The following is a 144,179-nucleotide window of genomic DNA, read 5'->3' as shown; positions in this document are numbered from 1 at the left end:
AACAATTACCTTCCAGCAGTTACGGCATTCTGAAAAGCAGGCTCATAGTGTCAAAGGGGCAATCGAAACTGGAAATCTGAGTCTGAAACTTTAGGAAGAGCTGCGAAGTTGTAACTTGGGCTGACAGCACTTCGTTTAGGAAGTGTAATTATTGAACTTTTTTCTCCACCGCAGGGAAACAGTCTGTTTTTTCAGCTTGCATCAGCATGCATCAGCCACAGTGTTTCCATACTCCTTTGGCCAGTAGACGAAGAAACAATTTTCTTTTTTTTTCCACTTGCCTACTTGTGTGTGTTTGAAAAAACACATTTGAAAAGGCAACTCCCACGTACAGGCAACGGTCACACACTGAAATCATTGGGAAGGAAACACAACAGGAACCAGTTCTCCCATCCTGATTTTAAGATCACAGCCATAAGCAGGCCCTGTCCTGCTACGGATGTTCTGCCACGTGCCGTAGGTCTGCAGCACCGGGGTGAAGCGGCAGCCGGGAGGTAAAGCACCAGGATGCTTCCTTCGGCTATGGCCTCGCATTTCACGGTTAGGGCTGTGGCCGGCAGCGTAACTGTGATCCCTGTGGACATAAAGCACAGAGCTTGCATTCCTTTCAAAACAAGGCCTGTTAATTTGTTACAAAAAAACCCCAAGACACACATATACAAAACACCCCTTCCTTTTTTCTAAGTAGCCTCTATTTCTGTTTGCTGAGATGACTTTAAGGTAGCCAGTTTAGGAAACGTGGGCACTTCAACCGCAAACCTTGCTGACCGGCTTGTTGCCGCAAAATCCATCAGATTTGGGTACCGTGCACTGATCCTCAGCAGCCACTAGGTGAGTGACTTGTGTGAAGGCTGGCACAGCTCCAGCGATGTCTTTGGTGCAGGAAGAATATGCAAAGGACAGGAATCTCATAGCAAGATTAAAATGTCATAGATTTAATTGTAGCTTCTGGGTGACACTTCGGAAGAATTTGTCAATTCATTTGCTGGTAGATTCATTTTAATCTCCCCTCCTGCTTTTTGACCTATGTGATAAGGAGTGAATCACCCATTGTCAATGCCAATTGACACCTTGCAGCCGCTGAACCCAAAATAATTAGCTTTCATGAACTGACCTATGTTACCATGTGAACAAGTATACAGATTCAAACTATAACGTAGGCGAGAGGATGTAGCTGGTAGAACTAAAATCCAGCAAGTGTCTCAATGAGAGCTGACAACCATCACCACAGTCTGTCAACAGCACCCAGATTAATTTTGACTTCCAGAAAGAAAAGAAGTAGTTGGAATCACCCATGCTGCAGTGCAATGAAGATGCACAGTAACAAAGCTGATAGCATCCGTGGTTAGTAACGGCAGCTTTTGCTCCTAGACCTTCATGTTTACTAACAGGTCTTTACAATGCACCCAAGAGATAACACACATTTTGCAGAGACCCAGAGGTGAACTACAGGCTGGGTCTCCAGTTCTCTATTTAGCATAACCTGAATTTACAGAGGTTCACCTAAAACATCTATGTAGCACTAACTTGGAGAAACAATGGTAATTTCTTTCCCCCTACAATGCCGCCTTGCTGGATTTATACCTTCCCAGATACAGCTGCATTTCAAGAACTGCTTCTGTAACTATCCAGTTTAATTCTTATTCATCGTGAGAGAAGCTTTATGTTTGCCTGATATGCCAAAATCTGCTTCACAGGCTTAAAAAATTCCCAAAGATATTCCTTATCCATTCTGAGAGAGATAGGATACTTGGTATCTCAGCTCAGCATGTTTAAGCCATAGCTAGGTAATTATTTTTAAACTCATTAGATAATTGGCTAGCCGAAATTTTGTAGATGTTTGAAGAAAATTCTCATTGTTTAGCATTCAGAGTGGGTTTTGAAGTTTGAGTAGAAAGTATTTTGCTTTCCCCTGTGCTACCTGTCATCTTGCTCCACAAGAACATACAGGAAAGAATAATAATGAAAATTCTGTTTCCTGCAGATTTGATACAAAGCTTTCCTTGAACAATATAAGGTCTTTTAAAATGAGAAAAAACCCAACTGCCTAGCATAGGGGTTGTTCAGCCTGGAGAAGAGAAGGCTCCAGGGAGACCTTACAGCAGCCTTCCAGTACCTGAAGGGGCCTACAGGAAAGCTGGAGAGGAACTGGTTACAAGGGCATGATATGAGAAGAAATAATGGCTTATAAACTGAAAGAGGGTAGATTTAGATTAGATATAAGGAAGAAATTCTTTACTGTGAGGGTGGTGAGGCACTGGAACAGGTTGCCCAGAGAAGCTGTGGCTGCCCCCTACCTGGAAGTGTTTAAGACCAGGTTGGATGGGGCTTTGGGCAACCAGGTCTAGTGGAGGGTGTCCCTGCCCATGGCAGGGGTTTGGAACTAGATGATCTTTGAGGTCCCTTCCAACCCCAACCATTCTCTAATACTATGATTCCTAGCTGTGTCAGACAGTTATAAGCTACATTTAAATAAATGTACGTGTACATAAGTTTTACCTCTACAAAAAAAATATATAATAGGCTGAGATTAAACATTTGGATTAACATTTGTCAGACCTTATCAAATGCTGAGGTTTACATGGGGCATGGACACATAGGCAAGCCAGAGTAAATTTACAGATTTTTGAAGTTATGAGGTAGCCCAAATGTTATACCTGTTGGCTGTGACTATGTGATTATACTGCTGAAGGATCATGTTTTGGAGACTTTAAGGGATTTTAGTTCAAGTCAGTTTCACTTATCAAACTACTATATTTCCTACAGAATATTTTTTTGATCCATATCTATGACTTTGGAGCCTGGGCAGGCAGACAGCTAGAAGCTGCTAATGACAAGGAACATCATAACTTTCTGATTTATTAGTATCTGTAGGTTTATGATACGGATTACCTGGATTAATTCGAGAGATGTACATCCAGTGGAAGAACTCAGAGAAAGCATTTATGCAGTGGGTGTTGACACATGCACAGCCTAGAGCAGAGTCCTGAAAGTCATTGGCTCTCCTGTTACCATGTGACTGAGTGCCTCTATTCTTATGAAATAATATTTAATGAAAACCATAAATCTTCAATATATTTTAATCTAGTTTGTGCTATACGCCATTGCTCATCTTCTTTTGCCAACTCTTATCGTCTGTGTTATTGCCACCACTTGAGCATTTAGCTAAAGTGGTATTTAATATTAAACTAAAGAATTCATCACTTTCCTTGTTATCATATCCTTCAGCACTCAAAAATATATTTTCATTAGAATTAACACCAACAGTTCCTTTAATTGATGTTAGGTATGCTAGGTCACTAATCTAATGGTCTTTGCATTGTCTTCTCAGTATGGGTTAGCTTCATGTATTAATACAAACTCTTTTTGAACTGAAGACGTGGGGGTTCACAGTTACAGGACATTATCTGTGTAGCATTTACTGATTTGTTAGGACCATTATGCATTCATCTTTTGTCAGTGAAGTAATTTTGGAAGGACTTTTTAAAATCTACATATCATACACATATAAAGGCAAATCTGTACGTACAAATTAAACATGATAATCTGATTTTAATTCTACTAAACCCAAGAAAATTAGTTGTTACAGCTGTACAGAAGGTGTATTGTGCACACAAGTTTAGCTGAATTTGAACCCATTGTGTTAATTTGCAGTTAAGAAATATTGTAGTCTATAGCTGAGATGGGTCTTAACAGTGAGGATAAATCTTAACAGAAGCTGTTACTTGTGGTAAACTGGCAGATCTACATTCGGCTTCACTGGGCTTCTATCTTCCTGTTACGGGGGTGTGACATTTAAACACTACTTAAGAGCTTGTTACCTTTCACCAAGGTGCTCTGAACTGTCAAGGAAGACGTGCAAAGTTATCTAGATTTGCAGACTAGAGCTGCCAAGAAAATCTCCTGGCTGGTAGAATTTGCAGTAGCACAACGCTTCACTATGAAGCACAATCAATTGATTCTTAAGTGGCCATTATTTGCGAAGTAGACAGTCTGTTCATTAGTGGAACTGATGAAGAGAGAGATGTTAATGGAGAGTATTTTACTGCCAGCTTTCAGAGCTGCAAGGGGAATATGCAGAGAGAAGGTGAGCCTTCAGAATCTCCATTCCTCATCATTACAGCTACATCCTTAGAAATGCAAAAAAAAGCACAGGAACAGCTTTGATGACTTGCCAAAGGCTGCCTTTTACAGCAATTCATGCCTTGGATAGTTTAATCATATCATGGTGCTTTTCTTCAGATACCAATTTGAGAGAAGTCTAGTCACTAGGCTCTTATGCCCCTATTTAGCCTTGATTTATCAGAAGTTTGTGATTCTTTCTCATACAGGAAAAATGCCAGTCTTTTCAAAAGTGCAGAACCACAGACACAGGCAGCACTGCTGTCCTAGTGGTAGAAGGTACATGTCATTATTTCACAGCCCTACACAAAACTGGACTTGATACCACTTGTGAAGAGTCATCAGGGCATATGAGAAGCAGCTGTCTTCCCCTTTCAGCCCCTCAGAGGTTAGCCCTTGTAGCACAGAGATATGACCTCCTCCCTCATTGCAAAACTTCATTGCAACCAGGTGTTGACCCTGAACCTTTAGAGGTATGGCATGAACAGCCACAGTTTAAGACGACTGGTTACCAAAGATGGTAATGGTAAGACTTTTAAAATGTCAGGACTTGGTCTTAAAGGCTTTATTTTGAAGCTGTTGGTGATAAAGGAGAAAACAGCCAGGTATGGCTTCGTTTCTATCAACTCTGCTCAGAAACTGGTGAATACAAAGGCCAGGATAATGGGCCTTTCCATGTTTAATGGATGATAAGGTGAATTCTCAGCTATACTCTCGTTCTCCAGCCTTGGAGATAAGTTTCAGCTCCAGCAGAAGGATCACTAGACCTAACTGTTTGGCAAGAAGTTACCGACATTTTTTCTTCATTCCACGAGGCTCTAGAAATTCCTAGTGCTTTTGGATGTTACGGTGACAACGTGAGACAAACTGTAACATTTGTTTAGTCATTTGACAGACTGCCACATATGTCAGAAGTTCAGACAGGAAGTTAGAAACAACAATTAAGATCCCCTATCTCAGTAAATTTGAGATACTTGAGGAACTGATCTTTTGGAGTGAGCTTTTGTCCCTTGCTGACCAGAGTCTGCCATGTGAATACATTTAGAAAAGTCTGCAACAATCTTTTAATATTAAAAACGTTAGGTAACCAAGCTGTTAAGCTCTCAGTCCAAACAAACCTTACCTTTTCAAGCCTGATGTACCTCCATTTAACAGACAATAAATTTTAAACTTCATTCTGAAATTTTGACAATCATAAAAATTTTTCTGGTTACATCTTCCTGTTAAAATGCCATGGGATTTACAGAATTTACACTACTGCCACAGGACCTGTAGCACACTTGATTAATATTTCAGTTTCTCAGACCAATGAGGGATACTATTAGCTCCAAGTACCACACAACATTGAAAAAGAAGCTCTAACGTGTCTAAATACTGTCTCTGGCAATCTGCTTTTTAGACATCAATTGTGATTTCTGCTATGTTTTGCAACTGTTCATGGTTTTGGCTTGTATCTATTCCATGTTGCAGTTTTCTTTGGTTTTATGCCAAGCACTATATGCCTGAATATATTTACAGTTTATTATTTATTTAAGGAATCTTGGCAAGATGAGTTGGTGGGGTTTTCGTTTTTTTTTTTTTTTCCAGTTCAACAACATATCACAAGCCTTCCCTCTGTTCTTGGAACAGGCAGTTTGAAAAGTGAGAATTTCATTAGAACTGAACAGTTCCGTTTTCTCTTAATGATGCTTTCCAGTATATACCCAGATGTACCTGTAAAAGTACAAGTGGAAGTATGTTCAGAATAATTTGTTTTGTCTGAAATTGGGCATGGTCAATGCTTTGTAGTAACACAAGTTCCTTTTTGATGTAGATTGTGTACAATGATGAAATATATAGTGCATCTGATGATCCTTGAACAGTTAAGCAATTGTCACAGCACTGACAAATCACTACATAGTAGAACATTTAATGCAGCTGCTGGGAGCCCATATTTTCCTGCAGACATAATAAATAGGTTGCAGATTCATCAACTCAATAAGCCTCAGGTTATTATTCCTAAGTAGTTTTTTTTCAGTAAGAAGTCAGCTCGTCCATTGCCCAAATACATTGGCCTACAGTTAATACTTCTCCATTAAAAAAAAAAAGACATGACCTGTCTCAGTCTCTTCACACTGAAGTACTATAATGCAGACTCTTACTTCTGAATGAATCGATTGTACTGATGTAGATGAGAATCTCTTGCTTTAGGCTTGTAACATCCCACCCAGTAAAGACAACAGAACTCTTTCTGTCAAGGACAATGGGTGAAAAATTAGGTTCCATTATGCATGAGTAGCTCAATCAATTTATTGTTTTCTAAAAATAGGCTCTTGAACCTCTGCCACCATCTTGCAAAAAACCACAAGTTAGTACTCAGCTGCCTTTGATGATTATTGCTAATTTTGTTTCTTATGGGGATATGTGGATCTCCTATAAATCAAGTGACAGTACTGCATGACAATTGGAGGATTACCTGTACATTTCAAGGGAAGACACTGGCTATTGAAGCCTTACACAGCACAGTAATTTTAAACTGAATACATATCTTGCAAGACAGATACTCTGTAACTTGTAACTCTGAGTCTTGTTTAATGAAATTAGGTATCTGATCTTCTGCATTTAAATGTGTGTTGAAGAACCCATATTCCAGCTCACCAAAATCACATCCATGTTTGCTGTTCAAACAGCTCCATGGTAGGGCAGATTAATGCAGTCACAGTTAAAGGGGTTATTCAGTCTCTTCATGGCACATACCAGCTTAGAAAGTTTATAACATTATCAGGCCCACGGATGGATGCACAGTGTTACTGTCTTGTTGACAGAAAAAAAACAAATAGATGAATTATCTTTTTAGTCAATATGTTCCTATGACTTTCTCTGGAGGAGGTGGTGTTGCTGTAGCAGGACTGCAGTCTATAGCCTTCACTTTTGAAGCTGCTTTTTGAACATAATGGGCTACCCCAATATCCTCCATGTCATTTCAGTTTTCCCACAAATCTCACAGGAGCTTGGCTGCCCGGCCAATACCATCTCTCTGCTGCCCCTTATGTACACTGCTACCGACAGATTTTCTTTGAACACAAAAGCATGTTTTACTCCAATGCTCCCTTCTCCAGCTTTCATACTCTGACTCCTCTTCCTCAGCATCTCGAAAACTCCCTCACCTTCTTGCAAGCCCTCCACCCTGTCCCCAAACTATTTCTCAAGGAAATCTGGGAAAGGAAGCATGGCATACTTGGACCCATATTGCCAACACCCAGCAATATAGTCCCTTCCCCAGATGCCTTTTCCTCTCTCCAGTCCTGGAGTCTGCTTATATTCCCAGTGTAGCAGCCAGTACTTTCTCAATAATCACCTTCACTCTGTGACACAATAAGGAAGTAGCATCACCTGCTTGTCCTTGAAGCCTCAAGTTGCTCCAGCAGTAGCCTAACCCCCTACTTTCTCCATCTGTGCACAGAAGACTACTTTCCTTCCTTGGCTATGACAATTTTGGAACCAATGGCAGTCCTTGATCTAGAATATCTCAGTTATAGGATCAACACTCCTATAGCAATCCTGCACTTATTTGGCTTGGGAGTTCTACTCCAGAGACTAACATTGCCACTTCTCCTTAATGTACACCACGAACAATGCTTTTCTTTCCCTTAAAAGTGCATGTAGGCATAAAAAAAAGATACAGAACCTTAAAGATTTAGACGTTTTCTCAACTGCTGTAAGCATACAAGTTGAACTGCAACATTAATATTTAGATAAAGCCATGCTTTTTTTAATGCTCTTTGTGATCAAGTAAATCCCCTGATGATAGAGAAATTCTGCTCTGTAATTTCTAGTTATGAAGCAGAATTCATAATACTCTACTTTTAAATTGAGATGAACAAGAGTTTTGACAACTTTGATAATTTCTTTAGTTATACCACTACTCTTATGCAGAGACAAAAATGTAAAATAACTTTCAGCTACAGGTGCTTCTCCTAGGCAAGAGAAATTGAGGTGTGTTTGTACATAATGTCCTGATGCAGGAAAGAATTGGAAGTTAAATGGCAACAATCAATTCCTCCCAACACTGTTTCACATGTATTTTAGCTACCCTGATTGAACATTTGCTAAATGAAGATAATGGAAAAAAACTTTGCCAATTTTTTTATTTTATGAGAGCAACAGAAGCAAGGACATTTTAGAATTATATCCAAAATACATTAATTTTTATTTTTCCTTGTCCCTTCCAACCTAATAAAAACTTTGTATGTTCTCTGTTGCGAGAAGATCCCTGTTCAGATGGATTCTGTAGAGCATAAATAACCTTTTCCAAACTGTGGTGTTTGTCTCTGACATGAGGCCTGTCACCCACCATAAAAAATAGTCTACTCTTAATGTCTTCTTTATAGCTTTGTCAGGGCTTCCAGCATGGTTTCATTCAGTCTTTGAAGAATCTTCTGTAAGATGTGATCAATTTTTGCCCATGGTTCACATGTTACCATTTAAAATCTATTGTGGCAAAGTTTAAATGAGAGCAAAACAAATTAAACTAGAGGAGTCCCTAGGCATTTATAATGCTAACAGCTGGAGCACTATAGCAAATATTTTTCCAATTTAAAAAGCTCTAGCTCATTAAGTGTGAAGGAAAGTTCATTTCAGATCTTCAAATGCAACAGGCTATTGTTGCAGTCAATTAACTTTTGAGCCCTGTCTTGTTCTCCAACCTGAATGTTAACAGAACTCTACTAATTGAACATTATATCTAAGAGGACAAACAATCCACTTCATACCTAGTAATGGTTTAAATGAGGCCAATTATTGGCCACTTTTAATGCCACATGTATTACATTCCTAAGTGAAGCACATGTACTGTCTGCATTGCTGACTGAGATTTAAGTTCTGTGCAGTAACCAAAATGAGGATTATGCTACAATAGTGAGAATGATGGCTACAGACAATCGAGGCTACATTTCCTTTCACTTTCACATAAATGATTTTACCTTTTCACTTCTTATCCATTGTTTACTGGTTTCAATCCCACATATTGCAGCCCACATATGTGGCTGTTCATCTTGATTTTTTATGTTCTTAAGGACATCTTGACATACACAGAGTCTGCATCTTAAAAAATGCATTTGGGGAAAAGAACTGCAGGCTGAGCTGCAGCTTGAAGTACAGAATGTTTTTTACTCTGCCAAACCTGATGCTTCACTGCAAGAAGTGCCATTAGAGATGGCAGAAAACTTTTCTACAAATTACTCAGAAAAAAAAAGAAATTCCCAGAAGTAGTAGGGAGATGATCATTTGCAAAAAAGCTTTTAAACAGAAAGGTATTGGGGTGGAGTTTCAGCTCACATAAACCACTACAGAGCAGGGAGTAGCATCTTTTTGACACAGGGTAAAGTTAGCTGAAGTGACATGATACTGTACCTAATGTATGCTAGAGATCTACACAGCCAAGCTCAGGGGTTGAGTTTGTAGACAGTTTTCCGCACTCCATTTCTCCTTACTTATAAAGGAAGGAATATTAACTTTAACAAGATCTACTGAAGAGGGAAACTCCACAGATTTGAGGGAGGAAGCTATTTGCACTAAGGGCAAGCATTGAAATGTTCATATTCCAGATATACATATAATGTTATCTTCAAGAGCAACAGCTACTGCTTAGTTTTTAAACCAAGGTAATGTTTATCACAGGTGTTTCATGGATATGCAACAGGGGACAGATATTTTGAAGAAAAACTTCTTAAGCAGAAGGTAATGAAGAAAGCTCTGTTCACAAAAGATAACCGCAGCCAGTTATCATAACCCTCCTGAGAGGTGGGAGACCGGTAGATATGAGCCTGAACATGGATTCTATCAAATTACTTTCCTCAGGCACAGGGAAACCAAGCCAACTTCAATAGATCTTCTTTTAATTTGCTCTAGTTCCAATTTTTCTGTTCTCAGAGAAGTTTTACTTGTGTGTCACTGACTCCTAAAGAATGACAGTTGCATGAAACAAGAAACCCCAGATCAGAAATCCCTAACCTCACTCAAAGGGCAAGGGGGCCTTGCAAGGATCCAGACCAGGACCACCCTGGGGTTTTAATACTCAAGTCTAGGAGATACATCTAGCTTCACTATATTTAGCTGCTTTTCCTCTGAAGCTAGTCACACCAACCTACAGTCAACTTCCATCCATGTGGTAGTGAATTCTGATTTAGAAAACATTATTCCTATTCACTGTTTATCCTGCTCCAAACCTCAGAAAGCATATCACATCTTGAGGCAGCATGCACGATTATATATAGAGAGAACAGAAGCCATGAAGCTATTTTGTCCAGGACAAGAACTATGCTAATTTATGCCTTGGAGAAATCAAAGTTCACTCTTGTATCTAATGCCAATAGCTTGACACTTTACATACACCACCAGCTTTTACAAAAAGAGAGGGGAAAAGGGCAATAGCTCATATTTATTTGTCTCTGCAGTACACTCCTCTATTTCTACAGAGTCAAAGCACATCTTTAAAATGTTATTGCCTTCAGCATCTTTCTGAAAAACCTCTATTTTTGTTCTAATATTTAATTGCTATAGCCTCTTGCTAGATGCTGTGTCCCTTCAAGTAAGCAATACAGGCTTGCCTTTCTGTTTCTCTTGTAAAAGTCTAATCCTATAGTATAAGGCTTATAAATTACACTAGCATTTTCATATATTTTCTGTTTCAGTAAATCAGAATCATAGATTAGTTTGGGTTGGAAGGGACCTCAAAGATCATCTAGTTCCAACCCCCCTGCCATAGGCAGGGACGCCTTCCACTAGACCAGGCTGCCCAAAGCCCCATCCAACCTGGCCTTGAACACTTCCAGGGAGGGGGCATCCACAACTTTTCTGGGCAACCTGTTTCAGTGCCTCACCATCCTCACAGTGAAGAATTTTTTCCTTATATCTAATCTAAGAGGGTAGATTTAGTGCATGACCTTGCACTTGGCCTCATTAAACTTCATGCAGTTTGCACAGGCCCACCTCTCAAGTCTGCCAAGGTCCCTCTGGATGGCATCCCTTCCCTCCAGCATGTTGACTGCACCACACAGCCTGGCATCATCAGCAAACTTGCTGAGGTTGCACTCAATCCCACTGTCCATGTTGCCAACAAAGATGTTGAACAGTGCCGGTCCCAGTACCGACCCCTGAGGAACACCACTCATCACTGTTCTCCACTTGCACATTGAGCCATTGACCATAACTCTTTGAGTGCGACCATCCAGCCAATTCCTTATCCACCAAGTGGTCCATCCATCAAATCCATGTCTCTCCAATTTAGAGAGAAGGATGTCGTGCACGACAGTGTCAAATGCCTTGCACAAGTCCAGGTAGATGATGTCAGTCACTCTTCCCTTATCCACCAATGCTGTAACCCCATCACAGAAGGCCACCAAATTTGTCAGGCATGATTTGCCCTTAGCGAAGCCATGTTGGCTGTCACCAATCACCTCCTTATTTTCCATGTGCCTGAGCATAGTCTCCAGGAGGATCTGCTCCATGATCTTGCTGGACACAGAGGTGAGACTGACCAGCCTGTAGTTCCCTGGGTCTTCCTTTTTTTGCTTTTTAAAAATGGGGGTTATGTTTTCCCTTTTCCAGTTAAGGGGAACTTCAGAATGCCACAACTTCTCAAATAGGATGGACAGTGGCTTAGCAACTTCATCTGCCAGTTCCCTCAGGACACACAGATGCATCCCATCAGGTCCCTTCAGTGGCACCTTTGGGTTCCTTACATATTCTCAAACATGATCTTCTACAATGGGCAGGTCTTCATTCTCCCAGTCTCTGCCTTTGCCTTCTGTGATCTGGGCAGTGTGGCTGGAGCACTTGCCAGTGCAGCAAAAAAGTTGAGTACCTCAGCCTTCTCTGTATCCTGGGTAACCAGGTCTCCCTTCCAGAGAGGGCCCACATTTTCCCTAATCTTCCTTTTATCACTGACATACCTACAGAAGCTTTTCTTGTTGCCCTTGACATCCCTGGCCAGATTTAATTCTATCAGGGCTTTAGCTTTCCTGATGTGATCCCTGCCTGCTTGGACAGTTTTTTCTCTGTATTGCTCCCAGGCTACCTCTCTTTGCTTCCAGCCCCTGTAGGCTTCCTTTTTGTGTTTGAGTTTGTCCAAGATCTCCTTGTTCATCTATGCAGGCCTCCTGGCATTTTTGCCTGACTTCCTCTTTGTTGGGATGCATTGCTCCTGAGCTTGGAGGAGGTCATCCCTTGAATACTAACCAGCATTCTTGGGCCCCTCTTCCCTCCAGGCCTCTGTCCCATGGTACTCTACCTAGCAGATCCCTGAAGAGGCCAAAGCCTGCTCTCCTGAAGTCCAGAGTAGTGAGCTTGCTGTGCACCCTTCTCACTGCCCTGAGGATCTTGAACTCCACCATTTCATGGTCACTGCAGCCAAGGCTGCCCTTGACCTTCACATTCCCCACCAGCCCCTCCTTGTTGGTGAGAACAAGGTCCAGCATGGCACCTCTCCTCATTGGCTCCTCTGTCACTTGGAGAAGGAAGTTATCATCCATGCATTCCAGGAACCTTCTGGACTGCTTCTGCCCTGCTGTGTTGTCCCTCCAACAAATATCAGGGTGATTGAAGTCCCCTCATGATGATCAGGGCCTGTGAATGTGAGGCTACTCCTAATCATCTACAGAGGGCCTCATCCGCTTAGTCTTCTTGGTTAGGTGGCCTGTAGCAGACCCCCACTATAGTGTCCTTTGCCTCTGCCCTCCCTTTAATCCTGACCCATAAGCTTTTGGTCAACTCCTCACCTATCCCCAGGTGGAGCTCCATGCACTCCAGCTGGTCATTGACCAAGAGGGTGACACCCCCTCCTCATCTCCCCTGCCTGTCCTTCCTAAAGAGCCTGCATCCTTCCATCCCAACACTCCAGTCATAGGAGCCATCCCACCACGTGTCCATGATGCCAATAAGATCACAGCCCTGCAGGCATGCACACATCTCCAACTCTTGTTTATTCCCCATGCTACATGCACTTGCATAGAGGCATTTCAGTTGTGCTGATTAAGGTAAACCATTCTTCAGGGTGATTTAAGTAAGAGAATAAAATGGTGCAGTAGCTGTAGTGTTATGAAATGCCAATTTCATTCAACCTGTCGCCACAGGAGAGATTCGGTATGGATGGATTTCAAAACAACAATGAATGAAATGAATGTTAAAGAGCAATTTGGTCCCTATGTGCAATCTCAAGCTACCACACTCTTCACATTCCTATTTGAATGCAATTTTATGCTATTATTCTAGCATAATCCAATTGTCTTAAAAACTAAGATCACAACTTCTTGAGCAGTGAATGAAGATTACTAGAGCTGTTTATAGAATCATAGAATGGTTTGGGTTGGAAGGGACCTTAAAGATCATTTAGTTCCAACCCCCCTGCCATGGGCAGGGACACCCTCCACTAGACCACGTTGCCCAAAGCCTCATCCAACCTGGCCTTAAATACTTGCAGGGATGGGGCCTCCACAGCCTCTCTGGGCAACCTGTTCCAGTGCCTCACCACTCTCACAGGAAAGAATTTCTTTCTAACATCTAATCTAAATCTATACCCTCCTTCAGCTTAAACCCATTACCCCTTGTCCTGTCACTACACTCCCTGATAAACAGTCCCTCACCAGCTTTCCTGTAGGCCCCCTTCAGATACTGGTAAGCCACAATTAGATCTCCCCAGAGCCTTCTCTTCTTCCGGCTGAACAACCCCAACTCTCTCAGCCTGTCCTCGCGGAAGAGGTGCTCCATCCCTCCGATCAGCTTCGTGGCCCTCCTCTGGACTCACTCCAACAGCTCCATGTCTCTCCTGTACTGGGGCCCCCAGACATGGATGCAGTACTCCAGGTGGGGTCTCACAAGAGCGGAGTAGAGGGGGCAGGATCACCTCCCTTGACCTGCTGGTCACACCTCTTTTGATGCAGCCCAGGACACGGTTGGTTTTCTGGGCTGCAAGCGCACACTGCCGGCTCATGTTGAGCTTCTCATCAATCAATACCCCCAAGTCTTTCTCCTCATGGCTGCTTTCAATCCATTCCCCACCCAGCCTATAGTGGTGCTTGGGATTGCACCGATCCACATGCAGGACCTTGCACTTGGCCTTGTTGAACTCCATGTGGTTTGCACAGGCCCACCTCTCCACTCTGTCAAGGTCCCTCTGGATGGCAACCTGGAATGCTAAAATTATATCTGAAGCCATTACCTCCTGAGGAGACAACTGCCTCAATATGTAGGTACCATGAACCATAGAACCCATAGAATCATTTAGGTTGGAAGAGACCTTTAAGATCATCAAGTCCAACCACAAAACCATGTCCCTAAGCACCACATCTACGCATGTTTTAAATACCTCCAGGGGTGGTGGCTCAACTACTTCCTCCCTGGGAAGCCTGTTCAAATGATTGATAGCTCTTAAGGTGAAGAAATTTTTCCTAATATCCAAACTAAACCTCCCCTGGTGCAACTTGAGGCCATTTCCTCTTGTCCTATCGCTTGTTACTTGGGAGAAGAGACTAACACCTCACTGCAACCTCCTCTCAGGAAGTTGTAGAGAGCAATAAGGTCTCCCCTCAGCATCCTTTTCTCCAGGCTAAGCAACTCCAGCTCCCTCAGCCACCCCACATAAGACCTGTTCTCTAGACCCTTCACCAGCTTCATTGCCCTTCTTTGGATACGCTCCAGCACCTCAATGTCCTTCTTGTAGTGAGGGGTCCAAAACTGAACACAGGACTTGAGATGCAGCCTCACCAGTGGCAAGTAGAGGGGGACAATCACTTCCCTAGTCCTGCTGGCCACACTATTTCTGATACAGGATGCTGTTGGCCGCCTTGGCCACCTGGGCACACTGCTGGCTCATATTCAGCTGGCTGTTGACCAACACCCCCAGGTCCTTTTCCTCTAGGCAGCTTTCCAGCCACTCTTCCCCAAGCCTGTAGCCTTGCATGGGGTTGTTGTGACCCAAGTGCAGGACCTGGCACTTGACCTTGTTGAACCTCATACAACTGACCTCAGCCCATTGATCCAGCCTGTCCAGATCCCTCTGTAGAGTCTTCCTACCCTCAAGCAGATCAACACTCACACCCAACTTGGTGTTGTCTGCAAACTTATTGAGGGTGCACTCGATGCCCTCACCTTGATCATTGACAAAGACAGTAAACAGAACTGGCCCCAATACCAAGCCCTGGGGAACACCACTTGTGATTAGCCACCAACTGGACCTAACTCCATTTGCCACAACTCTTTGGGCCTGGCCATCCAGCCACATTTTTTTACCCAGCAAAGAGTACACCTGTCCAAGCCATGAGCAGCCAGTTTCTCCAGGAGAATGCTGTGGGAAACAGTGTCAAAGGCTTTAGTAAAAGTCTAGGTAGACATCCACAGCCTTTCCCTCATCTACTAAGCAGGTCACCCTGTCATAGAAGGAGATCAGTTACTCAAGCAGGACCTGCCTTTCATAAACCTATCCTGACTGGGCCTGATCACTTGGTTTTCCTGTATGTACCATTGATGGCACACAAGATGATCTGCTCCATAAAATTCCCTGGCACCGAAGTCAGACTGACAGGCCTGTAGTTCCCCAGATCCTCCTTCTGGACCTTCTTGTCGATAGGTGTCACATTTGCTAACTTCCTGCCCGTGGTGCTCAGCTGCCAGCTGGGGCTAAACCACATCACTTCCCATCAACTGGGACCTCCCCAGTTAGCCAGGACTGCTGATAAATAATAGAAAGTGGCTTGGTGAGCACTTCTGCTAGCTCCCTCAGTACCCTTGGGTGGATCCCATTCAGCCCCACAGGCTTGGGCATGTCTCCTCCCACAGCTCTGCCCCTAAGGTGAGGGGTTCCTCTAGCTGGGCACACCTCCCACAGGCGTGCTCACTGCTGTCTGGTACTGACATAAGAGCAGGGCACAGCCTGCAGCCAGGCATCTGGGTGGTAGCATCTTCCCATCTGAGCTCTGTCTGCAAAGCTACATCAGTCATGATGGGTGCAGAGCTTAGAGAGGTCATGGCTTTCTGTCGGGTGGATACCATTGCTCCCTGGTCGAGCCGGCAGGGCTACACACCCATCCTGCATACCCTTCTGTGTCAACTGCCATGCAGACTGCTGTGCAACACCCTGTTTGTGTCTGCCCACACCGTTCATGGTGCTCCTGGTCACTAGTGCTCCTCAGGGGCTTCTTCTATAGGTGTGTGGTGGCTTGGCCACCATTGCTCCTGGCCTCACCCAGGTCTCGCCAGCCACTGTTGCGTGAGCTCCGGGCAGGTCTCCACTCCCCTGAGGTTCCCTCAGTTCAGGAAAGCCCCTGTGCACCACACTGGAGTGCTCCGCTGAGGATCTGGCTCGCACCAGGGCTGCTCACCTCAGTGAGAAATGTTTTGCAGCAAAATTTTTACACCATGACAGTTCTTCCCCAATTTTTGAGCTGTTTCAGCTTAAGAAAATCTGAACCAATACTTACATGTATTTAAGAAAAAATAAGAACACCACTGTCTTTTCTGCTGAGTTTCCCTGTTTTGATGGTTATAAAGCTCTCAAAGTTTCAACATTTTATACAAGATGGATCGGGATGGATTAGTATAAGATAAAGTTTTCTTAAGACAATTAGGCATTTCCTGAGATCTTTTAAAGATCTCTGGTCTACATTTCTTTGAGTGAAACTTGATGTTTTTGGAAAGCATTTTCTCACATAATGTCCCCCGAATGCATTACTCTGCTGTTCACATACAGAGGAAAACTTGAGCAATGTGAGAAACCAGGAAGAATATACATTGTCTCAAAGAAAGAGTCTTAATGATCAAGAAACTCTAAGCCCAGTAAAAAGTCTAGATTATAAAACCTAGTAATTAAAACTTGACAGAGCAATATATGTTTTCAAAGCAGACACCTCTACAGATTTGTGAAGTAGATATTTTTAATCCCACCCCCACCACGTTACTGTCATTTCCATTTGCAGTTTAGGAGCACCTCCTAGAAGTAAGACACAGGATTTACCTGGGCTGTTCCCTGAACAGAGATTGCACAGTCTATTAAAAGCTAATATTAGCAAAAAACTTTAGCAGGCAACAGCATATAATCTGGCTTTTCTCCAGAGAAAGCTTAGGTTCTGCTAAGGAAAAAGACTAAGTTATTTTACATAGTGTATCAGTCTACATGTACTCCTTTCAAGTCCCCAGAAAAGTGTTTTTGCCAGGATCAGAGGGCATGGGTGCAAACTGAAACACAGGAGGTTCTCTGAACATCAGGAAATGCTTTTTTACTGTGAGAGTGACCAAGCACTGACACAGTTTGCCCAGAGCAGTTGTGGAGTCTCCGTCCTTGGATATACTCAAAAGCCATCTGGACATGCTCCTGGGCAACCAGCTGTAGTTGGCCCTGCTTGAGCAAGGGGGTCAGACCAGGAGACTTCCAGATGTCCCTTTCAACCTCAGCTATTCTGTGATTCTATTTTTACTATTTTTGGGGCAGGTCTTGTGCCAGGAATGTACCTGGAGAGAACCTGGCTTGCATTCCCAGATCCTTAAACTTTATGCACAGGATGTAAGCCTGTATGGAGCCTGTAATTTTCCAGGCTGAGCGCTTCCAAACCCCAGGGTTCAGAGCCCAGAAGAATAAATACTCATTTTCATGTAAGACTAGCTCAAATCCTAAAGGCTTAGTAAGTAGCAAAAGATAAATTTTACCTCACCATTCATTTCTGAAGCATCTGTCTGGAGTCAATAACTTCTGTTGAGCTCTTCTTATGCAAGGTGACAAATTCCCAAGTCTGAACTTTTACAAAGATGGTGTTGGGGTTTTGCCCCAGTCAGCAGCTAAGCCCCACACAGCCACTTGCTCACTCACCCTCAGCAGGATGGGTGAAGATAATCAGAAGGGTAAAAGTGAGAAAATTCACGGGTTGATATAAAGAGAGTATAACAGATAAAGCAAAAGCCACATGCGCAAATAAAGCAGGACAAGGAATTCATTCCCTGCTTCCCATGGGCGGGCAGGCATTCAGCCATCTGCAAGAAAGCAGGGCTCCACTGTACATAGCAGTTACTTGAGAAGATAAAGACCACCACTCCAAATATCCTCCCTTCCTCTTTCTTCCCCAGCTTTATATGCTGGGTATGACATCATATGGTATGGGATATCCCTTTGGTCAATGGGGATCAGCTGTCCCAGCTGTCTCCCCTCCCAGCTTCTTGATTGCCTTCAGGTTCGTGAAGTCTGCAGGCTGAATATTCAAGCAGTCAGGCCCTCTGACCCTTCTGTTGACTCTCATTGTTCAAAAGCAGTAAAGTTCCCAGGTAAGTAGCTTCATTCAGAGTAGATCATCCACTCGTTCAGCAATTTTGCTATCACCACTTACATGTAACACCTGTGACATCTTGAAAATGCACTTCCCTGAGCCTTTTAATTAGTCATGTGAAAGCATGGATTAAGATGTTTCAGGCAGTATCAGAGCTTGCTTAGTCTAAGAAAAGCACAGGACCTTATGCATCAGATGCAAGGAAACAATCGTCTCCACGTCTATCTGGGGTCCTCTGTCAAGGCTAAGTGCCAGAGAAAGAAGCACAGCTACAGAGACAAGTAGCCTGAAGGAAGGTCCTTTTCCAGCTGAAGACCAACTTTCTCAATAGCGAGGGAGGAGGGAGTAAGATGCATGTGCAAAGACAAAGTGGCAGCAGCAGCATATAGTTCAACTTGATTGTACATGCATAGTCAGGCCTACCTTCACAGAAGTGAATGTGTTTAGCTTAGAACAGTTCAGCACGCTTCTGGCAAATATTTATAGGTTAGTCTGCAAGAAATGATGTTTAGTCAGAGAAACAATTACTATTCCAAGTACAAAAAGAGGAGGAAACATTTCAGCAACTATGAAAAAATGAATCATATTTATGCCTCTTCTTATGGGCACTTATGCAGAAGTATCAGAATGAAATGTTATACTGACATATTATGTCAATAGGCATCTTTATTACACAAAATATGCATAATAGATCCATGTGAAGTGAATTTTATTTTAATTAAAACTTTCTTTGTATTTATTATGAAATCCAGCTCATGAACACTATTCACTACCTCTCATTCACTACACCCCTTTCATTCTCAGTGACTCACTAAGACAGGGAATACCATCAATCAGGAGCTCACAGATCAAGGATGCCTCATAATAGGACAGTACTTCTTTGGGCTTCATACAAGAGAGACTTGAAGTTTGTCAGTGTTGAAGGTTTCCAAAGCCTAAAGTACCTCCAGGCATAGGACCCATGATGATGTCAGCTGCACGTTTTTGTTGTTGTTGTAGGACACCACTTTGAAGTGATCAAGTAAAGACAGAAGATGAACATCATGCTGTTGCAGTAGTTGTGCTGGGGGGTGGAGGAAGGCATGGACAGCCTACTTTCCCACTGCTTTTTGTAGAAGGAAGCAGAATCAAATTTGCTTGCTTTTTGCAAGAATTATTCTCTTATAAGAACCAAAACCAACTCTGGATGTTGTTTTAGTCACTGCATGATTTTAGAAGAGCAGCAGGACTAAAGAGGCCCTGAGGATCCTCTGAAGACAATGCACAAAAATGCTTGTAATGACTGCTGCATTAGTAACTTAACAGGTGACAGTTGCCTCCTGCCCACAACTGAGCCAATGCTCTTCTAGGAGATGAAAACATTAAAACATTCTGATAAAAATTCGAGCATTCTATTCCAGTCCTTCACAGGAGGACTGCTAATTCTTCATATCCAACAAACATACTTCTACTTAGCAAGTGTACAGTTAGAAGAGAGGCTGCACAAGAGACGTATGTATTTATTAGCTGTTCCCAAAGGTAGGCTAGAACTGACTCCATCTACCGTGTTATTGATCAGAGGATAAATACAACCTGGATTTCCCATGTATGATTAAGGAATCAGCAGGTAAAGGCCACTTGGCTTTGGCAACCAAGAGAGTCAACATAGGCAATCAAGGAGTTAGGCAAGAAGTAAGCTGGTTCCCCAAGAAATGTTGGGTTAGAGTATCTACAGTTCTCCCTCAGCTCTTCTGGAGGTCAGCAAAACACCTTGATTCTTCCTGTCCAGTGTTTGGGATATCCTTGCTCCTGAATTCAAGGCTCCTACAGTGAGATGCTGGAGTCAGACTGAGCTTCCAGTCTGTAGTATCCTAGTGTAACCTGTGCACTATAGCATTTCTGCCTGAGAAGAAAGCCATCAAGTACCATTTTACCTCATCAGAAAGCAGGAGATTTCACAACGCAAAGGCTTTGCATTATTGAAGAGTTCTCTTTAGGAATAGTGGCTGGTCCCCTATCTAATAGGAAGCAGTAACAGTGAAGAGCATATGCCATTGAGTAAGGACATTAAAAGCAGGCAGAGCAATTTATGACCAACAGTGCTGAAGTATTACAGGAAATAAAACCTCACTTAGATACAGTTAATATTAGGAAGATCTCAATGACAAGGTCACAATGCACACATTTTGCAACCAATAGCTCAACTTTCCTTTTTATCAGGAATTTAGTGGTAGATGACAAAGACTATTGTTGAGTGGTTTAACAATCAAATACGTGAAAAAGCCTTTGCAGAACAATCTCATGTTAATTCCACTCATACAATGGAATCATAGAGTAGTTTGGATTGGAAGGTACCTTTAAAGGTCATCTTGTCCAACACCCCTGCAATGAGCAGGGACATCTTCAACTAAATCAGGTTGCTCTGAGCCCCGTCCAACCTGACCTTGAATGTTGCCAGGGATGGGGCATCTACCACCTCTCTGGGCAACCTGTTCCAGTGCTTCATCACCCTCATCGTAAAAAATTTCTTCCTTATATCTAGTCTAAATCTACCCATCCTGATTTTCAGCTGGGATAAAGTTAATTTTCACAAGAAGCTGGGAGGGGACACAGCCAGGACAGCTGACCCAAACTAGCCAAAGGGATATTCCATACCATATGACATCATGCTCAGTATATAAGGGAGGGAGCTGGTCGGGGAGGGGAGATCACTTCTTGGGGACAGGCTGGGCATCAGGTTCCAGTCAGTGAAGCAAACTGCATTGTGTATCACCCACTTTATAAATTCTTTTATTAATATGGTTGTTATTTTCCTCTTCCTTTGCTGTTCTATTAAACCGTCTTTATCCCAGCCCAAGAGTTTTACCTTTTTCTTCAGATTCCCCTCCCCATCCCACTGCAGGGGGGAAGGAGTGAGCAAGTGGCCACATGGTACTTAGTTGCTGGCTCAGGCTAAACCATGACACTACCCTCCTTTAGTTTGAAACCATTACCTCTTGTACAATTGCAACAGGACCTACTAAAAAGTCTGTCCCCATCTTTCTTATAAGGCCCCTGTAAGTACTGAAAGGCCGCAATAAGGTCTCCCCAGAGCCTTCTTTTCTCCAGGCTGAACAACCCCAACTCTCTCAGCCTGTCCTCATAGGAGAGGTGCTCCAGCCCTCCGATCAGCTTTGTGGCCTCCTCTGGACTCGCTCCAACAGCTCCATGTCTCTTTTGTACTGGGGCCCCCAGAGCTGGACACAGCAGTGGAGTAGAGGGGCAGGATCACCTCCCTTAACCTGCTGGTCACATTTCTTTTGATGCAGCCCAGAATACGGTTGGCTTTCTGGGCTGCAAGCGCACACTGCCGGCTCATGTTGAGCTTCTTGTCCACCAACGTGCCCAAGTCCTGTTCCTCAGGGCTGCTCTCAATCCCTTCATCCCCCAGCCTCTCCCCTCATTTCAGCTGACCACCACATGAAGTGGTATTCGTTCATAACAACTAGCTTCCCAATTTTTCTAGTTATTTCTCCTTCATGTCTAAGATTCCACTATTTCACAAATGAACATGTTTTTAAAAAACTGAAAGTTCTTGCATTTTATTTCATGCTTTCTCGTTCTGAGGGAAAAAGGAGGATATAATGCATGCAGCCCCTGGCTACAGACGCTACAATATTACACAGTTCACATCCTCAGCAATAAAAGAAATCTCTGGATGACCTTTTCATTATGAGGGCACTTCAAGAAATGTGATATCAGCCCACATGCATTTGGTGAACCAATGCTGTTTACCCAAGGCTACTGATACTAAACAGCACGCCAGGTTTTTTTGGCAGCCCTTCCTAATTTCACCTATATAATCCAGCAAAGAGCTGGGTCTGGGGCAGCTAATTTAATCAATAGAGTAGTTTTCTTTCATAAGCAGAGGGCTAACTCCACGTCTCACTCAACACCTCCAGCGTTTTGAATGATCCATTTTTCCAGGAAGCACTGTTCCCCACATGCACACAACCCCAGGCATGCTTCCCACACTCACCCTTCAGTTACTCTCTCTAGTTTCAACAATCTTCTCCCACCTACTAGTTGATTAATGAGAATAAACCCAGTGGTCCCTAGTCCCTACTCATTATAAATATGCACATCACAGACCACTTCCCAGCACAGCCTGAGTTTCAAGCGGCTCCTCAGACCCACCCCACGGCTTCTCCACCCTCCTCTGCTCTTCCCTTCTCACCATGTCACACATCTCCTTCGCCAGCTGCCAGCTGCTGCAGCCACTAAACACCAGTTCTGCCTCATTACAGCTACCGATTCACCCTCCGAACTCCCTGTCTCCTCAATTATATGATTTCTCCAGTAGAAGTAGAGCTTGTGGCATCTCCTTTTAAAGGTCTGTCACCATTCTTAACATGCTTTCTATCTCCTTGATATCTGAGGAATGTTAAAATTGAAGTATAAACACACTTGATGAAGTGTAAAAATCTAAAAAGAGAGCTATAACTAGTTACACTGAGTTGGGGAAAACTGAAAAAAGCCTTAGGGTCTCATACTCTCTGGGTGAAGAAGCTGTTGCCCTTACAGCAGGTAATTTAAAGTTCAGAATTACCAAGTACCTAGACATCTCTAAATGGCACACGGAGCCCTGCAAGTAAATGAAGCATTAAGATAACCACAAAAGCCTTTCATTTCCTCACAACAACAAAGAAGTGTGTGACTATATAAGACCAAAGCAAGTAATTTTATTTACAGCTCTAGACCCTTCCAGATGACTGAAAGAAGGAAAGCCTGTCAGTAAAGGCCTAAGAGAAGCTACCACGGCAATTAAATACTCCAGAGAAAAGAAAAAAATTATATATTTTTTGTAATTATTTCCCAACTCTTGTGTCTTAGTGTGCAGTGAAAGACTAGTAGGAATGAAATCTGCTGTACAAATATATTACTGATTACTTAATTTTTATAGGAGGCAATGTCCAGCCCTTTTAAATGTCTTGAGGTCTCAGGTTTCACTTTGCAAGATGAGGTGGTGAGACAACCTTTAGCATCTGTTTTATTTTCAAATAAAAAAGCCTTCTAAAGTATCATAAGGGCTCAGCTTTCAAAAGGGTCAAAATTGTGATAACCTTCCCTTAACCCATACGCAATAGCTGTTGTCTGCAGTAAAGGGCTGATTCAGATGTTTTTGTCTTTGATGCTGCTGTTGCTATTGCCCAAGATGCATACTTTGCTGATTGTCCTCGGACTGTCAGGCAATTTCTGCTCAATCTCCAGCAACGTGAAACTCATCAGCTTCAGATTACCTGGAAAACACTAAGCGCCCACATTTCCTTCTAGCATCCCTTTATCACATTGTTAGTAAAAACCTCCAAAACTAGTAAAAGTATATTCACAGATAAGTGTCATCAGAGTCAAAGTATGTCTTTCTCCCTGGCTCAGTGTTGCGCAGGAGTTTCTTATCTTGGGCAAACTGTGGTGCAGAGAACAGCTGTATCCATTGCACTCTGAGTTACTGACCTCGATTTTAACCGTGTTTTCCTGCAGCTCCTTTCCTGGAGCTGTCTTTGGTCCCAACAAACTTCTGGTTTGCTGATCCGTGAGTTCCCTCTTCATCTCTGACTGCTGCATCGTCTCTCATGGTTGTGTCCACACTTGCTGTGTTTGACCCTAGACGTACAAGAGGTGACCCCTGGGGTAGACAGCTTTAGCCCAGACCATGGCAGGCTGGATGAAGATCAAAGAGACTCAGATCAACCAGAATTAAGGAGACTTCTTTCCTCGTGCAGTTGTGTCTTCTGCGTGATGCCATTGTGTCAGAGAGACTGAGCAGCTACCAGACTTCTCTCCACCACTGGGAGGTCCAGAAGGGTTGTGTACCTGTGTGTGAGCATGCGCGCGTGTGCCTCTGTGCGTGCGTCTGCCCACTCTCTGGAGTCTAATAGTTGGCTCACGCTGCTGCCTCACTGGGAGCGTTTGTAATGTCTTTCCCGCTTCCCGGTTCCCTCTTTACACAGAGCTTACGGGAGGGCAAGGCTGACCGCTCTGAGACATCACTCATCTGTAGAGCTTGCTTGAAGCAGATCAGCAGAACCAGCACTTATTTGGGGGCAAGGGAAGATGTGGGACGGTCTCGCTCACTCCCATGCTGTGGTGCCAGATGCCTCATTTATTTAGGAGGCTAGATATTACTGAGAACTTCTCCAGCTCTCCTCCAGACCAAATTGTTTCTCTGTCCTCAGTCTACAGAACAGACAGGGCTTAAAGTGTTAATTCAGCTCCTTTTGCCACTTATTACAGAGTGCAGGTAAGTAGGTCTGTCACTGGCCTTTCCTTCCAGGACTGGAGAATCATCTCCAGCATCCTTTGTTGTCATAAAATCTTCCTCATCTTATGAAGTAATTACAGCTTCTAAACCATAGCTAGGAATATTTTTGTGCCCTATCAAACACATCTGTGTGTCTGCATATGATTTCTTCTTCTGGAAAAAAAAATAATTATTTTGTCCATAAATTTCTTCTCAGGTTTATGTTTTGCAACTGAAGATCAATTTTCAGAATGTGGCAAACACAAACAATATATTATTTTCCTTGTATGTTACATTCTTCTTTTTAAAGAAAAAAAATATTTTTTCCCTCTCTCTAGCTATCATTGTCTGAAAACACTATATACAACTTGACCTTTACCAGCAGACAGCTCATATGTAATGGTATTCCATCCTTAGGAAATACATAGTTCTGAAAATCAAAACTATATCATCAAAACATAACCACAGTATTAATCCCACTGGCTACAGGGAGAACTCTCAGAGAATAAAGATATTTGAGATAATGTCAAAGAAACTTAATATATTAATAGTCACTCTTTCTATAACAACTTACTAGATTCTGTGTTTTCATCGGTCAATCAGAAATATACAAAGAATTAGGGAAATAAAAATTCTGCAGTAACAAGCATGACAAATGATGGAATAACATTTCTTTCTTCTTTACTCAGTGGAACACTCACTGTGATTGGGAAGGTTGGATAAAGTGTAGGTAGATTGTGACTGGTGTATGTCTAAAATAAGTTTTAATAAAAGATAACCTGTTATACACTATATAATTGTAGACTGTGCATACAGTTATAGATGCGCAGTAATGTACATATAAGGGATTGTATTGTACAGATTCCAGCTATAGAATTTATCTACAGGTTCTTCTAAGACCAGAGACCAGCAAGGTGTTTATAACTATGTATAACATTTTCTATACCTAAATATCTAAAGATATTGGTGACGTATACTGTTCATACATGCCCTATATTTACAAGTTAAATCATGTATTAATTTGTCTTAAGTGATTCTTAATATGCCATGTTGCAAGATGTGACCAATACAATGACCACCTTCTCTTTCTACCCAGGTAAGAAGCCTAGGTATTCACCTAAAACAACTGCAATGCTGAACATAGGATGGTCATATTCTCATGACAAAATAACTTTCTCTTGGGAACAAATAAGTACTGGCCTGTTTTGAAAATCATCAAAGCTAAGAAATGGCCACAGACAGTGGAAGAAACTTCAGGAAAAAACCCCACAAATATTATCGAGAATAAACTCTTTGGTGCAAACCCAAATGTTCTGGAAAGCTATCTTTCATTTATGCAAAAAAGTAAACAAGTGCACATAGCAAACTGATTTCTAAAATCCTGAAGTAGGTCATGCTTTTTACTAATAGGGAAGAAAGCTAAAAGTGGTAAATAAATTATTTACAATAAATAATCTAGCTGTTTAAAGCCCTCTCAGCAATTTTATCAATTTCTCCTGTGCGACTATGGATGTCACTAAAAGGGAAGTCTTGGGAGCAGACTTGGAAGCTGCTGTGACTTGCAGACTACTGTGGTGGTTTTTTTAAATGAACTGCTTTTTTCTTTCACATTAGATAATGTATCGTAAAATATGACAACGACTGCTTAAGGAAGAAAAATATAGAAGAAATTAAGTATAATAAATCACCAAACCACAATTATTAAGATTTAAACAGTATTTTAGTATCCTGGTTGACAATATTTTTCTTGTTCTTAGCTGGTATTAGTAAATGTATATTTTTTCTTGTATCAGAAAAATGTATTTTCTTTCTGAAGTATATAAGTTGGAATATTTTGATACTCTTTCAATTAAAATTTTTCATTTTTTCAGATTATTTTAATTCATACATTTCCTTAATCTTACTTTAAAATATTTCAAAGACTCCACATTGAAACAAACAGATTACAGACATAAGGAATTTTGACCAACTCTGTATGAAAAAAATTTAAACTAGTAAAATTATGGATTAAAACGCTGAAGCTTTGTTATTGCCAATGAATCAAAAAGGAGATGATTTTTTTTAAAATGACCTAACCAATATTTACCAGCTATGAGTTATAAAATAAGGCATCAAAAATTAGATATCAAAACATGAAAGGGGGAAATGGAAATTGAGGGAGTATGTTTGGCAGGGTAGGGAAGGACATAAGACTCGAAAGAGGGGATAATATAGCACATTTATATTTGGAACTTTCTCCTAAAAATACCTTTAAATGAGCAGCCTCTTTTCTGTTTCCACTCACTGTTTACAAGGTTATCGACTCATATCAGGTATTTACCAAAGTTTCCTCAGAAACCTGAAGAATCACAAGCAGCACCAAAAATAAACACCTTAGTGGGAAAGTCACCCCCAAGAGCGTTTAGTGCTTTAAAAATGTTCCTTCTCTATGGGGCCAGTCCCAGGCATTTTGTTGACTGAGCAGTCCTGCTTCGCAGCTGTCGCACCTAATGATGAGAACATTTTGTCAACAGGCTTACGCAGCACGACTGCGTGACTAGCTGCCCCCTCTTTAGCAAGATGTCTAGTTCGGTGGTTTTAGTGTTCCTTACTCTGCATAGCTCACAGGGTTGTGACTTAAAGACTTTAATACTATGGCATTAGAGGTGGCTAAGGTAGGATATTTAATACTATGGCATTCAGGGCTTAGAGGTGTCGTGTGCCTGGCGTGTTTCTCAGGCTGAGTGCTGGGCACGGCTCACAGCTTTAGCACGCCTGCGTTTCCTGCCATTACACAGAACCCGGGACTAGGAAGGGTGAAAGAAAGAGCCTCAAAGTCTGAGGCAGTATGAGTAGCTTTCTCCTCTTGCCTGAATTGAATGAAAGAAGCTGTGTAATTGATTAACACAAAGGAAAATTAATAAGAAAGATGTTTTTCAGAGTGCATGAGGTGTGAATGACTGTTGTCTCAAGTCAGAAAATATCAACTGAATTAAAGGCTTAGAAGCAAAGAGGAGAGAATCAAGGGGAAGGAAATAGACTTAAGAAAAAGGAGGCGAAAGAGCAAAGGTTTTGTTGCTGGGATTACTTGCCTCCTTGAAACTGAAGAAACAAAAGGGAAAAAAGGAACTACTTCTGTTCTTCTGCTCTGTCTAATAATACATGAAGTGACTTGTTAGAAAAGAAGGGGCAGCATCCATAACCTTGCCAAAGGCAGGGATTTCAACCTGCAGGTTTTATTTTGTTAAATTTTCAAGAACAGTATCTCTTTCCTAGGGACTGAGGGACTGAGCAATTTGCTTTTTTGCTGTCGATTACCCTATGAAAACTGTAGTGTATCATATATATTTTATAAACATATTACTATTCTTCTTGCAATTTATAAACAAGGAAACAAAAAATCCTAGTAGTGAGGTATTTCTGTCTGACATGATATTGCTGCTTGCATGGACAACATTTTGGGCTATCTGGGAAATGGAAGTCACTAATACATAAGCTTTTAATTTGCACTTCTCAGGAGGTTTTATGAGCTAGCTGTGAGCAGTCCCATATTTACCTGAAATAAAATAGCACTTAGAGGCAGAATCCATCCAAGATCATGGTTTAGTTACAGGAATTTATAAAATGCCACACTTAAAAAAAAAGTTGTAAAGTTGTCTTTCTTTTTCAGTGTTCAGGGTGTGAGGAAAGACTGAGATTTATCACATCGGAGTTGCTTTTTGAGAAGAATTAGCCCTGCGTACCAAGTGAGGAGGACCAGCCACCTCCCAGTTTCATGACTAGCCTAGGGCCAAGGTAGAGAGGGACTCAGAGAAGCAGTGGGCTATCTGGAACAAGGGAGCATTCAAGTTTGGGCAACTGGAATTACAAAGATGACAGCAGAAATTCAGTGTTAACAGGAATTGGGTAGCCGGTGACCTGTACTACCTTTAAGTAAAAGAATAAATAAAGCTGAAGTAAAAAGAATAAAGCCCCAAGGCAGGCTTTGATGCATTGAAGTCAAGTATTTGAGTTACCTTGGACGTTAGCATTCAGAGCTGAATGAAATCAGGCAGCGGGGAAGGACCACCTTGTGCTGGGCAGAGTGTTCCAGAAGGCTTTCATACACCTCTGAGTCTTATTAAATTTGTGTTTTCCAAAACACGTTTATGGCAGTAACAAGAATGGCTGGAAGAGATGCTGGGTAGCAAGCAGAGGACAAAGGACGTAAACATTAGAACAGAACATAGTACAGTGAGATTCAGCATATTATCTCAGCTTCATATTAATAACACTGCTGTGAGATGTTTCTTGACTGACTGATACTGCACATTGAATAAATCTAAGATTTAATGTCACCTAGGGCAGGTGAGGGTTGGACATTTGTTAGGACGACTAGCCCTAAGTTTGCACATAACGGATCTCATTCTGTAATGTAGTGAAAGACAAACACAAACGTAATACCATTTTTCTTTGTTTTGCCAAGGGCCTTGAGCGGAATTATATGCTAACAATTCTGCTAAAGGTAAACAGTCTCATAAGAAAACTCGCTAGCAGACAACGCAGTCCGCTGTGGTAGAAGATGTGCAAAACCATTAGGACGTTTATGGAAACTGCTGACAATATGTAATTAGCATTTAGCGAGGGAGGGCTGGAATGATTTGTCTCTCTCCAGTGAGGTGGCTCCTTCCTTAAGAGGGCTAAATATGCCTATTTGAAATGATGTATGCCCAAAGTGAATTGCAATTAAACTGTAAAAAACCCAAACAAATAAACAACAAAAAACCCACAGAACCAGATGAAAATTCAGACCAGAGCCATTTATTGAATGTTTGGGGATACAGTGAGCAGTAGCTTTTCCTTGCAGAAGAGAGTTCCCTTATCTGAGAGAGGAGGGAGGTGGGAGTCCGTGTAAGGCTGCGGGGGGTGAGCACCAGCGAAGGGATCCAGCACCTTCGGGAGCTGTCCTTCTGACAGGGAAGTGGGGCAGCCAGGGGCCCACAGACTGAGAGGAAGATAAGGAATTATTCTGCCTTTGCAGGGGTGTTACGGTACTCCCCTGCGGTCATCGTGGACCTAGCCAGACTGCCTCTCTCCCCAGACGGGTCTGTGGCTGAAGCTGATGAGGGTGAGGGAGGAGGTCTGTCTGCCCTTCCAGGTGCTGCCCACTGGAGGCATAAGGAGACAGGACCCTTATCCTGAGTCTCCTAGAAATGGGTCTCTTCCCCCAAGCCTGACCTTGGAGAGTAATTTTCTTCCTCAACAGCAACAGCAGAAGGAAAATGTTTATGCAGTTGACTCGTAGACCCCCACAGTCCAGCTCTGTCCCCAGCCAGGGAGATCGACTCACAGTGCAGTCCTCAGGGCAAGGGAGAGGACAGAGCTGCCAGAGGCACAGACAGGAAGCCTGCAACGAGGGGAAGAAATGGTAACAGAGGGCATGGTAACCTCAGCCATCTGACTCATCCCCTGTCCCATTTTCCCTGAAAAAGGCTCATTTCATTCCACAGTGACAAGCCGGAAACTGCAGTGTGGCTGGGGTGGAGAGCTGGTGATGCACAGGGAAGACAGCCACTGCTCAGTATAGCTGGTTTAAGACCGTATTATGTACTGCACACAAATGCATGATAGTTTTACTGTTTGTACCAAAATGCTTGGGCTGATGGTCCATCTTGGAAGCTGAGCTACAATTAAGACAGTTATCTCTGTATACCTCTGCTGCTGAGGAGTATCTGTAGATGGCCTCCAAAGTGGGCATCCTCACTCCTCAGTGGTGCCAGAGGGAGCAGCAGGGCTGTCAGGGGCATCTACCTACAAAAGACAATGTGGAGCTGGTGTCTTACATGGCACTGCTATGCCAATATTCCCCAGTGAGTTTATTTCTAATGGGCCTTCGTGTCCCATCTTTACAGCACTGATTAGAAGTGTTATACATTACCATTTCATTGTCTTGCTCTGCGTAATAGATATTGAAATAAGCTGAGAGGAAATTAAGGCAGACACGGATAATGGAGTATTTGTAGATGTGGTCAATAAATAAGCCATATCCAGCAGAAGCAATAAACAGAGATATCTGTTTCTGGGTTTGTTTGATTACTTTTTGCCAGAGTAGAAAACAACCTTGCAAATATCCTCTTAATATAGAAATTAATGCCTTTGTAATTATGTAAGACTGGCATTTTCTGGAATGTATTGCACAGTCTGTATTAGTCATAGATTTCAGATGATACCAATTTGACATTCATGAACAAAAACCGTGCCTGAAAGGAAGGTTTCTTAAATAACTTCACTAACACATAGGCAATTCATGATACTACTTTAATTCTGTAGAACCATAGTGAACATGTGTTCATCCCTGAAGCAGCGCCCAGGCAGAGGCACACGAGTGGGGATACAGGCACCGCCGAGTTCGGTCCATGCTGGAGGATTCCCCCAGTTGGCGAGGTAACAAAAGTAAATTTACTCTTTGCATTTCATCCGTGGTTTTGTGGTTGTTCCTGCACCCTGCCTGTGCTGACTCACACGTTTGGCATAGTCATCAGGATCCAGGAAGAGCTACGCCATGGCCAGCAAAAAAGTCGAGGACTGGGGAGGCCACGACGGTGACTCCTTATATTCCGGGATGGCCCAGTACCGAGTGCTGGAGCCCTGTGGCCACTTTCCTGTCTACTTTGGCTCCGCTGGAAGCATGGTCTGAAACAGATGATGGGGCGGTGATTACCCCCCAGACAATTGAAATGGCTATGTGCGGATTGCCATGGAAAGCGGTGTCGGAGTCTTTTGCAAGTCAGCGGGGAGATTGGGATGGTTATCAGTTACCGGTCTTAGAACTCTTGATCGTGAAGTTGTAGCATTACAGACCAAAATGAGAGAGTTGGAAAGGGAAGTTGGGACTTTATGAGATGCAAAGGCTATTTGAAATAATTACCACTCAAGCAGGGCAGTGCCATGGGCTGCAAGGTACTGTAGAGTGGTTGGTAGTGCATATTGCTTAATAAATGAAGGGACAGATATGGAAAAAGTAAGGTTTTGATTTCCCAAGTTTGTGTTCTCACCATAAAACCTTCGTGGGACCCCAAAGAATGGGATGTAAATACCTGGAGTGAATCCTTGGACTACAACATTGAGTTTAAGTCAGATTTAGAAGACAGGGACATGGTGGAAGCATGACCCCTCATACAGATGAGAGGGCAGCAGGAACAAGCAGATGGAGGAGTGCAGATCATGTGTACTTACACCCCAAAAGTGTTAAGGGAATTTTTAGACATCAGCAAAACAGCAGGGTTGGTGATCCTCTAGCATGGCCCGAGCTCAGCAATGCCTGCGTCCCTGCTTGTGTGCCTTCACCTGGGGGCTGCTTCAGGCATCCCCCGACTGGCAAGGTAACAAAAATAAATCTACTTCTTGCATTTCATCCATGGTTTGGTGGTTGTTCCTGTGTCCTGTCTGTGTTGACTCATACAGTGTGCTCCGGTTGAGATACATTACCAGTGGTTTTACCAAAGAAATATCCAGACATAACTAAAGACCAACAAATGAGTACGTAAGAAATTTTATCAAAGACACCCATGTACTGTAACAGCAGTATTTACAGTCTTAGGACTTCCATCCAGCACATTACAGTAGTTCCTGTATCTTTGCAGGAAAAATGTCTATACCGTGCTTGGGTCAAAACAGTTACTGAAAAAACATATTAACAAGATTAGGAGGGTCGGGTTTTTTTCCTTAAAAATTAAGTACCTTAGGATACTTTCTCAGTGCATCCTTCATATTGTCTTATTTTTCTTGGAACTATACTATTTCTTTGCAAGTTTTTTTCAGAGATGCATCAGCTATTAAAATGGTAAAAAGTAGTGCTGAGCTTTCAATATAATAGAAAATCCTTGAATACCCAGGAGGGAATTATCCCATTGCTTTTCCATGATCACAGTTTAGTCAGGGGATGAATTTACAAAGGTTCCAGGTATCTTCCACCTTCCTTCCAGCCTTCCAAGCAGCTTTCAAATGATGCATTTATTGCTCCACCTAGTGACCATAACAAATATCTCCACCGTCAAGAAGGATTCCTGGGTTCAGGAAACAATTGCAGCTCATGGGGCTCCAGGAATTGGAGGGTCAGAAGAGGATGGTTAGCTATTTAGATGCTCTGAGCTGCACAGAACCACAAAGCAAGACGATTTACTTTTTCAAACATCACTTTTGGATGACGTAGAAAGGGTCTGCACAAAGGATAGCAGTGAGTGATGAATCTAATGCTAAACTGCATGAAGTTGAAAAGTCTTGGATTCATCCCAGTGTGGGGTGCAAGTGAGTTTTGAGGTTTTTAAAAGACAGAGAACTGTCTCCAACGCAGTCCCTAACCCAGAGACTGAATTAGGCTTCACTTGCTGTTTAAGCTTCTTCTAGAGTTTCTTTCTGGACATCCTTCACTCCAAACCTAAGACCACTCTTCTAACTAATAATAACCAATTCAAAGCCTATCAGTTGCAGGTCTCATTAGTATCATTGCCTGTTACAGTACGGTTAAACTAGCAGAGCCCTAAATGTTTGTTGACCCTTGGGGGGACCTTTGGCTCCATCTAGGGATTTTGGATTCCTCAAGCAAAAGGTGAATGCTAACTAAATGTGATGAGCTCCTACATGAACTGGGATTCCAGCCTTTCTGGGGTTTTAATAGACCTCTTTTTCTTCAGGCAGAAACCTGATGGTTGTGTCTAGCCCTGGATGGAGTGGAATGTCTTCATCTGCTGTGTTTTTTCTGCTGTTTGAAAACAGCAGAAAATTGTAAAGTTCAGTTTCACAGTTTTAAAAGGCTTTCCTTCTTAAAAGTTGAAAAAAAAAAAGAGGCTTATATTGGAAACAGGCTTATTTTAAGTGATTCCTGTGACGATGTCTCAGAGAAGAGAAAAAAACATCTTTTACTGCAGTGCTGCAAAATATCAGTTTTATTCCATTTCTTGATGTAGAAGAAAATCAGTGCTGATGGATTTAAGAATAAAAAAATGGAAATTAAGTGTCATTTTAAACAGTAATTTGAATTCTATTTGTAAGAGAAACCCCACAACATTCTCAAACTTGCACTTCATTGTAATATGCTGCTGTTCCAGGCTAATTAATCCAAGTCAGTTATCTAATTATAATGAATAAAGAATATCATTACGTGTTCAAAAGATCATGTATAACTGGTATGAAAGTCTCAGAGTAAATACTAGGTCTAAGATAAATGTTTCCAGGGAGACAACCATCTTGACATGCAGACATCTTGAGAACTACTTAATACAAAAACTTTCTGGATGTTTTCAGTTCTGTTCCCACAATCATCCTGGCAATGTCTTGATTAAGGTCAAGTGCAAAAGAGTAATGGTAAAATTTCAAAATGCAAAAGCAGATAAAGATGCAGAAATCTCTTTTTGCAGGGATTTCCAAATTGGGGGTGGGCTATTCCATTCAGTTGGCAAAGACACACACACCCCCCTGCAAATAGCAAACATAGCAGAGCAAAAGACAAATTAGAAATCTCATCACTCAAGCTGCAGAGAAGGGTTCCATCTCCTTTATTCACCTTTTAGTTTAGTTTTTGCCAGTAAGCACAACTTGCATTCCCTATATCTTTAATCTTTGTCTGTCCATGGGACATGTAGACCACTGAGGAGTTAATCTTGACTCTTTTTGCTTCTGAATCTGAAAATCTACCCTGACAGAACAGTAGATTTCACTGGCAAGATCCAAATCTTGATACCTCTAAAATCTGGTGTAGCTGATGTTTCCAGAGGCCTGAGAGGTAGCTGAGGCAGGGATGATCGGAGTGCGTGGTTGTACGTATCAGCCAGGATGAGGGATTGTCAGGTGTCCCCCAGCCCTGGTGTAAGCCCAGGGATGTTGGGGTTTTCCCCCTGTGACTTTGTGCAGGGGCACCAAAGGGGCTCAGCACTTCTTCCAGGTCATTTCAAGAGAGTTGCAGTCTACATGTTGGTGACTCTGTTAGAGTGGCCAGTCATTGCCCTGTTATCCTAAGCCCCAGGTAAGGGACTTTATACAGAGCAGAGTATGGAAAATTTTGTCAAGAATTTTATCATTACTGCTTCTTCTGCAGTAAAGGCTGGAGATTTCCGGAGCTGTTCTGTATGCTGCCTGGGGTTTGCACAGGCTCTCAAATTTCGGAGGTTGATGGAGTAATGAATACCTATATTAGTCACTCTGCTGTTATAGGTGTTAATTAAAATCAAATCTGCTCTTCTCTTAAAATTGGAAATTGCTCATTCCTTGCAAAAAATGTTATTGTATTCTTTATTTAAACTGAGCTACTTATAATCCTGGTCCCTTCACGGTGGTGTTTAAAAGCACTATTCTGATAAAATTTCTTTAATACCGTATCTGCACAAAACAGTAAATGGCTTAAGCTTGTTTCTAAGAATTTTATTTTTCCAAACACAAGGATATAACATACTTTAACTGTATTACTTAAGTGTATTACTTAAGTAAGTAATGCATACTTCCAGTTCATTTAATTACAACCTTTTCCTTTATCCTGAGGAAGTTCTTTACAATGTACTGTCCTGGTTTTGGCTGGAATAGATTTAATTTTCTTACTAGCAGCTGGTATAGTGCTGTGTTTTGGATTTAGGATGAGAATAATCTTGATAACACACTAATATTTTAATTGTTGCCAAGCAGTCAAGGATTTTTCAGCTTCCTATACTGGGCCTGCCAACGAGAAGGTGGGGGGTGCATGAGAAGCTGGGAGGGGACACAGCCAGGACAGCTGACCCAAACTGGCCAAAGGGAAATTCCATAACATTTGACGTCATGCTCCATATATAACTGGAGGATTGGCTGGGAGGCAGTTTGGCTCAGAAACTACCTGAGCATCAGCTCTGGATGGTGAGAAATTGTGCTGTGCATCATTTGTTTTGTATATTCTTGTATCATTATTATTATTATTATCATCCTATTCTGTCCTATTAAACTGTCTTTATCTCAAGCCATGAGTTTTACCGTTTTCTTTTCGATTCTCTCCTCCATCCCGCTGCAGGGGTGCAGACAGAGTGAGTGGACAGCTGTGTTATTGTTTCAGCTGCCTGCTGGGTTAAACCATGACATGTACCTTATTTTTTCTTTTATTTTCTGGATGAAATATGTGAAATATTAAATGCAAAAGTATCCACTGGTATTGTGATAAGTAAAAACTTATATTGCACCAATTTCCTCTTGCAAGAAACAAACAAAAAAACCCCACAGCTGGATCGAGGTCACTGAAAACATTCCTCATAAAGAAAACTGTTACTTTGAGTACTCCTTGCATTTGTTCATACAAAGGTCCTGACTGGTGAAGTGTTTGCATTAATACGTTCCCAGTAAAGTGGGTCAGATGAATTTCTCACCTATATGTGTTCTTCAAGTGTCATCCTGTGGCAAAACAACCTACAAGATTTAGGCAAAAAATTAATTGTTGGTCATCTGGAGGGACTTGCAGAGAAAAGTGGAGTGGGAATTTTAAAAATAGATTTTAAAGTACAGGTTTGACCTTCTACAAGTAGTCAGTAAGTGAAAGCAAGATGAAAATGTTGCATTGTGCCAGGCAAAAAAACCCCAATTAAGATATAAGGGTTCCTGTTGTCTGACGGAATGAAGTTTGGATAGGAATGCTTTTTCAGTAAAAAACTTACTCTTGACAAGTAAATTATATGTTGTAAACCCAATTTGCTATGTAGTTGCCAGATATCTCATGACAAGCAAGTTGAGCCAGGCTCAACAAAGGTTCTTTGGAAGTCACCAACACATGTTAAAATAAAAATTAAGCCCTCATACTCAAATTCAGTTTTACCCAGCCAAGACTGAATTCAATAGGTGATGAACCAGGCAGTCTTTCATCCATGCTATGGACAGATAGGTTCTTGGGAAAGCTTTTGTTTGCTTTCCAAACTTTCTTCTAAGGCCTTGCAAGCTGGCTATTGCATAATTGTATAAGCAAAAAGCAATACCACCTGAGGGTGGCTGGTTGCAGTCCACATGGAAGACAAATAGCCACAAAGGAAGTGAAGGAAACATTAAATTATAACATATTTGTGGGAAACTGTGGTATAAACAGACCAGGTGTAACTATGAACCTGAACTGGAGCTAGAGCTAGGCTTTAATTTGGCATAGAACATCTGTCAGAGGAGTCTATGCTGGTTTATAAGTTCAGCCCTTTCCAGATGAATCACAGTAAGTTTTTTCGGCCAGAAACACAGGCAGCAAGGTGCTCAGCAGCACCCGCTTCTCACCAGTTCTGTTCTCTTTCTGGATGATTGCCTTCCTGGATGCCTGCTTCCAGACTGGACATGAGCTCTGAGTTTCCCTTCCCTCTGTTATCTTTGGGAAGAAATGAAGAGTTAATCCTTTCTCCCCAGGTCAGCAGCCTGCCTATTAATTTATCACAGCATCTCCAAAATGGATTAATTTGTACATCATTTTCTAATATGAATTTCAGGGTACTCGGAGACTTTGCATTCATACTTTATTAGAGAAGGATAATTTTCATGGGTATAAGAATTATCTTGGCTTTCTGACAGGTGCTTCTGAGAGTGGAAATTAGTGCACTGCTGATTGCAGAGAGAAATGAATATACTCCATGCAAGCAGGAAGCTGTTTCTGCATCAAGGAACATATTTGATCCCTGACAAGGCAAGTCTAGCTGTAATTTTTTTTATAACGTCAGTAATGAATGCTTATCTTTCTAGTGGCTATGTAGGAGGAAGGACACAAATGGCAGAAATTTCATGTAGAATTTTTTGACACAGCCAAATTCATTTAGCAACCAATCTCAGAGAACAAAAGCACATGGACCTGTTGGAATGGGTCCGGAGGAGGGCCATGAATATGATCAGAGGGCTGGAGTACTTCTCCTATGAAGACAGGCTGAGAGAGTTGGGGTTGTTCAGCCTGGAGAAGAGAAGGCTCCAGGGAGACCTTACAGCAGCCTTCCAGTACCTGAAGGGGCCTACAGGAAAGCTGGAGAGGGACTGGTTACAAGGGCATGTACTGATAGGACAAAGGGTAATGGCTTTAAACTAAAAGAGGGTAGATTTAGATTAGATATAAGGAAGAAATTCTTCCCTGTGAGGGTGGTGAGGCACTGGAACAGGTTGCCCAGAGAGGTTGTGGGTGCCCCCTCCCTGGAAGTGTTCAAGGCCAGGTTGGATGGGGCTTTGAGCATCCTTGTCTAGTGGAGGGTGTCCCTGCCTGTGGCACTGAAGTGAGACTGCCAGGCCTGTAATTACCAGGATCTTCCTTCTTTCCCTTCTTGAAAATTGGGACAACATTTGCCCTGTTTGCTTCCAGTCAACTGGGACCTTTTCAGACTCCCAAGACCATTCAGAAATAATGGAGAGAGGTCTCGCGATAACAGACAGCTCTTTCAGTACCCTGGGATGAAGCCCATCAGACCCCATAGACTTGTGTTCATACAGCCGGAATAGCAAGTGTCGAACAAGTTCAGGGTCAGCTGGGAATTTTTTATCCCTTCAGTCACAGTCTTCCAGCACAGGGCTCCGGGGGTGCGAGGGCCTATCAGCAGTGTTAAAGACAGAGGCAAAGAAAGCATTAAACGTCTCTGCTTTGTCTACGTCCCTATTTGTGAGGTGACTGACCTCATCAAGTAACGGACCAATGTTATCTCTGATCCCCTTTTTGCTGTTAACAAATTTAAAAAAGCCCTTTTTGTTGTCCTGCACAGCGCTGGCCAGCTTGAACTCTAATCAAGTTTTGGCTGCACAAATTTTCTCCCTACAATGGCTAACAGCAACTCTGTAGTTCTCCTGTGTCACCTGTCCTTGCTTCCAATGTCCATTTCTTTTCTGCCGAAGTTCTAGAAGAAGATCCTTTGCTCTGCCAAGCTGAGCCCTTCTGCAGCCCTTGCTTGACTTCTGACACTTTGGAATTGCCTGCTCCTGCGCTCTTAAGAGATGGCTCTTAAAAAGTGACCACATTCATGGACCTCAATACCTTCAAAAGCAGATTCCCAGGGGACCTTACTAACTAGCTCCTGCAGCAGTCCAAAGTCTGCTCACCCCATATCCAGGGTTGAAGTTTTGCTGGCAGTTTTCCTCCTATTGCCAATGATTTGAAACTCAACTACTTTGTGGTCACTGTGACCAAGACAGCCACCGATCACCACTTTGCCCACAAGAACCTCTCTGTTTACAAACAACAAATCTAGGAGGGCATCTCTCCTAGTCGGCTCCCTTCGTACCTGCACCAAGAAGTTACCTTCAATGTGCTTCAGGAATTTCCTGGACCTGTTTGCATCTGCTGTATGATGCTCCCAATGTCTGGGAAGTTAAGATCACCTATAAGGACAATGGCAGCTGATCTAGACATATCCCTTAATTACTTATAGAATAGTTCATTGGTGGTGTTGTCCTGGCCAGGTGGTCTATAGTAGACTCCCTCAACAACATCCATGGTATCTGCTCTCCCTTTAATCCTTACCCAGAGGCTCTCAGCCGTGTTGTCATCAACTGCAAGTGCCAAATCTAGCTTCAGGAAGTATGGGGCCTGGGCTGCAGCAACCTGGTTGGAATACAGAGGGAGCAGTAAGGACCTCAGCTCACCCCATAACTGTACCATTTCCATGCCAAGATGCCTGGTTCAGGGCAGTCTGCAAAACATTGTCATCACTTGCCTTAAGGAACTGCTGGGCTTCTACAACCTCTGTGATAAAAGCTGCAATTTCTAAGCTGAAGATGGCTGAAGACAGACACTGTCATCTTTCATCAGCCATGTAGGAGAGGCAAATTTCCAGATGACCAGTGAAGGGATTAGAGCCTGCTGTTCCAAGTCACCCTAATGTCATAGGCCACCTCCACATAGGGAAATAGCCGCATCCTCAGGGTCTGTTTTCAGTAGGAGGACGGTAAAGAGGTGATTTTAAAGGCCAGACTTTCTCTGTCTACTTTTAGTAGTTTCCAAATATGGCTGTGGAGGTGTGTGCATGCTTGTGAGGGAGAAAGACAGGGAAGAAAGGTCTACAGTACCAGTGATGCATGCTTTTATGTTGAATCCTGTAAGGAGTTGAACTGATGGTTTCTTCAGAAACAAAGATTTAAATTCACTGAAGTCAGCAGCAAAACTTTCTGTAGCAGATTTTTGCTCATTTCAGTATTGCTATTTGGAAAATAACAGGTTTAGAACCATTTAATTTAGAAAGCAATCTGGTTCTAGAGAAAACTGCCACTTCCAGAGGAAAAAAAACCCCACAGGATTTATTTGGGAATGAAACTGAAATGGGAAAAAGAAAATACCACTTAGAATATTGTATTTTATTATCAATAATTTTTGTTTGTAATTTCTTCTGAAATAGTTAAGTTCATTTGTTAACATTAGTATTTGCTCTACAGAGACCTTGCGCACTTTTACAGTTCTTTAGTACTTCTGCTGATATGACTATATTATAGATTGTAAATATGTAATTATTTTAAAATATTTATTCCAGTAGAATAAATCCCATTACCACGGACCCATCTTGCTTATGGCTTCTGTCACAAAGATGTGGCTAGCCTTGGATCCAAGATACTTAAGCCATACATTGCGTACAGAAAGTAAGCGGAGTCAGATCACGTACTGCTCGTGTAAAGTTTTTTTTTTTTTTAAAGTAAGAGATGCTCTTTGCTGGACTTTGAATAAGGTTGTAGAAAACAAGAAAAACCCCATTGGATCAAAGGTGCCAGGGGTACTCTTGTGCTGTAGAGAATTATGTTAGTCCCAGAAAGAGAAGTGCACAGGGTGCGGTAACACAGTTCTGCCTGGCTGATACTCTGCTGCCGTGTCCCAAAACAGCATCTGCAGCACATCAGCTTCTGCCAGGTGCAGGTGCCCAGGCACTGGCAGCAGCAGGGCTGCCCGGTGCCGGACACAGCCGGTTCCAGCCGGCTCCAAGGGCCCCACTGCAGGGCACAGCTGAGCCCCTCAGCCACGGGCGGGCGCCTCGGGGAAAGCCTGGGTAAGAAAGGGCAAAGCGCTGCCCGGCAGCCAGGGCTGAGGGAAACGGGGTGAGAAACAGCCCTGCGAGCCCCGAGGGGAGAGCGGGAGGAGGGCAGGAGGGGCTCCAGGCGCCCCCGCTGAGGTGCCCCTGCGGCCCCGGGAGAGACCCCGGTGGGGCGGGTGTTTCCCTGCAGCCCGTGGGAGAGAACCATACCAGAGGAGGTGGATATTTCCTGATGGAACAGCAGCCCATGGAGCACCCCGCGTTGGAGCTGGGGAGAAGTGTGAGGAGGAAAGAGTAGCAGGGTGGAGCTGTTACCTGTCCCTTCCCATCACAGTCTTTGAAGCTGTCCTGAGCATTTCCTGGGGGCTCAGATATCCAGGGGCTGGCCCAGACAACACAGCCCCTCGAGCCATGGCTGTACCCAGGGTGATTCCTCCCCACCCTCCCTCGGGTCTGTCCTGCAGTAGCTTTTCTCACTGCCGGGATGTGCCTGGCATCTTGTCAGCCCAGTCCCACCGGACGGTGGGACCCACAGTATGCAGCCCTGCCACTGACTCTCTAATGCTCCAGTTGTTACCAAAGGGAGTAACAGTGGAAATAGGAAGGTCCTTGGCCATATAGGACAATGCAATGAGGCAGACAACCCTCACAGGATAGTTGGAGGGAAGGAACAGAGGGGAAAAGTTGGTGCTGCTGAGCTGTTTGTCGGGCCCATGTTTCTGACAGCAAGAGGAAAGATACCTGTTAGTCCTCTGATGAGCTCTTCATTTATGAGTGTGGTGGATTAACCCCACCATCAAATATAGATGATCTAGATTTAGATCTAGATAGACAGATATGGACTTTATTTATGACATTGAATCAAATCAGTTTCTTGGCTCAGAATTCCCGATCCGCAGCCCCGTTGTTTGACAGCTATCCCACGGGGCAGTTCTTGTACAAATAATACTCTTCCTCAAGAACCTATCTCCTGATAGAATGCTACAAGACTGCTTAGCTCCTCCAAACACAGGCTTAGAAAGTAAAACTGCATGTAGATCAAGGGAATTCCTGTTTATCCAAGCTGTTTGGGGCACTTTCTTTAAAAGTTGGGGTGGTGGTAGGGAGCAGTTTTAAAGAAATCAGCCCTAATTACATTGTGAGATTTGACAAGAGTGTGGGCCCATTGCTTTTTACAGTATGTAATTTACTTGGCCCAAGGCAAGATTCTTATGGAAAAATCACATGCCTTGCAAAATTTACTATCAAATCAGTCCCCCTCTTCTATGCTTTTCTGAATGAAGGAAGGAGGATGGCTTGACCTCTGTTTAGCACAACACCATGCCATGTTTTCATTGCAGTATTTCATCATTTGATTTGTACTTCAGAACAAACACAACCCCACTTCTGCCTTTCCTCTTTTTCCCCTCCCCAAACCCCTATTTCAAAAGAAAACATCAGCCAAAGCAACTTTTGGCTTGATATGCTAAGCAGTTAGCGTCATCACAGATCAGCACCCAGAGAAAACAGGGGTCTGAAACCTTTCCATGCTGATAATAAACTGCCAGTTGCTTCTGTGAACCTGTCATGCTAGCGTCCATTCAGGCAATGCCCTCACAACCACAAAGGCAGTAAGGTTACTGCCCTTTCTTAGGGAAATATCTCATGGTCCATATTCAGCTGTTTCGTACTCTGAAGATTGAGCCAAAAAAAAAAAGTCCTTTTTTCTGATGTTAAACTCACCACAGATTACCAAAATAGAGGCTAGGAATAAATTTGTTTTACTGAGAAGAACCCTCTAGGGGAACACAAAAAAGATCGTAGCAAATTAATAGATTAAGTAAACACATATCTGCTTTATTGTTCAGTAAGACAGTACCAGGACTATTGAAAGCCTCCCTAACAGATTTACTAAGTTGAACTGATTACTGAACAAAGACACAGTATTACAATCATAATTTTTCGAAGGGATTTACAATCAGAAAAACAATAATCGGCCCTGTCCCTGTCAAAATGGGATAAAGAAGGTAGGACTTTCCATAGCATGCTCTGGAGCTGGCAGAGGCACCAGGTAGGATGTATCCTGGGAGAAAAGGGGAAGGATAAGCCATTTGATTTGATGCAAAATGATCTGACATTACGCTGCCCCATTGTTCATGACAGCAGCCAAGTATACCTCTTAATCATTGCACAGATACAGAGCTGTCTCTGGAAGGTGAATGGTTTTTTCATTAGTCTGTAATACGTCTCCTCCTTCATCCATATCTGGGGTACTCACAGCCCTTCCTGACCTGGCTTCTTTCCGTGCTTTTCCCAGTGATCACTAGACTGCTGTTGAGACCTGCTGCTGTCACCATCCAGCCCTGCTCACTTGGCTCCACTGCCAGGGCTCTGGCCTGTCTGTGTGGCACAGCCTAGCCCAGGCCAGGGCCACTCTCAGCTCTCCGCTCCCAGCCTGGAAAGAGCAGCCGCCATTGCTGTGCTCTAACAGTCAGCTCAGGCCGTTTGGGCCCTGAGCTGGCCATTACCAGGCACAGCCCTTGTGCTCTACCAGGGCCTGCCCCCATGGCTCTCCCCGATCTGGGTGCCGTGGGGCCTGGCCATCAGGCTGCACAGCGTCAGTTCATGAAATTGGCTGCGCAGTCTGGGTGGGAAGAGTGAACCCTCGGCCCACTGTGGCTTAGGGCCAAGGGAGGCCCCCACAGGTGGGATGGTCGGGGCTGACCTCCCTGCAGGACCTGGAGCATTGCCGCCAGCCCTGGCAGAACGTGCATCCAGCACACGGGGGAGAGCCTACACACACCCTGTGGTGAGCCTGGCCACAACTCCCTCCCTCTCCCTTACTGTCTGCAGAGGAGGATCCCATGGAGGCAGACGCCATTCAACTGCCAAGAGTGGCCCTCACTGCTGCCTGACTCCACGTGTGATTTTTGCCAGCTTCAAGGCTTTTAAATGAAGTGATGCCCATTTTGGCCATGGCCTACGGCCATTAGTACAGATTTTGCAGCAGCCTTTGCTTTAGATCTTTGCGTCGGCACACTTCTCATTTAACTGACCTTATATGCAAGTCTGATAATGATTCACCAAGGTCTGAAGGATGAGGGAGACTAAATACTACAGTAAAATGGCTGAGGTAATTTGAGAGCTGGGGAAAGAAGTGCCACAATTAAACAAAGACAGTAACTTCAAGATACCATCTTGGGCTAGCAGCTATTCCAAGTCTGTGTTGGAAGAAGAAAGATATAGGAATAGACCCCTGGAATGGCAACTGCAGCCCCCTCTATTCAGATATGTCTTAGTGAGGAAGCCTTTGTCTAATTGCATATATGCCTGCATACTTTTTATCCTCAAAAATATGTAAAATGAAAATACCAAGCCAGTGTCTGTACATTAGAGATATTATCTGAGTCACCAGTGAAATACTCTAAAGCAAAATAAGACAATATTAATGCAGTGGAGTATAAATATAAATCATATTCTGTGGATAGGGCAGAACCCATAAGCTGCTCTAGAGAAAAGACAGGTGGATGCCTGGTCATCTTGAGCACAGCAGTTAAGAAAGATCACTATGTAAACCTAACATCTTAATGGCATTATTGAGATAATTTTTCAAAAAGTACAATGCAACTCACGAACATGTCTGTTACTCACCAAACTCCATCAAAAAAAGTTTCATTACATAAAAGAAATCCATTTATTTTAAGAAGTTATATATATTATTTTTTTACAGACATTTAAAGAAATTGGGTGAAAAAATACATTTTATAGACAAAAAATAGTTTCTCTTGCAGCAGTTTTAAGAAGCAAGACAGTAAAAATAATAATCACAGAACTAATTGAACAAAGCCAAACAGGTAACAGTTCAGATGCAGCTAACTTGGAAAAAGCAATGCAACTCAAAACTAGCTCTTGGTCAGCTTGGGTTCTAGTGCCACCTGCTGAAATAACAGCATTTTTCGCCTTGCAACCATAGATAATATACAATTTAAATTAATCCACTGCATTAGAGGGCAATACATGAAGAAAGGTCACAAAGACGATGAGGTGCTTGAGTAATCTAAGTGCACGTCCAGAGTGCCATACACTGAACCTAGTAAACTGAGGACCTTCTCTTGAATGATGTCAACCTGCTCTGAAGGGCAATAGTCATCCAAACTTGATCTGTAACAAGGAATTGAAAAAAGCATGAGAGAGTACAGATATCACAACCATCACCACATTTTGTATTCTTGTAATGCTCTGTGTCTCAGCTGAAGCTACTTTCAAACTGTGGTGAGTTCTGCTTCCCAGTATCTCTGCAAAGCATAGTGCTGTGCTTCTCCTCACTACTTTCAACAGTAACAGTTTGCCAGAAGTTAAATAGAAATTCTGGACCAGATCAGGAATGCAACCTATTTCATCCTTCCAATTCTACTCTCTTCCCAGCTTAGACACAGAACATCATATTGCCAGTCAAAGTTCAAGCAAATGATCTAATTAAAGGTCTGGTGGAAAGTTAAACTTGAAAAATTCAAATGCTACTAGCAAAATAGGTAGGAAAACTTGAAAAAACAAATCTTCACAATCCCTGGAATAACACATTATTTACAGTATCTATTAATGAACTACAAAGAGATACTAGTAAAAAGAAGAGCTGACACTTCTTGGATTTTATATCTGTCAAGATCTACACAAATGATTCTGTATTTCCTCTGCAGCAGTGGGTGATAACCCTGCAATTATCAGGAAATACACCTTTCTTTTATTGTAGGTATTAGCCATGCTATTTCTTGTTGACAAAACCAATTTCATGTCAGTTTCTGCTATTGTTGCCTGCCCTTTAAGGGCACACTTAGTATTTCTGAAGTGATTAAATTACAGTAATTTGTCAACAGATACACTGTGGTCTTCAAATTAAGTTCTCCCAGGACAGATCCCTGGTTCTCCCAGGTCCCTGGCCTCAAACTCCATCCTGTTCTCCCAAATAATTCCCTTACAGTCCTGGAAGGATGACTTTTACCCCATACAAACCTTTACTAGACCTTTCTAGAATATAAATCCCTTTCAGCCTATTAGATGAAAACCACTTCCATCAAGTTTCCCTGCAAACAGAAATTTTATCTGTAGTACAATGAACCGTAGAACAAGGAAGGAAGGAAGGTGTGATTTCAGCCCACATAGGCTTGTCCAAACTGGCTTTGCTCTACCTATCACAGGTAATAAAAGTGGTGAAGATGTATGAACCACAGTGACAGCTATTAATCTCAACACACAGAAAGCCTCATCACAGGCTTTATATAGCCTGTGCTGAAGCTCATTAAGTCATCATGTTGTCACTGCTTTTGAAATCTGTTCTATTCTAAAGCCCAGTAAAACTGGCCATCAGTGCAGAACCTTCCCTTAGCTGTGTAGATACTGTGACTGCCTTATGATCAACATTTTCAAATGTCAATTGTCACTACACTGTAAAGCTTGCACTTTTAAGACAGAATTTAAGATGTGCCAACCAGTGCTATATTGATAGAATGATTTAGCTTCATGAGCACAGCCTGAGCATTTTAAAGTAAAGGTATCTACGTAGTCTTACCGAGCAACTGTCACAAGTGTCGGCTTAGGCATATCTTTCAGTAGAATTTTAATGGATTGTATGAGGCCTTCGATCTCCTCTTCAGTGCTAACATGGTGGGGAAGCTCCACATAATCACAGGTCAGACCAGCCTGATGGACCTACATGTAAATTAAACAGAGACTTAATTTCTGTTGATGAATTAATGATATAGCTTATCTGTGTAAAAAGTCTCTAAGATACGATCTTTGTCCCAGTAGGTAACTTGCACCTCTTCAGTCAGTAAGACTTGTGTTGTTTTTTTTTCCCCAACTCGTTCTTTAAACAAAAAGAATAAAATTCTGGAGGTTGTATGGATTGTTTCATTATCTCCAGTACACTGTACCTCGCCTATGAATTCAGAGTATGCTGCAGCCCTTGAAGATGATAGGTCTGACCTTTCACAAATAGGTACCTTAAGTTCTATGAGGTATACCAACAGACCCTGGTGAAATGAAACCTTCCTTCACAGGAAGCAGCCTGAGACATCACAGTCCTGAAAGATCTAAATATAGACTAAATATAGACAAGCAGAGTAGAATTTTAGAAGGTTTAAAAGAAAAGCTGGCCTAAGTAATAAGACATAAAAAAATGGAAAACTACCAAAATCTCACAAAGTCCTGAATCAAGAAGTAAGTTTGAAATGAAGCATGATCTCTTCCCTCCCTGTTGAACCTATGCTTTTGAAATCTGTCTACTTTCTGCTCTTTTATCTAGTCACCTACCATTTCGTAGTCTGGGCTTTCCATCCTGGTTTTCAAACTGTGAACTAGTTGAACAAGTGACTTCATTCTGGAGTTAAAACAAACCCAAAACTTGTTACATAAACGGTTGGAAACACATGTATTTACCTTAAGTGGTTAAAAACAAGAAAAAGAAAAAAAGATAGAGAAAAAAGAAGAAAGTAGAAGTTATCATGGCCTAGGATTTGAAAATGAAATTTGCCCCTCTGTGTCATCTTGCACCTGAGAAAAATGGAAATTATCAGTATTATTGTCTTTCTCAGCAAGCCCCTGTACTCATACCTGCCTCTGGCAAGACCTGGAAAGAAGCTGTTGTAGCTGAGTCATATGAACTTGATAGGAAATGCCTGTGGTCACTGTTGCCCAGGTCTGGCAGTAACTGCTGCATCTGATGGAGAAAATAAGTGATTTTCCTATGAAAGGAAATCTCGGACTTTTGCCGTTTCTTTTCGGCTGAAAACATTTAGTTTAAAAGCACAGCAGATGTTGCTGAGCTGTTTTGTGGACACTTGCTCAGGTACAGCCTGTCATTCACTTCATTTTTCCACAGAAAGCAGAGAATCTTTGGGAGCAGCAAAGAAGTCCTCCTTCATATGCTCCATAGTTTGTTGCTTTTTTGAGGGCTCTGCTTTACACAGATCACTACATTTTTAGTCACCAAATCTGCTTCTCTCCACAGGTAACAAAATTTGCATGAAGCCATACAAAGCTGATCTTGGAAGGCTTACCATGGCACTGAAGACAGCAGACTGCCTTTTGTTGTGTCTGACTCTTTCTCCTCTAGAATTAAAGGAAAAATGGTAGCTTTGCGTAGATCCTATCCAGCTTCTCTCCTTTTCTGTTAGCAAAGTGCTGGGCTAATCAGTTCCCAAACTACTGTTTGTGTGTTAAGCCATTTACAAATCTCCTACCCAGGATATGAAGCCCACTTCTGTAGGGTCTCTTCATCATCATTGTCACACAAATCTGCAAATGCTGCTTCCAGATCTTCTAGCTGATGAACACGGTCTTCAACACAATCCAGCAAGCCCTCCTTTAAATAAGCACATATAAAAGTACATTAGGAAAAAAAAGAGGTAAGAATGTCATGGCTTACCCTATGATTTAAATTCTGAAATGATTGATCTACTGGAAGTAGGGAATCAGAAACAACTGATTCATTGCTACAGAACATCTTTTCAAGAGGATCAGAATGAATGCCTGCAGAAGCTGTTACACCTTCACAGTAAATCACCTCTCTTTGCTCTGTCTTTCCTACAACAAACAACAAAAGTCAGCTACATGCTGGTAGAACACACTGGAGAGAGCTAAGAGATTTTATATGACTAACTGTTGGATTTGTTTCCATAGCACTGAAATGTTCAGATGAGTACAAGCTTTACATTTTTATAATGAAAAGAGAATTTAAGTTTTTAAAAAAAGATTATTAAATCAAATGCATTTTCAGAAAAGCAAAACAAAATGGGCTATTTGATGCTTTGAGGTTGTTTCAACTCTGTGTGCCTGAAAAAACATGGAATTATTTTAAAAATGTCAGTTATTGCTCTGATCCTGCAAAGGTTTATGCCCTACCTTAAAAAAAAAAAAAAAAGGTTTATGCCCTATCTTCAGAACACATAAAGATGCAATCTTCTTGGAATCACACTACATATATGAATATAGTTGTGCATGCAAACATTTGCAGAAAGAGATCCTACGTAACATATGAAAAGCAATGCTTGGCATATTTTGTATTAAAAATGCTCAGTGCAGTGGTGTGTGAAGGAAAATTATTAAAAAGCACATTGGAGTAGATGGGTAACAATTAAGAATACAACAATTCACTCTTAGGATTCTGCTGGCTGTATCATATAACAGATACTGCTTCTTTTGGCTAGTGGTATCAACTTTGTGCTAATTTTTAATAGGAGCTGAGGGTATCAACCATTCATGAAGCAGAGCTTTATGATCCTATCTTGGGGTATGATTAAGATGCTTTTCCAAGCAGCACTAGTAACTAACCTTAAAGACACATCCAATCCCCCTCTATACTACTTAAAAACCAAAACAACCTGCTAACAAAGCCGTATCATCTTGTATGATAGAAATGTACACCTAACTGTACTCTGGAACTACAAAAACAGATTTTAAGAGACTAGACATCTCGGATATTTTCTGAAACTTTGAAAAACACAAAGTTCACTAGTTTTCTACCTTCAAACCCTTTAAATTGGCTGTCTCACTGTAAAACCATCCCTGAATGTGGTCTTGCCTTGTTCAGTTCTATACCTATCCATTACGCACTGTCTGCTATCCATTTCAGATGCCTCCTATAAACTTGTTGGCTTTTGTAAATAACTTATGCCCTGAAATCATATTGATTTATTGAAACTTAAATCACAAACATTTAGCCCTTTCACATTTTCACCTTTTAAAGAAGTAACTGTTTTTATTGCTGATTGACTAAGAAACATGAAAATTAATTTAACAATCTTCCACATATCTCCATTTCTTTATATACACATATTAATTAGGATTCATTAATCTGTGATAATTATATGTATTTAATCTCTCTGTAATAGTGTTCAGATGGGATTATGAAAGCAAAGACCAGATTCTGTTTAGAAATTACTTGGTGTAATGACCATTAAGATGGCTGTCTCTATGGTTAGGGCTCAGGGCTGAATGACTATTTTGGCAGCTACAGCAGGCTTACATTTCCATAATTCAGAAGCACACAATGCGTACAATGAAAAGTACATTACAGGCGTATAATACCGGCCTTTGCACATCTAAATAGGTAAAATACTAGTTAGGTATTGAGCACAGCTCCAACCATCAAGGAAGAACAACTACGGCAAGGAAGGGGAGAGCCTGGAGGGAAGGAAAAAAAACCAAACCCCAAATGTAAAAAAAAAAACCAAACCAAACCAAAGCCCTGTTGAGTCATAAAAAGAACAAGATTGCAGATGACTTACTATGTTTTCATTTCTTTCTTGTCAATTGCCACTTGTTTACAGAAATTAATTTTCACACTCATGTTAAATATTTATGCAGTTCACACCTTTAACCAAAAGGTTTAATAGGAAAGAACTCCTAAGATGCTGCTGATTAGCATTCAGCATGCTGCATAGCTCAATTGGAGACGACTTCATTAAGCACCTTAGGAGTTCCTTCCTTGTCGTAACTCATTTTCATTGGGTAAATCAAAAGAATCATTCCCTCATGCATCTCACAAGGAAATATCATACCTCTGTTGCATTTTTATGAGGTTTCTTGAAATTGTACAATTCTTGCAAAAGCTCATATTCTGTCTTTGAAAAAAGAAAGAGAGAGGTAAAAAATTAGGCTTTTCAAATGAGAAACAAAATTCTCAAAGCCCTCCTTCAAAAAAAAAAAATTTGATCACTAAGATCATTCCTCTAGTCTAGTACTTCAGACAACTCTCTGTAAATGCAGGTGAGGAAGAAGCTGCAAGGCTTGAGAAAGCAATATGGCTTCGGCCAAACATTTTGCAATTGCTTAACTTTAAACCTGACTTCAAGAACACAGCTTTCAAAGCTAAGTATTTACAGTCTGTTAAAGAGTCTCTGAAATTAAACATACATTTTGCTGAACTATGGGCCCAATGAGATGCTGAGATAGCACATTTAGACAGACAAGACCAAGAGGAGAGTATGATTGTAAATGAAAACCGGACAGGTAAAGGCTTCAGGTTGGTTGGCCAAGTTTACAAGTAAACTATTACAGGGGCTTGTCAGCCCTACTCCTTGATAATATTCAGGTTTAATTAATTATGGATAAACAGATATCATTATTTATTTAACAGCATTCAAAAGGTAAACACTCATGAATTTTTCAGGAGTAGAGGGAGAATGGGGTAGACTAATCAATTTTTACAGAAATACAAAGCATCTTTAGGGCAATGTTTTGGATTTTAGACTTTTTTGATGGGAAGACAATACTCTTCTGTATTGGTGAATCATATTTGCTTTTTAGGTCTTCCTTGTATTCTTACATTTCAAATGTTAACTTGTGAAAATTTTTCAGATAGAATTATAATTTACAATTGAGGGAACCTAGTTCAAAAATATTAACTGCAAATGAAATTGCTATATCAAAAAAGGTACACTGGGTGCTCTGCACAAGTCCTGAGAACCTATCACAGCACAAAACAAAAAAAAAAAGCACAAGAAACAAAACACACCCCCAACCCCCTCCCCAAAACAACCAAACAAAAAACCCCCCAAAACTCCTCCCTTATTTTATTCAGAGTGTATTTTACTGAAGAAAGGTATTGAATTTTATTCTTATACTGCAAGGACCCCCCCCACCCCGTGCTTTCCCTTTGCTGTGTGTACACTTCTCTTTGTGATTCAGAACAACTGGCATTGCACATTGTCTGAAGATACTGTGCTCATAAATACTGCATGTCAGAAGCTAACAGAGGTCAGGGACACTATATTCACTTCTTTACGAACAAGAAAGCATTAGTCTAGCTGAAACTCAAAGATGTCAGATATTCTCCAGCACAGGCTGAAGTTAAAAGTGTTAAAGAGTGATTTAAATCCTAAAAAGAGTCAGGATATTGCAGAAGAATTTGTAAACCTAAATGCCACACCCAATTTTCAGGGCAGATTAGTTAGTTCCTAAAAATCCTGTTCACATCAAGAAAAGCTGCTAACTGCTTTGCACCTTTGAGGACCTATGTATTTATGACTCCATACAGGAGAGCTACCTTTGCTGTGCATGCAAGTTATAAATAGAATACGAGGCAGAGCCTTAAGCTCAGAGCCATTTTATACTCAGCAGTCCAGACACAGAAAATGAGAGTAATGGCCTCTCATCAGGGCAAGTTACCACTCTTTGGGGGTAAAAAATGCTACAATCTGTCATCCCTTCCTGATGAATGTTGCTGTGGGTGTTTGCAACATTACCTCTGGGAATTCAAGCATAGCTTTTATGACCCAAACAACAAGCAGAAGCAAGCCATGCACTTTTGAGCTTCAATGTGCACTCACGACCTATTTCAAATATAAGGATCTACCCCTACTAGGTTGCTGTACTTCTTTGGAGCATACTCCCCCTTAGAATGTCTCTCCTTCAAATATTACCATGATTCATTAGTCATGATCAACTGATATGCTAGTTTAGCTTAAATGAGTTTGTCCACAGATATAAATGCTAGGACTGGTACGCTTTTGTGAACGGTAAGAGGCCTCTCCATTGTCATGCTTACCTGTGTGTACATTTCTTTGAATGGATTTTTAACTGAAAAAAAATCTAAGTCAATGTCTAAAACATAAGCATCCCCTTTCTGCAGCACTTGGCAGACATCTTTAACAACCTCCTTTATTGGGCATTCACTGTTTCTGAGAGAGCTTGAAGCTGAGCACTCCGACAATGTTTCTGCTTTGTTTGGGGCACTTGCATTTTGTACTTCCTTTTTCTTCAGACTTGGGGTGCTGTGATCAGGGTCACCAGCAGCCACTGCTGAAGAGGCAGAAGCAGTGCCTGCTGTGTCATCTGTATTGAGCTTCAGTCTCTTAGCAGATGCTACTTCGCCATTTTCTTCCTGGCTGTTTGATGCTTCAGTAGGATTGATAAGAATGACATGTAAATTTAAAGGCTTCTGGTTTTCTAGCTGATCAGCGGGGACATAAAGACCATCACTTAAAAAGTAATGATCTGTACCTGTAACCCTGCAATTGACAATAACTCACAGTTAATAGACATCTTTGCAAAGAGCTCAGGAAAAAGCATGTACACTTAAGGTATTCTGAGAAGAATGAATAGATGATTGATCGATAACAAAAGCAATAAAACTATGTACACAGAATTATTTATTTTAATCTGCAGCTTTTTAAATTTAAGGTTTTTTAATTTCTTTATTGCTGAATCAATATATTAGAATTCACTCTGTATTTTTTTATGATAGCCCTACAAGGTTTTTAATGGATAAGAAAAAGATTCTACATTATGTGCTACTAAGATTAATTTGCCATTGAATTGCATTTTAAAGACAACATTCAGAATTTAACAAGATATTGTCAGTAATATGGCATATAAGACTGCAAAGCTATGGGTATTTTGTCTTGGATTGCCTATTTTTTTAAGGAAAATTCTGTTAGATGTGTTTGAGAATTGCCCTGAAACCCATCAATACTGATTTAACAAAAGTAAAATATTACGAATTAATAGGTAGCATTTAACTTTTCTTTACCCCCGATATAGATTCCCTGTTCTAAGTGGGGGAGAGCAGGTAGCTCAAGGATGAATAGCTACATATCAATGGAATCCACTTAATTAAAAACAAACAAACCAATCCCAATGCTAAAACCTCCACCTACAGTGAAAAATTTAAAGAATATTATTTTCAAGCCTTATTTCAGTACATTAAACCTTAAGCATCATAAATTCAGATTAAAAAACAAGCTTAAGAAGAAGCGTGAACTTCTGCTCACTTGTGTTATTTGATTACAGGGTATCATCATCAGTCAACCACAAAGACAAATAATTTCATGAAGAGTAGAAATTTGAAGCTTAGTTCCCTTGTGTCTTGCGGCTGGATTATCCTAAGCCTGCTAAAGTGAGCCTGGGCCTCTTCCCAGAAATTCTCCAGGGTTCAACAAGAGCTCATGCTACAGCCCTTGCCTTAGTGGGACACTAACTAAGGTATCTACTGCCTATCCAGCCACCTGTTGTCAACAAAACTTTTAGGAAGTTCATATTTCTGAAGACTCTTTTCCTTTCTCCTTCATGATTTTTGTAAGCCTAGAACCTGAAGAAAAGATACCTGACTGTCTTCAAAAGGCAGCTTGAAATGTTATTTGCAAGGTTGCTAAGGGTTTGCGTGGCAAGGTTTGGTAGCGGGGGGGCTACAGGGGTGGCTTCTGTGAGAAGCTGCCAGAAGCTTCCCCCATGTCCAATAGAGCCAAAGCTACCTGGCTCCAAGAGGCACCTGGCACTGGCCAAGGCCGAGCCCATCAGTGACGGTGGCAGTGCCTCTGGGATAAAAGAATTAAGAAGGGGACAAAAAAAACCGCAATAAACAAAACAGGGGTAATTTTGCAGCCAGAGAGAGGAGTGAGATGTGAGAGGAACAATGCTGCAGACACCCAGGTCAGTGCAGAAGGAGGGGGAGGAGGTGCTCCAGGTGCCAGAGCAGAGATTCCCCTGCAGCCCCTGGAGAAGACCATGGTGAGGCAGGCTGTCCCCCTGCAGCCCATGGAGGTTGACGGTGGAGCAAATATCCACCTGCAGCCCGTGGAGAACCCCACACTGGAGCAGGTGGATGCACCCAAAGGAAGCTGTGACCCCGTGGGAAGCCCGCACTGGAGCAGGCTCCTGGCAGGACCTGTGGACCCATGAAGAGAGGAGCCCATGCTGGAGCAGTTTGTGAAGAACTGCAGCCTGTGGGAAGGACTCACGTTGGAGAAGCCCATGGAGCACTGTCTCCTGTGGGAGGGACCCCACGCTGGAGCAGAGGAAGAGTGTGAGGAGTCCTCCCCCTGAGGAGGAAGGAGTGGCAGAGACAACATGCGATGAACTGACTACAACCCCCATTCCCCGTCCCCCTGTGCTGCTGGGTAGGGAGGAGGGAGAGAAATTGGGAGTGAAGTTAAGCCCAGGAAGAAGGGAAGGGTGGGGGGAAGGTGGTTTTAAGATTTGGGTTTTTATTTCTCATTACTCAACACTGATTTGATTGGTTATGAATTAAATTAGTTTTTCCCCAAGTGGAGTCTGTTTTGCCCGTGACAGTAACTGGTGAGTGATCTCTCCCTGTCCTTATCTCGACCCAGGAGCCTTTCGTTATATTTTCTCTCCCCTGTCCAGTTGAGGAGGGCAGTGATAGAGCGGCTTTGGTAGGCACCTGGCCTCCAGCCAGGGTCAACCCACCAGGCAACCAAAGGATCTGTGAGAGAGCTATTCAGCCATCATGAAGTATTTCTGTATGTGTGCTAGTTCTCGTGGTCAAACGTAACTGAAAGCACTAGCTTTTGTCTTATTATTTAGGTTTACTTTAGGCCTCAGATTCAGTATTTTAGAGCTTCTGTGTTTTGAGGTGGTTAAACAAAGCATTTCTCTGGTGTTTTCTGTTAAACTGGCTTCAAAAGATTTATCCTGATATGCTGGCAAGAGACATGGTTTGTAAATGTCCATTCAAGCTGAACAAAATCACAATGCAATGAATGCAAAACTATCATTGACTGCATCCTGCAGAATTATGAGAGGCTGTCACTGACACTTGAATCACAGAATGTTCAAGATTGGAAGGGACTTCTGGAAGTCTCGTCAGTCATCTGATTAAAGCAGAACTGACTTCAAAGGCAGATGAGGCTGCCCGGAGCCTCGTCCCTTTGAGTTTTGACTTTATGAAAGAATGGAGAATCCTCTGCCTGTGTAGCTGTTTCAGTGCTTAACCAGTAGATTAATTTAAAAAAAAAAAACAACAAAAACAAACAAAAAACCAAAGAAACAAAAAACCACACACAAGAAAAACAGAATCATCAAGGGAAAGGAAGAGATTTCTCCTTTTATTCAGCACCAGTGAGGTCACATTGGACATAGTCTGCCCAGGTTTGGGCTTCCAGGACAAGAGATATGACAACAAACTGAAGAAGGGCTGCTAAAGTGATTAGGGAGCGGGAGCTGAAGCGCCTAACAGGGAAGCTGAGGGAACTGGGTTGGTTTGGTCCCAGTAAGGGAGGACTGAGGAGGATCTAACTGCTGCCCTCTGTTACTCAAATTCTCTGTTAAAAATTACTGTTTTCTGAGATTTTGACTTTAATGAAGAGAACTAATTTAAAACTAGGGTAGCTGAAATGAAATGTGAATAGCTAGAATTATCTATTAAAAAAAAAGGGACAGTTTGTGTCACACAAATAGTCAGTCACATTAGGTCCTAAGGAACTCACAAATACAAAATAAATCTTCATCTTTATCCAAGAATACAAAAAAATCACCCATGAAAAGCTACAGAGATAGCATTTGTATCATTAGCATACAACAGCAGACAGATTACCTGATCGTAGTTGTTGATAAGTCTTTCCCAATTAAAAAATGGTGTTTTCCTTCCGATATCTGCTGAGCCCAGGGTGGGTGAAGCCATACTACTTGAGAAATATGGCCAGCATAAACAGCAGGCATAATCCAGTTCTCAATACTTAATTCACTGCAATGAATGGAGAGAGACTAGAGATAATACTGCTACTTTCCCTGTAAGTAAAACATGGTCAAGAACACAACAAACATCTTCCACATCTTGAAAACCCCCATGCAAATCATCTGAAATTAGTACTGTGTAAGGTTCACCTTATCAAAGAAACAAAAAGAGGGAAATCTTTATTCATAAGACAGACCAAAAATGTCTACATTAGAATTTAAAAAGTTAGAATTATGGAGTGCAATCAGCTTCACTCTTAGCATGGCACTTTGATTATAAACTACATGGATTTGTTGTCCTTTTTCTCTTTTACATCACACAGAGGAAAGTACAACAGGCATCATCAACACTGTTCTAAATAACTTCAAACTGATCTCAAGGGAGTGTTTTACTGTAAACTGCTCTAAATAGATTTTAAATATAATCTCAGTAATTAAAGTGAGTCCATCAGCAGCTATAGAATAGCAACTTTTCTGATTATGAACACCCCATTTTTTTAGGTGTACGATCTAGTCCACAAAACTACTTATTCATCCAACAAAGAAAACAAAATATTGACTATGGGTAGCATGATACAATTACTTACATACCAATTACATGATCTTGTCATTGCTGTAAATCACCATAACACTGAAGCAATCAATACTTATTTTAAAACAGGAAAAGAAAGACAATAGCAAAGATCACTCTGTGGCTTAATGTTCTTAATGATATTAATATGAAAATCTTGTTCAACTTCACATATTCACCATGTCAACACAGGAGATGTTATTTCAATCTCAAAGTCAATTTTTCAGTATGAAAACAGGCTCTTTTAAAATCACAGCTCTTTAGACATAAAGCATCCACTTAGGGAGCTATGCTGCTACTCAGAGGAACTACTAATTGGCCTAATAACATGATACTGAACTGAACAACTAAACAAAGTAAATTTCTAAGTCTTAAACAGCTTGATATGCAACTTAAATATTTGACTACATTCAAAAAACACAAACATAATTTTTTTCATCAAAAAAAATCAAGTTTTCAGCAAAAGTGAAAAGACAGAAGATACAACTTGAGGCTGACCTACACCTCTTTTGTTCGTATGTCCTATGCAGTCATACCAATATTCACTGTAAATGAAAGGCAGCAGGAAGTAGACATAAAGTATTCTGATGCAGTACCCAGGACTTACCTAAAAAGAGCTTCTTTGTCAAATACAGTGTCTGCAGGCATATTCACAGGAATAAGAAGGTCTGGATGGGAATCAAGATGAACAAAGCTGATGTTACTGGCAGGAAGATGCTTTGAACCAATGGCACGATAGATGAAAGGCAGCACCTAAAACAACATGAATAAAAATATTGCCATTGTAACCCGTGAGCTGAAAAATGCAACGGCTTCAACAGCAAAAACACTAGTCCCTTTAGAATTTGGGTTAGAGGGAGGAGGAGACAGAAAACAATACAAAGGAGAAATAACTCCAGTGGCAAGACAGCTCATGAACTGTAATCATTATGTGCCCAAGAATTCCACGCATGAAAAGCTGCTGAAGAATCACAGCTCAACTTCCTCTTTCCTTCTTTATAGGAAGTCTTATTTGCAGAAGCTCTTCTCACTAATCCTTCAACTCAATTCCTAGGTTTTTTTCATTTACAGCTGCACCCCAGGAATGTCTTTCCTCTTCTGCAGAACATTGTCCCTGCATTGCCTTCTCCATGCTATAAAGCTTCCTCACCATGCATGGGTGCTGTGAGGACAAAACCACTTCATTACTTGTGTTTTATAAGTTAACTGATAGAGAGTGAAAACTGACCCCACCATCATTCAAACTGTAGCTGATCTTTTAGCCTATCCCCTTTGAAGAAAGGGCTTAGTTCCTAATACTGGCATGATTTAGTGGCTGCAATAAAGAGACTACCTTTCTCAACTGTCCAATCTTATCCCTGGCTGAAGGTCTTCACTCAAAGGTGGGAAAAACAGGAGATGAGGCAACTCATCAATTTATAGCGTAGCAAAGCACTGAAGTGTAATAATGTAGGGTGGTAAAATGAGAAAACTGATGGCTGATTCATGACACCTCTTACATTGAACTGCAGTACATGAAGTCCCTCCCACAGTTACGGGACAGTAACTACCTTAGCTGCCAGAACAAATCCAGCAAGGACTGTGAATCATAGCCCTGTTATACAGGGAACGTGAAGACTATGAAAGGACTAGGCAACAAAATTTACAATAGAAACTGAGCTAATTTTTTGGCATAAAACTGATTAAGATGACAAATCCTGTGTACCACATGGGCATAACCATAAAACATGACTAACAGCCAAAATTAGGACTGTATCCCATCTGTCTAGCAATAAAATCCTCAGTTTACCCACTACATATGCAGTTACATGTGTACTACTGTAACAGTAGATAAAACAAGGTTGAAAATAACAAGGACTCCCTGATCCATGACTTTTACTTCTGGTCTACCTAACAACCTACAATCTTTGTTGGTTAAAGTTTCATCTCAGGTAAGTGTTACTACAAATTGTGAGACTAGGAGAGGATGAAAACACGAACGACTAAGATCTCTAACCTTGCATATTCTCCTGCTTTTGATTAAGAACAAAATTTCCTTTACACCAGCTGTAATTATTGATCACAGTATGACGCATCTAGTGACACCCTGCCCTAGTGGAACATCAGTGTCAGCAAAGGACCATATAAAGTTTCTGTGGAGTTCTTACACTTTGGGATGAAAAGCCATATATGCTTTAGGCAAGACAGACCAATGTATCTACACACATATACTGAAAACACAGCATACACATTTAGCATGAATAGACTTTTGTTAAGTTAATTGAAAACAGGAGTATAGAGAGTAAAACAAAGATGAATCATTAATAGTCACTATTTCAGTACTCCTATCACAGTGACACTCTTAGTCCTTGGTTACCAGGGAAAACCAGCTATTACAGCATCATATATTTCAGTGAGTCTTAGCAAAAGTGACATGTGTTAAACTATTTACTTACAAGTTCAGAACATTACTTTCTTTAATAAACTTTATTACACTAAAATTTTCTGTTTGCAAGACATTGATAGTGTTAGTAGTTTTCATTTTTATCTCCACAAGGTCTTCACACCCCCAGCAATCGTCACTGAAATCAGTGGACTTCTGCACCGCTGGTTAAAGAATCTGCTTACTTAGGACTAAGGCCTCAGCTTCTATTACTAAAGACAAACCACATAGGAAAGCAGAAAAAGCAGTCAAAAGCAACACCTTCTTCACCCCCTTGTTTAATTACTTAACTAAAAAAGGAAAGTTCCAAATTTAACGTTTCTCATCAAGTGGCAGTCATTCTTGTTAGGATGTGATTATATTTACCAATTTGCTGTTGACATGTCATACACTGTGTAGGGTTAAGTTTCCAAGTACTGCACTGATGCCTAGCTAATTCTAAGAGCAGCGTAATGTAGGTATTATTTCCTTTTAACTTGTCCTGGTTCTGGCAAGGATGGAGTTAATTTCCCAAGGAGCCAGGACAGGTGAGCCAAGCTGGCCAGGGGCTATTGCATGCCATGTGACGTCACGCTCCCCATAAAAGGGGGCCAGTCGGGCAGGGGCTGGTTGGCGCGGCTCCAGGACGGGCTGAGCGTACGGTCAGTGAGTCGCTTTCTGTTATCACCCGTTTTGTATATTCCGTTATCAGTACTGTTCTTGTTTCCCTCTCCCTTGCTGTCCCAGTAACCTGCCCCTACCCCAACCCACGGCGTTTTGCCTTTGTCTTTCCCATTCTCCTCCCCATCTCGCCGGGAGAGGGGTGAGCGAGCGGTGCGTGGGGCTCGGCTGGGGCTGAACCACGAACAACTGTAAGTACAACCCAAAAAAGAAAAAAGCCAGCAATAATTGGTTAAAAAGATCACAGAATCATAGAATGGTTTGGGTTGGAAGGGACCTTAAAGATCATCTAGTTCCAACCCCCCTGCTGCGGGCAGGGACACCCTCCACTAGACCACGTTGCCCAAAGCGTCGTCCAATGCCAAAACCCGATCATGGCATTAATTAACTTGAATCACTGAATCAGGAAGAAAATTCAGCTCACCTGAGCACTGAACTTTATTTATGTTTCATTAGTGTGGGAAGACCCCGGTCACACCGCGGGACAAGGCGGATCCCGCCGGGAAGCGGCCGGCGACTGCACAGGGGATCCACCGAGCACCTCCCTTCACTTCTATCTACCAGACTAAACCTCCACAACGCGGAGAAAGACAGACACAAACGAAGCTACTACCCGAGGGACTCCCCATTCCACAGCCCAGCCCCACCGCCCGGCACTCACATCCTGGTGGTCCTCCACCACCCACACCGGCAGCGCCGGATAGGCCCGCAGGCAGTCCCCGCGGGACCGGTCCCCGCTGCCCGCCGCTAGGCCGTTCATGCCGCGGCAGCCACAGGCTGGGGAGGGCGAAGCACCGCCCACCCTCCTTCCCTCCCTCACGGCGGGCGGTACTTCCGTCCGCAGCGCCCTCCCACCGCTTTCCTCTTCCGGCGCGCTGCGGGCCGGGCTGGCCTTGGCGGCAGTGCGCCAGGTGGGCTAGGGGGGTCCGGCTGCCTGCCGGGGGGCTGCGGGGCGGGCGCAGGCTTCCCTTGGGCCGCTCCGCTTGTGGTACTGCTGTTCCCCGCGCGGCGTTGTGGGGCCAGGGCGGGCGGCGGGGGCAGGTCCCCGAGGCGCTGGGGGAGGGAGGCGCGCCGGCGCCGGTGTTGGCGAGCTCCTCGGTGGTGGTGCGGGTCGGGGTGGCGGGGCCCAGGCGGTCGCTGTCGGCAGCGCCTCCTGCGGTAGCCGCCTGGCCGGCCTGCGGCTGAGGAGGCTTCTCCGTGTGGGGAGCGGGGCCGTGCGGCGGGAAGGCAGCGCGGCAGAGCCTGCCCGGCCGGGGGTCGCTCTCGTCGCCGTGTTTCTCTGCCGAGGCTTCGGTGGCCGTTGGAGGCCGTTACAGACCGTTGGGAGGCGGTGGTTGGCTGTGGGCTGTTCTCAGGGCCCTCTTGCCCTCAGCTGTGTCTGCAGGGAGAGAAGAGTTTTTTCGGTGGGTGTTGTGTGTGTGTGAAGGCTTCCACCAGCACAATAAATTTTTTCTAGGTGACAGGAAAAGGAGAGTTTGTCCTTTACACTGTTTTTTGAACAGGACCAAAGTTTGTAGCAGAGCGAGCTTTCAAATAATTTGAGTGTTTAAAATAGTTTCATGTATCCTTTTCTGAATTTTTTTTCAGCTGTGATTCAGCATTCTGAAGCAGTGAAATTAGTGGTAGAACAAGAGCAGTTCTCTGGTGTTGGGAAAGTCTTAGAGCTCTATCTAAGAGAGAGCTGATAGACAAGACCTTTTGTTTGAATTCTGTGATGTTAAAGAAATGTGCTTTAAGGCAAAGCATCATGGTTCAGTGGCGTTTGCTTTAATTTGTTTGAGGTAATAACAGTCTAGCTCAGCTTGTTTAAATAAAACGTGTATGTACATATCAGCAAAATGTAGAACAATTTTCTGTTATAAGTCTGAGCTATGTGAGATCATGACCAGACAACTAAAGTAAAATTGACTCAGCATCCGATGGATTAGAATTAATAATGATAAAAGATTGCATTATTGCTTAACAAAATAATGGAAATGAACTCTCTCCCACCTCCTTTTTGAGAGCCTTTACAAGGTAAGGTTGGATAGTACTGAGCAGGCACAGGAAGGCTTTACCATTGTGGCCGCTACATCCTAGAAATGCAGGATTCTCACTTAGTTTGGCCTTTGTCTAGTTGGTCTTGAGACAATGAATGCTACTGCCACCAATTCCAGTGGCTTCCACTAAGCCCTGCGTGTGTAAGGACAGATATAGGCTCCTTTTGTTTCCTCCTTGGTGTTCCTTTCCTCCTTTATTTCTCTTGTTTTTTCCCTGCTGGTTCACTGGAAGTCATCTGCTGCCTCTCAGCAAGCTACATCTTTTGTAGCACTGGCACCAGAACGCAGCTGAAAGTGGTCCTCTTAGTAGTGCAGGTTGGCCATGGTGCATGGTAGCAGGTGGGAGAATATTCTGTGCGTGTACTTCGGCATCAACAAGGCCTCAGTAACAGGGAGGCTTTGTTTTCCTTATCTGGTGATCTTTTCAATTGGGTGTGTGACTCCTTTCTTTCTCTCCCTCCCCCTTATGGAAAACAGGATTTGAATGTTTTTGACTTTTTTCCAGTTTTTGAAACTTAACGCTGTAATTAAAGAATGAATTTTAACTCTGATGAAGCACAGTGGTTTTCATTTATAAACATTAATACAACGCATTAAATACATGCATAGTTTTGTGCAAGACTTAAGCCTACTTGAAGCAGTGCCAATTGCTGGAAAGGTAACACGGCCAAGCAGGCAGACGAGGGATTTTTTGGGAACCAGGAAATGAAATTGAAGTAACAGCACAGTCTACATAAGGTTTTTTCTGTAACCTGTAAGATTCTCATTCCACAAAAATATACCTAAGTAATACTTCGAAGTATCTGTTGAACTCAGTCCTTTACTAAATTGGGATCTCAGTTGTCAATGTAAATTGCTACTATCTCATTTAAAATTTACATGATTTGTTGAACAGGGTAACTTGCAATGAGGTGTTAGTAAAGTCATTCTGTCTGAAGTTTAGAATCATGTTCTAGAAAAGACTCCTCATTTTGGGACTTTGGATGACAATTGCAGTTGTTAAAATGAGCAGTTTCTTTGGTGTGGGGTATCTGAAGGCTTTATATCAGTGTCTAGTGAGTACTAGTAGAGGTGCTTGTATCCTTGACCAGTTGTCATATAAATCATTTGTTGAAATTAACATTGCCCTAAGTCAGAGAGTATTGTCCAGTTTAGGTTCTGGATTAAAAACGATAGAGTGCTTTCATGGTTTAGAGGCTTAAAGAAATTGAAGGGGCATTAGTGACCTGTACTAGAGGTCTGAGGAGCACAAAGCTCCCAGTGAAAGACAACAGGCATCATTCACTGCTTCTGTCAAAGGAGATTGCAGAAACTAATTTCAGCGCTTCGAGAGTAGTTCCTGCAAATGCATTAAGGACATCCTACAAAAATTGTGTGACACTGGACTTTTATTTTCCTCATTAAAGGTGAGCCATGTCTTTCCATTCCGGGCGAGGATGTCCCCGTGCTCAGGGGGGACCAGGAGCAAGAACTTCAACACAGACCTACCGCCCTCAGAACCTACGGCAGCTTCACCCGCAACAGCCCTCAGTACAATACCAGTATGACCAGCAACCTGCCCCACCAACAACCTATTCAAACCCTCCAACCACCAGTTATATGCCTCCCAGGCCAGACTTCGTGCCCTATCCTCCTCCAGTGCCCCCTTCCACGCAAAATCCCATCAGCCAGTGTCCGATGAGGCCACCATTTCCAAACCACCAGATAAGGCAGAGCTTCCCGGTGCCTCCGTGCTTCCCTCCTGCTCCGCCACCGGTGCCAACTCCTAGTGCCACTCCTGTGCCAGGAACTCCTGCTGGGCAAAGCACCTTTCCTTACCTGATGCCACCTCCCACAGTACCGCATCCTCCTCCCCCACCAGTCATACCACAGCAAGTCAACTACCAGCCTGTGTACTCTGCAGCGTATTCACAGCAATCCTTCCCACCACCGAACTTCAATAGCTATCAGCACAACACTGCCTCCTTTCAGAGCAGCACTACCAACAGCAGTGGCAGCAGCAGCCATTTTCGGCACACTGGTCAGTACCAGGGAGAGAAGTCGCAAAGTGATCGACGGTCTCCAGAGAGGAGCAAGCACTACGATGAGCACCGACATCGTGAACACAGTCATATCCACAGTGACAGGCATCGGTCCACTAGCCATGGAGATCGTCGGGATCGAGGCCGGAGTCCAGATAGGAGGAGGCAGGAAAGCAGTCGGCACCGGACAGATTATGACAGAGGAAGGCTGTCACCTCATCACAGAAGTTATGAGCGTAACAGGTAATTTAAGGTATCTTCTACCTGCAGAGGGAGAGCTGTTATCATTGTCCCATAGTATTTGTTTGTTTCTATGTTCTTACCTCGGCCCTTGTTTTTTCCCTCTAGCTTGGGAGGTAGCCAGTACTCGGGTCTGATGGAAAGACCTATTGTTTTGACATCTTTCAGGTACACTGCTTCTGCCTCACCTTTGCAAGCTTAGCAGACTTGTTGCTCTTGTTCTTGGAGATAGCTGGAAGCACGGAAGATCTCGTTTGAAAACTGAGTGAATTGCTGAGTAGTGTTCTACTCTCACGGGTACTTACCATAGAAACTTATGCACATGTGACATGACAGTAGAGTTGGCACAACTTTGTGCAAAAGACTGTGTTCAAAGTTGCGCCTTACAGTTAAGTCTCAGCACTTCAAATTTCAAGATTTAGGTACCAGAGTTAGGGTTCCAGGTGTTACTTGAATTTGATCTTTCTTTGAGTAAGCCCTGTATTTGTAGATAACCAGTTCTTGGAGGGGTTTATAGTCTGATAGGTGCATGTATCTAATCCCTGCAGTGAGGTGTTTTAGTGAAAAGCATGTTGTGCAGCATTCTTCTTCATGCTCTGTCCACATCCTTGTGGGACACCAGTGCAGATGTGTGTGGGCTTCACAGGACCTCCCAAGTGGGTGCTTAGACCTGCTTGTGTGATTCTGTTCAGGATGAACAGTAAGCCAGCCTGTGATCCTAAAAGAACTGAGGTGAAAATTAGCATACACCAGTTAAATAGGCAAGTTGTGGCCTATGTTGACATCTTATGATTCAGATGGATGAGTGTGGACTTATTTTGGGACGTATCATGAAGTTTGTCCCTCTGCTTCATAGGCACAAACAGCTTGCTCTGATGCTTTAGAGAAAAGCATCATCAGTTAAATCTTTTAGATGTCTTAGATTTGCTGTCTTGGTGGCTCTTTTTGTGTCTAATGATCTAGGTCAGAATATTCAAAAAGAGATACTGGAAAGTTAAGTATCTAAATATTTATCAGGGCACCTGGATCATGTGCTTTAATTTTAGAAGCTCTGAGCTTTCTCATGTCACATGTGAAACATGAATTTACACATAGTGCCTGTGGAAATGAAGCCACTTTGATTCAGATATACAGAGATTTAATTGCAGAACCTTAGACAGCTCTATTCCAAAAAACCCAAAACCACCCTAAACCTCACATTTGGGAAGTTTACTTTGATTTCCAAAAGAGGATTTTCCTAAAACTGAATGCAACTGGCATTAAGGCCAGGCCTTATCTGTATGATGAGCTTGTGGAATTTTCTGCCCTTTGTATGCAACTCAAATATTTGCCACATAATTTCACAATTTAATGTTTAGATTTTTAAAGATCAGTTTTGAAAATATGTTTTCAGCTTCTTTCTCAAACACTTCTGGACTACTGCTTGAGGACAACAGCTTCCAGGTCTACTTGACAATGTATCTGCTTATCTTAATGAGAACTGTTTGCTGGCCTTGGTGTGTTTTTTATACAGCATCCATCTCTCAAGCAAATCAGATATGCTTTCTCTGAAGACTGACAATAGATAATTTACATGAACTTTGTGTTTTGTAAATTTGCATTCTATTTCATACTGTGCATATGGAAACATACATGTATATGTTCATAAACAATCTTCACTCATTCTGTCAGCCCACCAAACCACTGGAGGCACATATTTATAATTCCTTGTGTATCAGCAGCCTCATTTACTAGGAGATTTGATAAATACACAAATGATTGTGGACTAACAAGTTGTCAGCTATTAGCAGAATATGAAAACTGCCTGTGTGATATTTGCTGCCTCATGTACAAAGTCATTTCAGCATCATTTAGGTTGGAAAAGACCCTTAAGACATGTCCAATTGTAAACCTCACCCTGCCAAGTTCACCACTAAATCATGTCCCGAAGTGCCATGTCTACACATACTTTAAATACCTCCAGGGATGGTGACTCAACTACTTCTTCCCTAGGCAGCCTGTTCCAATGATTGGCAACCCTTTCAGTGAAGAAATTTTTCCTAATATTCAATCTAAACCTCCCCTGGCTCAACTTGAGGTCATTTCCTCTTGCCTTATCTCTTGTTACTTGGGAGAAGAGTCCAGCACCCACCCGGCTACAGCCTCCTCTCACGTAGTTGTAGAGAGCAATAAGGTCTGCCCTCAGCATCCTTTTCTCCAGACTAAACAACCCCAGTTCCTTCAGCCACCCCTCATAAGACCTGTTCTCTAGACCCTTCACCAGCTTCATTGCCCTTCTTTGGACACACTCCAGCACCTCAGTGTCCTTCTTGTAGTGAGGGGTCCAAAACTGAACACAGCAGTTGAGGTGCAGCCTCACCAGTGCTGAGTATAGGGGGACCATCACTTCCCTAGTCCTGCTGACCCCACCATTTCCAATACAAGCCAGGTGCTGTTGGCCACCTGGGCACATGGCTGGCTCATATTGAGCCAGATATTGACCAACACCCCTAGGTCTTTTTCCCCAATCCTTCAGTTAATTTAAAGCTCTTTTGCCCTGGAAATATGTTTGGGTGGTCAAGTTCTACATGTGTATGTGCAAGATGAGTTTTGTAGATGAGATTTGTAGTTTCAGTATGATGGAGATTTTCTGTGTTTATCAGTTTTTTGTGTGTGCTTGAGGTGGCTGTCAGGAAGGGAGGGCTTGCCTGAAACTCTTGAATGACTGCTGTGCTTACAAAGCTATTGTGCATGGTATAGGTTTTCTTCCCCTTTCTTGAAGCATTAAGAGTGGTTAAAGGTGCAATAATCTTACCCTTTGCCACTTGTAACAGAAGAGGAAGAATGACAATGAGTCTTGTGGTGAGTTTATAGAATTTATCTCTGTATGGTATGAATTAACTGTCATATTGAGATAGATGGCTTTATGACAAAGGGGAAGGATATAATTGACCGTCTCTTACAAATTTCTTGAAGATCAGCATTCAGAATGTCTGAGGTTTTAGCAGTCAACACGTGTCATTTTGCATAACATTATCTCAGTCTGCTTCTGTGCTCCTTTCAAGTGTGGAATGTATGAAATGCCAGATTTCTCATTTAACTTATGTTTTGAACTCTCTAAGGGAGCGGGAGAGGGAGAGGCATAGGCACCGTGACAGCAGAAGATCACCATCACCAGACAGATCCTACAAAAAAGATTACAAGAGAGCAGCAGGAAGGTAAGGAAGGTTACATTCAGCCTCTTGGGTGTCTGAGGCTCTGTGTACCCACACAACTGAGTTTTTGTATATGTGCATATGTGCCTGGCTTGAAACTTGGAAAAGATGAGTGTCTTAAATTTATAACCATCTGTGTATACATGCAAATGTCAATTATCTCAAGACCTTGTAGAGCTAGAAACAGGATTAATCTCTGGAGAGAGAGATTCGCTGCTGTGTCCTAACGACTTCTTACATCTGCTTTCAGTCTTTAAAGTACCAAGATTATTTAAAGTCATTCTAGGTTTAGATCATATTTTAGGAGCTTTTTTATATTGAGATAAAAAAAAGATTCCTTTTGAATCCTGCATAGTTGAAATCAGTACACCATTATTGGCTTTGTAGGCAGTGGAGATTTAAAAAAAAAAAAAGTAGTTTTCCTACATTCAGCTTCTGAAAGCATTACTCTTGGAATACATAAGGAATATCACAGGTTGTGTTGTTCAAAGGAGCACCATAATTAGAGTAACACAGGCGATGTGGTGTCTGTATAATCTTTCTAATAAACCCCTAATTCTTTTATCATTCAAATAGTTTGTGGGCTATTAATTAAAACTTCTTTATATTGTAACTTTTAGTTGTGAGTGATATGACTTGGTTTTTAGTGATGAGTTTCTAACTTTGGAACAAAATTAAGTCATCTAGAATGCAAGTAGGAATTTTGATCTAAAATAGCATATATTTTTCATTCTAATTCTTAAATAAGGTTTAAAATAAAAAAGCACTTTCAATTTTAACTCATTTTTTTTAGCAGGTCAGAACTACAAAGTACTCTATGTTGCATGTTAAAAGCAGGAAGATGCAATTGGATTTTGCTGTAGTTTATATGATAGAATGATGTAGTGATCTAAAGCAAACTCTTTGTTTTTCATTATAAAACTGTCACTGTTAAAATAACAAAGAGAATTGCTTTTGTTTGCCTTCTCCCACTAAGCCGGTCTCCGAGCAGAGAGAGAAAGAGACCCCGATGGGAGGAGGACAGAGAAAGGTGGTCTGAAAACCAGAGCTCCAGCAAAGAGAAAAATTATACTGCTATCAAAGAGAAAGAATCAGAGGAGAACGCATCTGAAAAAAACGAAGAGGAAGATGAGGAATTACTTAAGCCAGTCTGGGTTCGCTGTACCCATTCTGAAAGCTATTATTCCAATGACCCTATGGATCAAGTGGTATGTCTGTGAGAGAACTCTAAAATTATGGTTCACAGTCCTTTATTGATTATTTGATTACTTGACTAATATGAACCCTTCAGCAGGATCATGTTTTGTGTCACTTAATCCTTCTCTCCTCCAAACCATCTCAGTCTTTTAACCCTGTTAAGGGCTTTATTTGTTGGTAGTCTCTATTTTTATCAGTTTCCTCTGTCTGTTTTCATTCAGTTCAGTGGTACATGGAAGAGGGGTGCTTTTTGTCTCCAGGAGGGAAGAGTGGGTTTTTTCTATTATATCTGTAATTGAACAAAGATGCCATGTATTCCCACAACCTTTTACATAGGTTTATATAGGTTTTATACAGAAGCAGGAAGTCAGGATTCTTTGTACTTGACAGTAACACTTGCTGGTGGAGTAGTGATAGAGAGGGGAGGTTTCTGGGTTTTTTGTGGGGTTTTTTGTTTGTTTGTGGGGTATTTTTGAGAATGACATGGAGAGCGAGTTCATGGCGATTCAAAGCAGGCAACAAGATGAGCTGAGCTTCGTGTTTCTTGTGTGTGATAAAATTCTTTCTCATTGCAAAATACTTCCATGGGTCTCCTGTTTCTTCTGAACCTGTTAAAAATCAATGCTGAGCTTTACTAAATCTGCTTACCCAGAGTTCTGCTTTATTAGGCCAAAGGTTTGATGATAATGGCAGCAGCAAATTATTTTCTCTGCTAATTCATCTGACAGAGCAATGTAATGGTATGCTAACGCCTTACAAGGATTTCCATGTTTTATTGCACTACGCAAAGATCCATCTTTTCCCCCTTACTTTTCACTGTGAAACGCTGGTGCATGTTGTGTTCATGTGCTATTTCAACCCTGTCTTTTTTTTGTTGTTCTGTTTTTTATTTAACAGGGGGACTCTACTGTGGTAGGAACAAGCAAGCTCCGAGATCTGTATGAAAAGTTTGATGACGAGTTAGGAAAGCGACAGGCAAAGGCCAAAGCAGCCAGGCCACCATGGGAGCCACCAAAGACCAAGCTGGATGAAGATTTAGGTAGGCAGAAATGATGATGAAGGTCTGAAATAGAATAATCTGTAGTTAACCTGGTTTTGGCAGTTGTTTGTATTTAATAGCGTTGGTAGGTTAATATGTGTTTTTTAAATCCTTCCTTTCTATTGAGTATCTGTGGGAGTTTTCTTGTTGCTTTTGACGGAGATAGAGCTAGATTCTTTACCCAGAAAGCCTGAGGGAAAATGAAGAGTATCCAGCACTGTCTTACGCTGAAGTCTCTTCCATGGCATGAAAGCACCCTGAGCATGGTCAGATAGGCCAAAGCGTGGTGCACAAGAGGCTTTGAGGAGCTCCTGGTCTTACATTTCTAAAAAGGAAGCAAGAGTAGTGGTGATATACTCATATGGCTGCTTGTTATGGCACTGCGTTCATCTTTCTTGTATTTTGGTTGTGCAACTCTGCTTACCATGATCTTACACAGAAGTATCAGTTTTCAAAACATAGTTTGCCTGCGTTGTCATGTACCACCATATGGATTCACCACCAGTGAAATAAGTCTGCCAGCTGTATCAGTTACTAGGGCAATACTGGTTGAATTAGCAGGGCATACTTTTTGATAACAATTTGTCTACTCAAAAGTCAGCAAAGGCTGTTTTTCTTACTGTGTTTTGTGAGAACTGTTAGCTGTTCTTATACTTTCAACATTTCAGTGTTTCATAGTGTTTTTCAGTCAGTTGCATTAGTTCAAGAAATTCTTAGGCATGTCACATTAATTTAGATACTCCGCTGGGTTTGCTTTTTAAATTAAGCTTAATGTCTGCCCATTGAGCTGCTTCAGACTCTCACATCTGAGCCTAGCAACTCTTTACAAATCACATGTCAAAAATTCTAAAGTTGAAATACAGTTATATGATGACATGGTTAGTTACATGTGGACTGTGTAGAAAGATACAATAAGGACGAAAGAAAAATAATAAACACAGATTAAAATATGAATTCATTTTTGTAAAGGAAACACCTTTTTCTGAGCATCTGATTTGCATGTATTTAAATTCACTCAAGAATCAAAGTTAACTGCAGGGTTTTTCAGGAGGTATATTTTCATGTGGGTGAAACCAGGACAATACTACATTCAACATAGCTGTGTAAAGCTTCACTTCCTTGGATCTCTGCAGTAAGAGTTCCTTTGCTGCTCCAGGCTAAGATACAGGGCCAAGAGCAACTTCTCTTTTTTTCTGCTCTTCGTGGAGGACCTGAAGGCTCTGCGTTTGCACTGGTCCCCTGGGCTGACTTGGTGTCTGTGCCAGCTTCTCCTGCAGCCATGCTTCTGTAGTGTCTAATAGTTTGTCTTATTTTGTACTTAAGTAAATGCTGTCTCTTTTCTGCCTTGTGTTAGCAGTAATCGTGTACTGTAGTGAGATAGTGAGGTACTCGAAGAGCACTTTTAGATCCTGAAAGGCTGATTTCAGTACGTGAAATCCAAAAGTCCTGCATTGGTCTTTTGGAATTCCAGCTTAACTCTCACAGGTTCCACACTCATTTTGCACCTGAAATTAGACTTATACAACTATTAATGTTTATCAGAGAACTTCTACAACTCAAATGTTTGTGAATATTTGTAGGTGTATATATATACATGTATGCACATTAAGACGAAACTTGATAGCAGCTGAGCATATATGACCTATGTAAACCATATGTCCCAGGGACACATTTTAATAACACCTTATGCTGACTTACAGACTGTATAAAACTACATCTGGATTTAAAAAAAAGAAAGGAAGATAAAGGAAAATGGGAAACATATTTTACTAGTAGTAATCTCTCATTTTCTCTCTGTCTTTTTCTTTTTCTAAGGAGAGTCTTGTATTCAATTAAATACACCTACTTTAAAGCATGATTTCACAGTATTTCAAAGCACTGGCAGTGTAGTAATGTGTTTGCTCTTAAGTCAAAACTTAGAAATGGAAGAAATGTTGCATCCCTCCTTCCAAGAATAATAAACCTTACTTGCTTCATGCTATATGTCTTGGCTATGAAGGCATTTATTTAATTTGGAGCTGAGATCATCTGTGGAAATGAGTAATATTACATACATAAGAACGGGAGTCACTTCTGTGTACCACAGGAGGTTAGAGATATGTGAGATCAGGCTCTGGGGTTTTTTGTGGGTCTGGTTTTGGTTTTTTTATTAAGTCCAGACACTTATTACTTTGACAAGACCACAAAGGAGACATTTTAACAAGTCTAAGACCATCTTCTGTTCTTTTTTTTTTCTTTAGCATTGTTCTCCCCCCTGATATATCAGAAAAATTGTTTCAGTTAATTCAAAGAAAAAGTCTTAAAAAAAAAAAGTAAGGAGGAAAACTCACAGAACAGGGCTTCCAAAAAACTTATGGCTGGATTCACTCAGCTGGTAGTTCCAGATTTTCTTCTTGTCTGTGGTTTCTAATATGTGATAACGAATTTAATAGAAATAATTGATTTTGAAAAATTAGTCTAACAGTACATGTTCTATAATAATTCTATCCATATGTGCTGTTTTGTAACTCTTAAATAGATAATATCCTCCTATACACAGGAACATTTTTAGGTAAAATGAAACCAGACATAAGCGCTTTGCTCATGGCAAGCAAAATTAACTTTTAAACAAGAGGTTTTGTTTAGCTCATGCTAATGACCTTATGTATATTCTTTCTCTTTTCTCTCTCTTTTTTTTTTTTAACTTTATAGTCATACTTGTGTTGGTTATAGCTCTGTAATGTTTAATGTCAAGTAACTGAAATTGCTCTTCTACAACTGATCAGTGGTGCTTCTGGACAGCCAAACAGCAATCAGATGCATGCAAACAGATACAATTGTTGTAGGCATTTAATATCAATAGCATTTGCTGTCATATTTAATTAAAAATGCAGTTGCTGTCCCTCTTTTGGTTAGTGTGAATGTCATGCACAACTTTAATAACTTTCAGTATGCCACAGTTAGTTATGTCATGTTAGAGAATGCATTACTACTGGGGAAGAGAGTGTGTGGAAGTGTTTTTCAGCTGACTTTATTTCCCCCCCCGTGTGAATCAGAGAGCTCCACTGACTCAGACTGTGACTCTGAAGATGACAGCAGCTGCTCTAGCAGTTCAGATTCTGAAGTTTTTGACGTCATTGCAGAAATTAAGCGTAAAAAAGCACACCCTGATCGTCTCCATGAAGAACTGTGGTACAATGATCCAGGACAGGTATGGTGAGAGGAAAAAGTACTGTTTCTGAAAGTCATTCTCCCCTGCAGGCCTAAACTTCTGCATTGTTGTTAAACATGCTGAGTGACATCTATTTCAATACATACTTTTTACCTCCCTTTTCTCTCTCATCTTCTAAGCACTTCACTTGTGATTTCAAGAGTGTGGTTCCAGCTCATGAGTCCTGGGGATTATTGAGATGGTGTTAATAAAACCTGAATTGCTAACGGTGTAATAATACTATCCTCTTAGCCCTGAGATAAAAGTACACAGATGAATTCTGGGATGGTGAAAAGGCAGCATGTTTACCTTCTTTACAAATTTTTCACCTAAAAGCTCTCAGCTCATAATGATAAATAATGTTTTAAATATGCGGTTAATGCTCCTAATTTCTTGTCTAATAGTTCTTTTGTAATTGCATGGAGATTATAGTTCTCATTAAATGTAATTGCTGAGCTTATGAAGTGTTGTTTTGAATGTATACATTGCACAGAAGACTAGTTTTTGTTTGCAAATTTGCCATCTTCATCTTTCTTACTTAAATTTTTTACAGTCTGTTCTAACTCATTGTCAGATGGCATCTCAGTAAATGTATTTTTCTGGCACTTCATGTGATGCATGAGTTCAGCATGCAACAAATCATAATGCCAAGAGATACTGCAATGCTTATTGTCACTGTGGTAATTCAAAGGTCTGTTGCATATTCTGTTACAGACTCATATTTATGCTTCTAGTTTAAAAAAAAAATTGACTGAGCATAGCTAGCTGTTTTTATTTGTATGGAAAACAAAATTAGCGAACCATTTAGATATTTAACTGAAAAAATTGTGTAGCTCTTGGGCACACTTCAAAGTAGTGTTGTAGGCCAGAATATTAGCTAAATAAAAAGAAGTGGAATAATTGTAGGATAACCCACACAGTCCTGAACCTATTCATGAGATTCCTGCTGAAAAACTTTCCTTCCTAAAAACTTTCTTGAGACTGACTCTTCATCTTTCCTGAAGGGGCTTAAATCAGATCATGGTGAGCTTGTCAGTGCTGTACTACTTTTGAATAGATTTTATCTGAAAACACTTGAAGGTTTCCTAGGTATTTATCTGGTATGCCAGAATGCTTTCTAACTATCACTACATAAACCAGGAATGATTGCTGTGCACACTGGCACATACAAGTACACTGTCTGACACGGAACTAAATTTTTAGGATGGATCTTCACAACCTCGCAATCTGAGCAGTGTGTTTGTTACTTTGGGTAATCTCCAGCAGTGCTAGCAGTTGCCAGAAAATAAATTGTTAAAGCCAATGCCACCACAGTGGCCTTTTGCTTACAAGTGTTATCTGCTTGTTTGTGTTGCCCTGTTGGCCACAGGAAGTTAGAAGCCATTGCCTTAGTTTATGTAAAATTGTAATCTTTCAACATGATTTTATCATCACTTCATGATTGCTCTTCTGCATTTTTTCCATGAGTTGTGTCCTTGTTTCCCAAGTCCTCAGCTTTAAAGGTACTTCGCATCTCCCTCAGTCTTGGTCTGTGCATTTAACGTAACAGAGGCAGTGTTAGTACTGAACAGTTCTAAGAATTAAGGATGAGATTTTAAAAAATAAGTGATGATTATTTTAATAGCCTCAGTAGGCTCTTATTTTTTGGGCAGTGATTAGCAATTTGCTCTTGACTCCATTTTTTAACTCTCTTCCGTATTATGACTGTATAAGCTAGTAAGGAAGTATGCTTTTACCTGTAAGCATGATTCAGTTTCATTGAGCCTGTACTTTCCTCAATAGTCTTGAGTGTGGAAAAAAAAAGTGTGAACAAAAAGCTGTCATAGCACTCTTGTTAAGATTGCATGACTAAGCTCCCAAAGGAGAAGTGCCCTACTAATGTTCCTTTGCATGTATGTGCTGTGCCAGTCTGAAGGAATTAAACTGACATTAACATTCAGAGAATTAACATCAAAAGTAGAAAGTTGCGTCCCTCTCAACTGTTTGAAAACTACATTAACAGCAGTTTGGTGGTTCTTGCTTCCTGAAGTTTCTTCACATTATATCTATTTGCTGATGACACTATTTAGCCCCACCATGGATGCTGTTTCCAATTTCAGACTGCTTATAATGGCATGGGAAGTTCTGGGTTTTGTATTGCATTGCAAAGTTGTTGGAGTTTTTCTAAGTCTAAGAAGAACGTTTCAGTTCTTGGATTCAAACTTGGAAAAACTCTATTAAAGCCTGGGGCTGGGAACTTCATTGGTTTCTCAGGTTTGGTTCTGGGTTGTTTTGGGGTTTTTTAGGTTTTGGGTTTTTTGTTGGATTTCTGCACTGGGCATGATGTTAAGAGCAGAAAGCTTTAGAGTATTGCAGTAATTGATAGTCTGCATTGAACTTCATAAAAGTGAAAAGAAAGACACTAGTGCTATACTGTGCGTAATGGCCCTTTTTGATATAGCTACTTGATGCACCCATACAGAATACTAAAGTGGATGTTCCCCCCCGCCTTCTTTTTTACTGATCGTTCACAGAATGCATTTGAAGTGTTCCCATTACTACTTTAAAGTAACAAGTAAAATCTTCAAATGGTCTGCTTTGTGTACTTTTGGTGATAGCCTTGTCACATTGCAGAGGGGTTAATCTGGGATGGGATTTCAGTCAGTGAACTGACTGAAACTATTTGAACATGGAGATTTTAGCATGGAAATACTTGCATGTGCATGTTTAGGACCTGAATCTCATTTTAGGCAGACAGTGTGCTGTTTGTATGTGTAAGAAGTGGAAAAGATATATATGATAGTAGAGTAGTACAATTCTACCGAGAGCATTTTTCCATCTTGTGCTTCTGAAACAGTGATGAAGCTCTAATGCTATTGTGCAGTTTTCTTACATTAGTCTGTACTGTTTTCAGTTTTATTGGCTTAAGAACATCCACTTAATCTAAGCATGACAGGCTTTTAGAAGCATCAGCACTCCAGGCATTAAAACCAACATACTTTTCCAAAATAGTTTTTCAATAAAAACAGAATCCTATTTTGTTTTTGACAGATGAATGATGGACCTTTGTGCAAGTGCAGTGCTAAAGCCAGACGAACAGGAATAAGACATGGCATTTATCCTGGCGAAGAGGTAAGTAATTCTAAGAACTGCAATTATGAATACAAATTTGCTGCTGAAAACTCATACTTTGGCTGTTTTGAGGTTTTTTCCATGATTTACAGGTTTAGTAAAAACTTCTGTGCAACTTTAAATCACTTAGTTGTGTAACCTCATGTTTAAAGTGCAATGCCAGTAATGAAATCCACCTGAAAAGTATGGAAAACTTTTGCTTGTATTTGTTTAGTTCTAGTTTGGTTTTTTAAGTTTCTGCAACACAATTACATTAAAAAAGAACTTGTAGTCAGAGATCTACCATCTTCAAGTGGATGAATATGTTATGATGGCCTTCTTTGCTTTAAAAGTAAATGAAATAGGAATTCTGCTGCTGACAGGAGCAGGAAGCTTGTCAGGAGGTGTTCTTGCCTTAGCACTAGAACATGTCTGCTTTGTAAACGTTCCTCCCCACATTGTCTCTAGTGGTTTTTTGCAGAGAAGGAGGGAGAAAATTTTAGCAGAAGAAAACTGATACATAAAACTTGCTGCATCAAGGTGGCTGCTCCCTGGAGCAAGGCCAGCTGGGAATTTGAGGTTTCAGAAAATTTCTTAGGATATACTAGTTTTTACAGTGTCCTGTAGATAAAACTGCCTAGCTTTAAACTGGCTGGCTTGTAACTGTCTTATTGCAGCAGTGAGAAACTTAATTTGGGGCTGAACAGCCAGAGTAATTAGCCTCCTTATTGGATAGGTTTTGCAAAGTGCACAGAGCTGTGTAGTGGTGTAGCTATATTGGCATTGCCATCAGGGCAACTTTTGTAATGCTGTTTAGAGTAGTACCCTGATGCTGCAGTAATTTTTTTTTTTTTTGCCATGTGGAGAGATATATTGCGAACAGGCTGGTGGCAGCCTCTGAACTGCAGCAAATTGAGTGTAGGGCATATGAGAAACTGGTTTTGTCTGACTGCTGAGGATTTTTAGGTCTTTAAACTGGACTGCTTCAGAACAAGCTGAAAGAAAACATGAATCCCAGGTATTTTGTGTTGTGTCAGAGTGTACAGAGGGTTCGCTGCCTTTGGACCTTGCAGGCAGGCATTACAACATGGAAGACGGAGCAGGGTTACCAGAGCTGACTGTTGGTGATAGAATAACCCCTTCTCTTCAGGCCCCAGATTTGCCCCAAGCAGATGAGCTGATACCTGTCTATCTTGATAACATACTTTGAAATCTTCTCTTGTGAGGTCCAGGTTCATTTTCATAAGCTTTTAAAATCAGTTTCCTGAAACAAATTTATATAGAAGGGGATATTAGTCTGGTGTGTAAACAACTAACCGCTGTGTGTAAGGAAGATGGAGAGTCAAATGGAAAATGAAAAAATTACAGCAATGTTTTCCACCTTATTTCCTTTTGAATAGCTTTAAAAATATTTCTGAAAGTGAAAATGTAGATAAGCACCTGCTTTCCCACTTCCCAGAATGCTTAATTATGACTACCTGCTTTTATTTAATTTTTCCTAGTGCATATTTCATGGCTATTAGAAATGCTTTATTCTCTCTTTTAATCTAAATTTGCCTTGACTCTACACATAATTCTACTTATCTATTTCTTTAAGCCCATTAAACCATGTCGCCCCATGACCAACAATGCTGGAAGACTATACCACTATAGAATTACTGTGTCGCCTCCCACAAACTTCTTAGTAAGTACTTTATAAATAATTCTAACTAGGACTCTAATTTTGTTTTCAGTCATGGTAGTTCTACTACTCCTTGCTTACTCCATGGTCGTTCTGGTTTTTGTTTTTTTTAGACAGACAGACCTACTGTTATTGAATATGATGATCATGAATATATCTTTGAAGGGTTCTCAATGTTTGCACATGCCCCACTAACAAACGTAAGTATGTTCATTGCTACATATGTGGGATTTGTTTGGAAGGTAAGCTGTCTCTTCCCTGAAGTAGAACTTATCTAAAACAATGGAGCATATATGTTACAAATATCTTGCCAGCTTTGAGGACATGGGAAAGATACATGTGCTAATGAGTCAGGTTTTGTCTTGACTAATTGAGGTAAGCATTGTCTTCAAACTGTGACTGAAACTGTGATGTACATCAAAGTAATGTTTTTATGTATTTCACAGTTTGGAAGTGAAATAAACCATGGGATAAATTGTTAAAACTGTTAATTGGATTTAAATTGGATGAGGAGGTTTGCTAAGGTGAAAGTCTGAAAAACAGCAACAACAATAAAAAAAAGGTTTCCTCTTTAAGTGACAAATGGATTTTTTTCAGAGATCTACTCTAAAGGAATTTCTCTGTTCTAAAAACTTACCTAGATGTAGCCACTACTTTCTAACATCTGTTCAGCTTCTTCAGGAACTAGGCAAGTTATTGATTTTTATTAAAAGTTGTAGGTATTTATAGGCAATTAATTTCATATTTTGAAAGCAAATATAAGAAGACAAGGACATGATTGGTACCTGACTTTTCCAATATAAGCCATATCTGAATGTAAAATATGCAAATACTTAATTTCTGTACACTTGAACATTTTTTTTTCTTATGTTGATATTTCAAGAACTGTTTTTTCAAATGTTGTGGGGTTTGTTTCCTTGGTTTTATACCTATTACTAGGTACACTACCAATGCCAAAACCCAGTATAAGAGTGTTATCAGTACAGGACTGGCATGTAAGAATACTGGAACTGAGATGCACTGAGAAGAAAGCATTTTTTCATGACAGTTTGTTTGCATAATATATATGACAACACTTTACTTTTGGTGATCAGGGGAAGGGACTGTAATGTTGATGAGAAGTCATTAAGAGTAGTGTTCAGCCCATGGGGTTGTAGTATGAAGCAGTCCTGCCAGGTAGCATTAGCTCAGCCTTGGGGTTCAAGGCAGATTTGTTCCGAGACTTTACGTTTTTGCTTTGCAAACGAGCAAAAAGGAACAGTTTTGTTTTACTCCCATTAAAAGGGTAAAAAGACCACCTTATCTTTATAATTTTTTCATCTACTGCATGACAGGAAGGCTGAGAGTTATGGAAATCTTTAACGTACAGAGAACAAGGAGAACTCTTTTTGCTGACATGGGTAGTTATTGAAGACATTGAGCTTACTGTAAAGTGCACGTGTGTTTTTTCTCATTCCAAATAGGAGAAGTGATCAGCAGCAAATCATTACTTTTTTTAGAGTTGAATATAAAGCAACATCATATTGTCAGTTCATGTTGCTAACAGCTATAAAGCCCTTTGGAAAGAATCTCTTGCTGTCTTGAGATTATTTTCAGCAACGTAAAAACTGCTGTTTGAGAGACATTTTGGAATATATTTGATAACAGGGAAGTGGCAAAGGGTAGGAAGAATAGAGATCCGAACACCAACATCTGTGAATGAACCAAATTTCTGTAATTTGAAGTCTTAGCTTTGCTAAGACTGTTAAGTCCTTACTACTGTTATTACTGTTACTCAGTAATTATTGAGCAGGTCAGATATTAGGGAAAATAGTATAGTCATAAGCTAAATTATAACTTTCTTAATATAACTACCATAACAATTTTATAGTACCAACCACATGTTCCTTTGCTATGTATTTGTTTGTGTACGTGGAACTCTAATTCATGGAGATTTTGGTCATGGTCACTTCTCTAAAGCATTTATTTTCTATTCAGTACAAAGGAAAATACCCCAGGCTACTGAGTTTCTGAATCAGAATATCCTCTCCTGGTTGTACTTGTTAGAAAGTAAGGAAACACTCCCTGTATTTTTTTTTTAAAGCCCTGGTGATTTAAATGACAGGTTTTCCTCTCATTCAGATTCTAAATGGGATATTTGACTTCCAAGGGTTTTTTATTTTTTATTCACATTAGTATTGTATCAAATTATAGGCAATGCAATTTTTTATTTGATTGTTTGGTGTAGGTCCTTAGTTTATCATGCAGATATCAACAGATTTTTGTAGACGAAGTTAGTTAAATGATTGACTTGCAAGAAGATGCAAGCAGAATATTTCACCACTGCTAAGTCCATTGATTTCAGTGCAACCCCAGCACTGTTCAGATATTTATTTGCATGCTTATCAATGCAAAATAACCTTGGGTTGCCTCATTTTCACAGACCATTGAATTGTTCTAAGATTCTTTTATGCTTGCAAGGCCAATGAATAGTAAAACTTGCTAAAAGCTGTAGATATGTAGGGTAGGATTAGGCATTTCTGTATTCTTAGCAATTTAGCATTTTTGCCTGTAAAAAATCCAATTTAAAAAAAAAAATGCCTTCAGCAATCCATGGACTCTGCAAATAAAGGAACCTTTTTTCAAAGGTGAAAAAAGGAATTAGATACTTGTCTTACTGGTTAGTTGAATGAACTTCTGAGAATATTTATTGGATGAAATAAATATAATCCTATAAATTAATCCTGAAGTTCTTATATTGTGTTGCTGTGACTTAAAGCCATATTTTAAGACAGTATAGCTAACAGAATTGGCAGTGTGCTAAAAACACCTTGCCTTCAGGTCACTGATGTGTTGTGTCACGAACAATAAATTCACTTCCAAATATACAAGTAAGAGAAGATAGTTTACTGAGCTTTGCTTTTTCTTCTAAACAAAATTTCATCTCCAGTAGATGGCATTATTTAATCTTCCTTTACCATCCCTCCTGTCAGCCCTGTGTTATTACAGAGGTGAAGGTTAGAACTGTTACTTCTTTTGTACATGCTTGTGTTCCTGTCTTTGTGTGATCCCCCAGAGCAGCTGTTAAGTGCCCTTTTCAGCAGACAGTAATACCTTTCCATACAGAATTGTATTAACTATACATTTGGTGCTGTATAGTTTTTCATGCTGAATTTCTATTTTCCTTCCAGATTCCTCTATGTAAAGTAATCAGATTTAACATTGACTATACAATTCATTTCATTGAGGAGATGATGCCTGAGGTAAGGAGGATAATTAGTCAAAAAGTCAGAGTGGGTTATGAGTTGTTGATATGCTTAATGGATTAAACTCTTTAGAATCCCATCTCGTGAAGTCTCTAAGAGACAGGCTGTGTTCTGAATGAATGGCTGCAAAGGAACTTGTACTCGCAGGTACTAGCATAAATCCATCTACCTAGGCTATCGTATATTAAAATCAAATCGTAAGAAGTGCTTATATCCATAGATGATTTTCATTCTAAGTTATATACAATATATGTCAGGTACTCTTATCTGTAAGTGGAGTGAGGCATTACCCTTCTTTTACAGATGACAAAAGTAAGGCATATGGAGATGCTGGTTTGCCAGGACCGCATAAGTCAATGGCAGAGCTGAAAGTTAATCATGAGTTTGAAGCTCTGCAGACTGCTTATCAGTACTTAATATAAGCTGTTGCCAAAACAAATTTCCGGTGGATACAAACAAAGCACATTCAGTTCATAATCTTTTTTTTTTATTACAAATTAATCCCTGGTGAAGCCAGTTTGTGAAGTAAATTGCTGCAGTGGAACAGCATGCGTAGCTACATAAACCCCCCTGCATATAACTACGAAGATAGGATCAGTGTATAATTTGGCCATGTATATTTACATTTTTCTTTCTAGTTATCTCTCTTTTTGTTGCCCAACAGCATCTGAATATATGCTACAGCCCTGAAATTCCTTAGCAAGATTAATGTGATCAAAGCGATTCATTTCTTGTTACTGAATCTGCTGTGTTGTCTCCAAATCTTGTTCTAAAACAGCAAATGTCCACCAAGCAAAATAGGGAATTTGATTTTTTTTTTTTTGGACTCCTGGTCAATTGGCTACAGCACTATTTGCAGACTGTCTTTTAGTAAAGCATTCTTGCAAAAGATAGTCTTGTTGCGTTTGGAATTTATGGCTGGTATCATACACATGCAATTTACATCAACCTGGCCTGATTTTGTTAAGGCAGGCTTTTTAACTTGGAAGACCTTCCTCCCCACTTGATGAGGAGAATCTTATTCTTTTTTTTTCCTTGGTTTTCTCTCCTTTCCTGTTGGCTCTTGAGGTCAAAATCCTCAATTTGTGTTGTACTGATATGTTGCTATAGAAGTGATCATGATATCACATGGTGATTTATAAACTTTTAATATGAACACGTAGGAAAAAGTGAATTATGAAAAATACCCTTCTCAGAAATATCATCTGTTTAGTTTACTTGGGTGAAAGGGTTTTAGTGCATGGCGTATTATTGCAGATTCATAATTTCTGCCAATAGTGTTAATTTCAACATTGATTGAAGTCTTCATTACAATGTGTTCTTGACAATGCTTTCTGAAGAGATCACTGTATTATGTTACAGTAGATGATTACAGATATATTAATCCTGTTTCCAAAGCCCTGTGTCTAGCACTTGGCAAATATGAAGGCACTGCTTTTTTTCATTTTTTACTTTAAATATATGTGAGTGGCATTATTAGTATTATATAATTCTAGTTGGTTTTTTTTTCTTTCTCCAGAATTTTTGTGTGAGAGGTCTTGAACTGTTCTCTTCATATCTATTCAAAGATATTTTGGAGCTCTATGACTGGAATCTTAAAGGTAACTTTTATTTAGGGGGAAAATAACATACAAAAATCCAATTATAATTGCAGCTCTTGTAAATAGCTATTTTGTAAATGTCTATTTTGTTATGTTCTTTGGTTTAAAAAGAAAAAAAGTGGGAAGGGGCCTCAAAAGAACAAAGTCAAATTTTTGTTTATGTGAGAGGGACAAACTTCCACTTTGTTCTTCAAGCAGATGAAATATATTAGTGTTCATTAGTGGGCTGTAGGAATTAAAATGCACAAACTTTATGGCACTGCATTCTTGCAGATAAACTAAATTTCTTCCTTAATTACTGTTTTTTAATCAAACAGTAAATACTATTGTATGTTTAATATTGCACAGTATTGTCTGTGTGGTATTTTGAAAGCCAAGGTGTCAGGTAAACTATCTGTTTTTAGAAGCGAAGACGCAAGTTACTTCTAAAGTATTTCTCTGCAGTCAACTTACAAAGCAGTGTCATACAGACAGCCATAGAGGGATAACATATCATTATAGCTGAATGTTTTTGACTTGACAAGATGAAAATATATGTTTCTGTGAAGACTGTGACAAAGGAGAATTTCAGGGCTGATCCTTCCCTTGGTCTAAAAGAAAAGAGAATATCAAAGGAATTTCATTTCAGAATCTGTAGGTGTGTTTTGGTGTCTTGACTTTGTCTATGGAGATGCACTCTCCACTTATTGCAGTTAAACAGAAGAGCATACAAGTGTCATGCATTTTGCGTAGCCACCTTTGTTTTGATACGCAATGTATTCTAATATCAATGTTGTCTTTCGCGTTGCTGGTTCTGATTGTTCTTTCTTTTCTTAACGCTAGGTGCTTACTGGTTTTGTTTTTATTTTCCTGAAAAGCTTTGGATGATGAAATAGGAAACAAACAAAAAAAAACCCCACAAAATAGCATCATGGAAATTTCCTTATCTTTATCATAACCAAAAAACACCCCACTAATTGGGAGGGACTAATAAACTAGTGCTTGTGTCTGTAAGGCTTAAGTGAATTAGTTACATGAAACAATTTTTTTTCTGTATCACTGTTTTAAATAAAACTACTGTGGTTTTTTTAGATTTTTTTTTAATTTTTAAGTTATTGTTGCTTTCTTTGAAATTGTCCATGCGAAAGCCTTCACTAGAAGTTGTTACTCTGTTCCTCTCTGCTGTGTGTTTTGTTACTTTTTCTGATTGAAACTTAGGCTCTATCAAATGTAATCACTGTTCATTGATTTCATCTGCAGCAGGGTTGCCTTCTTTTTTCTTTTGCGAATATATTGCTGTTCATAAATTTTCTGTATTTTTTTCATATTTAAGGTCCTTCACTTGAAAATGATTCTATTTCCTGCCCCAGATTTCACTTCATGCCGCGATTTGTGAGATTTCTTCCAGGTAATGTTTGTATTATGTAGCTTTATGGAAATTAGATCTAAAAACCAAAAAGAAACAACCAACCAAAACCACACCCCACAAAAAAAATTTATTGCATAAGTCAAATGATTCAGTCAGTGTAGAGGTCTGGTGCTTCCATCTGAAGCTGGCAGCGCCTGCTGGCAATGTGGTTGATTTACTCAGAACTGGGGTTCAGGGGGGCAGGCCGAGTCTTGCTTCCAACTTTTGTGTCTGTCATGGTGATTTTAGGCAGTGCTGGGTCATCCTTGTCCTGCCCTGCGATGGAGCTGTGGCATTTGAGAAGTGCTATTACCTAATCTCGCATGTGAAACTGAATTCAGTGTCCCCTCTGCTCTTCAGGATGCTATGTGATTATATTAAAATTCTTGATGTGCAGTTTTGAGGGTCAGCATGATTGGCACCCCTGAGCACATGTTCTGATTGTTTCTTTCTTTATGTTAATACAAGCTTAGACCTTGCAGCAAACAGTGAAAGACAGAAAAACACCATTCCAATGCAATTCAACCCTAGCCTGCCAGCCAAGGACAAGCTTCAGTGTGGAGCGTTATGCTTGTTTTGAATGAACAGCTTACGCAGGCATTTAACACATCCTAAGATACTAGGACAGACTTTCAGTTGATATAAATGTCATGGATGCATTGGAAATGTGTCCTGCTGAGATCCAGCCAGTGATTGCTCCAGAAGGGTTGCGTGGACAGGAGAATGCGTTTCAGCTGCTGGACTGAGGGTGCAGATGGGACATGGAACAATCTTCATCAAGAGGGCTGTGGCCTGGAGGTGCTCTCTGCTCTGGGCTTTGAAACTTAGTTGGGATATTAATTATAGCTGTAGCTAAATGAGGTTTGGCTCGTTACTGTGGAGAGTACTGATGGCTAGATGACTATATTTCTAATTGTTGTTCCTTCCTGGATACGCAACACTGTTCAATCAGAAGCAGAGCTCTGAGGCTTGCTAGCAAACATTGATTTGGTTCTGCTGAAGCAATTTACAAAATAAGCCATCAAGCCACATGTGGCTGATTAACTTGACCTCATCACAAAATGAGAACAAGTTTGACCTGCCTGGTTTCTGTAGCTTGAGGGTGTTTTCCTGTTAGTTTGGGGGTTTTATATTCTGATTTGTTTTATTTTAGTTTAGAAATCAGCTCTTTCTGCACTGTTGGATTGTTGGATAAGTCTCTATAACATGTATTCCTGTGTGCTTTGTCTCTAAGGTTCCCAGCCTTCTAACTCTTTATAAAAATTTCTTTTTCCTGGTATTTCTGCATATATAGTTGCCTTTTAGCATCTTTATGACAGATTTTTTTTTTAATCAAGTTTGCATTTTGTATTGATTATTTTTGGGATATCCTTGGAGTTTTTTAATTTCCAGAGACTGGGCATCTATTTCCTTCAGGTATCTTTGCAGAACATTATCTATGTCTAATCAAAGAAGATATATTGGTGCAATGGATCTCCGCACATCCATCAGCTGTCTCTTTAAAGATAGAAATGAATTGCTGATTTCCCATCCCCTCTACTTTTCTTTCTTATTTTTCTGACATGGTCTAAAAATATGAGGTTTGGGATGTCAAGTTTTCTGTGTGGATTACTTAGACAGGCCTTGGGGTAGCTCTAAGCTTTGAGCTAATCATACTGGTTTTACTGAGTGCCGGAGATGCATAGCATGCAGAGTAGTTGCTGTATTGTATTCATTGCCACAGATTTTTATGATGATAAATATATTTAAGAGAGTAAAAGACTAGGAAAAAAAACCATTTGAGGTCCCAAGTACTGCATGTTCTGGCTCAGGAAAGGTCAGGTCTCCAACTACTGTTTAGCACATCTATCTATAGCAACCTGTAACCTTCTGGTACATGGTCTTCAGTGAGTAAGGCTACACTTTTTTTTAGTGATTGTTGGAAATGGGCTGCTTCTTGCTTAACAGTATAATCTAGTGGTTGTCAAAGACAAAAGTCTGTAAACTGAGTCCTCCTTTAATTTGAAGGAGAATTTTGCACGTTTAAAAATCTGCCCCTGTAGCTAAAAATCTGCCTGTTTAGAAATATATTCTGTTTCCAGTGAGGTTTGTGGTGTAGTTTCCCCGTTTAAGATTCCCTTCTGGAGTTTGAATTAGGTTAATTGTTTGAAGAGGCCAAGTTACATTATTCCCTTTCATCTTTTCTATACCATAGTGCTGTAATCCCAGTTGAAGTAAGAGAAGTGCCTGTTCCCTCATGTGTCTCGTAGAGGACATCATCTTATGCAATGCTGCTGTTATACAGCAGTTCTGCGAGGCTTTTCCTGTGTGCCTGGGATCACATTCCTTGTGCTGTGACATCATCCCCCATATTGCCCTAAGGCTTTACTTCTGTTTTTTTCTCCATTTCTTTTTTTGTGTGTGTAGTGATGGAGACAGCGTACTCAGTTGCAGGACCAAATTGCTCCTGCTTCCTGGGGGAAGGGAAATCAACCCTTTTTTGTGCTCTGTGTGGATGAAACTTGAAGGTGCCTCCATACCTACAAATTAACACCCTGTTGTTGGAGGGGGTCGGAGAGATGTGTGTCAAAATTAAAGCACTGTAGTAATATGTCTGTTGTCTTACTCATGTGACCGGACATACTGAATTTGAATAGTTGGTGTCTTCTGAGTGGTGGTCTGTCAGGATTGTCACTCACTCATCCTTCCTGTTTGCATCTTCACATCTGTAACTGGCTACCTGGAGTCAGACAGATGTTTATTATACTGTCTTCCTTTGTTACAAGCAGCCTTTGCTGTGCATGTTTCCTGGGGTCTCAGAAGTATTTAGTAGTTTTCGTGTCCCCTTGATTCATTTAGTGACGGAAGACAGCATGAGGCTCTTTAGTCTTCATTACTGGAGGTACAGCATGTAAGAACTACAGATGAGTTTAAAATGCAAGGATAACTTACTACATTCATCCAGAAGTATCCTGTAAAATTTTGAGTGTTCTTTAAAAAAGCTGCATAAATGCCTAAAGGCTTTTTAACTACCATTGTAAAAAGAATGATAAAAGTGTGAAAAGGAAGACATAACTGGAAAATGTAACTGATTGTTCTGCCTACTCATTTTAAAGTTTTTTTCAGGCAAGTCAGAAACTTCAGCTTTACAGTATAATGAAACTGTTACTCTTCCTGCCATTACCGTTATTGCTTCCAGTTTAGCAAAGTGTTTATGCATGTGCAGTATTAATAAAACATTTGCCTTCCTATTTGTCAAGTCACTTAAGCATTTTGCATTTTATTTTGCTCATACAAATACTTTGTGTTCTGCATATTTTCTCTTGCTCACGCTTTCAGATATTCTTTCCTCAGTGTGTTTTATTTATGTTTTTAAGATGGAGGAAAAGAAGTACTCTCAATGCATCAGATTCTTCTCTACTTGTTACGATGCAGTAAAGCTCTGGTGCCTGAAGAGGAGATTGCCAACATGCTTCAGTGGGAAGAACTGGAATGGCAGAAATATGCAGAAGAATGCAAAGGGATGATCGTTACCAGCCCTGGCATGGTAGAGCAAATATTTCTGACTTATGAACTACCCAATGACACATACATGTCTTGTTCCAGAGAGGCTGCTAGAGGCTGAATTGGAAAGGGGAAAGATGACAAGTGACACTTGCAGATTGCTATAGGAACAGTTCATTGACTTGTTCCAACCCTGGGAAGAATTGCACCCTTTGCTGCTCTACCCAAGGGCAGACTTGCAGATGAGCACCGTTTCAATGTGTGCGTTAAAAGGAATGGCTGTATTTTATGTATATAAATCTGTAGTTTGCTCCTCTGCCTTCTTATTTTCTCAGACAGTCTTTATGTGCATGATCTCATTCTCTTTTCCCTGACATAGGACCAGAGAATTAGTAACTATTTGCTATTTTCTTTCATGTTCTTCTTTTGACCCCCTAGCTCTGTTTAAAGTGCTCTAACCAGATTGTGCCCTGGATATGGAGAAGGTGTTTTCTGCCTATGTGGTTTTTTTCCACATTGTTTCTATGTTGCTTTCACTCACACTGAGGAATTTTGTGTATATTAATGAATGCATCCATTAATTTTCAGTGCCAAGCTTGAAGCCCCTATGGCCTTATTATTTTTGGAACAATTAGTATTTTAAAACATATGTTCTCAGAACACCGTTCCTTTCAACTCCAGTGTTTATGTGAATTTAGCCCGTTTTTCTGACTTTCATGCTTAAGAAATGTGGGTCATGAGAATAGATGATGCACTAAAAGCTGCAGGGTTCTATTTGCATGGTTTGATCAGTATTGCACAGTGGTATCTTAGTAGCAGAGGTGTGTTTTGGACCTAATATTATAGACTTCTCAGTTGTAATACCTTTCTTTCTCTGACTTTATTTTCCTTCTTTGCTCATAGCTCAACTTCTTAGCTTCTCCAGAAAAAGTGTGACTTGGTATCATGCCTAAGGGGAAATTTAGTTTGCTAACTGAAAAACCTGTCCCCAAACTGCAGCCAAGGTGACTTCCTAAGTATATTTTTCAAGTTCATATTTTTAAGTGTGGCAGCATTACAGTTAGTAAACTATGTTATAAGCTAATAATAACTTGGGCAGGATAATCTGGTTTTCCTTTGATTTTCCTTTTGATACAGTATACATGTGCACTCTCACTATGGAAAATTCTACTTGAGCTGGTTAAAACTGAGTGCTAAACGAGGATCTCATAATAGGAGTTGTTAGCCTTAACTGTTTAATTTAACATTGCCTGTCGTTTCTGTGTTACAAGGTACATGCTAGTGCACAAGTTGTCAGCACCTGAATGGTATACGCTGACACAACTTCAGTGGTTTGCTGAAGATAGGCTGATTTCAGCTAGCTGAAAACTTGCTTTTTTTGTTTAGCGTGAAGGAATGCATATATGCTCCTTCCTTGTGTCACTGAACTGTAAATGCCTATAAGTGCAGTTTGTAAGTGGTAGTGTTAATTTTGAGATTTTGTGTGATTTTTACTGACAAACTTTGCATTCTACAAGACGATGTTTTCAGAGATGCATGTGGACATCAAAATATGTAAGCATAAAAGAAATCTGCAGCACTTCGAAACGTTGTCATGTTATAATGCCATCATTTGAATGTGTTTTTTCTCTGAAGAAGATTGCAATGACTTTCTTCTTAGTTTGTGGATTTTTTCTGTTCATTGCAGCTTATTCTATTGAGTATGAAAGTAACTGAAAAATAGTGTGAAAGTATTTTCTAAGCATTTTACAACGTTAGAAGATAAAACAGTTCTATTATAGAGACAATGTGAAACTGTTTTAGCAAATGACAGCTCTTCAATTCAATTTTATCCACTTGACACAACAAAGTAAACCCACTAAACTTTATTTTGCTGTTTTCCTCCACAACATCACTTCAGAAATAATAAATCCTCTTTTGAGCAGATTTGGGTTTTATACACGTATTTTATTTTTTTTCAAAGTGACATGTATATATGCATGATGGCGAAAGGAAAAAAATTTGATAGGTATATAAATCCCATTTACTTAAACAACTAACTATAGTTCAGCACTATTTAAAACAATTTAATTTATTCATAGTGTTTCATTAGTTCAGTGAAACTTTGTGTTGGAATAGATTTAAAGGTTCACAAATTTTAATCCTCTTTAACACTTTTTCTTTCTATTGTTTTCTTTTTCTTTCTATTTCTTATTGTTGCTTTTCTCACTAGTACGAATATATATTTTAACATACTTTTATACTACATCTGCATGCAATCTCATGTCTTCTAATATCAGCAAAGCATTGATTGAGGTTTGGAGTAGGAAACAAAGATAATGGGCCTCTGTTCTGTTAGAATTTCTTTGTTTTCAATGAGATTTTAAAAGGAAGGTTGTGATTAGATGGTCTCTCACAGCACTTCTTTTAAAAGAACACAGGGATAAAAATTTGGAAGAGCAACATCTAATTTGCTGGTGTCCTGTCTGCTGGTGTGCAGTATAAACCGTATGCTTCTGTATGGTGCTGTTTGTACCTTAAACCTTCAGCAGCAACACCAGAGAGGAAGCTGGTGTTCACCATGTGGAAGGAAAAAAGCATAGCCGAGCTACTCTCATAACTGTCAGTGAAGGAACAATTGTGATTGTTTTAAACAAGGATTTCTTTTGTCCTGTTTGTTATCAGGCATCTGTGAACAGCTGCGTAACTGAGTAACAAAACTCGAAGGCAGTGGCATATAAATGAAGAGAAAGTCTGGTTTTGAGTGATCCTGAGGCCACACATTTCACACACACCCTGCTGCAGGCATATTGAAAGCTCTTCTCCCTTTCACACTTTTGAGGATCAGATTACTTCTGTTTAAGTGTAAAATGTGAAATATTTGAACAGGAAAATATAGTCTAATTGTTTAAAAATATTTGTTATAATTAGTGTAGTGAGTATAATTATTGTTTGATATTCTGTTAATCATATTTTGCCACCTTGGTTCTCAGAGGAGTTGTTGTGTAGCAAGGCTGCTTTTCTAAGGGGGATAGGAATGGGGGAAGAAGTTCCTCATTTTTAATGTTGAGGGCGAGAACCGACAGCTTGTGTGGAGATAAACATTTCTCAAATTGGCTTTGTGCAAACTCAACAAAACCAGATAAACTTAAATTTCAGGACTTTAACCTCTGGTTAAACATTCTGCCTGCTACAAATCCTTCCCATGTTCTTCATTAGATTTTTTTGTCCAAATCCCTTTTTATTGGAAGTGCTATAGGGAAAACCTTTTCTCCTCTTTTTTCTTTTTTTTTTTTTTTAAACTTGGCGACATGAGCTAATTAACTTTAAATATTTTTCTCTTATTTTTTTGGCTGGGGAGATGTAAACTTACATTCGGTCATCATGTCCAAATGGAAGCTGATAAGCATTTGTCCCTTAGAAAATGTTTCTCTAGCTGGATGTCAAAGTTTTAAGTAAGTTTTTGGGTTTTTTTCCTAGAATAGATTGGAAATGTGGCCACCTGATGAGACTTACCTTTATTTCTAGAATTGGCTTTGCTTACCCATGCAGAAAATGACTCCTGTAAACAGTTCTACCAAGGTGGTTTGAAGGGAGAAAGCTTTGTTCTTGACACAGTTTTTATTGTTTTGTGAAGAGAATGGTGGGAGCTGTTTCTGTAGCTCTGAAAGTCATCTTTGAGAAACTCACAATGCTAAATTAGAAGTTTTGAGATGCAGGTAACTAGAAATAATGCCCTTTTTCTGAAACCTTAGATAAGCAGAAAATACGGGCCTCATCCAGCTGATTACAAAGTGGGGAGTAAGGAGGCATGTAACAAAGCAGCTTGGCCAGGTAATGGAGAAAATGTTTACTTGGAGACAAACTGTGCACCTTCAGCTGAGTTTTTAAATATGGTAGATAAGTGATCGAGGGCTCTGTAAGCAGCACGTCTTCTACAGCAATGTGCAATTACTCATTTTCCGTGTTTTTAGAGGCAAAGCGAAAGTTGCCTCCTTCTACACTGTCCTTTTTAACTATAAAAACAACTTCTGTTTTGAAGTGTAAAATGGACAAAAGTCTCCTCATTATACAAGACTGTATTCCTCATTGTACACATCAGCCTAGGAGCCTTTCTAAGAGTAGCATGACAGATTTTTTTTTAATGCTGTTTAGTTTGTGTGATTGATTGGATCTAATAATGGCTTCACTTGCTTTGGGAAATCAGGAACAGAGCTAAAATTAGAGAGGTAAGCTGATCTTAGTGAACTACTCAGGCATGTGGGAGCTTAGATGCCAGAACGCTAATACTGATTTTATTTCCAGTGTGATGTTCAACTGAAGAAAGTTGCTTTAAGTTCTTGGAAATAATCAAACTGTAAATTTCATGACTTGTAAAATGAAAATAAGATGATTTCCTTTTTTCGCTGGGAGAGCTAAGTCAATTAACTTTGTTTCAGTCACCGTCATTGCCAAATATCTATTCTAATACTAATGGTTAGTTTTATGTGTATTTCAATAAGCTTGGAATATTGCTGCTTTGTGATGACTGGATAGTGTGGGCTAGAGGCAATATTTTTTCCATGGAGTTGTTGTCAATTAGGTATATTTTGTTTTTTCTCCTAGAAACCCAGCTCAGTTCGTATTGATCAACTGGACCGTGAACAGTTCAGTTCTGATGTAATTACTTTCCCCATTATTGTCCACTTTGGGATACGACCTGCTCAACTCAGTTACGCCGGAGATCCTCAGTAAGATGTTTTTCCTTCTATCTTTTGTTCAGAAACTCATTACTGTTGTCATTTGTGACTTAAATAGGGCTTGTTTATGTGCTTAATTAAGTCCAATATAAAGCTTAGTGCTTATGGTATTGGACACTAGCTCTTGTAAATTAGAGAATATAAGGTATAACTTCTTTTCCCTGCCATAATTCAGGATCTGCTGAAGTAAATGTGCATGCATGTGCAGTATGAAATTTCTCAACCTGAGAACAGCTCTTCTAGGTCAGACTAAAGGTTCCTTAAGCTCCACATTATTTCTCTGAGAGGCTAGATGTGGATTTTTAGAGAGAGAATAGTGTAAAAGGAAGGTGGAGGTGGAGGAATACTTACCCAGGCTTCCAAAGGTCTATAGCATATGGACTTCTGAGCTAGAGGATGTATTTTGATCACTTTAACAGCCCTGAATGGACCTTCCTTCTCTAAATTTCTCAAATCACTGTTCGAATCTTTTCATGCTACTGACAGGGAGAAAATTCCAGGTAATCATTTCCCCAGTACTATTGTGCATCATATGAAAGAGGACTGACTTTTGTTTCAGATCTGCTACTTGATCATTTGTTTAGATGCTCTTCAGGTCTCTCATCTAATAATGAAGAATATAACCATTTTCTGTTCGCTTTCTTCATGACATTCATCTTTCTTGCAGTTTGCCACATCCTACTTAGTTGTCTCTTTCTATGCCTTGAAGGAGCAAGTCTACGTACTGTTCCCTAGATTGGAAGCTGTTGCGTCCATGCTACTTCTGTCTGTACCTTTTATATCCTTACAGAGATAGGGAAGAATGGAGAGAAAGAACAGAGGGAATGAGAACTTCAGGCAGAAGTGGGTTCATGTAGTGGCATAAGAGTGATTGCTGGATTTTGTTCATAATTCTTAATTTCAGACAATTTCAGGGAACTCTTCCAGTGATTTAGAGATTGTTTTTCTGAATTATGACAGCCAGTGTAGAGCCCCTCTCTTGTGCATGTGTACTTTAGGTTGTCTTTTTCCTCATGCATTTTCCTCCAGTGTCTTTTAAGGACATTGAATTTCATCTGCAGTTTTGAGGCCAAATCACTCCTATGTGCGTGTATGACAGACGTACTATTCTGCAATTCCTTGCTGAGAGTTTTAGATTGAATATGGTGGGAAGTGGGAAGAGTGAGTGCTTATCCAGATGATAACGTATTTTTCTTTTGGCTTTGAGTATGACTTTTAATCCTCCTTGTCTTTTAGTTTTCTTACCTATAAAAAGAAAATAATTCAACCAAAGAATATAAGAACCATCTCTATTTTGATGCTGAATTTCTTCATATTTATAAAGTTCTAGTACCTTGCATTGAAAACAGTATAAAGATACAAAAATTATCCTTCCCACACTTTTTTTTAACTTTCCTTAAAATTTCCATGACTCTCTTTTCAGAGCTGCTTACAGAATTTAGGCATGCTTCTTTTTATCAAAGTAACAAAGCAGTTTTTGTGAAAGACCTCTGTGGTGCCATCATAAATCTCAGGCTTAATGCTAATGTATGTATGAAATAGGTAGTCACCAGAAAAGATTTTCTTCTAGTGTGTCTTTTCTTTATGAGGTTCTAATACAGAATTATTACATTGTTATTGTAATCTGTTTATTAATTCTCAAACTTAACTGCAGTAACAGAGCTCGTTCCACCCATATTAATACCAGCAGTAAAACTTATATTGTAGATATTAGTTTCAGGTTCTTGTTTCTGGGTTGAAACCTTCTCATGGCGTTTGTTTGTTTTCTGGTTGGTTGGTTTGTTCATTAACTCACTTTTCTTCTTTGGATGGGAATTTGACAAAAATAGATGTGCTATTCTGCAGATTGCAGAAATGCGAAGAACAGGGCATAGGAAAAAATCTATGAATTGACCATTTTAGATGTGTTTATAGACTCAGAAAATATCAGTATCTCTAGAGGCAGAGAGTATACATTCAAGAATGCTGCAGAGAAATAGCTATGGAAAAAATGCCAATAAGAAGAGATTTGTGTGCATGTGGGATGCTGGGAAGACTACAAAATAGTAAATGATGCAGCAGCTCTTTTACTGCTTTGCCACTTAATGTGGTAACTTCCTACTAAAGCCACTGCTCTAAGTTGGTGCTGAGGAGGATCTTCTTTTATAATGTAAATATAAAAGAAAATAATAATTGGGTAAACTTCTTCCCCCTCTCCTCTAATTCCCTGCTTCCTATTAAAAGTCTGGGTTTATGGTTTTTCTTGAAAAAACTACAGAGGTGATACTATTTTGAAGACAGCATTGTTTCCTAAGGACATGAGGTCCATATCATGACTTCTCTTGGTTGCTTCTCCCATAGTAATTTTTTGAACCTGTTGGTCATTAGCAGCTGAATATAATGGTGGGATGTTGTCTACAAATGCAGTGAGTTAAGTTTTGTGAAAAACCGTGCTAGATTGCAGAGGAACTCCCACTGAGGAAAAGTTCTGTTATTGCGGTTCATGTGTAATTAGACACACCCTTCTCCTGTTTGAAAAGGCTAGACGGAGAAAACCAGAAACCTAAAGTATATGCTAACCACAGAGAAAACTTGACTTGCTGTTTCCATTCAGCACAAACCCATAGGAAATGAAACTTTTATTTTGCTATTTGCAGAATGACTTTGTGTTGCACATGACTTGTACAGCTTTTCCTCATGTGCTTCACTAAGAAGTTTCAGCCAGCATACAGACAGACACTTATTGGGAAAGGTTACTGCTGCTTTTCAGTGAGTGATAGGTGAACCCTGTGGAGAAGAGGGAATTTTCAGCTGCCTGAATTGAGATATCATGCTGCAGGCAAGTCTTTTCAGCATGCGGAGGTGACCCTTTGGAGAGGACGGGTGGGTATCTGGGAGACCTGGGTTCTGCCCTGAGCTTTGCTGTTCACCTCACACTGCACGCTAATGCCTCCTGTCTGCTGCCGTGCCCACCCTGCTGGAACAACTGCAGAGACACTGTCAGCTCTCTTGGAAAATACTTTGAGATTTTTTTTTTCTAGAGCAAAAAAATGCTTGTAGACAGCCTGTGTGATATGGGTACGTTATTAGCAGCTGGTGTGTTCATAAGGACAAACGGTGAGAGACTGTTTTTTGTATCGACCAAAATAATTGTTTTTCTGTTTTTGTATCGACCAAAATATTGGTTTTCTGGTTTTGTCCTTTAGATACCAAAAGCTGTGGAAGAGTTATGTGAAGCTGCGTCACCTGCTGGCTAACAGTCCCAAAGTCAAACAGGCTGATAAACAGAAATTATCACAAAGAGAGGTATGCTGGACCTTCCTAAAACTGATAATTGAGCATGGTAATTCAGGATAGAATAAAGCCATATGACCACCCTGTTTATGGAAACAACAGAAATCCTGCACAAAAGATTTTCTTTTCAGGCTGTTAACACTAATTTTATTTTAATCTTTGCTTGTTAGTGAATGGATTTTTTTCCTTTTTTCAGCTGTCAAACTACTGCAAGTTTTTTCCCAATTATAGAAATGATCATTATAGAACCATAATTTCTTTACAGCCATTGCCATTAATGGTTTCAAGAATTAGCATACAGAAGGACTTTATTTCAGAGTGCATTTTTAACTGGCTCATAACTTTAAACGTTTCTTTTCTGAGATAAAAACTGCTACACTTGTGCCTGGTTTTAAACCATAATATATTAGGCAGCCTTAGTGACATTCCTTAAGATCTTTGAGTCAAAACCATATGGTTGTTGTTATTTTCAGTAATCTTTAATGACAAATGAGGTATTTGTTGAATTTTTCTTTTCTCTCTTTTTTCCCCTTGAAGTGATGAGCAATAAGCATTTCCTAAGTGCAGATACTCAACTAATTGGGAATTAAAATCAGAAAAATAACGTCAACTAAATATAGACTTAAAGCAGCCTGCTCTCAGGTATCTATTTTTTTTAAGATCTTGGACTGACACTTTGAATTTTTTTGGTGCACGTTTACCAGGCACTCTTATTTGGACAACTTACGTAAAGAATACATGGAGGAGAAATTAACTTCTTTGGTACTGGATGTAATTTAATTAAGTGGTGTTGTCTATTTATTTATTCATTAGAAACCCTGATGATTCATAGAGTATCCTGAGTTGGAAAGGAGCCATGAGGATCACTGAGTCCAATTCCTGCGTCTTCTCCCGTTTGCTAATTTTGTAGCTTTGGTTGCAGTAAATGTTTGATACATTTGACATTGCACCTGATTTTTATTATTACTGCAAAGCCTAGTATGCTGTTGCATGAGCAAGAGTCTTAGTTAACATTTTATTTATGCTGATATTAAATAAGCCCTTAGCTTCTTTACTTGTAAATGGGGAAAGAAAAACAATGTTGTGACTTAATTGTGCCACAATTCTAAGTAAAAAAAAAAATTTGTCCCTATAGGAGGTGATTTTGTTTGCTACAGATTTCTACACTCAAAGCAAGTAGAAGGGAAGACCATTATTTTATGGGCATCTTTTCATTAGGGGCTAATGGATGACTTATTTGTAAAAATGTAGTGGATTGGATGTAGGGGAGTGATTATCTTTTGCTTCAAAAGATAAAATGCTCCTTTGCTATTTATCACTTACTGTGTGGTGTGCTGATTTTAGTTTCTAAATCATATTATCTGGGATAATGAGTTTATCAAGTAGTTTACCATCAGAGTGCCATACAGGGCTGAAGCAGAAGCTTTATGTGAGAATAACCTATGCATTTTGCCAGTGGAGGTGTCAGTAACTTAGAAGGAGCAGTAGGGCTGCACCTGACTGGTACATGGGCTTTTAAAGATTATGAATCATATATTATGAGTAACACTGGAGTGCTCCTGAGCCAGTCAGCCTAAAAGTACAGCTAGATCTAGCAAACATTGTAGCGCCTCTCAGGAAACGTTCAATGACATAGCCTTGAAATGCAAATTTTAGGCAATGCACAAGGGGTGCAGTGCTGTAAGCATCTCTGTTCCCTCTGCCATTGGTTATTCACTACTACAAGATTGTATGATGTTATTATTTGTGACAAGGTCGTGCCTAGGGGCTTTATTCCTCTAACCTGACTTTGAGCATTTACAGCAGGTGCATAAACTGGGACCTGAAGGCTCACTTTGAAGTCAATGGAGAGAGAAATGCATTCTTCGAAGCCATTTATCCTCCTCCATTGAATATAAAAGGAGCCGGGGCTAACCAGCCTCCTACCCTCCTACCCTCCTACCGTCAGCATTCCATACCATGTGACATCATGCTCACCATGAAAGGGGGCCAGTCGGGCAGGGGCGGGTTTGGCGGTGGCTCCCGGGGCAGGCTGAGGGTCAGGTTGGTAGCATGGTGCTGGGATTGGTAAATTGCTTTCTGTTATCACCTGTTGTGAATATCCGTTATCAGTGCTGTTGTTGATTGTTTCCTTCTGCCTTGCAATCCCAGTAACCTGCCCTTACCCCAACCCACGGGGCTTTGCCGTTGTTTTTCCATTCTCCTCCCCATCCTGCTGGGGGAGGGGTGAGCAAGTGGCCATGTGCTGCTCAGCTGGGGCCGGGGCTGAACCATGTTAATGCTTCAAACCAGGAGTACTCATGGTGATGGACTTGAATGAAGAGGTTGTTTCACACACAAGGGTACAAAAGGTGCTTTCATAAGGGCCTTAACTTGCTTACAGATCATCTTGGATGTGTGAGTTGAACTGGTTTGTTCTGTCATTTGCAGAGAAAAATGTAGTTGCCTCTGTTCTCTTCTTAGTCTACCGAAATCCTTTGTCTACACTGTACTTCAGCATGTCCACCACAGTCTGTGGCTGGCAGTTACAAGATTTGGACTAGTGTTAAAACTGCTCACCAAAACCAAACCTTAAACTGGTATTGTGAACGCACTCGTGTGCTTTGATACTGCTTTGTTTTAGAAGGTTCTTCACAGGAGCTCTGCTCTCTCCCTGTCTAGGAAGCACTGCAGAAAATTCGTCAGAAGAACACAATGAGACGTGAAGTGACCGTTGAGTTGAGTAGCCAGGGATTCTGGAAGACAGGGATACGCTCTGATGTCTGCCAGGTGACTAAACCACAGAGATGTCTGATGTATTTTCTTTCTTGATAGCTGCCGTTTACCTCTGGCAAGGGTTTGCGATTCTAGGCTGAAGAACCAAATGGAAATGAATACTTTACTTCAATAAGATCTGTTAATTTAGGGAACTGTTCTAGTGTCCTGTCCACCCCCTCCACACACAATAAAAGTTATTTTCAAATTTTTGTTTTATTGCCACTGGTTCATAAGCACAAGGAAGAGGGAGTAGGAATGGTCAGCTTGAGGCTGGAGGTTAGCCAAATGTTGTGTCTAGTGTGGAACTCCAAGGGCTTCTTCGTCCATCAATTGGATTGGTTTTAGATATTTTTATTTTAATATCTTTTTCTATTTTGATATTTTTAACAAATAATTTTACAGTGAAGCACAAAGGAATATCTTTTTACTTAGGGGAAAAAAAAAAACCCACCACAGCTAACTTTTGGATTAAAACAGGTGACCCATAGGAACATATCTTTCAGACACTCTTTCATATGCATGACATCTCCAAGGTACAGATCTCTGCCAGATCCTAGTCTGAAGCAGTTGACAGCCACTGGCTTTGATATGATAAAAATCAGTGCAATTTTTATATAATATTGTATTAGTAAAATTCAAGTAGTTATAACAGCCAAATACCTAAACTAGAGGTATACTTGCATTGTTTTTTAGCTGTTGTTTGGGAGATGTTATTTAAGAATTAAATGCTTACAATTTAATATTAACTTAATGGTATGAAATATAAGGTTTGGGGATTGCTAGACCAAGGTATAGTTAGAAATCCTACTGTTATCTTGGAAGTCTGGTAAGGCCAAAGGGGAAATTCGAACAGGAGAGAAATGCTAATAACTAAAATTACCTTTCTTCTGTCTGAAACATTTCTTGTGATTCTACTGTTGCTTCTGAAGTCGAAGAAAGAGAATAGTGGAACAGTATCTTCTCACATAGCCGAGGAAAATTACAACCCTTTTCTAATTTTTTGTTGTGTACTGTATCTGGTTTTTTACAGGTTAAGTAAACTGCAAATTTCTAATTTAGGAGCTTTGAAACAGTTCTGTGTTATAATATTTTCTGTGATTCATCTTTTAAGGTCTTCTTGGATATTCATGTTACGTTTTGTTGTTGAAGGACAGCAAAACACCAAAGAACAATGAAAGTAAAGCTATTTCATGTTTTTGTGCCCATCTGCAGCCATAATATCTAAGTCAGCCAGTTATGGTATGAAGGTTCTTTGATTTGATTTCTTTGAGAGGCCAAGAGTAGGCAAACTGTGCATCTGTAACATGAAAGATTGCTGCTGTTGCTACATGCTTTTTCCAGATTAAAGACGACTAAAACTAAATACACATAAATCAACTCTGTGGGCAGAGCTGAAGTGCAATGATTTAAAATTAAAAGTATTGCTCTTTAGAAGATTGAAAGTCTTTTAAGTCACTCTGATTGTTTATAGTTGCTCTAAGTTCCATGTAGCAGTAGTAACACTGGTCTTTGCAGACTCAGAAATGAACTGCTTGGAGGGGGAGGAAAAAGGGTGAGTGAAATGTTCCGAAAATGTAAAACTGCTCTGTTCTGCCTGGCTCAGTTGAAGTTATCGAGTAGATGAAGTGTGCTACTTGGCCACCAAACTACGCAGCACTTACTGTGCAGTCTGGCAGGATGGGGCCACGCTGCGTACATGCCACCCCCCTCATACACCCATTGTTGTCTGTATTGTTGCTGGTGTGCCCACAACAGCTGTGTTTAGTGTTCAGGGTGAGGAGAGAAATGATGTGTTTCAAAATATTTCAGCTTACCTGGTTCTTAGTAGCTTCAGGTCAGGAGCATCTGCCAGCCTGGGGGATGGTGGCACTAGCTGGGAGCACCTGTGACATTCCCTGCCTTGCCATGCCAGCTGCAGTGAGAAAAGAATTTGCATCATAGTTAAAATCATATATATTTAAAAACAGAAGCAGAAGTTACTTGTATGTTTATAACCACATGCAAGTACCAGGATTATGGGATGACTCCTGTGGCCATGTGGTTTCAGGAGATTTTTTTTTTTAATCACTAGCCATTCTTTAGCCTAGTACAATTTTTAAAATATATATTTGGTTTTCTTACAAAGAGATTAATACATAAAACATCAGAAACATCAAATAGCTATAATCCAACATGATGCACATTAATTGAATCAATCAAGTATTTAGTGCCATGAAAGCAGCACTTTGTCAATATAACTGCAAGAGTCAAATTAAAGGCTTTCTGTGTGCTCCTAGGGAGATGTCAATTCTTCGTTCACTGCGCCACAGCTGATAAAAATCTAAAACTTTATATTTTAGTCCTCAAACTTATGGCCACATGTATTATAAAGAATATTAAACCTTGCTTGAGGGACTCCACACAGCCCCTAGTGCACCCCTCTAGCCCCCTGGGCATGGGGAAGAGAATGGAAAAAAACTTGTGGGTTGAGATAAAGACAATTTAATAGGATGACAAAGGAAGAGAATAATAATAACAATGATAATATAACAAGTGATGCACAAATACAATTGCTCACCATATGTGGAAGGAAAAAAAATTAAATCCGATGCCCAGTCTGTTTCTGAGCAGTCAGTCTGCCTCCTGGCTCACTTCCGCAGTTACATCCAGAGCACGATGTTCTACGGCAGGGACTATCCCTTTGGCCAGCCTGGGCCAGCTGTCCTGGCTGTGCTCTCCCAGCTTCTTGTGCACCTGGCAGGGTGGGGGAAGCTGAAAAGTCCTTGGCTTAGTGTAGACGCTACAACTACCTAGCAACAACTAAAACCATCAGTGTGTTATCAACATTATTCTCATCCTAAATCCAAAACACAGTGCTATACCAGCTACTAGAGCTAATTTCCTTTCTATTTCAGCCAAAACTAGAACAGCACCACATCTACATGTCTTTAAATACCTCCAGGGATGGTGACTCAGCCTCTTCCCTGGGCAACCTGTTCCAATGCTTGATAACCCTTTCAGTGAAGAAATTTTTCCTAATAGCCAATCTAAAATGTATTTATTGTTAGAAATGGTGTGGCCAGCAGGACTAGGGAAGTTATCATCATCCTGTACTCAGCACTGATGAGGCTGCATCTTGAGTACTGTGTTCAGTTTTGGGCCCCTCACTACAAGAAAGACCTTGAGGTGCTGGAGCGTGTCCAAAGAGGGGCAATGAAGCTGGTGAAGGGTCTAGAGAAACAGGTCTTATGAGGGGTGGCTGAGGGAACTCGGATTGTTTAGCCTGGAGAAAGGGAGGCTGAGGGGAGACCTTATGGCTCTTTACAGGTACGTTAGAGGAGGTTATAGCCAGGTGGGTGTTGGTCTCTTCTCCCAAGTAACAGGAGATAAGGCAAGAAGAAATGACCTCAAGTTGTGCCAGGGGAGGTTTAGACTGGATATGGGGAAAACTTTTTTCACCTTAAGGGCTCTCAATCATTGGAACAGGCTGCCCAGGGAAGCGGTAGAGTCACCATCCCTGGAGATATTTAAAAGATGCATAGATGTTGTGCTTAGGGACATGGTTTAGTGGACTTGGCAGTGCTAGGTTTACGGTTGGACTTGATGATCTTAAGGATTTTCTCCAGCCTAAACAATTCGATGATTACCTTCCAGCTATGTGTTCAGTTCTCAAGAATTTTGCAGTCTTTTACTGATACAGGAAGTACTGCCATTGGTTATTCTTAACTTCTCAATCTTATAGCATTCTCCAGTTTGTATTTTCTGCTGGTCTTTCTTTAATCACATGCAGAAATCCATAACATCATTTATTCCATAAATTATTCATCATTTGCTTTGTATGCTTGTTTTTCTTGCATCTCTCCACACTATGCACTTATCTTCTGTAATCCTACGCATTCCTCTTTCTGAAATTAATGGTGATAAGATTTTGATTCCCTGAAAACACGTCATTCTTTCGAATATATTCATGTCATGTCACTCATAGGAATGATTAGAAGAGCTGAAATTTTATTTGTGTCTCAAAAAAGGTCATGTGCGTAAAATTCTTTAAATAGTGATATTTCTCCTGTAGCTCTTACTTTCACTCTCATACACCATTTTTGATGTTGATATACTTTCTCTGCTACAGTACTGATAAACTGTACTACTTGCTTATTTCAGCCCAGATCCATCCAAAGTCAACATTAGTGTAGAATTCCTGCTTTACAACACTGAAAGAGGGAGACTTTTGTTGTCACAACAGAGTTAGTTAAATTTTTATTGAAGTTTTCCCCAAGAGGAAAACATTATCTGTTTCCTAGATGATCAAACAGTAACATTTCTGATATTTTTTTAGCACATTAAGCCAGCAACTGCCAGACAACAGCATTTCAAAAAGCCCTTAATTCTTCCTCACAAGGAAATGAAGCAAGTCACTAATAACTGTGCTTGAAAATCAAGTAGCTACTGTTATTTGGTGAAAGCTGGTTAAAGTAATATAAAGTGCTTCTTCCCTAATGTTATGAGGCAGAGGGAAAATGGTCTTTCTTAATCTTTGGTACTAACCTAAAACTATAGGATGTTAATGAGAAGGTACAAACATATTGCATTGTATTCAGTCACAGTTTATTGACATTTGATGTTAGTGATGACCAGACATTTTTTGTAACCTCATTCAACATATTAATAAGTAGAAGACTGGGTTTATGTATTTATTCATTTAGTCTGGGTGGGGCTGTGTCCCCACTGTGATGATGCAGATGGACAAATCTGATTAAGTGTTCTGATGATGAAGGTTGGGAAACCATGATTATTTTTTTCTCATTTAAACCAAAACAGTAAAACTCAGTGTTGTGACAAATAGAAAATGTTTGTATTTATAGTCAGCCAAGTAGTCTGTACACTGAAGTTAAATACTTTTCCTTATTGCAATTGTGTTTTAGCATGCAATGATGCTTCCTGTCCTCACCCACCATGTCCGCTACCATCAGTGTCTGATGCATTTGGACAAATTGATAGGCTACACTTTTCAAGATAGATGCTTGCTGCAGGTAAGATACAAAAAAATAAACTACTTTTTGGTTTGTCTTCCTAATATTATTGAGTTTATCAATAATCCCGCCTGCTGTACAAACTTGAGAAATGCACTGCATTGCCACAGCTTGGACATACTTGATTACTTGCACTGCAGATCTTTCAAAAGTTTCAGTTATCCCAAGAGACTTCTCAATAGAGACATCTGTTGTGCAGGTAGGCATACACCTACCTTTGCTCTCATGATAAATCTGGATTTACTTGTAATGTGTGGAAAGACAAAAATATGCTTCCTGAAAAGTCTGTCAGGTACATTGCTCATTATTTCTGCATAAGTTCTTTTTTAGATATTTGTGAAGAATATGATGCTATTCTGCAGATCAGCGTACGTGCCTTGCTTCTTCCTTTTATAGTCTGTTGTTCTAAAAAAGAATAACTTGAACATTGCCATTTTATTTTGCATTTATAGCTAGTGAAAAGGAATTTGCAAACTATGTTCAGCTCTTGGTTTCCACAAGTACATGATGAAAGCTTTGCATTTACAAACAAGGGCAGGGACTGGAGGGGAGAATTTACTTGTTTTAAATGCATCCATGTCGCATGACCAGTCCTTTATGTAAGTGCATATTTGGAATTGATCAGCTCCAGAAGACTGACTCCTGGCATGGTGGCCCCTTTCCCCTTATATTTTTTTCTGAAGTTACTGAAGGGAAATGGAAACTTCTGTTCAGGATTTCCCCCCTGAAATAAGCATCATGTCTCTCCACTGACTGGAGCTGAGAAAGGCAAATTTTTTCTAAGTTCAAAACATGCAGTTTCTGTATGCGTATGGAGGCTTTACTCCCAAACTACTTGAAGCAGAGGCTTACGGAGAAATCTTTTATCATAGCTTCTCTATTTTCTAGAAGTTGGTTTCCAGGGCTTGTCCTACTGAAAGTTACATTGAACACTGGGCATCTTGTGGGATTTGGTTGTTTGCAGACTGCCTTAGTTTTATTTAATAAAAAGGATAAAAATGCAGTGATGGAAGTCTTCAAAATGTTGAGACCAAACACAGAAACCAAAAAGCAAATCGCAATTGAAAAGGGAAGAAAGCATAAAATCAAATGTGTTAGCCTTAGTCAAATTAATGTTTAGTTATAACAAAAGTACTTTTAAATGCTTGATCCTTATTCAAATTCATTTAAAGCCTACAAATTTTTTCCAAAAAGGGAAGAGCTTTTTAAAAATGTATACAGTACCGGTCACCTACTTAAGCATAGGCAATGCTAGATGTATAGTTTTGTATTGATTTTTACCTGTTTCATCATGATGTATTCTTCTTAAAGTACAGACTGGGCAAGAAAGATTACAGTAATTTAACTATTCAGAGAAGTTGTAATGTGTCATCCAGTTCAGATAGAGCAGATATTGAGAATGCACAATCATGACAAGCTTATTAATATTAGCAAGGAATTAAAAAGGACTTGGTGTTCTTACTGTTGATTAAATATAATTTTACTCTCTAAAATAATTAAAATAGTCTTTGGAAAGCCGCAGGCAATGTGTGAATGAACTACTGGAATGTCTTTGCTCACAGTCTGCAGCACCAGTCCTCCAAGTGTTTCAGAACTAACTTTCTGCAGTTTAAATTTGCTAATGTGTCTCTTGGTTTATATACAAGGTGTGTGTACACATGCAATTATATGTGCATAGTATTTTTAGGTGTGTACGTGTAAAGTAAGAGAAAATGCATGAGTTTGCAGGATGAAGTCATAATAGTAGTCATTCTATTCACCACCATTTTTGTAGTGGTGATGTCAGCAGCAAAGTAATCTTTTGATAATGCTAGATGATACAAATTTAAAACAGAAGACCAATCCTGCTGTTGCTGTTCACTTATGGTTGAAGAGTGGCCTTGTGTAGTCGTGACAGAAAGAGTTGTTCTGAGAATAACCATGCCAGAGATAATATACTTGTTTGTTGTTTGGCTTTTTGAAGTAGGAAAGTTTTATAGATACTTAAATAACCTAAATCAAATACGTGAATGGTTGAGAAATTCTTGTGGTTGTTCATATTTTTAATATGATTATTTATGCTGCAATTTTAGAGTGAATATATGTTTAAATAAGCAAATGTATTGAAATCAGGTCAGCAAAGTTTGTAAGCAAAACTCTTGGAGAAAATCGACAGTTCATGTTTTTTCTCTTCTAAACTAATTTTTCTTTAAAGAAAAAAAATGTTGAAAGTTAATTAGTTAAATTGATGATTGGGCATAAATGTTGCTTCTTTCTGACATTTGAAGTAGTACATCCTGCATTTAAATTGCTGGAACCAAGCTACTAATTGACAACATCATTTTGTAGCCTTTCTTCAAACTAAAAAATAACAATTATTAGCTACTAGTCCAAGATTATTTTTTTTTACATTTGCAAAAATACATCTAAGCCTTTTTTTTTTCCTGTATGTGCTACATTATAGCTTGCCATGACTCATCCAAGCCATCACTTAAACTTTGGAATGAATCCGGATCATGCTAGAAATTCCTTATCCAACTGTGGGATTCGACAGCCAAAGTATGGAGATAGAAAAGTTCACCATATGCACATGAGGAAAAAAGGTATGCTGTTACGCCGCTACTGTTATTCTCTCACCTCACACTTAATCAGTAAGAATTTTTTTGTCTGTTATTATTTTGTTGGCCATTGTTCTTCTGAGAGATCCCTTCAGTGGATTTCGGTGGTTATACACAGACACCAGTGAGATCTTTCTAAAAGACTGGATTTTTCAAGTTAGTCAACAAGTAGAGCTCAGAAAAAGCAAGGATGATAAATCGGAGGATGTATTTTCTTTAATTTTTGACAAGTATTGTTTTCTTAATTTGCTGCTCAATGTGGTGAGCAAACTGGAGGATATTTTGTAAAAATGTCTTAAAGTGAAAAAGTGGTCTGTCTGCTGCAGAATATTCCTTACCCCTTAAAAGTATATTCAGCTGTAATGAAGTAAATTGTTCATTGTTTATGTAATGTTTGGAATGTCTTTCTCACGCAAAGGTGGTATTTTTATCTGGTGCTCTGAATGCAAAAATACAATAATATTGTAATGGGGCTGCAGTCAGGCAGAGAGCATCTGTAAGGATTATACTTGCTGTAAGTAAACCCTGTAAATAACAGGATGATCTTGTGTGCAGCAATTAAAGTAACATTTTGAATAATTTTTTTCTAAGCCTATTCAAATTGAATGAGTGGTTGTTTATTTAATAGTGCATTGTTTATATTTCTAGGGATAAACACCCTGATAAATATTATGTCCCGTTTGGGACAGGATGATCCAGCTCCTTCCAGGTAATGAAAATAATTGTTTGCAAGTAGGGAAGCTGTTGCAGAGGGAGATGTTTGATAGAAACACCCAACTTACTGTCAGCAACAGCTTTGGCGTATAGTTGAAATGAAAAGTCCTTTTGAATTGACTTTAATATTATGAAGATGTGCTGAACCTTCATTAGCCGTGACATAGTAAATGTTTGGTCATGCCTGCAGAAAATTCCTGAGGAAGGTTTTAACAGATAATTCTATCATCTTTGTTTATCCTTGAAATGAGGAGGACTAAAAGGCTACCTTTTTGCTCTCTGCAGACTGAAAAATGAGATTTGTTGTTACTGCTATCATTGCTATAAATTGAATTCTCCATCATGTTTCCTCACAGTAGTACCTTCCTGGCATGGCACCTTGTTAACACGAGCGTGATACTGAACGTGGGCTTCTTTGATTTACTGGTCCAATTTAAAGACATATGTAAAAAACATTAATGTTGTAATGTAATAATCCTTAAATGACCACTAAGAATTCTATATAAATAAATGTTTAAGATGTGGTTTATAGCCACAAGCACCATATTTAGCCAAAGTGAATAAACAAAGCTTATAGGGCTCATGCAAGAAGCAATGCATGTGAAATTTCCTAAATGTGTGAACTAGAGGGCAGAGTGTATTTTAATTAGTGCAATAACTGGGCCTCTTAAGAGTCATCATTTTGGAGGAAGCTCGGGAATGGGAGAAGGTGAGTTCTGAATAAATTGTTGTTGCAGTGTTCCCCAAATGCTGTTTCAGCTTAGACCATGCCTCTCTTTGAAGAGTCAGCCTCAAGCTTATTTTGGCCCTCTTAAGATAATGTGAGATAAGGCTAAATTGCATTAATTCTCACAAAATAATACACAAATATAAAATCCCTCTTCTGAGATCTGTGTCTTCCACTGTACTGCTAAACAGAGGAGTTGTAGTTTTGCTCACGCTTTGTTTTACACAGTAGAGGCACTTGTATTCTTACAGCCCATAACAAAGGCCTGCTATTTCAGTAATTAGACGAACTATATAATTTTGGGGGAGTGCAAATTACAATAAAAGCTGTCAAACACTTGAAGGATCTTCTGGATTAAAAAAAAAATAATCCTGTGGCAATGGCCTTGATTCTAGTACAATCGTGCGCGAAGTCAAAATGGTGCTACTTATGCTTTGATAATGTAGAGCAGAAATTTGTATATATTTGAAGACAAACTCAGGTTCTTTTTCAGCTGCTGTGTCCTGTTAGTCCTTTGTTATATAAGCAGGCAGAGAGTTTGGAGGAAAGGAACCTTTATGCAAAACAAAGGAAAATCAGGAGCAGTGATAGAAGAAAAGGAAAACACAGGAAATACAAGACTACTAGCTTAATGGCATCTTTGAATGCATCTTCTTGTACAGCCATTTTTTCCTTTGAGTTCAAAGAAAGTTACAGAAAACAGGGCACTTAAAGGTGCTATGAAAAATGAAAATACTTTCTCCTTTATAGCTGTGCCATACCAACAAATCTGTTGCACAGTCATCGCACCCTGCAGGTGTTGACGTTAATAACGTGCATTTCCGTAGTTGCATGCACAAGACTGAAGGCAGGCTGCTTGTTTCAATCACCTGGTGCCCTCTGATGGTCAAAGAAACCCGACCTCAGTGCCAATCAGTGGAACTGTTTCCTTTCTCTATTTGTTAAGCTCTGACCATAGCTCAGAATGGAACATAGGAGAATTTCAAAGGCGGTGGTGTCAGTCCTGAGTTTCAAGATTCATGTAGCTGTTACTCTGGTTTGGAAAGGATTGTAACCCAGAGAGCGTGGGGGAGGCTGCAAGAATGTCTATCATGGCTGATAAGCACTTAGCTCTGATTTATTCTTTTTTAGTTGTATTGTGTAAATAACTATCATGTGTTACTTAGCTGATAGTAAACCTTAAAATGCCTTTTTCAGGATTAACCACAACGAGCGTTTAGAATTTCTGGGAGATGCTGTGGTGGAGTTCTTAACGAGGTAAATGGGGAATTCTTGAACAGTCCTCACCTTTGTATGTTATTGTCATACTGTTGGGCTTATTAAGCTTTGCAGTGTCTACTTTATGACTGTGTATGTTTGCAGTCCCATCTGATACTTAGAGCTGCACATCTGCATACAGCTGTCTTGAAAATTCCTTCAGTGCTGATGATACAACAAGGAAGATGACAAAATGAAAAACTAGACTTTGTTTCATGGAGTGCAGTTTTAAGTTGGTTGGAGTTAGAGATTATTCAGCTATAGACAAGTTGAACTTTGTACCCTTTTTTTTAAAAAAATCCGTACTTTTCTTAGCATGCCTTTTTGTTTCTATGGGTTTTTTTTCTCTAGTTAATAGAATCATAGAATGGTTTGGGTTGGAAGGGACCTTAAAGATCATCTAGTTCCAACCCCCCTGCCACAGGCAGGGACACCCTCCACTAGACCAGGTTGCCCAAAGCCCCATCCAACCTGGCCTTAAACACTTCCAGGGATGGGGCCTCCACAACCTCTCTGGGCAACCTATTCCAGCACCTCACCACTCTCACAGGAAAGAATTTTTCTAACATCTAATCTGAATCTACCCTCTTTTTAGTTTTAACCCATTACCCCTTGTCCTATCACTACACTCCGTGATAAACAGTCCCTCACCATCTTAGTTGCAAGTGAAAAGCATTTTTTGGTAATACTGACTGTGTTGCAGTTCTTGCATTTCTAGTTATTAGGGCTGTAGCTTCCATAATGTCTGTATGTAAATACAATAGTTGAGCACAAATGTAATTTATTTAGAAGTAATAACAGAAAAACATGGATCATCAAAAATTGCTCCAGTTTTGGTCTGTTTTGAGTATTCTGAAATCAGTGAACAATACAGGGATATTATCAGTTACCTCCATTGGCATCTCTTACCTGAGTACTAGAGGTTAGCACAAAATAAAATTATAATCTATTTTCAGCTGCTTTGTTCTGCTGTGTTTTATAGGCAAGTAGTCTTGTTTACTGTGAAGCTTCTCTTTAAGCAAGTTTGTAATATGAATAACAAAACTGCCCCGTTCTCTAGTTTCTACTAGCCATTAGCTACTTGGTATTAAAAGCTATTAGTCTATAAAGGTCTCCACTGCCCTTAAACCCCATGGCCTTTTCTCTCATACAACAGTACAGGCTGATAAGATGGAAGACTTGCTGATGAAAATGTCTTGCATTTTTCATTGTCATTGTTCATCAACCATCAGTTGACTTTCTGAGCTAACTTTTGTCTCAATTCAGAAAAAACTTGAGCTGCATTACTGTTCAATAGAGCATGTAAGCACCTATTGAAGTCTGAATTTTTTTCTAACTCTCTTAACTTCAGGTCTCTGCTTTCATGAATTATGATGCTTGATTAGCTTGCCTCTAAGTTTTATAGCAATTTTTGCCCTTAAATAATCTTACATCCATCTGCACTTTTCTCCCCGTGTACTGGGTTAATAAAATATTTCAGTAATTAGTGCTATTCACAGCCTTATTTTGTGGCATGGTGAAAACCCTCTCTGTATTAACTTCTTTCTGACATGGGTTAGATAGTCATATATGAAGATATTCAGAATCATTTATCCTTTATTCAGATCTTGGTTGGATCACTGAATTACTTCTTTGGGGTTTTTTTCTGGTTTATGAAGTATCTTACTTGCATGATGACAAATATCATTAAAGGCAGTTGAAAGCTTGTGATTTTTACTCTTTTTTTGTTTTTCCTGTGGTATTAATTACTTTGCACATTTGATAATTCCAGACTGTTGAGTTCTGTTCTTTGGCTCTGTTAGCATCTATTAAAGTACTGTAAGAAACTTACAAACCAAATCTCCCGAGCGGTGCCCAGCCTGAGTCAGTAGTCTCATCTCGACGCACTTGGTACCTGCGGCACAGCGTTTAAGGCTGGTGGTTCCCTTGTGCTTTATTCCTCAGCACATGGTGGGTGCCAGCCTCACCAGCCCACCACTGCTGGGGGCTGGAAACCTGCAGGTCCTGAGGGAACTGCATGGCGTTGCAGGGATTTAGAAATTACGTGCTGCCCAGCAGAGAGAGAAACAGCATTCTTCCTCCCTTCCTGCCAATGCTATCCAGTCAAATATTATTGAACATTGGTTTAATGTTTGTTCCTTGACCTTACTTCAAGCCGAGTTGCCATCTTGGGAAGGGGCCTGTGTTACCAGCTAGGGTCTGAGGGCAAGACTCAGTTCCCAAGAGGCACATGTGGTTCATTCTTTACCAATTGCTGACAGCATCTGATTTGATTTTTGTTTTGCCAGTGTCCACTTGTACTACCTGTTTCCCTCTCTGGAGGAAGGAGGATTAGCTACGTACCGCACTGCTATTGTACAGAACCAACACCTGGCCATGTTGGCTAAGGTACAGTTTTATACGTCTGTGTTTGGCACCCATAGGTAGGATACCATTAGTGCGTGGGTTAGTTCTTGAGGGATCTGCCTGCTTTGAACATCGGTGTCTTTACCGTGTTTTGTGTACAAGATTTGAGATACAGGAACTCTTTTCAGTTTGCAAGTAGAGTTTAAAGATGAAGTAGGACTTAGTTTTCTGTAAAGTATGTTTTTAGGAGGAGTAATTTTTGTAGGCAAAAGGATTAGTTTTTAGGATGCTTATGTTGAAGGCGTGTCTATATTTACCTTTAAATTGCACAGGTAATGAAACTGAGAGTAGAAATTTAGTGAAGAAAAAGAAACAAACTTTTTGTTTATAAAAGGACTTCCTGATAGAATATGTAGGGACAATATGACAGCAAGTGGTAGAGAAAGTGGGGAAAATATAGTTTTGTCTGCTCCCTAACCTAGGCAGTCATTTTCAGATTCACTGTGAACTGTGAAAGAGAAATATGTTAGGCTTTTGGTGAAAAGTTGTTTTATCTCATGGGAAAAATTGAGATGCCTCTGAGTTTTATTTCATTTAATTCTGTGAATGACAGAGCTTTTTATATTTCCACATGTTGTTGGGGGGGCGAGAATATGATATAGCAAGTTGATTAAGTCTCTGTTCGTATTCCCTTCTTCATACTTGATTTTGTTAGCATGTTTTTTAAAAAAACAGAATTACTGATGTAATGTATTAAGCTGTGCATGCATGTATGCGCACACATATGTCCACTATGTACTGCTGATAGTTTTCAGGTGCTCTTTTAATCGTCTCTGTTCATATTCATGCAATAATTTAAACAAGCATATCCAATCTTGAGATTTTGGCAAAAACTGCATGATTTCTAACATGTCATCTTTTAGCTCAGCTCTCAGGAGAGGCATAGGATAGTGAGTGAACACAATCATTTTTCTCCAAAGCTTTCTTTAATGATGTAGATAAGCATGAATTGACTGAAATGTTTCAATCAGACCAAAAATAGTATTGAACTACCTGATATTTGAATTCATGTTACTATTTTAAAACCTGCTTCAGGAAAGCTCATATATTCTTAAAGCTCTGTTCACAGCCTTTATCATTGTACATGGGCAATTTTTGAAAATTTTTATTGCAACATTTTTTGAACTGTATTTATTAGACACAACTCTAAATATTAGATACCTGTATATTCCTGATTTCCCAACTTACCTTTTTTCCTCTCATATATTTTGCATGATGTTCCTGGTTTCATCCCCTTTAATTATCCCCTGCAGTGTCATGTTGCATTCAGTTTACTTAATATAATTCTCAGCTCCTCAACTTCTCTTGTACATGTGGAATGCTGTTTTAATTGAGGATCAAATGATAAATTTCTGTAGCTTCTAAGGGATGCTGTAGCAGAAATTTTAAAAATAATCTGAAATGTGTTGTGATCAAGAAATGAGAAGCAAAACACATGCAAAAAAAGCTGAATGCAAGCTCCAAAAATGAAGATAAGCCATTGGAGGTGGGGGAAACACACTGACACCCAAACAACACCTGTTAACATGAACAAATGACAATAATCCATAAGAAGTTTAAATTTGATATAAAACAATGAGTGCCCCACTTATGTCGAGTCTGAGTGATCCTTGTGCTTTATAAAGTGCTATGGAACATCATAAATGGTAATTCCCTGTGTTCTGGAGCAGTGAATAGGCTCTCGTTCATTGAAAATGGAAGACTCCTTTTTTCCAATTGAAAGGTATCTAAACCACACACCTCAAACAAGTTAGTCTCCACTTTTACCTCTTAATTATACTTCAGGAGGATGAAGTTGAAAGTTAATGAGAAATTAGTCAGTAGAAACTTACACACAGTTGGGAAGAACCTGTTCTCATACGAACTTTGCAAGGTACACAAATCTCTTCTTTAAAAATCGCAATAATGGTTTGTGTCAAAAAGGTGAATATGTAAAGAGAATCTAGTATTCTGCATTTCTGTAGCAGAATGATCATATAATATATAAGATTGACTGGTGAGCAGAGCTATGGTTTAGGCAACAGGTGAATGTTAATGATGCACATTTGAAAGGAAAAAGAAAACTAGATGGCACTGTGGATTAAAATATCAGTGTTCTGCTTGCAGTGCCCGGAGACTTTTGTTACTGCCACCTGTTGACACTCTTCGAGGAAAAAGCCAGATGTTCAATGGATTGTGTCTACCAGAGTTCCTGTTCCTCACTGTTCTACTTTATCTTTTTCTTGTAGACAAAATCTTTTCCCTCAGTGGTAACTTCCCTCCCTTTGAATGTCTCTTAGGCATTTCTGGAGGCAAATCACATGAGGGCAAACTACCAGCAAGAAACAGCACATTGCACCAGCCAGTATTGGGCTATTTTTCTGTCACACCCTCAGCCCTCCTCTTGAACTCATTCCTAAATCTCCCTAATAACATGTTTTGATCTGGCTTCCTTTGACAATTTGGTTTGATAATTCCTAGCTTTCCCACACTATCACACTCTAGTTGCTTGCATCTGATAAACAACTATGAAGTTTTCTAATTTTAGCTTATGTCTGAACTGAAAACTATGGAGAAAAGCTTTAAAGTTCCCTCAAACCCACTTGCTGCATAATAATAGTGTAATTGAATTCTAGTGACTAGAACTGGTACTCTTGTACTTCTAAAGCCATGTTTTTAACTCTTTCCACATATTCTGCAGAAGCTGGAACTAGATCGATTTATGCTTTATGCTCATGGTCCAGACCTTTGCAGGGAATCAGATCTCCGCCATGCCATGGCCAACTGCTTTGAAGCCCTAATAGGTAAAGCATGTGTATTTGTGTGTGCAGGCAATTACGTTTTAATATGTCTACATGCCTTGTTGACTGTGATGGAAGAGACACGGGTCTGTGTTGAGCACTGTTAGTAAGGATAGGCAATAGTAAAGCTTCTTAAATCTCCTTTTTCTCTTCCCATCTCCTGCACGTAGACCACGTGAATAACATGAGTGTGCAGTATTACAATGAAAATCTCATCTTCCATATCCTGCCTCCCACGCACTGGTGCACCCATTTCATAGTGTCATGGCACAGCACTTTTCTCTGTCACCCCAGAACTCCACCTCTCATCGCCACCATGGTGTACCACCTGCAGTTGTCTGGGGGGAGTAGTTCAGTCACCATGGCCTGGCAGGAAAAGTGCAGCCTCACTGCTTCCCATCATGCTTGCACAGACCTCCCAAATGTGGAGTCCCACCTCAGCCCTGAATTTTAAACTCTGCAGCTTGCGTTCTGAACGCACCAGGTGTTCCCAACCAAGTCACCAGCCTGCTTCCTCTGTGTCCTACTAGCCTTCTCCTGTGAATTAAATGTGGCATTTGTCAAGTAAATAAATATTTTGTGGCCTTTGCATTTTCCTTACAAATAGAAAGTATGGCAATATGCCATGGCTGGTGTAATAAAGCTACCAAAACTCTCTAGCTGAGGATGAAGGGCTGTTGTGTCAAGCTTGCTGTCAGGCATTAAGGTGCTGATCAGTGACTGGCTGTGCTAGTCGATAAATTTATGTTGGAGAAGAACTCAGGACTGCCTGACCACGGTTACCAAATAAACAAGCAGTAAGGTGGAAATATGATCTGTTACATCCACAGAAGCTCTATTGTGTGGATATAGCATATTTTTATAAAACTTCTTTGAATACAGAGAGCAAGCTAAATCTCACTGATTTGGCTTCGTATTCATCCATCTGTACTGTACATGATATTAGCTATGGGAATGGTTTAGCCCTGATCCAGGTCTTTACACACGCTCCTAAAGCATTTTGTCCTGCTTTGAAAAATAGATCATAGCTGGCTTAGATGTCAACAGTTCCGTGCATTCTGCCTTGGGCCAAATTGCATTTCATGTTATCAAGAAATAAGATTTGCCTTTTTAACTCTATTTTGCTATCCATGAGTGCTTTGATCTTTAATTTAAAAATAAAAAACAAACAGAAGGAACACTAGATATGTATCCGTGGCTTTGTTCATATACTTCAGCTTGTCTTGCACGTAATGACGAGGACTATTTGGCAAGCATTGAGATTTGCTAAGAGAGCAGGCTTGCTGTTTAACCTCCAATACAAAGTTGTTCACGAAGTTAATTGAGCAATAAGATTTTGTCAGGGCCATAGCTAAAATCTGAGAGCTTGTTGAGGGACTATAAAAGTATATGTGGGGTCTGGAACTCCTACTTGAGAACCTTTGTAAAAGTCTGGTGCTTCTTCCCTGTGATGAAAATAATAAGCAAAAGTACAAGCAGGCTGCCTAGGACCTGTTTGAAGTTCTGGGCTCTCATAATATGCCTCTGGCAAGATAGTCTTATAAACCCCCAAACTGTTCTCCAAAGAGTCCAAAGTAACTAGTTGACCTAGTAAGGAATTAAAAAGAAAGAGGAGGGGAAAGACACAGCAAGGCAAAATGTGTTCTCCCTGTATGTGGGAACATCGACTCCCTTTCTCTGTGTTCTTCATGTTGCTCTGTATTCCCTTTGCTTTTGTACATATGTGCTTACAAGAACTAGTTTGAACTTTTCAGAAGCCATCCTGTAAGAGTATCAAAAGACAAAGTGTTGATACTGAAATTATAAAGTGCCTGCGCAGATACAGAGTGCATATGGTACACACAAAAAATATAATATGCTAGCACAAGTTTTGCGGAGCTTGTTATAAGGGGCATGTGGAGGGCTAGTGAGGGCTGTATATGCAGTTTAAAAAAAAAAAAAACAACAAACACAACAACAACACAAAAAAACCCCCCCAAACCCCCCCCCCCCCCAAAAAAAAAACCAACCAAAAAACCACAAAAACCTGTAATCTCCAGAAATTGAGAGATGCAGAGGTGGAGTTACCAGTTCAGAAAATGTATTATTGTGATATTGGGGAGACATTGAGGTTTGGAATAGTCCTGACACATCATTTATATGCAGAATGTAACGTTGTTAAAAGTACAGAATTAATGAAAAATATTTGCTAGCTGTTGAAATATATTTCATGGCTTTTACTATCTGCATATATGGTATAGTTAGCTAATTAGTGAAAACTGCTTTTAGAAATAGATTGCTTATAGCCTAATTTATTTAAACTTTGGTCTTGGGTGTATCATTTTCACTGATTTAATTGTTTCAGGTTTTTTTGTGTATTTTATGACCATTGATTTGTGTTGGTGTTTAACATGCTTTAAATTTCTCAAATAACAGATGTTACTACAAGAAAGCATGCTTTTAAAAAATAAATGTATTGGAGATGAAGGCAGAGATCTCTGACTTTCCTGTGCATAGTAATTTTCTAAGTACCAATGCATTATTGACCTTTGACATGTTGGTTCCCTCATGCAGGAGCTGTTTATCTAGAGGGAAGCCTAGAAGAAGCAAAACAATTATTTGGACGTTTACTCTTCAATGAACAGGTATTTATGACTTGATTTCCATTTTAAAAATAACTGAAGACACGCTTTCTTATCCCTTGTTTTACTTGAGAATCACAAATGAACAGGAATACACCTGTTGTACTTAGTTCTTGGAAACTGAATGTACCATAGTGTGTTTAGGAAGCTGCGCTGGTTCAAGCAAAAAAAAAAAGTTAGTGTTTCCTCTGGTGTGCTGCTTGTTGGTTGGCTTAGTTAGGGAAGGACGGGTGGTGTGGGAAGCCTGCAGACACCCATTCAAAGTGCTGCTCTCACAACAGAGAGGGATGCTGTGGATCCAGACATCATGATTTAGGGAAACGATGCACATGTAGAGCGACTATTCCTGTTTCATCAGTTGAATCCTCCCACGCCTAAAAGTTTTAAATGTATCTTTGAAAAAAATACAGGGGATTTCATCCAACGTTTACCTCATTGCATAATTAAAGATTGATCTGTTCTTGCATACTGTATCTTAGATCACCATTAGTTGGAATTTGTCCCATATAATAGCTAAGGAAAGTAACCAGTACATACTGCTGGGACAGTACACGTGGCAGTGGTGAGGGGATGAATTATACAGTGTTTTCCTTCTTGAAAGTCTCTGAGTCTGTGAAATGACAAAGCTTATTAGAAATAAAAGTGTTTTGAAGCCTATTGTAACTCAGTGTTTATTTGCTGCTCAGTGCCTGTAGTGAAGGAAGCCTATATGAAATAGAAGAAAATAAGTGGGGTTTTTTTCTTTTTTTAGTCCTTGCCTTTGGTGAAGTCAAACTTGCTACTGAGGAGTACTTGCAAATAAAGTTAGTCCTGAGGCTTAAACAAATCTTTTTCTTCCTTTAACCACTTTTTATTTGGTTCAAGGATTTTTCCACCTCTTTGACACAAGCTAATTGGGAGAACTACAGGCAGTTTGAACAGCAAATACACGATTTTAAAAATTAGTTTGCCAGCACTATTGAATTTGCAATAAGCAGAGTCAGCATCTGAAATAGTTCAGTATTTCAAGTAATGACATTTTATTTAGTACTGTGGAATTTGTTAAATGACTCCCTTGAGCATTAAAGGCATCTCTCAATGTTTGCAGGACCTGCGGGATGTATGGCTTAATTATCCACTACACCCACTCCAAGTAAGTGTATCTCTTTCTGTAATAAATTTCATAGCTCTCTTATTTTCAGGTGTGCTTTTCCATAGGTTTCCATTGTAATGACATCTCAGAAATTGTGCTAAAAAGTAGCCAAAGGAGTAAATATATTTGCCTTTGTGTTTGATTTTGGGTGTGGAGGGTCTAAATAGCGAGTGTCTGCCTCTCTGAGGATTAATCATTCACCTTTCCCTGGCTCATGTTTGATATATAACTGCACTTATATGATAAATCTAGTGAGAGGTAACATTCTGGCAGCTTCTTGTTCATCTTCTCAAAGTTGGGCGAAAAAGGGTACAAAAACAATCTATGTACTTATTTTGTTAACCTGAAATTAAGACTGAAACCTTAATAGTAGGAAGGCACATTAGTTGAATGGAATAAGAGTATGATTCTGAGCGAGGTGGGTTTTTTTGTGTGTGCAATCATAGCGTGGTTGTTTCAGTGATTCTAGTAGCTTTAATACCAAGTAGACACTGAAATTACGAAGGTGTCTGAAGGCTAATTTATCCTTCATGTATTGGACGAAACAGGTTCACAAGTTGTTAGTTTACAAGGCTGGAAGTTGGGAGAGTGATTTCCAAGTCCTTGTTCACTGACTGAATTCTGAGGGAGACATAGAGCAAGTCACAGAGCCTCTCTGCACTGTACTCCTTGTCTTCACAGCAAACATGGTAACGTTTTCCAAGTGTGCAGGGGTGCTGCAAGAATAGCTGTATTCAAATTGTAATCCAGTCAGTCAGTATGGTTTGCAGGGTTGTATGAACATCTGAGAGGTTTCTTTGGTCCAACCAAGTCTTTCATGTTTTGTGCAGTCATTTTGACTCCTTTGAAATTTTTTATTAGCACGCCTTTCCAGCAGGAGGCCACTTTGAGGCCTCCATCTGAAATGCCTCATATATTCGTATGGATTTTGCAATGGATACATAGCAAAATCTTTGGCAACAAATCAGTGCACGTGAAGCGTTTTTATGACTAATTCTGTGTGAGTGTATATAGGAAAGAGTCTTCATGGGAAGATAAACTTTTGAGTTTCAGCACCAGCTATCCTGCATGGTGGCACAAGCTCCCAAGAAAATTCTTCTTACTCTGCATTTCTTTCTTTCCTCTTACTTTATTTTAACCTTTTTATCTCTGCTTTTGTAAAGAACTCTTGGACTCTGCTTAGAGATTGGAGACAGTCATTGTATGCAGCTTAGAATTTCTTGCTACTACCTTGTGTGATGAAAATTTATTTTTTTCCATGTCCCAGAAGCCATCCTAGCTCTCTCCTTGCCAATAGGGCAAACACAGGCTGCTCAAGTTGGCCTTTGGGCACAGCTAGCCTGAAAAATGGCGTTTTTTAAAATTATTAAAAGTCACTGTAACAATATGACAAATGAGATGCCAATTAAAAAAAAGCTCTGGGTAAGATGTACAGAACTGAAGGCCTGTAATCCTGTTACTTGGCAGTAATGAAGTCAGTAGAAATAGTGTTGGGAAAAAAATGTATTAGTGGTCACCTGGATAAATGTGATTTCTTTAGAAAGCGTCAACATGTAAAGACAAGTCCTGCCTCACAAATGAGTAAGAGATTTTAGAGCAGACAAAAAAGCATATGATGATGTAGATGATAGTCTGCTGCATTTCCTAAGAGTTTCTGTTGGAAAGACGCTCACAAAAGGCTTTTAAAAACGGGTTGTTTTTTTCTTTAAAACAAAGGAAGAAAAAAAATCAACCCCAGTGAATACTGTCAGTCCTTACAAGATCTAAAGAAATAGAGAAGAGGAGTGAAATGACCACATCTTATAAGGAATGGAGATCACTGGCAGATTTCCCTTGGGATCTTTGCTGAAGTACAGGCTGTTCACATCAACAGCTTAGGGAAGAGGATGAGCAGTGAGGTGGCAGTTTGTTGACAACACCAAATTACTCAGGGTAGCAGGGACAACAGCAGGCTGAAGAATTGCAGTCTGATTGCAAGAATGCAAGAATGACTAACTATGAAGTAAAAAAGCAGATGAAATTCTGTATAGGTAAATATAAAGGACTGTGTGTGAAGAAGCAAAAAGCAGCCTCAGCTCCACATGTAACTGAACTCCAAACTGACCCTTATCACCCAAGTGGGGGATTTTGGTACCAGGATATGTAGTTCTATGAATGTGTCAGCTGAAAGCTCAGTACTGTTTAAGAAAAAAGACAAATTGAATGTAATCAATTAATAGAAAAGGGACAGGCAACAAACAAAAAAATATTTTAATGCCACTTTAAAAAACTGTGGCTATTTCCTTTAGACATCCTCACCTGGATGATTCCTCCTCTAAGACATTGCTATACAAGAGAGATGCCCAGAGTGGCTGGAGGAAACTCTTAAGCCATTTCCCAGCTCCAGAAAGCCATTTGACAGTGTCACCACATCAAGGACATCAGACAAGAAACTGATAAGAAAAGATACTGACCCAAAGTGATAATTTTAATATTCTTGTGTTATTGTGCCCTTTTGAATTTCATATACTAAGTATTTAATCTTGATTTTTGATACTGAAGGAAAGTGGGAGAAATAGATTTGGGTTTTGTCTCACCTTGACATGCTGTCAGTCTGCTAGCCCTATTCTAATAACTTTTGAATCTGTTGCTCAGTTGCAAACAATGTGATAATATTAGAAAACTCAGACACGTACAGTTGTACATGTTTTGTGAAAATAAGTAGCCCATGCTATCCACGGATAGTGACAAGACTATATAAGCAATGTGTTATAAATGCCTCAGCTATTCAGAAAGCATACATCAGAGCTCACATCTTCTTTGAGTGGTAATTATCCAAGACAAAAAGCCAGAGGAAACTGAGTTTTCTCAATTTAGCTGTCCACAGAACAACTTGTTCACTGTATTCTTTGCTCTTGGTTTACAGAAGACTTGCTTTTCTCTGGAAAGTTCTGAAACAGAGTCAATTTGTTATTATTTGTGCTTAATTTTATTTACAGCTGCAAGAGTCCAATACTGACAGGCAACTCATTGAGACCTCTCCAGTTCTTCAAAAGCTTACAGAGTTTGAGGATGCAATTGGAGTCATCTTTACTCATGTTCGGCTTCTAGCACGTGCATTCACTCTGAGGACAGTAGGCTTTAACCATCTGACTCTGTGAGTACACATCAAGAGTCCTCATACAGCTCTGTTGGTCCTTCTGTTAGTATCCCAGATTGCTTTGTATGTAAACATACTCTAAATGTTACATCTTCTCCAGAAGAGAATAGAGCAGCTATGTTTGCAAGCCCGCCTGGCTTAGTATCCCATCTGACAGTAGTCAGTAGTGGATACCCTGGGAAAGACTATAGAAGATGTTGGAGAGCCATCCTGGTGTTCCTTCCTGCATATTCCTGTGATATTTGCATATCACTCCTGAGACAGTAGCAAAACATAGTTGGAGGTACATTTGGGCAGAGGGAAAGAAGTAAAATCATGCTCTTTAGTCCAAGTGCAGCCCTTGTGTTCTGTGTTGAGTAGAGCTGCCAGGCCTCGTTTTAAAGCAAACAGTAGAGCCATACCAGTGGTTCTAGTCCAGGATCTCGCACGGGTTTAAACCCTGATCCTTTTATTTCTTGTGAATGGACAGATCTTTTTTCTCTATCGAAGTCATTGCATTCATTAGTTTACTTTCTTAAAAGTTGCAGATAGAGACCTTATCCCATTACAAACTTGATGTCGACTGCTCTTCTCCTTCAGTTAGTCCCAGATATGTATCTAATAATTCTGTTTGTGTAGCTACCCTGATTTGCTTTCTCCCTGAAAGCTGATGTTACAACAGTAATGAACTGTGTTTTCATCTCACCTGATTAACACTGGAAAATTGTCTTAAATGCATTTGGAAATGAGCAAGGCTTACTTTCAGATCACTCTTTATTTTAATTTGTGTGTGCATGCTGGTTTTGTTTTTTCCTCCCTGAGTGCTTATTGATTTTGCTGCATTGATGTCTCATTTTTCAGAGGCCACAACCAGAGGATGGAATTCCTGGGTGACTCCATAATGCAGTTGGTAGCCACAGAGTATTTATTCATACATTTCCCCGATCATCATGAAGGGCACTTAACGGTGAGACTGCCATCAGTCATGCTCTCCGGGAGAGCAAGAGTGGGATGGAGACTGAAATTATGGGAGCAGCTAGTGCATTATTCTGAATTTGATTAATAAAAGAAGCCTCAGCAACCACTGCTCTTAATAAGGCTTTGTTAATTTTAAGTCATGAGCACTGCAATGAATAGGAAATGGTGATTTATGAGCCCAGTGCAGTAATTTTTGTTCTGTCTGTGAAATGGATCAATAATTTTAAGGATGTCAGTGATGAAATTGGGAGATAAGACTAGTTCTTGTTTAAAGATGAGTGTCTAAACCATTTATTTAAATAGGCACAACACGTGACTTTTTTTATTCATGACTTCTAGTCTGTTGAACCTGCAGCCAGGTAGGGTTATGTTTCCTGATAAGTTTTTACAATCTATTTTAGTCTGGTTTTTCTGTTGTCTTCAATCTGGTGCTCCTGTGGTAGCTTTTGAATTTAATTTTACTGTTACTATCATCATCTGTTGTTGATGACTGTAGCCTTTCAACCTCTCTTACCTGGACTCTGAACAACCCAGTCTGGGGATCTCTCAGCAATTTACAGTACTTTAAACATAGGGTGGTAGTACATGTAGGTTTTTTCCTGATTGATTCATTTAGTACTGCTAGACAGCTGTGGTTTTATTTGTGAGGAAGAAATTTTCTTAGACTTACTAAATTTTTCTTAGTTTTCAAGTCGACTAGAATAAAAAAAGCGATACATGTATCAATAATATGAGTCGAGTCTTATAGTTAAAATTAGGAAGTAGCACTGTAGGTTTCTTAGCTACTCAAGAGTGGTTTTCTCAGATCAATAAAGGGATAGCAGTGCTAAGTCTTTAGCATGCAATGTGTTTTCAAGAATACGCTTCTTGGGTCTTTCGGACTAAAGCTGTTTACAAGAAAAAAGTACATGCTCTGACTAAAAGTAATTCTAATTTTTCTTCACCAGTTCTTAAGTTTCATTTCAATTTGTATGGATTCTTCTGCACCATTCAGGAGACAAAGTAGATAAAGCCTGAACTTTTGAAGTAGAAGTTAAAAGGGGAAGAGCCTTGTCATATGAATTCTTCAGAGAAACAAAAACGTAAGGCAGAAATCCAAGATTGGTGGGGTGGGTTTTTTTTTGCTTTATAGGTGACTTAAGAACGTAGGCATCAGTTTTGTTACAGTAAGATAAATCTTTCAAGAACTATTTGGCAGGAAGGATATGAAGTGTTGCTATTAATGGGTGTAAATACTCAGAACAATGATCAGAATGTCTTCGTGTTGCTTGATTTATTGATTAGTGAGTTGGGAAGTAGAAGTTGCGTGGTCAAAGTTTGTAGAGGAAACTACAAAGTATAGTGTGGAATGGATGCTGCAAACACATTAAGGTATGGAGAAGTAGACAATGACTAGAATAAAATTTCAGCTCTGGGGATGTGCCTGCAGTGAAAAAAAAAAAATTGTCTTAGAATGTTTTTAACTTTGAGGATAAATGAAATGAGATGTGTGAGAAAGGAGACTTATGATACAGGATCTGAAGGGAAACAACAAACACTGAGCTCTTTCTCCTGTTATCTGGGAACATGCTTACGTTCAAAGTAATAATGGAACATCAGCTGAATGGTGTCTGTAGTATTGAGGACAATTTTGGTCAAGGAAGGCTGTTAGAAGATACAGCTTCTCCAGTACAGGTGTATGCTACAGTCATGAGTAGTAGTATGCTGTGTGAAGATTGAAGAATAAAAAAAAAGTTGCTTTGTAATTAAAGTTAAGCTCCTGTTAAGCATCCATAACACATCACAGCATCTGCAATGATGCAGGCAGTGTGTTGTCAGAGTAAAGACTAGCTCTAAAAAAGTTACTGGGAAGGTAGAGGTACCATGTCTTCCCCATATCATTAAGGGGAATTGAGTTTCTTGCTAGATCACACTTGTAGAGGAGGCAAATTCTAGTATGAAGCAAGTTGGTAGCCACAGTGCTAGGAGGATAACTGGTGGGTTTTTTCCCAATCTCTAATTCACTGTGTAATGTATATATTGTTCTTTGTTTTATGATACCACTAATCATGATTATGGGTCCCATCAAAATAAATACTCTGCAAACACAGCAAAAGAGATCTTTCTTCTTTTGCTGCAAGAAACAGATTTTGGTCACGTGCTACTGCACTTCCATCACATAGGTTGCATATCGTACTTAGGATTTTGTTGCGGAAAGTGTTGTTTATTTATCTTAAGGACATAAAAGGGAAGAATTTTGGAAAGCAACAAGTAGAAGATGAGTTTAAGCAGAGGTTAGGGAGACAGGTAATAATCCTATCTGCAGTCTGCCTGGTTTATGAAGATCAAGTTGTGAGTGTCTGCTTCATACATCATTGCCAAACAAATTATGAACATACTGTTCTTTATTTATCTGTTGTCAGAGATGAAGTATCAAGTGCAGCAAATAAATCTTGATTTTCATGAGCTCAGTTGACATCCTGGAGCCAGGTAGCATATAACTTGGATCTAATAAGCTGAGCAAATGCGACATGGAAGACAAAGAGAGAAAGACTGTGTATGCAGCTTCTCAACTCTAGATTACATTCTTTCACTCCAACCCTCACCTCCCGTAATATCCCTAACTTCTTAAATTAACGCTGTTTCATTTAAAGCAAAAAAACCAAACAAACAGGAAAACAGCACACCTTAACCTGGGGTTCAGAAAATTGTATGAAACCCTAAAATTCAAAAATACTCCTCTAAGCTATATGGGATTGTATCTTTGGCAGAGCTCTATGTTTGTTTAAGCAATCTGCCTGGAGCCAGGATTAAGCACTTCAGGGAACTCTGCTGCAGAACCAGCTGTCCTGGACATTGTCATACATTGAAAATATTAGAGCCAGATCTTTGTCAAGGATGCATTGGCTCAGCTATACTGCCTTCAGCAGAGCAAACAGTACGCACAAGCTGTCCAGCGATGCATTTTCTTCTCTGGCCAAATGAATGGAACGGCTTCCTCATCTGCTTGTTCTAGACTCTTTTGCTTTAATGTGCATTTGTTTTAATTACTGCGTATTTATTTCTTATTTGGTGGACACCGGGGACCGCTCTGTAGACTCCAGAATATTGTATGTTTACACTTTATGTGGAAAAATGTATATAACTGTGTGTTACTTAAACTTGAAAAATGCAGATTAGCTGAAAAAGTACAGGACTGATGAAGAGATGGTATATGATTGCAAAGAAGCTCACAAACAAGCTTTTTAAATGCAAGACATCTACAGAAGTAATGTGTCCTTAGAATAAATAACATTTAGTGAGAAGAATAGAAACAGAAAGGAAAATCAGCAGTAGAAATAACAAGTGTGTTTATGTAAATCATTTGAGGTGTGCTGAAACAAAACTGAGAGAAGTGAGAAGCTACAAGGATAAAAGTAACTTTTTTTCCCCAGCTCTCCCTAACTTTTATAGTTTGGCATTGCTAATTGTCACCATTGAGTGGAACTTCTTTCTGTTGCAGCTGTTAAGAAGTTCTTTGGTGAACAACAGGACACAAGCCAAGGTGGCAGAAGAGCTGGGTATGCAAGAATTTGCCATCACTAATGACAAGACAAAAAGACCTGTAACTCTTCGAACTAAGACTTTGGCTGATCTCTTGGAATGTGAGTTAATTCAGTCATAATGGCTTAGTACTTATGCAACTTTTTTTTTCCTCAAGGCTTCTTTAAGAAAGCCATTAGAAATCCCCCCCAAGTCACTATTAAAATGTATGTTCAGGTTTTCAAATGAATTATGCCTACACCTCTGACAGCCAGATTTTCGAACACTACCCTAGATTTTTGAAATCTCTGTGACAGCATGAAGGAGGTGTAATTGGAGATACAAAGTTTTAGGCTTAGAAATTGAGGGGTCATGATGACCAGGTCAAAAGCATGTCTAGAAAGTTAAAGCTTGTAATCCATGTTGAGCGATTTAACAGCAGTTTCAATGTTTCATTAATATGTTCTTGTCACTGTTGGAAGATAAAGTAGTTCCTTCAGTAGGTGACTATTTCTGTTATTCATTTGACTGCATTTTAGAAGCTTTCAAAATGGTCATTCCACAAGAAGGGAAGCTATACAGAAATTAAATTATTTTTAGTCTGTTTATGGAAGTTTTTGCTGCCTTTTTTCCAAAGAAAGTGGAAACTGATAAGTATTCTGCAAAGAAAGTTAATCCATATTGTCCTGGTTCTGGCAAGGATAGAGTTAATTTCCCAAGGAGCCAGGACAGGTGAACCAAGCTGGCCAGGGGCTATTCCATACCATGTGATGTCATGCTCACCATAAAAGGGGGCCAGTCGGGGAGGGGTGGGTTCCAAGGGCTGAGCATCCAGTTGGTGGTAAATTGCTTTCTGTTATCACCCATTGTGAATATCTGTTATCAGTACTGTTGTTGATTGTTTCCCTCTCCCTTGCTGTCCCAGTAACCTGCCCTTATCCCAACCCTCGAGGCTTTGCCATTGTTTTTCCGTTCTCTTCCCCAGCCCACCGGGGGAGGGGTGAGTGAGCGGTGCGTGGCACCCAGCTACCAGCTGGGGCTAAACCACATCAGTCCTTTTTGGCGCCCAGCGTGGGGCTCGAAGGGTTGTGATAACGACAAGTTTGAAAAAACAAAGTTGTTATAAGCATTTATAATGTTATTGAAACAGTTGCTGGTCATAATGATGTTCTGTTTGGTCACATGGCTCTGGTTTGTAAACCCGTGTTTACTCTATGTAATCCCTGCGGCACTGTTTATCATCTCTGGGAGAGGGGTTTATGTTCTCATGTTGTTGTATTGTGTGATAATGACTTATGATAAGATATCATCGACAGTCATGAGTCTGAGCTGGTACTTGTATGTAGCATTTCTGTCAGGCCCGTACCTCGGTCAGTATCTTTCAGAACTGATTAATAATTGCACCCAATCTATGGGAAAGACAGGGGGGGATACCTTCTCTCACTCTTTCACCTCCCCTTTTCCCTTTTGGTTGGTTACAACAATTTTTAAGAATTTTGAATACCCTTGGAATGTTCAGGCCAGTATATTCCTATTGCGAGGTCTCCTGCATGCTTTCCAACTCCTGTTCAGGGTTAGCAAAAATTGTTTCAAGAATACCACCCAAGGATCTTCCCCAAGGCTGAATGGTCAGGGCTGGCATGGCATGTGGGAGAGTATGGGCGGGTATCTAGAGACCTTCTCACCCCCAATGGTTTGGAGCTTCACTCCCGAACAACTGCAAGACCCTGATAAAATGGTAGAATATTTGAAAGGAAAATGCTGTGGGGGTTCTAAGGAGACACAACTTACTGCACTGTGCTGGGCCCTGGCCACAATCTGTCAAACACTGCTTGAGAGTAGACAGCACCATCCGGCGGGGGAGAGCGAGAGAGCAGACCCACAGGCACTGTGGGTACCCAGGCCCCCGCAACAGGCGCTACAGCTACCCAAACCCCTCGCAACAGGCACTGTAGCTGAGCTAAAAGATCAACCCATACCAGTATCAGTCGCCACTATACACAAAAACAAATACACAAGGAAATCGGTTCACTTAGTGAAGGATGATGATGAATCGGGACCATCACGAGAACAAGAAGAGCCAGAACCAGAAGTGATCACCCGATCCCTGTCCCTGAGTGAGCTGCGAGATATGTGGAAGGATTTCAGCTGCCTTCCAGGGGAGCACATTATTACCTGGCTGCTCCACTGCTGGGGTAACGGGGCCAGTAGCCTGGAACTGGAGGGCAGGGAGGCCAAGCAGCTAGGTTCCTTGTCTAGGGAAGGGGGAATTGACAAGGCAATTGGGAAGAAGGCACAGGCCCTCAGCCTCTGGAGGCAACTCCTTTCAAGTGTGAAGGAAAGGTATCCATTCAGCGAAGATGTTGTATGCTGGCCAGGCAAGTGGACCACCAGGGAGGGAGGTATCCAATATCTGAGGGAATTAGCCGTGCAGGAGATGGTTTATTATGATCCGGACAACGCACAGTTGCCCACAGACCCTGATGAAGTCCAGTGTACGCAACCCATGTGGCGAAAATTTGTACGAAGTGCACCATCATCGTATGCCAACTCACTGGCAGTCATCGACTGGAAAAGTGAAGAGGCACCCACAGTGGATGAAGTGGCTGGCCGACTCTGGCAATATGAAGAGAACCTTTCTTCCTCCCTTGTCTCTGCTGTGGAGAAACTGTCCCAGGACATCCGCAACTCAAAGAGGATTATATCTTACTCCCCACCTGCACAGACCCGTATTTCAGCTGTTAGGAGTAAGCGTTTTTCTGCTCCAGAGAGGGGATATAGAGCGTACACACCACGAGGTATCCTGTGGTTTTATCTGCGTGACCACGGAGAAGACATGAGGAAATGCGATGGGAAGCCTACCTCAACGCTGCGGGCACGAGTACGTGAGCTACAAGGCAAGACAGCTGTAAAAAGGGACTCTTCCAGAAAGAATGCTGCTCCAGTTTCCACCGGGCAGCCCCCCAGATCGAGTGAAAGGCCCAATCGCACTTACGATCCTCTTGAAGGGACTTCTAAGTCCTTTTTGCAAGAAGTGAGTAACAAATATGTTGAGCAGGATTAGAGGGGCCCTGCCTCCAGCTAGGTGGAGAAAAGGGACAACAGGGTACATTGGACTGTGTGGATTCAATGGCCTGGCACATCGGACCCACAGGAGTACAAAGCCCTAGTGGACACCGGTGCAGTGTACCCTAATGCCATCCAGCTATGAAGGGGTGGAACCGATATCTATTTCTGGTGTGACAGGGGGATCCCAACAGTTAACTCTGTTGGAGGCTGAAGTGAGTCTAACTGGGAATGAGTGGCAAAAGCACCCCATTGTGACTGGGCCAGAGGCTCCGTGCATCCTGGGCATAGATTACCTCCGGAAAGGGTATTTCAAAGACCCAAAAGGCTACCGGTGGGCTTTTGGAATAGCTGCCTTGGAAGCAGAGGAAATTGAGCCATTGTCTAGTTTGCCCCGTCGCTTGGAGGACCCTTCTGTTGTAGGGTTGCTGAGGGTTGAAGAGCAACAGGTGCCGATTGCTACCACAACTGTGCACTGGCGGCAGTATCGCACCAACAGAGACTCCCTGGTTCCCATCCATGAACTAATTCATCAACTGGAGGGTCAGGGAGTGATCAGCAGAACCCACTCACCCTTTAACAGTCCCATATGGCCAGTGCGGAAGTCCAATGGAGAGTGGAGGCTGACGGTAGACTATCGGGGCCTGAATGAAGTCACACCGCCGATGAGTGCTGCCATGCCAGACATGCTGGAGCTTCCATATGAACTGGAGTCAAAGGCGGCCAAATGGTATGCCACAATTGATACAGCTAATGCATTTTTCTTGATCCCTTTGGCAGCAGAGTGCAGGCCACAGTTTGCCTTCACTTGGAGGGGCGTCCAGTACACCTGGAATCGACTGCCCCAGGGGTGGAAACACAGCCCCACCATTTGCCATGGACTGATCCAGACTGCACTGGAAAAGGGTGGAGCCCCAGAGCACCTGCAATACATTGATGACATCATTGTATGGGGCAACGCAGCAGAGGAAGTTTCTGAGAAAGGGAAGAAAATAATCCAAATCCTGCTGCAGGCTGGCTTTGCCATAAAACGAAGTAAGGTGAAGGGGCCTGCACAGGAAATCCAGTTTTTAGGAATAAAGTGGCATGATGGGCGGCATCAGATCCCAATGGACACTATCAACAAAATAGCAGCCATGTCTCCACCAACCAACAAAAAGGAGACACAGGCCTTCTTAGGTGTTGTGGGTTTCTGGCGAATGCACATTCTGAATTACAGTCTGATAGTAAGCCCTCTCTACCACAGAACCTGGAAGAAGAATGATTTCAAATGGGGCCCTGAGCAACGACAAGCTTTTGAACAAATTAAACAGGAAATAGTTCTTGCCGTAGCTCTTGGGCCAGTCCGGGCAGGACCAGATGTAAAAAATGTGCTGTACACTGCAGCCGGGGAGAATGGCCCTACCTGGAGTCTCTGGCAGAAAGCACCAGGGGAGGCTCGAGGTCGACCCCTGGGGTTTTGGAGTCAGGGATACAGAGGATCCAAGGCCTGCTACGCTCCAACGGAAAAGGAGATATTGGCAGCCTGTGAAGGGGTTTGAGCTGCTTTAGAGGTGATTGGCACTGAAGCACAGCTCCTCCTGGCACCCCGACTGCTGGTGCTGGGCTGGATGTTCAAAGAGAGGGCTCCTTCTACACATCATGCAACCGATGCTACGTGGAGTAAGTGGGTTGCACTGATTACACAGCGGGCTCGAATAGGAAGCCGCAATCGTCCAGGAATTCTGGAAGTGATCACAGACTGGCCAGAAGGGAAAGATTTCGGAATGTCGCCAGAGGAGGAGGTGACAGGTGCTGAAGAAGCCCCACTGTATAATAAACTAACAGAAGATGAGAAACCATATGCCCTCTTCACTGGTGGGTCCTGTCGCATCGTGGAAAAGCATCGAAGGTGGAAGGCCGCTGTATGGAGTCCTACATGGCGAGTTGCAGAAGCTGCTGAAGGAGAAGGTGAATCGAACCAGTTTGCAGAGGTGAAAGCCATCCAGCTGGCTTTAGATATTGCTGAAAAAGTGGCCAACACTGTACCTCTATACTGACTCATGGATGGTGGCCAATGCCCTGTGGGGGTGGTTACAGCAGTGGAAGCGAAACAACTGGCAACGCAGAGGCAAACCCATCTGGGCTGCCCCATTGTGGCAAGATATTGCTGCCCGGCTAGAGAAGCTAGTTGTAAAGGTACGTCACGTAGATGCCCACGCACCCAAGAGCCGGGCCACAGAGGAACATCAGAACAACCAGCAGGTGGATCAGGCTGCCAAGATTGAAGTGGCCCAGGTGGATTTGGACTGGCAATGTAAGGGTGAATTATTTATAGCTCGGTGGGCCCATGACACCTCAGGCCATCAAGGAAGAGATGCAACATATAGATGGGCCTGTGATCGAGGGGTGGACTTGAGCATGGACGCCATCTCACAGGTCATCCATCAGTGTGAAACGTGCACCGCCATCAAGCAAGCCAAGCGGGTAAAGCCTCTGTGGTATGGAGGCCGATGGTTGAAATATAAATATGGGGAAGCATGGCAAATCGACTACATCACGCTCCCACAAACCCGCCAAGGCAAGCGTTATGTTCTTAGAATGGTGGAAGCAACCACTGGATGGCTGGAAACTTATCCTGTGCCCCATGCCACTGCCCGGAACACCATCCTGGGTCTTGAAAAGCAAGTCCTGTGGCAACATGGCACCCCAGAGAGAATTGAGTCAGACAACGGGACTCATTTTCGGAACAACCTCATAGACACCTGGGCCAAAGAGCATGGCATTGAGTGGGTGTATCACATCCCCTACCATGCACCAGCCTCTGGGAAAATTGAAAGGTACAATGGACTGCTAAAAACTACCCTGAGAGCAATGGGTGGTGGGACCCTCAAACACTGGGACACCCATTTAGCAAAGGCCACCTGGTTAGTTAACACTAGGGGATCTGCCAATCGAGCTGGCCCTGCCCAATCAAAACTTCCACGCCCAGTAGAAGGGGATAAAGTTCCTGTAGTGCGCATGAAAAATATGTTGGGTAAAACAGTTTGGGTTATCCCTGCTTCAGGCAAAGGCAAGCCCATCTGCGGGACTGCTTTTGCTCAGGGACCAGGGTGCACTTGGTGGGTGATGAGAAAGGATGGGGAAGTCCGGTGTGTACCCCAAGGGGATTTGATTTTAGGTGAAAATAGCCAATAAATTAAATTGCATGATGTTAATAGCTGTATACTGTCTCAATGGTATGACCATAAGAATCACCCAAAACTAATGAAGGATGGACTTTGAAACTGAACAGAGTGCCACGATGATGGAACTAGAACTGACTTCAACTGGTGCCCAGGAACTTCATCGAAAATCACATCTTTGACATCCAGACTGTGAGCATGAACCATGCCAGATACACCGGCCGTGAAAACTCCGGATGTAGCGTGCAACAATCCAGTAGCACGCACCATTGCTCCTGCTCTGAGAGACTGTAATGGCAGATGGAACCCAAAAGCCATGGACTAAATGAACTCAACGGACATTTTAGAGCGATAGCCTGTAGAGTTAAGGGAATGAGATCTGTGAAATAATCTGGGCATGATGTAGGTGGTATGGAATAAGGGGTGGATAATGTCCTGGTTCTGGCAAGGACAGAGTTAATTTCACAAAGAGCCAGGACAGGTGAGCCAAGCTGGCTGGGGGCTATTGCATACCATGTGATGTCATGCTCACCATAAAAGGGGGCTGGCCAATCAGGGAGGGGCAGGTTCAGTGGTGGCTCCAGGATGGGCTGAGCATCCAGTTGGTAGGTAAATCACTTTCTGTTATGACCCATTGTGAATATCTGTTATCCGTACTGTTGTTGATTGTTTCCCTCTCCTTTGCTGTCCCAGTAACCTGCCCTTACCCCAACCCTCAAGGCTTTGCCGTTGTTTTTCTGTTCTCCTCCCCATCCCGTCAGGGGAGGGGTGAGCGAGTGGCCGTGTGGTGCTCAGCTGGGGCTAAACCATGTCACATATCTTGTATATTTTGATATTTTTTGTCAACTGTTCAGACCCCCTGGCTTTTGCCAAATCCTCAAAACAAATGAAATAGCACACAAACAGGAGTGATTTCTATCTAAAATTTTTTATAGTACCCAGTAGTGATTTATTTGTAAGTATCCGTGGTCTCCTGGTTAAAATGGGAGATTAGCAGCTGAGTGTTGTTTCTAACTCTTTAAATGACTGAGTGGATTTGGGTAAGTCACTTAATCTCTTGGTCAACTTTATTTTTTCCTGTGTATGCAGGATAATAATACCCTCATCAGATCACTGCTGTGAAAGGTAATTGAATATGGCTTTAGAGTACTCAGAGATACTTGTTTCTAAAATTGCAAGCCATTAACATTCTTCTTGGATGAGTGACAGTACCTTTTTTTTTTCCCTAGCCTTTATTGCTGCCTTGTACATTGATAAAGATTTGGAATACGTTCACACTTTTATGAACGTATGCTTCTTTCCACGGCTAAAGGTAAGATCAGTCAGGTTCCTACTTTCCTGCCACTGTGTTTTAACATGTTACTGCATTTGGGATTCTTACTACACTCTCTCAATTATAAAAGCATGTTTGAACTTCTTACAGGAGTTTATTTTAAATCAAGATTGGAATGATCCTAAATCTCAGCTTCAGCAGTGCTGCTTGACTCTCAGGACAGAAGGAAAAGAGCCAGACATTCCTCTTTACAAGTAAGAACTCGCATCTTATGCATACAAGCTAATTATCAGTCTTTCTTGCATACAGAGGAAGATGTGATCAGTCACCCTATGTTTTCCCCGTGGGTTATTTTATTGTAGTTATCCAAGCCCTCCAGTCTCTCTTTGTCTGAAGATGGAAAATGTTGAACCAATGTTGTCCAAGCTTTAGGTGTTCTAAGCCTTTAGAAGGCAGAACTAGTAATCATCTTCCCTTGTACAGTTGCAAGGGAAAATATAATCTTTATGTTCAAATGGAGTATTTCATTGGCATCATTCTATATTTGTTGTTCTTTATATGTAAGAAATAGCAGTATTTTAAATGAAATTGATGTATCAATGTCTGTTTGGGTATGAAGTCAAGAAATCTCCTTTTTATTTTCAGTAGTAGTGTGACGTTTCTCTACAGTCTACATTATTATGCAAACATAATAAATGTCTGGTGTTACACATGCTGATTGTAGGGTCTGTTTCTAATCCACAGAGTCAGGCACTGAAGGGCAACAGAAGTTTTGGACACTTTCACTGTGCAATTCAGCCCATGTATGTCCTCCTGTTTAGTGATAGAAGAGGTTCAGGGTAATGAACCTCTTAACTTGTACACCTCAGATACCTGAAGCTGGATGGGATGGATCTCCCTTCTCTCTTTCAGTTGTAAAATAGCATAATAGCTGCTTCAAAGAGGTAGTAATAAACTTAAGATTGTATATTGCATCCATATCCATTTAATTGATGTAGGAATGGGTGCAATGTTAGTGCTCTAAAGAAGAGATAAAGGCTATGAAAGTTCAAGGCATGTATTGTTGGGATTATTATATTGAAAAAGTATGAAGAATGAATGTCTACGTGCATTTGTCACATTTACTGAAGTCAAGTTTTCAATGAAATGTAGCAGTTCAGTTACAGTGACAAGCAGTGCACTTCAGAAGTATGATCGCTTTAACGCAGCAACTGATATTCTGCAAATCTGACTCCTCAGTGTCTCTGTATGAGGGCTCACAGCTTTGTCTTGGGTGAGGGAGATGAATACAAAAGAAACAATTCCTGATTCTTGTAAAACCCACTGGGTATCAAGTACCAAATGTTTGTTTTGTTTTGCTGTGATGATAAATTGATTTTTATAGTACAGCTTAGAGCTAGCAAAATGCTGTTATCTTCCTATTATCTTGTTAAATTCCTTTTCTTTGCGTTATCTGTTTCACTGCAGTCAGTACTATTGCTTTTAAATTTGGGGTGGGTTTTATTTGCTCTTGTCACAGCACACGGAGACAGAGTACTTTAGCTAGATACTTTAAAAATTGATGTGAAATTGGTGCTCCTTCCAAAAAGAAACAAGGTAGTGGACAGGACTCGAGCTGACAGTGGGGAGAGATTTGGGACAGCAGGAAGAAACAGCAGAAGCAGCAATACATTGCATGTCTAGGGAATTATCTTTTTTCTCCCTTTAGATGGTTGTTGATGCATGTCCCAGACTTTAGCTCAAATGGAAAGTTTGTTTCGTGACAAACTAACTTTTCAAAGCTGATGGAAAATTTGTTTGTACTGTGATAATTCACAGTAGAGAGCTACCATGTCCAACATAAAGTCCTTTTAAAACCTTGCTAACTGCACAACTCTCAGGGACTAAAATTCTAGTGTTCGTATTGGTGTGATTATTTGCAGTTGCACAGGTACACACAGTTTATATGACTTTATTACAGGTCTTTTCACAGTGTTTAAGCACTTTGTGTTATAGTTTGCATTTTTGTTTATAGGGTAGACTTTTAATTTTCATACGGTGCTCCTGAATGAACCTCAAGGCATAAATATAACCAATATAAACAAGGTGCATTTTATGTAAATTTCTCCTTTTTATTGTGCACCATACTGGTAATCTCTGGGTTAATGTGATTTATACAAGCATCTTTCAACCCTTGCTCCGTGCTTTGCGCTAATTCCACTATATGTATCGACCAGACTGAAAGCTTGGTGATGTATGTACCACAGATTCTGGTTTTTAATACTTCCTGCTTTAATAAATCATATCTTTCTTGTTTCAGGACTTTGCAGACAGTGGGACCATCTCATGCCAGGACATACACAGTAGCTGTTTACTTCAAAGGGGAGAGAATAGGATGTGGTAAAGGCCCAAGGTATAGTGAAAATTTAATCACATGGTATTAAAGTTTGAGTGTGGCAGTGCCCAAAATGACTAGCCATGGAGACAGACAAGTGTGTGGTTGGCCTTAGAAAAGGAAAGCTATAGAACCTTCTTCAAGGTATTCTGAGTTTCTGCCTTAGGAATACCTGAAGGGTTCAATGTCTGTATAGTTTTTGGTCTTAAGCTTTTTTGATAAACTTGCCTTCAAGGTGGCTAGCAGTGCTAACCAGTTTGTGTTTCTCAGACTAGAAACTGCAGAACAGCTTCCAGGAAACGGTGACTTTAATTTTGGCTTTGCTGCTGGATTACTGTCCAATTTATGCTGGCAAGTTAAGGGTGCAAGGCTCTCTTTTTTTTTTTTTTTCTTTTTTCCCCAATGTCATTACTTCTAGATATTTTAGAATGGTTCCTGAAGTTGCAAAGACTTCAACTGTGAACCCCAAAGACCTAATCTTATTTTCTGCTACCAAATCTGGTGGTGGTTAAAAAATATCATTGGTTTTATAGTGTTCACACCTCTATGATTTTGTTCCTTTTTTTTTTTTTCTCTCAAGTAAAAGAAAATGTTTCGGTGAAGAATGGACTAGAATATTCTGTTAGTGTTATTGATCTAAATTTAAAAATATTCTACTGGAGTTGTAGTGCTACTGCTCACATATTTCTGGAAAGGCTGATATGTCACACAATCTGGGAATTACTAGATACTGGTTATCCAAAGAGTTTTATTACAAAAGAGTATCTAGTGTTCCACTTTGTCAGAAACTTTATTCTGTACAACTTAGGTCTCATGTAACATGTTTTTATTTGGCTTTCACAGTATTCAGCAAGCGGAAATGGGAGCCGCAATGGACGCACTTGAAAAATGTAAGATATTTGGGCAACAAAGAAAATCTGTAGTTTACATCCTTGGTCTTTAGTGAGGTGCAGCTTTCGTGGGGAGTAAGATTCGAACAGAACGTATGTGCTGAATGCTGTCAGCTTCTGAACAGCAGGTTTTCCTTTTAGTACTTTCAAGATGATTTTGTAACAGGTGAAGTTCATGTGATACCAATAGGTATTTTTTAAAGGGAGTTGATCAGTGATAGAGGTTGCAACTTATAGGGAACCCTGTGCAGTGAAGTCTCATTGAGATTTTCCATGATTAAATATGCAATGGGATAAGACTGCTTAGTCTCTGACAGTGTGGTTGTCTCATCTTCTAATTTAGAGGAGGAGGAAAATTACTTTTCAGTTGCCAATTTAGAAAATAAAATTAGATCTCAGATTATGCAGTAGACTAGGTTAAAATCTAACAGGCAGATCCCCAGCCAATGTAAGTTAATATTTATCTGTTAAGAACATTCTATATCAGCTGAGGGTCCAGTGATCTCTGTGCATTTCTCAAAATCATGCACAGGATAGCCAGCATGGGAGCTGTCCTTCATTGCAATGGAGTCTTAGGTGTGGACGTACTGTAAGCAAATAGATTACAGGCATTTTGTGAAGCAGAAACTCTCTATTCAGAACAACATGAGGAAGTACTTTTTTTTTGTTGTTCAAAGGAAAGACATGTAGTTCCTCAGATGCCAAAGGTTTTTAAACTGTTATCTCTGCATCTGGAAATCCCAGGGCTTAAAAATTTCAGAAGACAATGAATCCCTGTAATTCAGAATTTTTTTATATCCATCTGCTAGCTGTGTACTTTTCACCACCAGTAAATTTGACAAGTAGAAAAAGCATAACTTCCCTTCTCTGCTGAATATCTGCAAAATGTTACTGCAGTTTCCTTTGAGTGTGTTTTCTTGTGACAGTATCACCACTCAGAGAACTGTGAGCTTCATCTCTTGTCAGTCAAAGGACTTCACAGCTCTTTTCTGACATACCTATTTGTTTGAATACCATGGACCTCTAGAGGTCTCTACTCTAACTGCCCTTGAAAACAGAGCCAGCTTTCAAGTTAGGTCATGTATCTCAGTGCCTTGCTAGTCAAGTTTTGACTGTCTTTAGGGATGGAGGCTCCACAGCCCCTATGGACACCTGTTCTACTACGTATACACTTGTGGAGTGGAGTTTGTTGTTGTTGGCTTTTTGATGCATAGTTGACTTCAAGTAAAAGTAATTTTCATGTACCTGTTTATATATATCATAGCCATGATGAATTTATTACATAAATTTCCTTCTCAACATCTTAAATGGATTATAAACAAACAGGTTGCTACTGAGCTGAGTTCTTCAGAGTTCTTAAAGAATCACGTTACAGGCACAGTGCTGAAAATCCAATTTTCATTTTATGGTGCACATGAGCAACAAAATATCCCAGAACTCCATTAAACAAAGGACTAGTGTTTTTAAAAGCGGTAGCAATTTAAAAACAATTTGCTTTTGTTTAGATTGCTTTCTGGTTTAAATAAATACACCCTCCTATGCCCGAGTTGTAAATAACTGATGAATAAACCTTTTATTCCTGTAGTGTATAATAAATGGCACAAATTTCACCAGCCAATAAAACAAAGCAGTTAGAAAGTCATTCCGCTCTACCACAGACTCCTGCAGATTATGTGCCTTCTGCACCATGTTCTCTAGCTGAACAAATCTGTGCTGCCTGGGACCCAGAAAGCAGAGGAAGACGCTTGGTGTCAAGGGACTCCTCTCTGAGGAGCCTCAGCTGAATTCTCTCTTGGTAGCCAACTAGAGAGGGAGCAGTCCTTTGCCAAGACATCTTCCAGATTTGTTTGTGGCTTTAAAGGTCAGTGTAGTAACCTTTTGCATTCATCTCAGACACAGATAGTTAGCCAGTGCTGATGCTAGAGCTCTGTGTGATCCCAGCAGGATTTACCACCAACTGCAGACTGCCACGTACTCTACCATGTCTTTGTTTTCTGACCGGCTGGAGGGGGCAGGTCTCTGCAGCACAGACACAGATGAATGTCAGCACCCTGATCATGCAGAAAATGTCATGTTCTGTCAGCTGTGCACTAAATTGAGAGCAATTCTGATCAATTATATAAGCTGGTTTTACAGCCTCAGTTCTAACTAGTATACGTACGTACCAGCCAATGGACAAACGTCTGAAATCAGAAGCATCCGTCTCTCTAGCTGTTTCTCCATCACCTCAGCCTTGTCTAGTCTGTGTTGGCCAGTCTTTACTCATCCATGCTCTGAAGACTACACTAAGGCTGTATTCTGGTACATAGCCAAGCATTAACTTTTTCAGGAACAGATTTTACTGCATTCCATTTTGCTACACTATCACTTTCTCATTAGGAACCCTGCCATAATGTGGGGCATCTAGTGGATTCTACATGGTCTAAAATAATAATAATAATGGAAACATTTGTATAATGCTTGGAACAAGTTGCTCATACTTTTTGGAGTGAGAACAAGACAAAAAACCCCGACAGCGTTGACAGTAGTCTCACATTAATTTTTCAGTATTGACCACCTGTTGCTAAGGGAGCAGAATGTAAAATCCAGGTTATACCTGGCCATGTTGCTATACCAGGATTTTATATTTATTTTTGTTGAGTGTATTAGATTTGGCAGTGCTTTGTTAGCAGGAGAAACAGATGTGGAAATCATAAAGAAACTGAAGTCTTAGAACACACAGCCCTGGTTTACTATGAATTATTAGAAATAAATGAATAAAAATGGTAATAACATTATTCCCCCCTATCCCTAATCTCATCAAACTTTTCAAAAAAAGAGCTGAGGCTTTCTGTGTTCCCAGTTTTTGTTTATTAATGTAAAATATTTCTCCGTGTGTCAGATAACTTTCCCCAGATGGCCCATCAGAAACGGTTCATTGAACGGAAGTACAGACAAGAGTTGAAAGAACTGAGGTGGGAAAAAGAGCATCAAGAGAGAGAGCCAGATGAGACTGAAGAAGCAAGGAAATAAAAGGAGGGCACAGAAGCAGTGGTATATTTACTTAATAACTGACTGTGGCCTACAGAGACCTAACCTAATTTCTTGCAGATGATGAATGAAGGGTGCCTGTTGATATGAAATAGAAAATCATTATTTCTTCTTAAAAAAGTGCGTGTATATATTGTATTTCTTTGGTTTTAAATGCAAAGTTTGTTTGGCTTTTTAATAAGATCTGGTTTTAAATCCTTTTAATTTTTATGAAAAGTTGTGGGATTATTTTTATTATTTTTATCGTCTTGTATGAAGTAATAAAGTATTCATTTCAAAAGCCTGTAGGAGGAAACGCTGTTTAACAATTGTCTTCTATGTCCAAATGCTGTTTTGTCAGTGACTAGCGAAGTTACTACATGAACTCCACTGTGGAGGAGGAAAGTGTTATGAGAAACTAATTCAGCAGACCACTTAAGCATGTACCTATCTTAAGTTTTGCAGCTAAATGTACTTCTTGACTCTGTTATACCGGAGCCATAAACTTCCGGTCCTTTTACGGAAACTGGTACAGTAATTTAAGCAAAGAAGTTACTCCGGTTTAAACAGTCGATTCCACATCTGGAATGTGAAACAGGTGTTTGTGGAGGGTTGGGGTTTTTTGTCTTTAAATCAGTATTATAAAACTCTAAGAAAACAAACATAATTATGAAGCAAGAGAATGACAGCTTTTTTTTTCCTGGAGAATGTACTGAGTTTACATTTACAAGTTTAGTTTCATTCTCAACTTCTTGTGCTATCAAACTGATGTCTACTTCAATGGATTTCTTTGTCCAGAACAAACCAGTGTGACCATAATATTCAAATGGTGTATTAGAAACTCCATACAGGTGCTCTTCCGGTTAGGTTCGTTGAAAACTGGTTGTATCCAGAGGAGGGCAGAATTTCTCCCCAAGGTATACTTCAAAGGTGGTGTACAGTTTTAAGTCACCCAGTTTTCTTGATTTTTGGTGTCTTGTATTACAGACAGATGTTTCTTCTGTAAAAGTTCTGAATGGTACCAAAAGTGGAACATCCACTGTGTATTCTGGTGTTTTTTCCCCCACTGACTACCAGCTTCATTGCAGATGTTCGTACTTTTAATTTGCCTGCTTCAAGCCATTCATTTTCGTTACGCTGATTTCTGAGTTAAACCAGTCTCTTAGTACATATTGTGTAGTCATTTCTCTGTCTTTTCTGGTAAGTGAAACAGATACAACTTTTATTTTCCTTAACTGCATATTTTCTTCCTGCTTCAGATCCTTCTTGGTGAGTTATTTATGCGTCTTTATCTGACATAAGTAACACAGATGTGTGTGATAAGATACCAAGCAGCTTTGTGAGCATGGATGTATGAGTCTGGCCCAAAGAATTCATACAGACTCCTGAAAGAAAACTTTTGCCCAATGGCCACACTACACTCAGCGGTTGTCTGAAGCAACTTTCTGTAAGTGTGTGATGGGCATCCATGAAAGCACTTTACTGCAGGTGCCAAAGTAGACACAAGTGTAGCTGAAAAATTCAGACTACCCAAATGTCTTCCCAAAGTTTCACTTCTGAGCTAATCGATATGTGTATTTTCATAAGCACATTTTTGTACACATGCAATGTGAGATGCACTTAAATGTGTTTTTTTTAAAAAACTTGACCCCACAGCACTACCTCACTTCTTCCAGCTTCTATGATTGCCTTTTCTTAATGGATTGATGCTCTACATCCATTTCAGAGGATGAGAGGGGGGAAAAAAAACCCCTACCAAACACATTCTGTAATTTAGAGAATGATAATAAACCATTAAAACATAAAGGAGGGGATAAAAAACAAGATAAAGGCAAGGAGCTGATCTCTGCTGGATGCTGCTGTTCTTTGACTTTCGAGAAGTGATTGTAACTCCTTGTAGCTTCAGTCTGTAAATAAAAAGCTGAAATGCCTCTGAACAGCAGCAGGCTTGAAAAGCAAGCAGCAGCAACTCCCCTGTCCTCAAGTCTTTTGTATTTCCAAATCTTTTGTAGAATTGCCCATCTGCTTCTAGCAGTAAGTTGAACTGGTGCATTGGTAGAGGGCTAAGGGTAATTGTGTACACTGTTATTTTCTTTTTCCCTCTTAACTGTGACCAGAATCATGTGTTTAACAAGTAGAACATGCAGTGACTTCATTTTCAGGTGTATGGTTGCTTCACAAATTTCTCTCATCGTATCTGATATCACCACTGTACCCCAGTGGAATTGTTAGCTCATGGTTTAACATTACTTTCATTCTTCCTATACATCATTTCACTTTTCAGTTGTAAGAAGACTGTGAGCTTATTCATAAACACTTGCACAAAAATAGATTGAGTTTATCAGATATGCTGTTTGGGGGAAGGAAACCAGAACTGTTTTCTTTTCTTTGACCCAGAAATTGCTTGAAAACAAACGAAAATGATTTCTGCATTCCATTACTACAGTTAATGAATTTTAGGTCTTCCTCAATAAAAAGTAGATGATAACCATTTTTTCACAAGTGGGCTATTTTCCCTTTTTTCACTGTATAAGCATGGGCTAGGAAGATTGCCTGAAGAAATTTTGTTTTCCTTGTCTTGAGGGCAAAAAACAAAATAAAAGATAAATTCATGTTTCCTTTGTCTGTGTCAAAACTGCAGTGTCTTTCTGTGTATGCACTGTCTAAAAACAGGGGCTGTCAATGTTTCTGCTAATTTAAGGAGATGCATAGAATGTGTAATGTGAGCACAGTCCTTTATAACACACACTAAGTAGAGAAAGTTGTTTCTTTAAGTTGCCTTAAATTTGGGGGAAAATTATTACTAAGTTGATGTTACTCAGTGGAACAGCTGTAGTATATAACTAGGCAACTTTGGCTGCTATTTTTGGAAATGCGAAGGTGTCTCTGGCTTATTGATAATGTAAGGTCCTTTTTTGATCGCTCCAGGGCCTGATGTGTTCTGATCCAGAGGTTCTCATGCAAGATTTATTGATTTTATTTGGGTACAAGTCAATGAACAAAGAAAAGACTGAGATCTGTGTGCATCCAGCAGATCCTGTGAAAACACATTTCTTTTTTTTTTTTTCCAAAAATGTGCATATGTACAGAGCACTGAATAGAATCGTAGCTCATTTGATTAGGAATTTTAAGTGAATTTACATAAAATTCATCAGCGTTATTTGCAGGGCCCAAGTTTGCTTTGTAAGATTGCAGTTTCTGTAAGATTATTTAACAGCGATACTAAGAGAACCTTGGTCTCTAAGACTGTTGTAAACACTATTGCTAATAAAAATTTCCAGAAAAGACTTCAGGCATAGTTGTTACTTGCTAAAACAATTTGGAAAGATCAAAAGGCAAATCCCGATCATCTGTCTCCCTACTTCAAAGACTTTGATTATACAGGCTACATGTTTAAATGAAGTAAGCGGTTCACTTGTATAAAGTTTCTGTTTGGTGGAAGTTTGTAAAGCCCTAAAAGAGCTGAGGGAGTTGATCATCTATATTGTGCCATTGTGCGTTGTCTTTGGTGGGGATGATGATGTGGTAGAGATTTGTGACTCACATCCCACCCTGCTTCTCCCCTCTCCCTCCCGGCCCCCGGTTATATATTTGTCATTGAGCATTTGAAATAGTTTTGCCTAAATGGGGGAATAATAACCAGAAAGTGGTTCCTGTTTTGTTCCTTGAAGTGTAGTGAAAACTTGCAGTTGGAAAGCGCTCTGCTGTCTTCTGTTGCCTGCAAGCCTTAATGTTTAGCTCTTTAAATGACTGACATCTCACTGCGAATAGGCTCAGAAGGGCAATGTGACATGTCCCGTCATTGCTTGCTGCTAATTATTCTTGGCCAGTAAGCCATGGTGTCTGGCAACAGGTGTTCTGAATTCTGCTGTCTGTTCTTTCATTCATAGTTAAGCAAATACGGTGAATAACTTGGAAAGCAGCTGCAAAATAAACTGGTGGCTGCATAATGAACTTGCATTTACTTATTACACTAGTGAAAAAAAAACCCCAACATAGCAATATGGTAGGTGGAGCAGGGAATTGGATCTCTCATCTGTCATGGATGCATCTACCAACTATCTTCTCTCCTGGATGTTTTGTTTCCATGCCTGTTTTCTCAGGTACCCTCAAATTTCACAGATTCTTTCTGGGGTCCTAAGATTAAACAGGTTACATGCTCCAGTCACTCAGCTTTCCCCATGTATCAGGAGTAGGTTTACCTCAAGAGTCCCTTTTCTTCACCTGTTTGCTACAGATAACAAAGGAAGCATGAAATTACACTCAAACCCTCACTAACTAGGTATATTTCCCTTTGTCAAAATCCTCACTGCATTCCTTAAAAGGATTCCCAAATCTTTCATGAATAAGGGTCTAAATGATATACCTGTGACTTACAATGCAGTCATACCTGAGTGCCTCGAGCATGTGATTCCGTTGCTCTTCACTGCGCCTGTGTGACGGGTATAAGGGGTATTAATCTCCTACTGAGACCTGAAAACAAGGACGAAATTGTCACTTCGGCCTCAGGAGACCTGTGGTAGGGCAGTGATGCCCTGGTCTGTGGATTAAGTATCATTTCTTGGAAAGCCTGCTACATGTCTCTTCCCCTGCCTGAGAGTGTCTTTGAGGGAGAAGAAAGAGAACTTGGCCGTGCAAACTGGGGACTGGCACCCTCATCCCTTTTTCCTGTGGAGTCTTGGGAAACAATGATTGAGAAGGTCTCTGAAATTAGGGATGCTGCTACAAGAAGCCAGAGCCCAAGTGTGTTGCTTGTACATGTTTTTAGAAAAAGTAAATAAATAAATAAAACCTTCCCCTTACAGCAGACATTTCAAAAGTAATCCATTAGCAAAGGACAGACTCTTGAGCTGACAAATCATGAACTTTTACCGGTGGCAGAAGCAGCTCATACATCGGTCGTCCAGAACTGATGCAGCAGTGATGGGTAAGTGTTTGTCACTGGAGGTAGCTCGTTACTTTACTGAAAGATGGGCATGGTGGTCATGGCACCCCGTGGGACACCACTGATGCAAGCTGAGCCAATGTTTCTGAAAAAAAAAAAAGAATTACTTCCCTGCAGATTTCCTCCTGTCATTACTTCAGCCATTTACTGTGTCAAAACAGTTCTGACATGGTGACCAGTTTTTGCTGCCAACTGGAATTACAATTCGAATGTTGCAGCTCTGTTTCCAGAGGGATACTTAAACTGGCAAACAAAAAGCAGCCATCTCCCAGTTCAGCAACACTTGAAAATGCTAATGTTTTTTAATATCCAATTATAAAGTTGGGTTTTTTTTTAAAAAAAGAAAAAGAAAAATCCAATTAAAATTCTCTAAGACAACAATTTTTAATGACCTCATTGGACAAGTCATCTGAAATTGCTGCTCTTACCTTCTGTTCTTGTGATGATAAACATTGTCAAATACATGAGAATTTTTTAGTTTTGTCATCATTAAGAAAAAATAAAAATCATACCATCCAAAGGAAAAAATAAGAAAAAACTTGGTATAATGTTTGATGTTTAAAATTTGTCATTCAATACTGTTGCCTCCTTCCTTCTTCCAAACCCCAAGGTAAATATTTAAAATAAGTTTTCCACCTGTCAGCATGTGTCACATTTTACAACCAAAAGGCTCGGTAGGTGTCCATACACTAAGGATCGAAAGCAATCTATGCGTTACTGCTTACTGGTTTTTGAATTGGGGCTTGACCAGACATCCAAAATGGTGGGACA

At 40.4% G+C, this 144,179-nt stretch overlaps 2 protein-coding genes across 5 annotated transcripts; one reads left to right on the top strand and one right to left on the bottom strand.

The window, feature by feature from the left end:
* Positions 1-44,239: 44,239 nt before the first annotated feature.
* C2H5orf22 (chromosome 2 C5orf22 homolog) lies at positions 44,240-60,546 on the bottom strand. Its single transcript, XM_054815091.1, has 9 exons — positions 60,354-60,546; positions 57,218-57,363; positions 55,900-56,049; positions 52,114-52,576; positions 50,126-50,188; positions 47,807-47,928; positions 46,878-46,944; positions 46,135-46,274; positions 44,240-44,729 (listed from the first exon to the last, which is right to left on the bottom strand). Exons 1-9 carry the CDS (start codon positions 60,450-60,452, stop codon positions 44,597-44,599), a joined length of 1,383 nt encoding a protein of 460 aa, XP_054671066.1. The 5' UTR covers positions 60,453-60,546; the 3' UTR covers positions 44,240-44,596.
* Positions 60,538-141,735, top strand: DROSHA (drosha ribonuclease III). 4 transcript variants are annotated; one of them, XR_008575697.1, is made up of 34 exons: positions 60,542-60,603; positions 63,138-63,995; positions 64,101-64,160; positions 67,094-67,189; positions 68,163-68,394; positions 69,281-69,422; positions 72,458-72,612; positions 75,643-75,723; positions 77,300-77,386; positions 77,497-77,583; positions 80,554-80,625; positions 82,148-82,229; positions 83,542-83,616; positions 86,973-87,142; positions 91,684-91,808; positions 95,003-95,102; positions 97,752-97,859; positions 102,749-102,856; positions 105,300-105,438; positions 106,102-106,162; positions 108,092-108,151; positions 110,440-110,539; positions 113,238-113,340; positions 115,891-115,961; positions 117,046-117,090; positions 120,069-120,226; positions 121,070-121,175; positions 124,668-124,809; positions 132,147-132,229; positions 132,341-132,444; positions 134,490-134,582; positions 135,408-135,454; positions 138,336-139,910; positions 141,392-141,735. XR_008575697.1 is itself a non-coding variant. In XM_054815087.1 (33 exons), exons 2-33 carry the CDS (start codon positions 63,145-63,147, stop codon positions 138,464-138,466), a joined length of 4,074 nt encoding a protein of 1,357 aa, XP_054671062.1. In that variant the 5' UTR covers positions 60,542-60,603; positions 63,138-63,144; the 3' UTR covers positions 138,467-141,082. The 4 variants fall into 4 exon arrangements, 3 of the variants coding, with proteins under 3 accessions (XP_054671064.1, XP_054671062.1, XP_054671063.1); XM_054815087.1 differs by lacking the exon at positions 141,392-141,735 and having other exon boundaries at positions 138,336-141,082; XM_054815088.1 differs by lacking the exons at positions 60,542-60,603; positions 141,392-141,735 and adding an exon at positions 60,646-61,095 and having other exon boundaries at positions 138,336-141,082.
* The last annotated feature ends 2,444 nt before the right edge of the window (positions 141,736-144,179 follow it).

This window comes from Grus americana, chromosome 2 (assembly GCF_028858705.1).
Source record: "Grus americana isolate bGruAme1 chromosome 2, bGruAme1.mat, whole genome shotgun sequence".
Lineage (NCBI taxonomy): Eukaryota > Metazoa > Chordata > Aves > Gruiformes > Gruidae > Grus > Grus americana.
Note: the sequence above shows the minus strand (reverse complement) of the source record. Positions and strands in the feature narration are given on the sequence as shown.

What these genes read in the sequence shown, in the direction of transcription:
- C2H5orf22 (XM_054815091.1), bottom strand. Translation starts at nt 60,452, where the DNA reads ATGAACGGCCTAGCGGCGGGCAGCGGGGACCGGTCCCGCGGGGACTGC. An exon ending in TGGTGGAGGACCACCAGGAT is followed by an intron (nt 57,364 to 60,353) that starts GTGAGTGCCGGG and finishes ATGTTGTTTTAG; the next exon opens with GTGCTGCCTTTCATCTATCG. An exon ending in AAAGCCCAGACTACGAAATG is followed by an intron (nt 46,275 to 46,877) that starts GTAGGTGACTAG and finishes ATTTACATGTAG; the next exon opens with GTCCATCAGGCTGGTCTGAC.
- DROSHA (XM_054815087.1), top strand. Translation starts at nt 63,145, where the DNA reads ATGTCTTTCCATTCCGGGCGAGGATGTCCCCGTGCTCAGGGGGGACCA. An exon ending in CACATGCCCCACTAACAAAC is followed by an intron (nt 77,584 to 80,553) that starts GTAAGTATGTTC and finishes TTTTCCTTCCAG; the next exon opens with ATTCCTCTATGTAAAGTAAT. An exon ending in CCAGACATTCCTCTTTACAA is followed by an intron (nt 132,445 to 134,489) that starts GTAAGAACTCGC and finishes TTCTTGTTTCAG; the next exon opens with GACTTTGCAGACAGTGGGAC.